Source organism: Cheilinus undulatus, linkage group 22 (genome assembly GCF_018320785.1).
Source record: "Cheilinus undulatus linkage group 22, ASM1832078v1, whole genome shotgun sequence".
NCBI classification, from domain to species: domain Eukaryota; kingdom Metazoa; phylum Chordata; class Actinopteri; order Labriformes; family Labridae; genus Cheilinus; species Cheilinus undulatus.
In genome coordinates, this window is record NC_054886.1 from 34,373,137 (window position 1) to 34,517,315 (window position 144,179).

Sequence of the window (144,179 nt, forward strand, 5' to 3'; positions counted from 1 at the left end):
GATGAGGAAGAAATTAAAAACTGAGATCTACTGTGGAGAGGGGGAGGGCGGATATGATTTGGCCCCTCGGGTTAAGAGTGTGAGGGACTGAAAAATGAGGAAGAAACAAATTAAATTGGCCACCCTCCCTTTTTTTCCTCTGTGATAAAAAATGTCTTTGCAGAGGAAATAAATCTGCACACATAAGGCTGTTTCTGTTCTATAGAAGTCCATCCCTTTTGCAGTTATAGAAAGGTGTTTTCAGCTAAAAACAACCCAAAACAGATCAGTATGACGGTGATTGTAAAGTGTAGTGTAGGCTATGCAAGTTTATTTAAATAGAGCACTGTTTATACACATAGGGCCAAAAAAATGCATGCAAAAAAAATGTACAAACTGATTTACTAACAGTGCGTGCTAAGGGTTATGTCTTTCAAAGGTGCAAAATAGCGCGGCTGCATCCAGTTAGTACGTTCGCCACAATGAATATGCAATAAGAGGCGTTTACACGCAAGTGTGCGTGTGCTGGGAGGAGAAAATGTAAATATGTTATTTTAGCGCACGCAAAGCGATTTATCAAACCTGGAAGCAATTTTGCTCGTAGAAACTGCATCTATATTTAACACGTCTCAAAGGGAGGTGCAAACAGTTTGTATGCGTAATTGCGGAAGGAGACATCGAGAAGATGCAGAGAACGCATTTTTCACCCTCCTGTGAACGTTTTTGGAATGAATGAGGAAACATTCATTAAAACATGTTGCCTATCCAGCCTTGCCATTTTGGAGCTGCTGGAGAAACTCAGAGCAGATTTGGAGCCAGCCATGAGGAGGAGTCACACAATACCTGCAATGACAAAACTCCTAGCAAGTTTTTTTTTTTTTTTTGCATCTGGGTCATTCCAGCGTACGGTGGCTATTACAGCTGGGATCTCCCAATCCCGTTTTTCTGATGATCTGTGTGAAGTTGTAACACTTAACTTTTCTCAAGCTAGGGTTAAACACACACAGGGGGAACTTTTAAGGAAAATAGAAGACCTTTTAAAGTAAAGAATATATCAAAATGCAATAAACAACAATTCTGAATATAATCAATAAACCTCTCAAGAGAATGTAATGAGTTTAAAACACTTCCCATTTAATTAACGCCTCCCCAGAACATAAGCGCACGCCGTGTGTAAACTCAAATGAAAAGTAGGTTACAACAAAATTAAAGATTTTATCTGTCTTTATAATTTCATAATGAACTAAAAGTCAAAATCTAACGAAAACAGCAACCTCGTCCTTGTCTGGGCACTTTAAAGTGTCTTTCAAGTCTTTTTTTAAATGTCTATGACTCACATAAACGCAAAGGCAAAAGTCTATAATCCACCAGTCTCCTCGGAAAAAAACACAATAAATCCACACATCAAAAAACCCAAAAGAAACCAAAAAACATGCAATCCACTGCTAATTAGCGGTATACCAGGTAAAAAAAAACAAAAACAAGACAATCTCACCCAAATCCAGGAAACTTAACCCAACAGGGAAAACTCTTTTTCCTCTCCCCCACTCCCCACAGGCTTCTTTGCTGTAGCTCATTTAAGTGTTTATTGGCTTCATACATCAACTCCTCTATTTCTGTAAGGTCGAGTTTCATTTTGCGCGTTTGGCTCTCATGCTGCAACCCATGAAACACGCAAACCCTCATTTAAATAGGCGTGTCTCCAACACGTTTACACCTCTTGTCATTTGCGCATTCACTCTTAGTAAATCACCCGCAACCCCAAGCGCAAAAATCTAGATTGTGCACGCAAATCAGTACATGCAAATTGGGATCTTAGTAGATCTGGTCCAAAGTGTCTTTCAGAGTTTAAAACATTTATGGCACTGAAAAGATTTTAACACTGTAAAAAGTCATAAAAGTGAAACAGAATCAAATATAAGATAAAAACCAATTACTTAAATAACATAGCATCGCCATGCAATGCAGCCTGAATAGCAGGAAATGCAAGATCACAGGATAACTCAATAACAATGCAATGCAACAGATTACTTAGACTTTCAGATTGTTTTGCTGCTCCTTTCAGTATAATTATTTAATTTTCTACTGCTACCATGGGTGAGTGCATTAGAAAACTAGATGGTTTTAGGTTTTCTCATGTTCATCCCTTGCTGTGGATTACAATATTTCAAAGACCCTGTGAGAGATTTTCTTCAAACTTTGCCCGTACTCTGACTAAAGGAAGTATTACGTCATGGTTAACCTGGGGTTTTTGGATTGTGTAAACATCCCAGCTGTCATCGAGCGAGAAGGGGGGTACACCCTGGACTGGTCGCCAGTCAATCGCAGGGCTGACACATAGAGACAGACAACTAGGCACGCTCACATTCACACCTACGGCCAATTTAGAGTCACCAAAGCCGTGTTTCCATCAGGGGGTCTGGTTTGATTCAGTACGGTTTGGTACGCTAAATCCCAAAATGGTTTGCATTTCCACAGACATCCATGCTCTCACTTGGTGGGCGGGCTGTAAAAGCATGAATGTGAAGTCACAGTCAGTGTGAGTCTGCTGGTCCAGCCTCAGAGTTATAGAAAGGATGAGTGACAGAAATCAGTAGGGAATAAGCAGTAAACAGTTTTATTTCAGCTGAAAGTGCTTTTTAAAAAAATAACTACATTTTAATGATGTTAACTGCTGTCAGTACAGATCATCAGCTGGTGGAATACGTGTACAGAGAAGTTTAGAGTCGTAACTGTACATTAATATGTGAATATATCTAGTCTAGAACAGTTTAAACAACAAAATATTAAAGTTTAGAGCTGTACTGTGAGAATTTGCAGCATTAATAATAAGGTAAAAATTCAGCTGGTGTTAAAATCAAACTAGATTTAGTCAGAAATCCTGGGTGAGCTGATCTCGTTTTAAAATAGGCTGCAGCCCGAAGTTTTACGAGCCCGTTCAACAACCACAGAGCAATGTTTTCACAGGTTACCTAACATAAGAAGGAGATTAATAACTAAACTAGTAACTTGTTAAATGAATAAATTGTCAAATTTTCAATATGTCTTGTTTCTTCAAACTTCAATCATCCAATCCACCAAACACCCAACAAGAGTCAATGGCACAATCAGCTGTTTGGCATAGGCAGAGAAGATTTGGCACATTTTTCACATTTTTCACGGGCGCAACCCACATACTCAGCTCTGCTCCTCATCCAACAAATGCATGATCCTTACAAATGTGGCATCATTTAAAAGGGTAATAAACAGACTTTCCAATGGTATAAGATTTATTACCAAGAAGCATTGTTACAACAAACAAATAATCTACTAAACACAAATTTCCTTACTTTTTGTTCTAAGTTTAGTTACTTTACAGAGAATCAGCTGTTCTAAGGCTTCATATTCACAAAACTTAAGCATGTATTTAGTTTCACATCCATCGTGGATAGACCAGGCTCTGCTTTGTGTTCTTAAAATCAGTTCCAGATAAACGTCAGGAAACTTGATTTGAACAGATATCAATATCCACAGACCAGGAAACAGTTTGGATCTCCATCGAGTCCAAATATCTGCGATTTAAGTAGACATTGGTCCGTTTTTCTCCCGTTTTCGCCTGCTCCTCACAGAGCAGACTTCCGTGTTTTGCAACCCGGAGACGAACAGCTGAGCAGCTGCGTCGAGCGTTGACGTGACGTCGGTACAACCCCCTATTGTTGTGTGTGTAGCTCCACCTTTTTGGTACGGATGGGTAAGATTGGAACCCCTACAGAAGGGTACCAAAAAGTGGGACGGTACGGGTCGTTTTTTTGGGACCCTTTCCAACTTTTGCTCTATGGAAATGCAAAAATGCGTGCCGTTCCGCACTGAACTGAGCCAGACCGCTTGGTGGAAACAAACTACGACTAACCTAATAAACTTTGGTGGTGGGAGGAAGCCGGAGTACCCAGAGAAAACAACGCATGCAGTCCGTAATCCAGACCAGTTCCCTGTCCGACCACAACCAAATCTGGTCATTCTTGTATCGAATATCCATACCACTAAGCCTTATGTTCACCCGTTGCATGTTATTCTATGGGTATCAGTCCTACTCCTGTGCTTGTAATCCAACATTTTATCACAGAGCATGCACCGACACTACACTGTTTCCTCTGTAAAAGTAAACCTCATGAAAGCCTATAACCTTGAGGCTGTGGTTCTAATTTAACCTTCTTCTGAGTAATTTAAAAATCAAATGTAACCTGAGGCAAGTCAAAGCTTCTATCTTTAATCCCTCTTGCTACGTTAGAGAGGGGAGGAATGGAGTTAAGGTAAAGGAAGGCAGTTGGCGGCAAGGCATCCTTAGAGACACCTGACAGGAAGATGAACTCCCTACGCTGTGGGGAGCAACAAACAAGAGAAGAAGAATGAATAAGGCAGAAAAACATGAAAAAACTGGAGAAAAGGAGTCAGATTTAGTGTTTCTTATGATGACTAAGCAAAGGATCGGTAGATATTAAAGAGCAGAAGAAGAAAGCGTAGTTTTCCCCCTGGCAGAGTGAGTTACAGACCTCCAGGTTGTTGAATACTGACATGTCGATGCATCTGTTCCCTCCTGCTGATAATCTCGTTCACACTTTTCTTAATTACAGCACACACGTCAGAACATAAATATTTGATTTTCGCCCCTCCTCTTCTTTTTCCTCATCTCCCCCGCTGTGATCCATTTTCATAATCCCATCTGTTTACCTGCTGCACCTCCTCCTCACTCTCCTCTATTATCCATCATCTCCTCCTCCCCATCAGCTCTCTTCTTCCTCACTTTTCTTTCTCCTCCCTCCTTTAGGTTTGTAGCCTCCTCCTCTCTCTAATACTCATTCTTCGTCTGTCCTCCTCCTGTTCTTCTCACGCGGACTCCCTGCTGGTTCTGTCCTTGCTTTCGTTCCTAATTAAGCTCCAAAACCACCTCCTCGCCTCCTTTTTTCAGTCTCCCTCTGTGTGGACTCAAGAAAAGAAAAGGAGACAGACGACAGGCAAAAAAAAAAGGTATAAGAGAAGGAGGATAGAGTGGAGAGAGGGGGAAAAAGTAGGAGAGGATGAAACAAAGAGTTGAAACTAGGTGAAAACAGGAGGAAAGAGGAAACGACTGAGAATGAGACAGAAGAGGAAGAAAAATAAGTGGAAAAGGAAGGGCGAGGGCATCAACAAGAAAGAAACGGAGGCTGGAAGGAATGAGGAGAAGAAAGAAAACAAGGAGAAGAAGAGAAAGAAGAGAGAGGAAGAATAAAGAAAAAGGGTAGGATGTTAAAACAGGATAATATAAAATAAAAAAACTGAAGAAAAACCAAAGACAATGACAGTATCTGCTCTGTAAGGGATGGCTTCCAGACATCGTACCACACACAAGTCCAGAAAATAGTTCAAGAGAAGCAGGGTGGGAGGAGGGAGCCTCCCAGACTGACAAGGCAAGTCTCATAGGTGGCCAGTGGGCGACCAGGGGGCGCAGGACAGATACAAAGGGCAGTTAGGGCTAGGGATGGGTACCTTTCACATTTGAACCGGTACAGTACCGATTCCCAGTACCTGTGAACCGATACCGGTACATGACAGTACCCATTTTCAGTAGTTTTGTGTGTGAATAACATGCAATAATAAATGTTATATAACCTCAAAACTTATGAATTTTCAATATCAAAACAATATCAAATATCAGTGTTTAACAAAAAGTGTTTTAAAAAAATGTCTCCAGCGTAGAAAACCTAAACTACTGTAACTACCCAGTATTTTTTCTTTATATTGCACAAATGAAAACCCAGCCCACTGCCTCCTAGTCCTCTAATTTCCCCTCTTCGAAAAATATGCGTGGGGGTCCATGGAGGGTGAAAAAGTTTAAAACAAATAAACATTAGAGTATGGAGTCAAAATAACTGAATAAATAAATAATAGGTATAAATTTTACCAATTAAAGTATTACAAATGAAAGAAAACTATTTCCTCTACCATGAACTACCTTACTGCACATCTTCTTACCTCATGCAGTTCTTTTTCCAACAAAACTTAAGGCCCATTTATACTCCCTTTATGTACAAAAATGTATACATCCTTTTCAAAGGATGTTACCGTCTCTGCTCACATACTTCCATGTGTCCTTTGCGTTGGCATGGATGTTAACCAATACATCCACCGGGGGGGGGGCAGCCCAGAGTCAAAAGTTTATGACAACAAACTCAAAAACAAACATGGCGACTGTGGAGGAGGTACTGATAATCTGCCTCTTGCATAAAAGACAAAAACGGAGGCAGCGTTTCTAACCAACTTGCAAAACTTTTCCTCAAAATGTTCCGCCATTGTTATTTCTTCTTCGTGTCTCTCTAGAGCTACATATCGGGTAGTGACAGCAACACTGCCCCCACGGTTTCCGGTGGTACTGCTCCGTTTGGCCCAGATCCGTAAGCTTTATGGAAACGTGCAGAAATACAGATGAAATTAACGAGGAGCACAGACAAAAGGCTCAGCCAGTATCGGTGTTAGTACTGGATCATCAATCATCACACTGCTTCCTCAGTTTAGAAGTTTTGTCAACAGTGAACTTCATGTCACAAATATTGCAGCGTTAAGGATGCGTTAAGGTACTGAAACATGGTACTGTTTGATTTTACGTGAATCGGTACCTAGTAGTACCAACGGAATTCGGTCGGTGCCTATAAAAGTACCTAATTCAGGTACGCATCCCTAGTTAGGGCACAGGCTAGCTGGTTCAAGAGGGCGGCCAGATGGCCTGCCAACTGGGAATGCCGAACTGGGGCCGGTTGGACTGCCAATGGGGAATACGGAGGCTGGCCAGACCCCCAAGCGTAAACCAGGAGAGGGCACTGGCTGGGCTGCCAACAAAGATAAAAGCACTGGGAATCAGGAGCTGGGAGTTCGTTCAGTCCTGGGAGCGCCTTGGAATCCAGTTCACAGCTCTACCGGGAAAGGGTATGGGGGAGACTGGTAAGACATAAGATAAGACATGAAGAGGGTGAGAATGAAGGGAACAACGAAGACAATGAAGAGGAGTATAAGAGGGAGCTAAAGAAGATCAGGAGAGAAAAGGAAGACCGAAAGGAAAAAGAAGAAACATAGATTCAGCAGAGAAGGGAATAGGGAGAAATAAAACACAGAGATAGTAATGAGAAAAAGCAAGTACCTCATCATCGATCTTAGTTTAAATTCCTCTCTCTAGGTGATTCCCAAAGTGAGGACTGTGGCCTTGAGGCAGTTCCCTGAGCAATGACGGCAGGCTCAGGAAGGCTTGCCATTCTGCACTGCTTGTAAATCTACAGCAGACACCACAACTACTAGAACAAAGACATAAAAATGCTTTCAGCCATACCTTGTCCTTGAGTCCTTCAGTACAGCAGTGGGTACTACAGACAGAGAGAGGAACACTGCTTCACCCTGCCACATCCTACCTTTGTGAGGTTTTTCTGTATCGAATTTCTGTGTAAAACATTTTCATCTGCCAAAGCCAGCCTGGCAGAAATAGTTTGGGAACCATAGCTCTAACTTTTCTGACCTTTTTTGCTGCAGCAGGAAGTGAAATTACAGACCCATTAAAAATTGGACGGCCGCTGAGTCAGCGGGTTTCTTACTGAAGCAGCTAATGAGGCGCTGAGAGCTCCAATAAACACATTAAACAAAGAACAAAGAGCGTGATTGTGTTTAGTGAGGCGGAGCACGGTCATTTCTGTAAACTGCTGCTTCATAAAAAATAATAAAAACAAACATCATCATGACCGACACAGTCGGAAGCTCATTATATTACCTAGTAATTTAATTCAGACTCATTTACTGTGAATTTAACGCCCCAAGTTGACTTACTAAACAAAACATAAACACTTGTTTATCTAAAATTGTATGGATTCCTTAATTAAAGGCTAATCCTGTATTTTAGCCTGCACAATCATATCTGAACCTTAAAAATGAGCTAACAGCCACTGAAGCCCAGAGGTGGACAATGCATCCTGAAATTTAGTCGTATTCTTGTCATGGTCTTTTCTTAGCATTAGATGTATTCTATCTAACAAAAGTTAAGCCGTTTTTATCTTTTAAGCACTTTGAGCAAGTCTTGCACACTTTTATTTCTTCACGCCTGGACTACTGTAATGCACTTTATACCGGCATCTCACTTTCACGCTTACAGTTAGTCCAGAACTCTGCGGCACGACTTTTAACAGGAACCAAAAAACGTGAACATACCACCACAATTCTTCAAGAGTACCTTAATGCAGACAAGATGGCCGACATACATCCAATCCATACAGGAAGTCTAAGACCGGAAGTCCGTACGTCTTAGGTTAGGCTTTTGATTTTGATTTGAGATCCAGCACCAAGGGTTAGGCTTCGGCACAAAAAAGACTGACAAACACTGGCAGCTGAGTCCAACATGAAGAAGAAACTTCCGCTTGGGACTTCCAGCATGGACTGGATGTATAAGCGATGCCCATGTCGGCCATTTTGACTGCAGTTGGGTCCCTCTCAAATTCTTGCATCTTTGCACTGGCTTCCTGTTAATTTAAGAATTGATTTTAAGATTTTCTTGTTTGTTTTTGAAGCTTTGAATGGATGGGCCCCACAGTACATCTCGGACCTCATTCAAATTTATACACCAGCAAGCGCTTTGAGGTCCGAGGGCCAGCTCCAGCTCGTGGTGCCGAAGACGAGACTTAACCCCCCCCGGTCCGAACAGCCCCCACAGTGGAGTCTTAGGACCCATTTTTATTCTTTAGCTATTAACAACACATGAGTTGTGGGTCCCCTGTGGCTTTTTATTATTTTATTTATGTCTATTGTTTTTATCTTTTTTATATATTTTATATTTAATTTTTTTTTTTTTTAGCTACTATCTATTGTTTTAATATCCTAGTATCACACATTAAATGGGATTGCACGTTCTTTACTTCCACCATTCATCTTGAATTTCCCCTTGTGGAACTTATAAACAAATATCTTATCTATCTTATCTCCCAGAAATATGGTTTGAACAGTGTTTTTTAGCTATGTTACAGCTTGAGATTGTGTGGTTGGAGGTTACAGTTATATGAAAGGGTTGTACTAAGCTGCAACTGTGAAAAATGTTTCCTGGTATGGTTATTTCATAAAAAAAAGTATTTCTACAACATAACAAATGGGGGACTATGGTTAGAAATTAAAAATGTAATATTAAGTTTGTGGACTGACAGCAGTTCCTGTACTGTGGCGGTTTAATTTTCAGTGACTATTCAAAATTAGTTGTCATTCAAAAAAAAAAAAAAAAATCACAGTCCAGAACAAGCCTTACAGATGTAGGAAGATAAAGATTTCAAAGACTGGAAAGAAAACAGGTGAGAGATGTGTCTAAAGCAGGGGTCATCAAGTACATTTTCACAAGGGCCAAATTTAGTCTTGGCAGAAACTCTGGGTCCGAACTTTTGAATAGACAAAAATTAGATCAATATTTTGGTTATTGTGCAGCAGGCCACAAGAAGACAGTCCTGCCCACATAGCACCAGTATTAACTCATTTTTGACACTTTTAACCCGTCTGCCTCTTGAACCAGTTTTATGACGTTGTTTAATCTCTTTTGAACTATTTTCCTGCATGTTTTATCCGCTTTGTGCTACTCTTTTATCCATTTTTGCCACTTTTCTTATATTTTTTGCCACTTTTGACCCATTTTTGATACTTCTTTCCCCCTTTTCCCTCTTTAACCTTTTAATGTGCAACATTCCAACCTCTTTTCACTACGTTTCCTGTCAATTCTTTGTCCCTTTGTGTCACTGTACAACCCATTTTTGCCACTCTTTAACCCCCTTTCACTACTTTATCTGTCCATTTTTGCATAATTTCTGCCAACTTTAACCCTTTTTTTTTTTTTTTTCTTTGCTAATAATGGCTGGCAAATAAATTTCTATAAAGAACGATCAAATGTTAAGTCATTCTGAAAATATTTCAATATTGATCATTTTTGGGGTGGATTTAAAAGCCAAAAACATCTTTTCCTCCTTTTATGAACTTAATGACTTTCTGGGGGCCGGACAGAAAGCTTTGGGGGGCCTGATATGGCCTCTGAGCCACACGTTGATGGTCAGAGGTCTAAAGCCTCCAGAACAACTGCCAAGAGTCGAGTGAAGGACTTAGCTAAAACAGGAACTGTAGACTCAAAGAGGAGAATCACGAGAGCCCTGCATAGGACTGGAGCAAGACCAATTCCACTTCTGCAGAGAGACACCTTCAAGCCAGACTGACATCTGCCAGGGACAGCCTGGAGACAGATTCTGATACTGGGAGCGTTCCCTTAGGTCAGATGAGACCAAACTAGAGCTAACTGGCCGTAGGGATGTTGCTTATGTTTAGAGGGGAGAGGCGTATCAGCCAAAGAACGCCATCCCCACGGTGAAACACGGCAGTGGGAGTTTTATGCTGTGGGGATACTTCAGTGAATCTTGTAAAGGTGGAAGGAATCATGAAGAAAGAAGGAAATGTAAAGATTTATAAAGAAGACCCCAAGCAGTCAGCTGCTAAACTGGGTCTGGTAGGTCATATGTGCCTGATGGTCAAGAACTACCTCTAGAAGACCACAGGGAACTTACTGACTGGACTGACCAAAGCCCTGACTTCAATCCCATTGAAAAATCTGTGAAGGCCGAGGGTAAAGCTAAAAGACCATAGAATCTGGGGGAGCTTGGGGAATTGGCCAAAGAAGAATGGGTTGGGATTCCTCAGACTTGTTGAAGACTACAACAAACAACTGCAGACTGTTATCCAAAAAAAAGGAGACACTATTGATGATTGGCATCAGGAGGATCATCATTCAGACCCTGGTAGTTTTCAGTTTTTGTGAAGTTTGGAAAAGCTGGATCCTTGCTCTGTTTAACAGCACTTGGGAAATACTTAAAGAAATTGCATTTTTATAAGGTGGCTAATCATTTTGTCCTGATGTATATTTATTGGAGCCTAAGTACACCTCACTGGATTGATTAATGCTTAAGATGAGTGGGGTTAGGGTTAGGTAAGAGGTACTATCGCTGGCTACCCCTGACCCTAACCACTACCTCCTCCCTTGCTTATGTTCCTAACCCTTTAAAAAGGGGGTTTTAACATGCTGCAAACAATATTTTGTACAACAATGTAGAAATGTTATCTTGTTTTTCTGTGGGAGAATCTAACTGACTAGCAGGACGCTCCGACTTCCTCCAAACTGTTCACCTTTATGAGTTTCTCCACCTGGGAGCCTGACCTTATCGGCAAACATCCGTGATGAAACTGGCCCCCACCGAGCAAGCAGAGATTGGTGTAAGTGTGAAAACCAGAGAGGAGGAAGAAGCTGCTCTAACCTCAGATTAATAGCCGACTTTTACCGCGTCTGTAATCATGAAACTTTGGCGAAGGTGCCGTCTTTCCTCCCGGGAGATAAAGTGAGTGAGAAGCCGCTCCGACTGATTCAACAGCCGCTTCCATCAACAGAAGGAGGAGATAAGTCTGCACACACACCCCAGCGCCACTTGTTCCATAAATACAAACACTCATCTCTCCTCGCCACCACACACTCAATTACTCAGGGTCTATCTCTCTGAACACACACACCAGCAAAGTCCTTCAATTCAGCATGGAGGCAGCAGCTCCGGATGTAATCTGGTGATGGATGAAAGCTCTTTATCTGACTGCCCTCTCTCTTTCATTCGCTCTCACACAAACACAAACAGAGCCAGAATGGACCGACAAACACTAGGGCCTTTTAACACCTGTTATAACAATAGATAACAGGCCACTTAGCAGCTGATCTGAGGTCCTCAAACAATTATTTGATAATAATCAGCAGTTTGCCCAGGGTAGAAGTGCAGAATTTATTTTTATTACTATGAATCTAAGAAAGTTACTTCTATGATGGCAAAAACTAAAAGGTTGAAGTTGAAGCATACGGCCACAAGCAGCTAAATTGTTGTCTGTTGGAAGACGAACACATGGACAAACTTTATTGCTTCGTAAATTGTGAATAAATGTTATGCTTTAGCTCTGGGTCAAAGCCTGGTCTAGTCCAGTTTGAGTCTGAGTGAGGTGTATTGTTTATCTCGCAAAGCCGATGGACTGGCACGACTCCTAACCTGACACGAAATCCTTCAACACTTAGCGTTTGGGAAAGGGCAGAAGATTTGACAAAAAAAAAAAAAAAAAAACAAAACTCGGAGTGTGATTGGATGAACGTTCCGTCTGTCACATCTTTACGGGCCAATCAGAGCAACAAAACATGATGTAGCGGCAACTGAGGCGCGCATGTGCAGCTACGGAGGAATAACGCAAAACATGGGGACTGTAGACATGTCAGTACACGACTTTTGTCGTTTCTGACAAGAAAACAACTCACTGCTGTTCTTTGTTCTTCTTTTAACAAAGAAATGGCATGTTCTGATAAAACTGTCGCTTTGGCAGCATCCACGCTAATCTCTTCCGCCATAACTGCACCGGCCTCTTGTTGCTGCTTGTTTATGCCACAGCTCCGCCGTGACTGAAAGTACTGCCCCTTGTCGCTGATTGGTCCTGTCACTTTCTAACCGGGCCAAAACGGTTCAGACGGGAGCTTTGCAAGATTGATTCACCAGTGAGAAACAAGGAAATGGGAGGATCCATCTGCTTTGCAAGGCGACGCGATTCCAGCTTCTATGTGAAACCGTTGTCACGTCAGATATGGGAGTATGCTTGTTCAACCTTGGCCCTGGGCTGGTCCGTTGTCCTGGTGACCATCGTCCACGTCTGCACCAGGCCCATGCCCCATCCCTCCAGATATCTCCCCAGCTGACCCCTGCACAACTACCCCCAAGGTCTGGGCCAACCCACTCAGGTCCTAGACACCCAGCTTGAGGTGAACTGGATCAGGCCTGGGAACGCCGGGTACCCATAGAAGCACAGCTGTTGCTCCTGACCCTTCCTATTCCCGCCTCTTCCGTATATTAGCATTAGACACACAAGTCGATTGGTCAATTAATTGGTCGATGACTACATGTTCGACTAAAATCCAATTGGTTGAACAATCGCACGTGCTACTTTAATTGGAAGAATCAATTTTTTGCAGAGGTGAGAAGGGAGACGTCATGTGTTTTTATTTTTTCAGTTATTTAGTGTTATAAGATGTAATTTACAAAAAAATAACTAAGAATGTAACTATTCAAATAAAATTTCTTGTGCCTTTAAGGGTAATTAATTGCAGGTTAAATGTCCAGAAAGTCAAAACGTCACAAGGACCCTCCCACCCTAGAGGAGAGCAAAGCCCGTGAAGCACGTTTATACTCGTATCCCGTTGACAACATGTCTAAAAAGCCAGCCGTGTGGCAACATTTTGTTAAAAAGGATTATTATTTAATTACAACATAAGCTGGTTATACTGCAAAAAACATAAGGTTTTAAAGTTCATTTTGAATTTTAATTACCACCTAAATGCACTGCAATTGATGTAGAAATAACATGAAGGGTTTTTTTTTTTTTAGTCTGTCCCACGACCAATCCATTAATTGATGATCTGGTGTGGTTTTAGTTGACTAAATTTTTCTTTGGTTGACTACAGCCCTACAGATGATATCTGATATTTACATTAGCTGATCCCATTATCTCTTCAGATCGTCTCCTCCAGGTTCTTCGTGTCTAGGCATGCACTTTTTGGTAAAGCATGACGTGACGATGGAACAGCCTGCCATGGGTTGTCACAGCCCATGTGACATCATTGGGGGACTATATGGTGGCTAATGCCAGGCTAGAGGCAGAAACAATTGAACATGTATAAAAAATGGATAAAAAGACATTTAATGTCAGAGTTACTGGTGGGGATTTAATCTTCAAAGATCTCAGAAAGTCATCCAAGTTCAAAGCTCCTTAGAAAAGCTCCTATACAGGATTTAGCATCACTGAAACAACTAAACAACTGGCTTCAAGAGGGAGTGAAAGTAATGTGCTTCAATTTACAGTTCAGAAGTTATTTAACTTTTAATAACCTGTTTCACTTCTAGTTGTACACAACAACACTGGGGGGGGTTAAATAAATGGCACAGACAGAATGTTTGTCATCCTCAGAGATTTGTTCAAAGGTCCTGTCCTTCCCAAACATTTTCTTTGGGCCCTTGCTCAGAGGGATGTGAGGATGTGTGTCAGGTTGGGAGTTTGCAGAGTGTTTTCTTGTATAATGCACAGATGAAATGTCATGGGGCATCTGTTTTTGTAGCACAGGCATAAATGAAGCTGTTTGAGGAGTTTGGGTTTAACTCCCTCCCCACAGCTCCTCCTTGATAGAGACGCTGAGCCGGCTGATATGAACCACCTGCTCACGTACGATCTCCAGCTCCCCTCACAGGAGAGCTACTCTGGGAGACCCTTTCGCTCCTCTTAAATGTCCGCTGAGATCAACCTTCCTGCCAAGAACAACACGACAGCTCTCGCGGGGGCTGCAAGAGGTCTGGATGTTCGTACTTCAGACCTTGGAGCGGAACAACTCTCCAAAGTAACCGAGCAGCCGTGACGGTGTCAACACTTGCAGAGTTTTTATTGCAAAACACTGGAGTGACAAATTCAAGCAGTTCTTGTTTGTCTGCTAGAAAACTCTAGAGAGAAACATAAAAACACATTTTGATTTACATTTGACAATTTAATGACAGGCTGAGTTCACATTTGTAATCAAACTCTTCATTCTTTGTTAAGAGGGTGATATGTTTTTTTTCATTTTATCATTAAATGTTTGAATAAATAGGATTATTAGTTAACAGGACATTGTTTTCAAGGATTTCTTTCTTTCTGAGCTTCCTCCCTGATTGTTTGAAGTGATTGTTTTTCTGGATTAGAATAAATAGGTTTTTTAAATCTTATTTTGTAAAGATTAATTTGGATTAGACAAACCAATTACAATTAAAAACAGATTAAATACACAATGCTGTGCTGTAGGGACTAATAATCGACTTCAGCTTCTCTCTACATCACTTTCAGAGTGATAAAGGTCATTTTCTAAACTTGGAAAAATCAAGAAATTAACCAAGGAGCTACTTAAAAACTATAAAGCTGTTTTTCAGTTAATCAGTCTTAAAACAAATTTCAGAAATGTGAAAATCCTCCACTAAAACAGAGGATCGATAAAGTATGAACCTGCGCTATAACATGTAAAACAGACAAGACGATAAATAAATACTGGCATAATAAACACAACCAGAATGTTTCGTGTTCATAGAAACCTTAAACGAGGATAGAGACGCACCGATACCAGTTTTCATCAGACCGGGTACAAGCACAGATTTGGTTTGAATTCTGAATCTTCTGTTTGCTCTACTTCCTCATTTATTCTCAAATATCTCCAATCTGCAGACGTGGCTTCAGCTTCACCTCTGAGGGTCTAACATCATGGCAGTATCTGTGATGTTTTCTGACCTGCTGGTATCAGCATCCATTCTGGTATCGCTGCATCCCTATTTCTGACATTTTCCATTATAAGCATTTAAAAACCAAATATTTAGATGACAGAAATGCCACCCTGCTTCTCATTTTCTTCCCTCTGATAAAGAAATAAATCTCTTCTTCATCCTCCTCTCCGGCATTTTCACTCCTTAAGAAAAATCTCCAAATCTCCTCTCTGCAGGTTTTGTTTTCCACAGCGACGCGACGCTGCTCTTGTTGTGAAAATCATGTCGATTTAAAAAAATGGACTGTGTATTCTGATTGAAAATGATGTGTTGTGCCGATTCTGTCCAAAGGTTTTGTCCTGGCGCAGTTTCCTAATAGCGTTCAGCTCCATTAACCAGCTGCTTTCAGAGACCAAAACTCAAAAACCGAGGGGATCGAGACTAGGGCTGGGGAATTTATCACAAATTAGATTAAATCATGACATGGCCTGCTGCTTTACTCTAATTGCAGACAGTGCAATATTTCTTTAACCTGAAATGGGTCAAAATACCAAATACAATTTTTTGCAGAAGATGTTTTATGCTCTACAGCAGTGTTACTCAACCAAAGAGCCAAACTGTTTACAAATACCTCTGCAAGAGCCACAATCTACGTGGTGAAAAGTGGCAAAAACAGCATGAAGTTGCAATAAAAATAAGTTTTAGGTGGCAAAAATGGTCAAAAAGCAGCAGCGGTTTGTGTGTGAAAAGGGGCAAAAATTGGGAGAAAACATGGGAAATGGTCAGAAAGTGGCCAAAAAAAAAGGGAAAAAAGTGGCAAAAAGAAGAGGAAAAAATTTGGGGAAAAAAGGAAACAAGTGATATGTAATCACAAAAGGTAGCTTAAGTGGGCAACGCCTGGCAAAAGAGGGGAAAAAGGGGAAAAAAATCGGATTAAGTGGAATGAATTGGGTAAAGGTTGCACAATGCCCCCCCTCCCATAAAGGAATAAAGCTGTATTTAACAGCTAAAGATAGCTGGAAAACTGTGAAAATGCCCAAAAAGTTTTTTTCTGGGGGAATACTATTTAAAATTACAACATAAAAGAGCAACAAATCATCACAAAAGAGCTACACGATGCTGCAGAGCCACACGTTGAGCATCACTGGTCTACACTATTTGCAAACAGTTTCTTTTGAGGTTTTTTTTTTTTTTTTTTTTTTACAAAATCCTACTTTTCTCCCTCATGTATGTTTTTCTTATTCAAAACAAGAACAAGAAAAGGCCATCCCTTTCAATATAGCAATTGATATCAAATTTCCCATATGAATCATAATTGTTTTTTTTATTATTATTATTGTTATTTATTCCTAGTTTTATATCTAATATGGTGCTCTTTTTAATAAAGACTGATTTATTGCTTGTGTTTGTAACAACACATAAGCTGGGGAACCTGAGAATAATCGCACATTAAATCACAATTTTGGGAAAAATAATCGCAACTAGATTATTTTTGCAAATCATTCAGCCCTAATCGAGACTTTGCTGTGTTCGTCCCAACTTATGGAACAATCTCCGCATCCATAAAAGATCCGCACTGCTGAAAACTCGCCCTTCTTTGGCCTTCTACTCGAACTAGCTCTCTCTAACTTTATCTTAATTACTCTAAAACTGTATTATTCTTATTCTTGTAACCCTTTTTAATTGATCAACTCATTGTTTCTTGATTGTACAGCACATATGTTGTTTAAAATATTCATTATAAATAAACTTTGACTTGACTTGAGTGTCAGACATTCACACGCAAGTTTTCCTTGTGAACAGTATGGCATCGAGGGCTTTTATTTTGAAAGTGGACAAACTGAAGTGTGGTACTGTGTGTCTCTAGCATGCCTCTAGAATCAGTCTGAACTATTTGATAAAAAATCTAATCCCCATCATTTTCCTCAACATTGTGATTAAATATGCAAGTATTTTTTTTAAGTTCTACATCTTCTGTATTTCTCATTAAACAAGCAATAAATCTTTCTACATTTTCAAAAGCACAACTAAACTCAGGCTGAACATCTAATTTCAATCATATGGCTCATTGTAAATTCAGCATTAATAATTTTATCACAGGGAATGGTGATTGAGAAAAACATCCAAATGTCTGCATGATATGTAGAGCAGTGGTTCTTCTGATGGGGCGGGGTGCAGGAGTAGCCCATATGTGGACAAACACCACACATTACTGTGGAATTATGGGTACTTTAAGGTGAAACCAAAGAGGAGGAGAGGAGAAGGCAGACTCTGATATTAAACAGAGATTTAAATGTACTTTTTTATCAGTCCCATTGGTTCCTTTTGTCAAATTTAAACAGCGTCTATCTCTGTTTTCTGAATCAGAGGTGATATAGAAGCAGAGCGTCTCCCTCCCTCGTCTCAGACGGAGATAACAATTCAAACAGAGGGAGGATCAAACAAACATGGAGGACCTGAACACAAACATAGAAATATCAGCTTCAGTAATCATAATAAAGACAGTCCTGCCTTTTCTCCTCTGTGTCCTCGGATCGTCCCCTCGCTGCTGAACCTCCCATGACTACTGTCCTCCTGCAACAACACAGCAGACCGTTACTAACAAGATAGAAAGAAAGATGGAAATAAGAAGAGCAGAGAGCAGGAGAGGGGATATGGAAAGACTTTAACCGCAGGGAAATCTGCTGCAAATGTCCTCAACACAGAATCACGGAAGTGTTGAAAGACTCAAAGAGGAGAGGACAGAGAGCAAAAACAGTGAAAACATCAGAAAAGTTAGGTTTGGGTGGAATCAGACAAGTACATTTAATAAAGTTAATATACATAAGCAATAGTTGATATACTGGCTGAAAAAAATCATCAATACTGTTAGCAGATATGAAAATATTTGCTGAGATTTACTTATGATAAATCTGCTGTATATACAGTATATATAGAATGTAAACATCAGTATTTATTGACTGTTAAACTCAGCCTACAGCAGCTATAAATACTAGCCTATAATCACCTGTAAGCATCTATGTCTGCTGTAATTAACGGTCTATATCAGCTGCAAGCATCGGCCTGTATCTTCTGTAGGGATCAGCCTATATCAGCTGTAAATATCAGTCTATATCAGTCTATATCAGCTGTAAATATCAGTCTATATCAGCTGTAAATATCAGCCTATATCAGCTGTAAATATCAGTCTATATCAGCTGTAAATATCAGCCTATATCAGCTGTAAATATCAGTCTATATCAGCTGTAAATATCAGTCTATATCAGCTGTAAATATCAGCCTATATCAGCTGTAAATATCAGCCTATATCAGCTGTAAATATCAGTCTATATCAGCTGTAAATATCAGTCTATATCAGCTGTAAATATCAGCCTCTAACGGCTGCAAATTTTAACCAAAGTGGCCTGTATTGGCTGTATATAGTGGCCTACATAGGCTGTAAATATCAGCCAATATTATCCCTAAATACCAGCCTCTATAGGTTGTAAAACCTACTTCTATATCAACTATAAATATCAGTCTATATCATATGTAGCCTGTATGTAAATATCAATCCATACTGGCTGAATATATCTGTTTCTATCAGCTATATACAAAAGCCTTTATAGACAGTTAGTATCAGCCAAAATCGGCTATCAGTTTGATCTATATATGTATAAATGTCTAAATTGGCTGTAAATGTTGGCCTATGTTGCTGTAAATATCAGCGTATATTGCATGGCCTATATTGATCATAAATATCAGCCTGTATCTTCTTCAAATATCTGCCTAATTTGGCTAAAGATAACAGCCTAAATCAACTGTAAATATCAGCTTTTATTGGATGTAAATATCAGCTTATACTGGTAGTAAATATTAGTCTCTATCAGCCGTTGATACTAGCCTTAACTGAACATCAGTATTAGCCTATATTGGCTACAAATATTTTCCCATATCAGCTGTGAATATGAGCCTATATCAACTGTAATTGTTGGCCTATCCTGATTCTGAATATTGTCCTGAATCAGCTTCCAATATATGCCCTTTATTGACTGTAAATATCAGCCTTTTTAGGGTGTAAATACTGGCCTTTGTTGGCTAGATATAATAGTCAGCTGAGAATATCAGCAGTATGTATGAAGAAGTTTATGGAGCTTTTGGCAGGACTTACAGACTGACATTATCTCAAATCTTCTCCTTTGTTCATCCTGATTCCTTAAATTTCTAAGTGTGCTTTAAGGACTGAAGTTTAAAGTCATAAATACATTTTCAAATATTGGTATCATATTGGCTAAAATGAATCTAAGATTATCACTAAAATTCCAATAATATGATGCTAATATCTACCTACTGATCAAGGCTGAATGTATAACCATGTTATTGTCATTGGGCTATGAAAACTTGATACAACAGACAGCAAAGAGGTGATGATTAATCAAAGAGAAAATATTCTTACAAGTGAAAAAACTCGAGCTGCTGCTGATGCTCTGGACTCTGGAATATGGAATATAAGAACTATGTGGTGAAATAATGGTTTTAAGGGTTTTTTTTACATCACTGTGGTTGATTCCAGTACAGAACTTAAACTTTTAATCCAGTCAGTAAAGTGAAATTTAAAGCTAGGAGTCTGTCTCACCGTCAGTAGAAGGGTGGAGGGGAGTTGTAGTACATCCTCTGTGTTTGGGAGGAGGGGGGGCTCAGTGTGGACATAGAGGGGATGGGGGAGAGAGGGGAGAGGGGGTAGGGGGTTGGCGGTGGAGGTGGAGGAGGAGGAAGGCAGGAGGCAAAAGCTCTACCGCCGCAGGTGAGCAGCCCGGGACTGGTGGACGGAGGAGGGAGTGGAGGAGAGAGGCTGTTGGGGGAGTCCTGGGACGCTCCGCTCAGGAAGGAGGAGTCTGGAAGAGAGACAGAGGAGGATGGTGTGAGGCATGATGGGAAAGAAGCAGGGAAGCGACATAAAAGATGTAGTTCACAGTTTAAGAGGCTGCAGGCTCAACCTTCTATCGTACTGATTAAATGCTCTTTTCTGACAGTATTTCCACCTCTCCATCAGGTCTGGCTCTGACTCAGGTCAGCGTGATGCCCTCTCCTCTGCCTGCTCTGTGAGTCAAAGAGTGCGTCTACACTGACGTCAGTGAAAATAGGAGGAGGTGAGCGATCCAAGCAGAATGAGACCCTGTCTCCTCTGATCTTTCCAAATCAGAAGGAAATTTGAGCTTTATGCAACTTCTCAAAAATATCTATGAAGAGCATGTCAGTTTGTCTTTGGGATTGTAGCCCTGTCATTTAAATTAGAGGTGCTGGGAGAAAAACACACAAATATTAATGTCTACAATTCTGACTCAATTTAAAATGTCCAATAATCAATAGTTTTATACATACTTTAGTTTGAGCTCAGTTGCTGGGAAACACCCCCACAGCATGATGCTGCCACCACCATGCCTCACTGCTGGGATATTTAGGAGATTTTTTGGAATTCAGGTGTTTCCATTGCCAGTTTTTTATTGCAATATTTAGATTTTTTGCATTTCTAAGGGTAATGGAAACACAGCTGGAGATGCAGGCTTTAGAACTGAGACAGGATAACAAGCTGGATGGTCCAAATCCTCTTCAGTCCACAGGACACCGTGTCCATGATTTCATTATGAATATCGAATTTTAATCAATCTGACCACAGAACAGTTTTGGCTCAGAGAAGAAGGCAGCATTTCATGCTTCATTTAGGCACTGGCACTGTGTAAAAGAGTATTAATTTAGCACCTTTATCACAGAAAATTCATGTGATACTAAACCCCAAATGTGACTCCTCAAATCGAGTTCAATCATGAGATACTGAAAGGCTCACACATGTAGTTTAAATAGCACTATCAGTCATTATTGTGGGAACAAAACAGCATGCTTTAAGCTGATTTCCTCCATTCAGACAGACAGCTGCAGATGATGAAGGAAAAGATAGAGAATAGGCCTGGGCGATATGGCCTAAAAATCATACAGCAGTATTTTTCTTGCCTTTGAAGGTGACGGTATTATATCACGGTATTACAAAATTAAAAAGAGATAATGCTTTTCAATCCCACTTCAAGTGTTATAAACCCCCTTCTACCCTTAAGACAAGCCTCTGATGGCTTACTTAATTTAAGTCTAAGTATAGGCCCACAAAAAAAAAGTTAGGTTTTTTTAAATCTCTCTGTGTTTACTTCTGTCTAACTGCACTCCAAGTTTCACATTTCATCTCTTTCCTTAAGAGGTGTGTTAAGCTGTTAATAACTTGAACACGTTTCCTGGAGAAGGCGTTCACAATAAATGCGTTTCAGAAAATAACAGCCGCGGACTTTTATTTTGAAGAAATTGACGGAAGTATTGTGCTTAGCATCGAGTTAGCTTAGCTTTGGCTGCTGTACCGTAGAGTTTTTGCAGCTAGTTTACAGCAGCTTTTCTGACCTCATTTAACCTCGCAGCCTGGATCTTTGATTCACTGTGGACTTAGAAAACAAAGCCATAGGTTAAAATAGACATTTAAACAGTTGTTAAGCCGTTGTAAGATAAAGACCTGCAGCGCTGGGCTCCGAGACCAGCCAAAGCAGTGCTTCACTTGTGTTAAAGCCCCAGGCAGGCTGACAGAGACGGCACGCTGACTTTGCTGCAGTACAGCCATCAAACTTTGAGAGGAAAGAACATGTTTTTGCCTGCTAACCGTGCATAGACATTAGTTACCTGGCTACAGGTAACGCTAGAGCTAAATGTGCTAATGACTGGACTCAGCCTGAGCTGTCCGTCAGAAATCACTCGCTCTGCCAGCTGATATACCTCGCGTGTGCATCACAGCACAACGTAGGCCTTGAAACTGGTGATCACGGTGTTGCGGAAATCCATTCTGTGGCAAAAATTTTACCGGTGACTGTATTAATACTGGTTTACCGCCCACCTCTAATAGAGAAACAGCAGGAGTAGATGATGAGCAGAGAGAGAGTGTATCAGCTTAGAGCATGTGGCACAGTTACACCCGGTCCACCAGATCATATATTTTCATTAGAACTGGCCCACCAGTATGAGGTCTGCAGATTTCCTCCAGTATAAAAATGTAAACTTAACCTTAATGATTTATAATATTCTTGTTGATTCATAAAAATTAGAAAAAGTAAACAGTGAAAATAATTTGATAAAAAGTCAGGAATGTGGGAAAGAAATTCATGTTTTCTCTATATTTTCAATTTTGCATCTCACAGTTATGACTGAAAGTTATGGTTGTGACTTTTTATTTCATATTTTAACTGTTACATCTCATAACTGACTTTTTATTAGGGGTGTAAATCACCAGTTTCTTCACGATACGATACAATATCGATTCTCAGAACAACGGTTCGATATTTGCCGATATCACAAACTCCTGCTATGATTCGATTTCGATTCGATTCTATTTCGAGGCCTGCGATCGATATCAGACGGTTTTGTGAACCCGTTTACCACAATCTGTTACTTTTCACATAAAGGAAAAAAAAACACAATATTGATACTCTCTCGGCTGCTAGCCGTTAGCTGCTGTCCGTGCCTAGTGGTCATAACCAAGCACGGTGGGGGACTTTCAAATTAAAAGCATAAGGTAAAAATGGCGATTAATATCAATGCTTATACTTTAAATCGATTTGACTGAATCATTGTTCAAACATATATTGATCAAGATCGATGAATCGTTACACCCCTACTTTTTATCTGATATTTTTACCTTTTAGATTAATAACTTTAAATTTGAAATCCTATTTAGACCTTTAAAACCATGATTTTGACTTTTACCTCACATCTTGACCTTTTTCAACTCTTAACTTTAAATCTTATCTCATTTATCTTAGAAACTCATTATTTTATTTTATTTTTTAATATTTTGACATTTGAAACTCATGATTTTGATGTTTACCTCATATTTTGACTGTTAGAAAACATGGTTTTGAATTTTATCTGTTTTTTACTTTTAAAATGCATTGTTTCAATATTCTATCTCATATTTTGCCTTTTAAAAACATTATTTTGACTTGAAATGTCATGTTTTTACCTTTTAAACTTTTAAGTTTGACTTTTCATCTCAGATTATGAGTTTTTGACTTATCATGTACACCTTTTAATCTCAAAATCATTTATCATCAGTGCCAAGTTTTTTACCACCATAGTTGATTTCTGGTGAAAATAAGGTTGACTTTTTATGGTTAAATACTGACTCAGTTAGGCCCTCAGGTTAGACCCAAGTTCAGAGTCCGACCCCTGCTGTGATTGAGTTTGACACCCCTGGCTTACAGCTTTGCAGGATGGATGACAGACATGGAACATGGACAATCAATCTGCTCTGCAAGCCTTCAAACTGTAACTGTGAGGATAAAACTGACAGTGGACAGCATGCTGTTTATGTAGGTAAACACAGCTACCGGCCGTTGTTTCTGTTAAATCTTTTTAGAGAATCTGTCAGAGCCTGTGTTGTCATCTTCAGTCATATCTGCAGCTTTTCCTCAGCAAAACTAGAAAAATAAGGGCACAGCAGACTCTTCAGCTGCCTAAAACCTGGGGCACAGAGCTGAAATAAATAAAAACGTCCAGAGCACGTTGGGAGTATCGCTCTGAACGCCCAGAGGAAATTCAGATCTGATCTCATCTGGACTTTCCATTTAGTTGAGAAAATCAGCCTGGCGGTGTGAGAGGAAGGGGAATAACAGAGAGCTGTGGAACATTATCAGTAAGCGGGGGAAATTGCACAGTTGGTGCACATCAAATAGGAGTCTTCTACTTTTCAAAAGCTGCGTTTGTGAACCATCATCATGGGCGTCTGAGTGAATCATCCATCTGAATAATAGCTCTGACATTTGAAGTTATAAAACTACAATCATTATCCTAAAATCACCTGCAAAGTCACTCCTTTTAGGTGGAAATTAGCAGAAAAAAAAAACTTTATATCCTGCAGGGGTTGTCGGTGGATCAGAAAAGAGCAGAGAAAAGCAGATAGGAGTAACAGAGGGTATTTTCTGGTTGTGGGTTGAGCTCTATCACCAGCAGAGATCTGTCGATCCCTCTGGAGCTGCCAGCTTCATGAAATATGGATGCAGCGTAAGAGAGTTTGATTAAAAGCATCTCCCAACTTTCCCCTTCATGTTTAAAAGCATCCTGTCTAAAATGCTGTTTTCCCTAGTGTTTGGTGGCGAGCTGCAGCAACACAGACAACTCTTATATTCAAGCATCCATGTGCCTGGAATGTCCCAGACCGATGTGAAGCCGTCTGTTAAGTCCCAGATTTTCCCGCACGGACGGTTGGGGTGATACTGCTCTCTGCTCCGACCCCAGGAGACGTATCTTAGTAAAACAAGTTCTGCTCTATTTTCAGGGCAGACCAGCTGTGAGAGAAGAAAGGCATGATGGGGGATTGTTGAAATATTGTGGTGCCTCGTTAAAGGAGTCGGTCCATGACCTGATTTTAGAACCATGGAGCATCTGTCTGACTCCTCATACGCCGTCCCAAAGTGGAATATAAACTTTGTTGGACTGAAAAAGAAACATGGAGCAGAGCTGCTCAGGGGGTTTGAACAAATGTAGAAGAACAACTTTCTGGTGAGATTAGTTTGATTTTACATGTTCGCTGCAGAGAATTCTCTTCACATCTTTAATCCCAATGCCACTAAAGGCATTAATTCAGTATTTCTGATCAGTAAGGGTTCAAATCCCTTCATTTGAGTGTTTGAATTCTAAATTCTGTGTTAGAAATATGGGCCGCGACTGCCCTCTACAGGTGGAAAATGGCTACTACAACATAATTTTTCTATTGGCTAATCTGGAGGCAGGTGGGGCCAGTGTTCATCACCACAGAGTTCAACAGTTTAAGTGACCATTAGCAACTTTTAATTCAGTCTTTGTTCGGTGGCTGAGAGGACAAAGCGAGATCTGCATCTACCCTGAGGTCTCTCTCCAGATGGTCTCACCTGGAAGACCTCCAAACACTGAGGCCACCTCAGCTGGCCCCTTTCGACCTGAGGAGTCTCTTTTCTACCGCTCAAAGCTGCGATCTGGTTTTTGTTTGTTGCCCAAATATCATGACCACAGGTGAGGGTTGGAACAAAGATCTACCGGTAAATGGAGAGCTTTGTCTTCTCAAACAGGCAATCTTTGTCTTAATAGAGCTGATCCATAACAGAAGCTATCCAAAGACTCTACAAAGAGGGCGCCTTAGACCGGACTCTGATCCAGCGCTGTAGTTTCACTAAGATTGTGTAAAATGTCTGAAATATGTAGAAGCAGAGATTTCTCACAGACAGGTTTATTCCTCTGTCTCTGCGTGGTTTAGATTTAAAGCAGAAAGGATAATGTGCATGTAAATAAATGATGAAGGTTATATTGAGATTGTCAAATGTAATACTGCAAAGATGACTCCAGCTCTCTGTGCTGATGTGTGAATATAAATCGACTTTAATGCTTTGAATACTTCACCGTCGTCTGCTCTCTCTGTGTGAATCACAGATCCTTTGATAAAAATCTTAAGAGTTCTCTTAAGAGTTCTCTCAATCTGTTGCCCCTTCTTGTTGCCACATTTGCCCAGTTTTGCCACATTTAACAAATTTTAATAAGATCTTAAACCACTTTTTGCCACTTTTTACCCAGTTTTCACCACTTTTTGCCCTTTAATGCCACTATTTAGCACCTTGTTATCCATTCTTGCCACTTTTTACCCCGTTTTTATCACTTTTTGCCCTTTAATGCCACTATTTAGTACCTTGTTATCCATTCTTGCCACTTTTTACCCCGTTTTTATCACTTTTTGCCCTTTAATGCTACTATTTAGCACCTTGTTATCCATTCTTGCCACTTTTTACCCCGTTTTTATCACTTTTTGCACTTTAATGCCACTATTTAGCACCTCGTTATCCATTCTTGCCACTTTTTACCCAGTTTTTACCACTTTTTGCCCTTTAATGCCACTATTTTGCACCTTGTTACCCATTATGCCACTTTTTACCAGTTTTGCCCACGATTGCCACCTTAACCTATTTCTTGCCTCTTCTGACCAATTTTACCCATTCTTTCAGACACGTTAACCCATTTTTGTCACTTTTTTTGTCCCTTTTAGCAAATCTTTGCTACTCTTTATCATTTGAATCCATTTTTGCCACTCTAAACCTGTGTCCTGCTACTTTTAACTTCCTTTTTTGCCACTTTAAATCTATTTCTTGCCCCCTTTAACGATAATATTCCAATTCTTTTAGACACGCTTAACCCTTTTTTAGCACTTCAAACCTATCCTTTACCACTATTAACTCATTTTGTTGCCACTTAAACCTATTTTTGCCTCTTTTCACACTTCTTTCATTTTGTTTCTCACTGACATCATCTCAGTTTCTTCTACTTTATTTTCTGGCATCCTGAGGTGTGTGCTTCGCTATGAAGCCTGGTTCATGGAGACTGGGGAAAGACCTGCACCAAACAGCCCCAGAATCAGCTTTCATTTCTGTAGACAGGGTGTCGAGGACTCCAGCCTTTGTTTTTGGGTGCCTGCTCTACCAACTGAGCTTAAAGATGCAGCCCTTAATCCTGATGAGTTATGATAAGGACTCAAATCCTTCACATGATAAACCTGATTGAGTGGTGAGACTAGCGAAGATGCACAGCTCTACTCTTCTGATGTGCACAGACGATCACCAACAACCCTGCTTGTTTCTTTAGTTGACAGGTAAGTACTGGCCTACAGGTCAGAGCATCTGTATATGAGAAATCCTGTGAGTGTGTGACAGTACCCAGGTTACACAGCGTTGTCTGAGCAGCCAGCTCTTTGGCGTCTTCCAGCAGCACGCACAGCTTGTCTGGGATGTAGGTGCTGTGTGTGGGCGGGATAACCACCTGCAAAATTAACGTCCCGTGAAACGAGTGCAGAAAGTTCATTTGTTGTTGTGCATGCAGAGTAAAGGTGCAACAGTGTGTATTAGACCTTAAAGAGCAGCAGCAGCCTCCCGTCCTGTCCAGGTGTGGAGTACAGCTGGTACTCAGGCGGCGAGCAAAAGTTCTTACGGCAGTAAATGTCGAGCAGGCTGACGGCTGAGCAGATCTGACTCTGTTTGAGGGACAGGACGCTGGTGGGGGAAAGGGGGGTGCCGGGGAAGAGGGGGAACACGCACCTGTCGGCTTCATCTGGGCACAAAAACACAAAGAAAAGATCAGCGTTACCTCTCATCAAACACTGATTTATTTCATCAATCTGAAAGTCGTTTTCATTCACTCATCTTCAAATTTAAAGCATCTTCATGGAGCATTTCTTATTAATAAAGTCAGAACAGCTTCTTCTTCATATGACAGAAGAAAGGGTTAGTAGAACTAAAAATAAATGAGCGTTAATGATCTGAGACAGACACACTCCTCGTCCTCCATGAAGAATCAGCAGCATTACTGTCAGTAAACACTTGAGCTGCTTTAATCACTGTGATACATGAAAAATACCCACTTAAACTCATTATAATGATGAAATCATTAATTATCCTGAAGGGTATGTTCATGAGAACATTGCTCAATGACAACACAGACGACTGAAATGCACACATTTAACTTTTAATCATGACAAGCAGAGCCTTCAGGATTAAAATAAGAGGAATAAAAGCTGATTATCAATTTCAGTTAAATCCATGATAATGAATTTGAGTTTAAAAGTGTGTCTCATGAGGATATTTAACACTAATTAATCACAGTTACACTGAGAGTTGTTTTTAGATTTTACTGTGAATGAACATAAAGAAGAGAGGCATGGCAAAGGAGCTTCAACAAAGAAGCATAGCTTAAAAAGAAATGTGTAGATCAGCGATACTCGGCGCATGGCTCTGGAGCCACATGTGGCTCTTTTATGTCTGAATTTGAAATATTATTCTCCGGAAAACCATAAAAAAGGGAAACTTTGACCTCAGAAATATCCATTGCAGTTTGTTTCCCAAACTTACACAGCCGGCTTTACTGGTCAAATTTAATTATCAACCTTTATTTTTTGTCTGCATATTTTGATTGTGCTTATTTGCAATTTTTTGCCAATTTTTCCCCTTTTTTGCAACTTTTTGCTTATTTAGATGTCACTTTCCCATGTTCCACCACCTTTTTGCTGCTTTTTGCCAATTTTAGTCATTTTTCACTCATTTTCCCCTACTTTTTACTACTTTTTGCTACTTTAAGTTATTTTTCACTCATTCTCACCATCTTTTTGCTGCTTTTTGCCACTTTTAGTTAATTTTCACTCATTCCCCCCACCTTTTTGCTGCTTGTTGCCAATTTGAGTTATTTTTCACTCATTGTCCCCCACTTTTTGCTATATTTTGACAATTTAGGTTACTTGTCACTCATTCCCTCCACCTTTTTCCCTGCTTTTGTCAAATTTAGTTATTTTTCACTCATTCCCCCCACCTTTTTCCCTGCTTTTGTCAATTTTGGTTATTTTTCACTTATTTTCCACCACTTTTTTGCCACGTTAGCCACTTTTAGTTATTTTTCACTCATTCCCCCCACCTTTTTCCCTGCTTTTGTCAGTTTTGGATATTTTTCACTTATTTTCCCCCACTTTTTTGCTACGTTTGCCAATTTTAGTTATTTTTCACTCATTTCTGCCACTTTTTTCTACATTTTGCCAATTATAGCTACTTTTCACTCATTTTCCTCCACCTTTTTACTGCTTTTTTCCAGTTATAGTCACTTTTCACTTGTTTTTTTGCCACATTTTTGCAGCTTTTCTTTCTTTCTTTCTTTTTATTGCCAGCTGTAAGCCATTTCTTTTTTCTCGTCTCACTCATTTCTGCCATTTTTTTCACCCATTTTTTGCCACTTTTGATGCAGCTTTTTCACCTATTTTTGCAGCTTCAACTTATTTTTATTGTCACTTTCACCCACTTTTTACCACTTAGATTGTGGCTCTTGCAAAGGCATTTTTTTATTTTTTTTTTTACAATTTGGCTCTTCGGTTTAGCAGAGTTGATTAACGCTGGTGTAGATCAAATATTTCTCTGCTGCTCAAGAGTCTCTTAGTTTCACTGTGAAAGGCCTGGTGGTGATGATGGTGCTTAATTACCGGTTATTACAGTCATTACTGTACTTCATATGAATCTGAACATCAATCAGCTTTAATCTACTCAGCTGCTGGACACAAACAGCTGCTCTCTCTCTCCTCGTCTAACTCAATAAATCTGTCTCTAATCCCTCCATCCCCATCCATTCAGTTTCAGCCCCTACATTCAGGCATGCCTGAATCCCCACATTTCTGTCTACCAGATATCTGTAGCCATAACCTGATATTTCATTTCTCCACTCCACTTGCTTTATCTCAAAACCACCCATTCCCTCTCCTTCCCTCCCTGACAGAAGGAAAAAGTATCTGATTACATATTTTCTCTCATTAATATTTCACTGTCCATTTATGGGAGAGTTAACTCTAAAACTTTTTTAATTTTCAAAAGTGTCTGCAGGCGACAGGAAACTGCAGTTGTGTGTCATCACTGGATAATTATCACGACTGCATCGATATACAGGAGGAGGAGTTGATGAATGTGGTTCATAATGGATGAGACAAAGTTAGGAACTGCTAAATGTAGGAGATGAATCGTGGAAGAAAAACATAACGAATCAAAAAGAAAAGACATGACAGTCATTGTTCTGAAACTAAAGGTGAAGCTGGAGTTCAGACTCAAATCTGAAAGGATCTGATTTATTTACTTAGTTCAGTTTGGTCAGTAATACCCTCCTCATATATTTAACCATTACCATCAGGGTTTTTCCTGCATATAGAATTAAGTGGCGGCCACCACCAGGAAATTTCTGCCGCCACCAGCCCTCAAAGCTCTGACGTCATGACAAATTGTATTTTCTGACAAGCATTACAGCAGGTGGATGATATTTTTTAATGAAATTATGGTATTACGCCAATTAGGCGGTGCTGTGCCCAGGAGTTGGTGCCTAAACTGTCAAAGAAGAAAAAAAGAACCATGAGTTTCCTCAACTTCCTAGATTGTCTTTGGATTAACACAGCAAGGATGAACGCTGCGCCAGTTGCCAGATATTGCCCATGCGGGCAAACGTCTACTCACCCCCTCCCCTCTCGCTCGCAGTGGTTAAATTTACGTGCGAGGACTTAAAACCTGCATGTGTGAAATAGTATAAACTGCTCGTGAGCATGTTTAACTTGCTCGCCCTTTTTGACATAAATATGACGCTGTAGCCAGACACTCTGAGGAGAGCGCAGAGGGTTGCTGCGCTCAGTGTGTGTGAGCTAAAGACACACAAAATAGAGGAGGCTTTTAGCTTTAAGGATAAACACAGGGCTTTATCATCTCTGCATTTCTCCCTCTACTTAATGCTGTAGAACAGGCGTGTGACAGTGCGCTGTCCTTATATACGCACGCGCTTCCACTGTTTCTGTCTGTCACGTGTGCGCGGGCTGGTTAGCGTGCATTTATATATCGGTAATGTCCTTTAATTTAAATGTTAAAGCCACAGCGTGTCATTACTAAGACTGTGCGTCAATCAGACGTATCACTGAACAGGAAATATGGATCAGTATTGACAATTAGCAGGTTTAAAACATGATCAAAACTCGTTGCGCGCACGAACCCGTCTAATAAGGCAGAGAGAAGGAGAGAGGAGGTCAGGTAAACGATGTGAAGCAACAGCTGAACTGAACGGTCACTGATTGTATGTTTTTGTTAGATATTTTACATTTCCTCCAGGCAGAAGCTGCAGTAAACTTCTCAGTTTCTCTGATTTTATTCATCAAAAATATAAGCAGAAAGAAATAAACAAAATGTTGATCCTTCTGAACTTAACCCAGAAATCACATTAGCCTACATATCACTTATACATATATATTTTTACAGATAATTTGTTATGATAGTTAATAAATAATTTTACAAAGATAAACACAACAACAGCATTATTAAGGGATTAAGGGTAAAATGAAATAAAGGGTGTGACAGACAACTTTATGGTGGAAATTAGTTTCAGTTAAAATCAGAGATGATTATGCAGGTCACATGACCTCTTTAAGTGGACAATGAGTCAGTTGTTAGGGACATAAAATTAAACATTCATTGAAGAAAGACTAAAAAAGCTTTCTGATGTTAATAACAGCTTTTTAGGCACAACACTTGTATCATTAAAACCTCTATCAGGTCAGACCAGGAAACCATTCAAAATCAAACCACGAACTTATGAAAAGAAAAACATTTTCAGTAGATTTAGCCTCTTAATTCCACTCTCAAAGTTTACTAAATTAATGTAATTACCTTTAAAATGTACAAAATTTTCTCCTTGGGAGCATGCCCCCAGACCCACCTAGAAAGGTCGGGCTATGCATGATCAGAATGGTACCACCACCGCCTCAATATGAGCCAGGAAAAACCCTGACCATGTAATAAAACTGGATCTACAACACTCCAGAGGGGAGGGGTAAGGAGGTAAGGCTTAATGCTAGTAAGCTTTAGTCTATAAAGGAGGAGGCTGGGGTGGAGGAGGTGAAGCTTTAGTCTATAAAGGAGGAGGCTGGGGTGGAGGAGGTGAAGCTTTTGTCTATAAAGGAGGAGGCTGGGGTGGAGGAGGTGAAGCTTTAGTCTATAAAGGAGGAGGCTGGGGTGGAGGAGGTGAAGCTTTTGTCTATAAAGGAGGAGGCTGGGGTGGAGGAGGTGGAGCTTTAGTCTACAAAGGAGGAGGCTGAAGTGGAGGAGGTGAAGCTTTAGTCTATAAAGGAGGAGGCTGGGGTGGAGGAGGTGAAGCTTTAGTCTATAAAGTAGGAGGCTGGGGTGGAGGAGGTGAAGCTTTAGTCTATAAAGTAGGAGGCTGGGGTGGAGGAGGTGAAGCTTTAGTCTATACAGTAGGAGTTTGGGGTGGAGGAGGTGAAGCTTTAGTCTATAAAGTAGGAGGCTGGGGTGGAGGAGGTGAAGCTTTAGTCTATACAGTAGGAGTTTGGGGTGGAGGAGGTGAAGCTTTATGCTTTTTATTCTTCATTTTTTGATTATTTCGGCCATGTTCATGTATTTTGCATGAATTCTGGCAAGATTGTGTATGTTTATTTGATCTTATTTCAAACTGAAATCGTATTGTGTGGCAACCAGTGAATCCCACCCCTAACATAAAGTGCATTTTTTTGTGCATAGCAGCTTGAGTGTGACTAATATCAGGGTTAAATACACAGCTGTATCGAGAGATTGGCTGTGATTGGTTGTGGGAGCTGTGGGGCGTTAATTAGGATCAGATGATCACAGCTGAAAGTTTATAGTTGAGATAGTGGTGGACGTAAACTGGGATCAATACTGTCATCAGTAAAATTCATGCAGTAAAATGGATTTTTGCAACACCATCATCACCAGCTTAAACGCTAGTATTTTTTTTGTGTGCGGGACACAAAATGCATAAAAAATTCAGCCACTTGCGTGACACAGTGATGTGTGACAGCAGCTCAGTCTGAGTCTATTCATCAGTTTGTTTTGCTCCGACACTGAAGATCAGCCAGAGAAAAAGACAAAATCCGGTGTTTGTTTTCAGAGAAGCTGATGTCAGTATACTGACATAAAACTAAAGGTGTGCTGACCCGGATCATTTATCTAAAATTCTCCTTCAGTGCAGTAGCAGACAAAGATTTGTGGCAGACAGCACAAAAGTACACACCTGCAGCTAAAATCAAAGCAGACGTTCAAACCAGAAATCCATAGGAGGGCTACAAATAGAGAGAATAAAAGCTACTGTGGTTGTTTTCAGACTCCTACACAGAGCCCTACAGAGTTCAGACATCTTCCTACTGATCATTTCAGCTAAAACCAATGTGTTCACAGCCGTATCACCACTTTCTCCTCAAACGCTGCTGCCTCTGCGGCCAGCATTTTAATTCTAAAGCTTCAAAAACACCACAGGAGCCGTTCCACATTCTGTGCATTTTGACCTCATCAACTTTTCTGTTGCAAAGCAGAGCAGTCTTTCGTAAATAAGTCCTTTGAGGAGAACTTTGGCAGAGAAAGTTTCAGAGAACTTTGAAAAGAAAAATAACATTTTAAGTGTTTGATTCCTCCATCTGTTCTCTAAAAACATGCAAATTCCTGGATAAAGTGTTCAAAATCAACAAAGGAGCGAGATATCGTCCCTCTGCCACTGCTGAGGTTTACAAAGATTTTTGATCAGGAAGAAGAATGAGGAGAAAAAGAGAGCAGAGCTGATTTTACTTTACAAACAGTGACATGGTGAGGAAGAAATGATTTTTCTGGTGTCATCTCTGAAACTCGCTGCTCATCAACATTTTAAATCATCTGGATGGAGAAGGTTTATCTGAAACTTTATCTGTGTTTGTGCTTCTTTTCTACACTCTTTAAGTTTCCAGCAGCTCGTTTCGATTTTCTAACAAACTACGGAGTGATTAAACTGCCTTCTCACCTCCTGCGCAGAGGGGGCTGCCCAGGCGTTGCGGCAGAGGCATCATCCTGATTGGAGCGCACCTGTCCATCATGGCCCCATTTGCTCTGTGCAGGATGTAAGCCCCGCCCCCTTCTCCTGCCCCCGTGTTGGTCCCGAGGTACCCCCTGCTGTACCACCTCCTTCCTGCGCTCCCATCTTTGAGGCCGGGTGGTTTGGCGAGCGTCACGTCCACGCTGGCTCCGTCGATCACGGCTCCTTTCATGAGGCTCAGGGCGTCCAGGGCGTCGTCGCGGCAGCGGTAGTGGACGAAGGCGTAGTCGGTGAGCTTCTTGACCCTCTCCACGGAGCCTGGTTTGAAGCGGGAGAACTCCTGGTGCAGGGTTTCCTCCGTGGTGCTGAGCATCAGATTACGCACCTGGAGAGGAAACAGAACAGGTGATGTTCAGAGGATCATCAGTTAGACGTGATCATATTAACATCTCTTACCCCCAGATGTGCATAAGTAAATATATTATCATTTTAAACCCACAAAGTGAAATAAATAAGTCTTATGTTATCAGGAGCGTAGCTAGAAAAAATATTACACAGGGCCCCTCTTAAGCAACTGCATTATGATGTAATTTTGAACCATAATTTCCCATTTATGAGCATTATTTTTGCTAAATTTACTTGCATTGTTTTGCAGTGCTGGACTATACCATTTGGACATTTTTAAGGGAGGAGCAGGGAACCCCCCCCCCCAGTATTTATTTTACTGTTTTTGATACAGATTTAAGTCCGTTGACTGATACATTTAGTCACTTTTAATTCAATAATGTCACTAAATCAGTGATACTCAACATGTGGCTCTTTTGTGTCTTAATTTGAAACATTATTCCCATTTTTGACACTTTTATCCTGCTTTTTGAAAGTTTTTGCCCCTTTTTATGTCTTTTTTGTTACATTTCACCCACTTAAGCTGCCTTTTGCAATTAAATGCCACTTACTTCCCATTTTGACACTCTTTGATGCGTTTTGTGCATTTTCCCACCTTTTGGCTTATTTTTTGCCCATTTTAGTCACTTTTCACTCATCTTTTGCCTTGGTTTTGCCACTTTTGGACCATTTTTGCCACCTGTAACTCTTTTTGTTGCCACTTCTCACCCATTTTGCCACTTTCTGCCCCCTTTTTGCCACTTTTCCCTCAGTGTTTGCCCCTTTTTTATACTTTTTGCCCATTTAAAGCTGCCTTTTGCAAATTAAATGCCATTTTTTTGCCCATTTTCCCACCTTTTTCAGATTTTTGCCACCTTTAACTTATTTTTCAGTCACTTAACACCAATTTTTGCCACATTCTGACCTTTTTTGCCACTTTTCCTTCAGTGTTTGAAACTTTTTCATTTTTCGCCCATTTAAGCTGCCTTTTGCAATTAAATGCCTATTTTTGTGCCCATTTTCCCAACTTTTTCAGATTTTTGCCACTTTTTGACATTTTTGCCACCTTTAACTTATTTTTCGGTCACTTACCATCCATTTTTGCCACATTCTGCCCTTTTTCACCACTTTTCTCCCATTGTTTGCCGCTTTTTGACCACTTTTGCCACCAACTTATCTTAATTGCCACTTTTCACCACTGAGATTATGGCTCTTGCAAAGGTATTTTTCAGTGATTTGCCTCTTCGGTTTAGCAGGGTTGAGTAACACTGCACTAAATGCTAAGAAAAGTAAATAAAATCATACTTTTTATTGTGGGCTTCTCAAGGGCCCCTTCCTACTGTGGGCCCGGGTAATCAGTACACCCCCCCCCCCCCCGCGCCCCCTGCGTTACACCCCTGTATGTTATCAGTGTAAATCCATCAGGAATAAGTAAAATAACAGTTATGGGTACTGGTTCCAAAAATACTTATAGTATATTGATAATTAGCAGTGTAAAAAGTGAACCATGTGTTTACATGAGTCATTTTTATTCTGCCCAGGCTTTTATTCTGATAAATGTGTCCACGTAGGCTCGCTACTGTGCATGGTCACTAGAATAGTTACTACCCTGTTCCAAAGTTTGGAATCTCCTGTTTCTCTCCATACAGAGATTTAAAGACTGTGTATCATTTATGTTTAAAAAAAATTCAGATGTTGTTTTATTTGTCATTAGACAGTGTCTCTGCAGAGCTGTTTTAGTTTCTTTTTTCCTCTCTTATGTGTTTGTAAAAACAACAATATTCTAAACCAGTGCTACTCAGCGCTGCTCAACCAAAGAGCCAAATGATTTTGAAAATACCTTTACAAGAGCCACAGTCTAAGTGGTTAAAAGTGGCGAAAATGGGTTAAAGTGGCAATAAAATAAGTTAAAGTGCTAAAATGGTCCAGAAAAAGTAGCAAAATTGATTCAAAAATGTGTCAGTGGTTAAAATGGTAAAAAAAAAAAAAAAAGGTAAAAATGTGGCAAAAGTGGCAAAAAAAATATTGGAAAAAAAATCAGCTTAAATATGCAAGACGGGGCAAAAAGAAAATGGCAAAAAGGGGGAAAATCTGAAAATAGCAAAAAGCAGGATAAAAGAGGCAAAATCTGGTGGTAAATGAAAAATTGATAACAAATAACGAGTTACAGGTGGACAGAAACAGTAAATATGTGGCAACAAATTAGTGTCGAGACTTAAATGGGCAAAAGTGTCAAAACTGTCAAAAAGTGGCAAAAAAATGGGTGAAAATTGGCAAAAATGTTGAGAAAAGGGGCAAAATTTATTAAAAAAATGAGTTACAGGTGGTAAAAATGGTTTAAAAAAAAAAAAAAAAAAGTTAAAATGTGGCCAAAAAAATGAGTGAAAAGAGACTAAAATGGGCAAAAAAGAGGCATTCAATGGAAAAAGGCAGCTTAAATGGGTGCAAAGGGGCATAAAGTGGAAAAAATAGAAAAAAGCAAGACAAAAAAGGGAAAAACTGGCAAAAAGGGGCAAAAGAAGTGGCACACTTGCGGTTAAAAAGCTGTAAAAATAGATTAAAAGTAGCAAAAAAAGGAGGAAAATTACAAATAGGGGCAATGGAAATATACAATCAAAAAAATAAAGGTTGACATCTTAAGCCAGTGGCTAATTTCTGAGTTTAAAGTTGACCTTTTTTAAGGTTTTCTGGGAAAGAAATAATTCAAATAAAGAGGTAAAAGAGCCACAAAAGAGCCACATCTTGAGTATCACTATTCTAAACTGATAATAATTGGAAGGAAAACTCTGAAAACTTAAACTTGAAGTTGTAACAGACTGAATATTAAAGTGTATCTACTGGAAGTTTTCTCCGTCTGCTGTCTGCTCTGTTTCTCTCCCACATGTCTGAAGTGTTCTTTAGGTTTGTCTTTTTGCCCTCAGGTCTTTTCTCAGCCTTTCAGAGTAAAAGCCTCCACAGTAATTGATCCCCTTGAGGCTGCGCAGCTCCTCTGAGTCTCCCCCCGGCTGCTCTCGCTCTCTCTCACCTCTGATCCGAACAAGTCAGCTTCCTAAAACGCTGACTTCCTGTCCAGGAGAGCGGCCATGTGGGAGCTAACCTCTGTGTTTGGGGAGACTCTGAATTCAAGGCTTATTAGGTTTATAGACCGGGCCCTGAAGTCAGAAACTGCAGAGCCCTGCAGGAATCTAACTTTTCCTCTTTCCTGATTGGGATAAATCAATAAAATCTTTCAAATGTATGGAAAACAACTAGAACTTGTTATTTATATATAATAAACTCACATAAAGGACTCTGACACGCTGCATGACCTCCTCGTCGACATCTTTCTCCGGCTCGGCCCAGTCCACCTGGATGGAGTGACCCCACAGCTGTAAGGTTCCTGTGAGAGAAGATCCACTACACTCATTAAACACCTTTATAAATCACACCTTGACTTAGAGACACCATGATCAGCACAAACTGATCCTACAAAGCTGTAAGGAGCTGATGTTTAACATGAGAAAGTCGACCTTTAAAGAAACATTTAGCAGAGGAACCCCATCAGAAAAATAAACCAGTTTACTTTATAAGAGATGAATACATAAAATCACAGAAACTGGCTCACTCTCTAGGTTTATGAAATATTTTAGATACTGTAAGGGCTCAGTTAGAAAAATATCTAACATAGGAACAGTCACTTACATATAAATATTTCAGAGCAGAAATTCTACAAGAAATTCTCAAAGCTGCATACTAGTATACTGCAAGAAAATCTGACCAGTTACAGAGCATTTTCCTCAAACATCACATATTTTATTCTGTCTGTAGAGGTGAAATGATCCATCGATGTATGCTAGTATATCAATTGGTTGATTAATAACTGCTTCAAGCTATGCTTTTATTATGAAATTCCCCCCGCAAGCCTGTTGACAGTTTCCACCCCTGGCAGCGCCCTCGCCGTATACAATGGCCGTATGAGGTTGTTCACAGATTAAAAAAACCCTCCACTCGTTATGGCTGAGGTAGCGCTAGTGTTAAAATAGAGCCGCCTCACGTTAGATTTATAATGAAAATATAAACTGTCCAAATTTAACGTGGTTCAAGCAGGACAGCTGTTCTCTGTATACCCCCCAACCCCGCTCATCACAAGAGTTCAACAAAACTCTGCTCTAGTCTAAGCTCTCCATTTATTAAAATCAAGGTTACATGAAATCAAAAATAATAAAAATTCATTATATGCCACCTCATTTAAATCTCATAATGTACAAATAAACTTCAAATGAACTATCTGCCCTTGTGCAAAGTATGAAAGGTTGATATAGAGCAAAAATATCTGCTGAAGTCCACATGGGTGTAAAAAAGTTCAAGAAAAAAATCTAAAATGGCTAACAGGCCAAAAATGTTGATTGTTATTATAAAAGATTGCAGAAAAGTCCATATTGGTGCCTTAGAGCAAACAAACATTTTTCCTTGGAGCTCCCCCCACTCGTATTTAAGGCAAAGCTGAAACCCCCAAAAATGTACACAATAAAACATATTGTTGCCAAAAATCAACATCAATTCAAGAGTTTCACTGATAAAACTCTAAGAAAATGGCTCTATGCATGTTTTTCTTACCAAAAGATCATTGTATAAACTGTTCATTAAGTGTTTTATCATGATTTTACCTGATATATGCAAATCTAATTGCAACAACCTCAGAGCAGAGCAAGACTCGTGGGACGAGGCTGCTGTTTCTAGTGTCCCTGGCAAACAAACAGAGGAGCAGAAGAAGCTCCAGAGATCTGATGATTAATGAAGAGGCAGAGATTATTCCTCATACCTCTGTTAGCACCTGCTACAATAGTGAATCTATACGTGAAAGTCACTGAGGACTGCTGAGAGGCTCTGTTGGACTTCTGCACCAATTAAACTTAATTGACTTGAAGAAGAGTGTACTCTGTAAGGATTTTATCAATGTAAACTCTTTAAATTTATGCTAATTTTTGAACACAATGGATCTCTTTGTTTACAAGTGTGCCTGGGGAGGGTAAAGCATACGGCAGGCTGTGAGGAAAAGAGCTGGGATCCACAAAAGTTCACCTCATAGAGTTATCTGACAATACAGAAGTAAAAAGAAAGAGATCCCGAATAATAATGGTGTAAGGATCATCAATCTAAAGTGATTAAATCAATAAATGCAGTGAATTTAAACTTCTATTTCCCCTCAGACTGTCTGCTGTCATCTGCTGTGGACTGGCGCCCCCTGCTGGACAGAGCTGACCCAGAGTCAGCAGACTGCAGAAGGAAATGGTGTGAAGCAGGAGTCAGACAGAGACGAGGAGGAGGTGGATGAAAAGGAGGAAGCAGATGGAGTACATACCTGGGATGAGTTTCCTTCGAGCCATGGCTGCAGCTTTGTGGGACTCGTACTCTACAAAGGCGAAGCCTCGATTTCTGCTTTTGTCGACGGAGCTGGGATAAACGATCACATCCACCACGCCGTCTGTCACCTACAGCACATAAACACAGGAGGACCAAGGCGGAGGTAAACAGGCAGAGATGTCTCCTGAGTGGAGGAGGATGAACAGTCTGCTCCTTCTTCTGCCTGTGTTTACCAGACTCTGACCTAAAACGCCACCTGTTTTTATTTCCTCTTGTTCATTCAGAACAAAACAAAGAAGTCTGCTGAAGTTTTACTTCTGTGAAGTGATTAGACTAACATCGGTGTAGTTTGGGGTCTGGTTTAGGCCTCTGTTTGGCCTCCTGGAGGTGTCATAGCAGATTAAACATCTGCAAAAGAGAATTCACTACTATTAGAGACACACAGAGAAACACGGCTTACAGTTTCTCCAAAAATTGGAATATTACAAAAGTACTTGGTCAGGGCTCCTTTTGCATGAATTGCTGCAAAAATGCAGTGTGGCATGGAGGCGATCAGCCTGTGGCACTGCTGAAGTGTTATGGCTACTCTGATAGCAGGAGACAGGTCTACAGATTTGAATCTCAGGCTGGGTAAATGCCCTAGCCTGAAGCAGAAAGTTGATATGAGAACTGTGGTTTTAATTGATAAAAACTGATGATTATATGTAGGGCTGGGCGATATCTGGAGATTTTAATTTATACTGATATCTTTCTATACGAGATATGACACGGGACAATATCGTTATAATGATATAATTACTTTTACGTTAAAATAATTAAACGCGAGTTGCCATTTCGCCTACCTCTCTTGACTCTGTGTTGGTCTTTGTCCTTCCCAGTCCCCCCTCCTCCTCCGAAACTTCACGAAACTCAATGACCCACCCCCTCCCCCTCTCACCACAACAACAGACACAACATGGAGACCGCTAACAAAACAAGTGTAGTCAAAGAGTTAGTCGGTAAGAAGTAAAATAGTGGCTCTATCATTTGGAGATGGTTTGGTTTTAAGGCATCAGATGATCAGCAAACTAATGTTTTTGTAGAGTGCCGAAAACAAGTCGAAACTAAAGACTCGAGCACGACAAATCTCCATCATCATTTGCAGCAGCGGCACAGGGTGTAGTACGGAGAGTGTGATGGGGCGCATTCACATCAGAGCAGCTTGGTCCGCTTTAAACGAACTCTGGTCTGTTTTCCTGGTTAGTCCGGTTCGTTGGAGTGATGTGAAAGCTCAAACAAACTCTGGAGCGGACCAAACAAGCAGACTCTGGTCCGCTTGTAAACCGGGGCTCTTGGTCCGCTTCCTAAAGAACGCTGGTGCAGTTTGTTTCAGGTGTGAAAGCAGAGCGGACCAACTTGTGAACAGGAAGAGGCATAAAGCGTAATGATATAAGGATTTATATGTAATTTAATGCACTCAAATACATGTCGGTACCTTGCTTGGTGTCTGTGTTGCCATAGCAACAAGTCGTAGTCTGTGCTGATTTATTCGTATCATGTAAAGAACGACATGCCGGACAGCTCACCGCCTCGCTGGCTGTTCACAATGCCCCAGTGCAAAAGCAGAAACCCCACGACAGCATAAATTCTGTTTTTCATTGTTTATGTGGAAGAAAAGACTGCGGAAGGAGTTTCGTCTTCTTCTACGCCTTCTTTTCTTCCTGGTCGCCATTTGTTTGTGACAACAGCGCCCCTAACAGGCACATATTTCCTGTTTTGTGAGCTTAACACAGAGAGACATATTTGTTACATTGCCCATGTCAGTTTACTTTGTTTATTAAAACAAAATATTTGAATGTTCAGGATTCAGGGACTGTTCACAAGAGAAAGCACTTTTAATAGAAAGAATACTAATCTCAGAGAAAATCTGCTTTGTAAGATGTAGTAAATGTTATTTTTGTTTTGTCTTTTTTCTTTTCACATTTTGCTTATTTGCACAGCTATATGTATTTTGTTTTGCAGAGAAGAAATTTACTTTATATAACTACTTATTACTTTACTTATTACTTTAATAATTTACTTTATTTCTTGATTTAATTCATCTAATTATATATTAATTTATATACAGGTAGTTTCTTTTCATGTAATAAATGTACATGTGGATTTAACTCAAAACTGAATCTGTTTATTCCTTCTCCATGGACAAATATATCAAGATATATATCGAATATCGAGATATAGCTAAAATATATCGAGGTATACATCTTGGTCCATATCGCCCATTCCTACTTAAATGTTTATCATATTTACTAATAATGGCAGATTTACACACATGGAACAAACATTATGGCATTCCCTCCCTAATATCAGTTGTTTTGGAGGGTTGTCCTAATAGCTGTAATGGATTTAAAAGTGTATTTTTTCTCCTACCTCTAAAGTGCATCAGCTGGCCTTAACGTTTGAGTCTACAAGCTGAGCTGAGAGCAGAGGCAGCTGTACCCGGTCTTATCTTCTGTGTGAACATTCATTAAACACTGAATGAGACAAACTTCCCTCCTGTCTAACGTCTTCTCTCAGACTATCAGGAGTTGTTCACTAGACTAAAAACAGCCAAACCCTCTGGTTTCTTCTATTTTAACAACCTTATTCAAGCGAATGTTTTTAACATTTTCCTCCAGCTTGTGAGACTTTTTCCCTTGAGTTAATTGAAGGCGACGCTGCTGAAAAACACTTTACAAATTCATTTATTCTCCAACAGTGCTCACACCTGCAGGGGCTTTTAATTTGGTATTCAAAAGGAAGTACTCAGACAGAGCCACCTCTGTTTAATTGGATCACTCCACTTTTGCGACTATTTTGCTCTGCAGTCTTTCTGGATTAATTGTAAAACAGGAGTCAAGTAGTTTAAACAGCCGCCCTGTCGTCATGGTTACCCCTGTCAATCACCGATAAAGTCTGAGAGGAAACTTTTCTTCATGCTGCTTTTGCTGAGCTCATGATGGATCAGTGCTTTAGGAACGGAGACTGACTGATGTGACTGTGTGGGTATCTGCCTACCTTCTTCATCTCCTCCATGATCTCCTCCTTCCTCTTGTCTTTAGGGATGGAGCCGATGAAGAGCCGACAGTTGTCTAAGCTCACACAAACTCCGATGTACTTCCCAGGACGGATCTCGTAGTTATCCAACATCTGGATCGCTCTCTGAGCTGCTTCTCTGCAAATCAATCCATAATCATTAATGATCAGATTTTTTTTGTATTTTTGATGATTATTAAATTACACAAGATCTCAGCTGATAAGGACTAATGCAAATGTAATGTAACTAGTAGAGTAACTAGTTACATCTTGCTGTGAGTAACTAAGTAATGTAACTTATTACTGTGTTACAAAGTATCTCCTAATGTGAGCTTCCTTTAAATAGATTAAGCAGTGGTTAATCTGGGATCCAGGACCCCTAGGGGGCGCCAAAGATCTCAGGTGGGGCACGAGGCTTTGTCTGCGAGGAGGTTGTCAAAGTTAGGTTTGCAAATATTAAATAAAATTAAGATAAAGGCCTTAAACAGTTAATACAATGGTCTTTTGGTAAGAAAAACCTGTGAAGAGCCACTTCCTAGAGTTTTATTAATAAAACAACTAAAGAGATGTCGATTTTTGATTGTTTTTGTTAAAGGTCTTGGGGGTTCTCAGCTTGACTTCGAAGGAAAAAATGGTGGGGAACCACTGGATTAAAGCAGGGGTTCTCAACCTTTTCAGCCCCAAAATAAAGGTGTCAGAGACCGGGGACCCCCACTGTACCTGAAGGTGGCTGAACACAGCCATACACATTCAAGAATAGTCATGTGGAGACAAGACTGCCCTCTTAAAAATGTTAATCCTGTTGTTTAAAACAGAATTTAAATACATTAAAAATAGCTAAAATGGGTTAATAATGGCAAAAAAATGCTGGGTAAGGTGTTGAAATTGGAGTTTAAAAGTAACAGAACTGAGTTAGCAGTGGCAAAAATTGGATAAAAGTGGCAAAAAAAATAACCAAAAATGGCAACAATGGGTTAAAGTGGCAAAAACGGGCATATTAAGTGGTAAAACGGGATTAAAAAGTGGCTGAAATGCTGTTAAAGTAGCAAAATTAGGTGGTAATTTGTTTATGTGGGATGAAAATTAACCTGGCAAGAATTAGATTGTGAAATGTGACGTAAAAAGTGGTAAAAGGGGTCAATAGTGGCAATAATGGGTCAACAGAGCAGATAATAGGCAGAGAGTGGCAAGATTTGGTTTACAAGTGGCAAAAAAGGCAGAAAAAGTAGTGGAAAGGGTTTTAATCTGACAAAAAAAATGGATTTTTAATAATGTAACTTAAGCTTAAGCTGCAATTTTCAAATCGCAGAAGGTTCAACGTTTCTTTGAGTGAAAATAGCAGTGTTAAACTTTCTTTTTTGCAGCAGGGATGTTATGCATGACATATCATGCAATCATTCAGGTGCCATTTTTTTTAGAGAAGACTACAAAAAATCCTACCTTCTTCATTTTTGTACTTTTTTCTCATTAAATAAAAGAATGACAAAAACCCTTCAATGCAACAGTTCAAATCCAATTTGCAATACAAGTCAGAATCATCAGAATTAGATACTTTTAAAGAATTGTTCAGTCAATAAAAGAAACTTGAGGAATAATCGCATATCAAATTGCAATTGCAATACTGGGGGGGGGTCGCAATTAAATTCTTTTTCAAAATCATTCAGCCCTACTTTTTAAGTGGCAAAAATGTGTTAAAGTTGGCAAAATTGGTGGGAGAAAAGTGATGACAACGGGTTGAAATCTGGCAGAATTGGTGTAAAGTGGCAACAGTGTAAATTAAAGGAATATTCCTAGTTTTTTAAGGTATCTGGAGACCCCCTCTCAGTGTTTTGCAACTTCAACGCTGAGAACCACTGAATTAAAGTAACAGGAAGGTCTAGTGTCTCTGTCAGAGTCCCCTCTGTAATGTCAGATATTTAAAATTATTATCACAGCCTGTTGGTGACAAAAACAGCAATTTAAGTTTACAATCTTTGACTAATTAGAGACTCTGGTGAAGATATTATATCCTGTTTCACTGCTGCCAGAGCCATCTCCATACAGAACTCCTTTAGATCTAAAACTACACAGCTAATAGCGTCTGACACAAAAATAAGGCTAATCAGTGCCCTACATTCCTGTTCTTCCTGACAAACCCGACTATAGACTGTTAATAACTGCAGTGGCGTTTTTAAAACTGTTACCTGTTGGTGTACATGACGAAGGCGTAGCCGCGGTTCTCTCCACTGAACTCCATCATCAGTCTGAATTCATAGATCTTCCCGGCTTTGTCAAACAAGGGCACCAGCTCGTCCTCGTACATGTCTCTGGGAATCTTCCCCACAAACACCTCGCAGCCCCTCGGGGGGGGCGGACCCTCCCAACCTGAGAAAACAAAGTCGAGATCAGGCAAAAAACAGAGAAGAATGCCTCAAAGAGTCGACAAACTCTGACCAATAACCACTGCTGATATAATAATCACCCTTTAAGGCTGCATCTCTGGGTTTTAAATCGTTGAGATGCAAAACACGCAAGTTCCCCCACCAGAGGGCTCCCAATCAAACCCAAACCAATGAAACCCATACACATAATAATAACTAACTACATTTAAAGTCAGTCATAGACAGACCTGGTGGGGGTCCTCCAAACTTCCTCTGTCCGTTCTCCTGCACCATTTCATAGCCCGTCTTCTCTATCAGGTCCAGCAGAGCCTTCTCTTTAGCACATGATGCCTTGAACTCATCCTCACCCTGAAGACAACTCACTGTCCCAGAGTCTTCATCCATGTCTGCCCCCCACTCCCTGTCCACGTCTGTGCCCCACTCTTCATCCCTGTCTGTCCCACAAACAGAATCAGTTTATTCAAGTTAATGAAGGCTTAAGGATGAAGGTGATGTAATAGTACAACTTAGAAAAGGGTTGATGCACAGATGAACTGGTTTAACCTCGATATCAGTCCTGTTGACTAACATCGGACAGCTGCAAATGAACAGATATTAGAGGCTTTTCAAGGATCTGCAGCAGCGCTACTCAACCCGAGAGCCAAATAGTTGAAAAAAACCTTTGCAGGAGCCACAATCTAAGTGGTGAAAAGTGGCAAAAAGGTTAAAGTGCAGTAAAAATAAGTTAAAAGGTGGCAAAAATGGCCAAAAAGCTGTAAAAAGTGGCAAAACTTGGAAAAAAGGGGCATTTAATGGCAAAAGGTAGCTTATATCCACAAAAACTGGCAGAAAATGGAAAAAAGGGGGAAAATAGCAAATAACAAAAAGAAGGGCAAAAGTGGAAACAAGAAGTGGCAAAAATTGGTAAAAAGCATCAAAAATGGGTGAAAAAGGGCAAACATGGGGAGAGAAAGCAGGAAAAACAGGCTGAGAAAGGAAAAAATGGGCGAGAAGTGACCCAAAAAAATGAGTGACAGGAGCAAAAATAGTCAAATGTAGCACAAAAACAGTTAAAAGTGACTAAAACAGGCAAAAAAGCAACATAAAGGTGGCAAAAATGGGCAAACCGCTGTAAAAAGGTGGCAAAACTTGGAAAAAGGTGGCATTTAATGGCAAAAGTTAGCCTTTAATGGTAAAAAGTGGTGGAAAATTGCAATAGCAGTAGAAATAAATAGCAAAAAGCAGGACAAAATGTCAAAAATGGGCAAGAAGAAATGGCAAAACAGGCTAAAAGCAGCAAAAATTCAATTAAAAGTGGCTAAATAAAGCCTACTGGGAAACAAACTGATTAATGTGACTTGCAATGGATAATTTCTGAGGTCAAAGTTTCCCTTTTTTAAGGTTTTCTGGGGAATAGTATTTCAAATTTAGGCACAAAAGATCCACACACTGAGTTTCACTGCTCTACAGGAAGCCTGTATGAAGCCCAACCCTATCACATTATTATTCATATTTTTAGACTAACATAGGCTTAGTTCTGAAATAAATTACTAGGATTTAAATGCAAAGATCAACTGTCCAAATTCAAGCATACATACAGCCACTTTAATGTTGTTTTTAGGTATAATGCAGTGTGTCTTGCAGAAAGAAGGACTGTAAATTTAACTAAATCACACCGTCTTAAAGCGATGATATTCGACAGCCTTGAAGGCTCATTTTCTGCCTAGCAACAAAACATTTCCTGTATTACTGCCTTATAAGTCTGTTTGGTAAGCTTTTACAGTGGTGTCTTCTGCCTGTTTTATTTATATTTTACTATATTTAATAAATTATTACACAGAGAGACTATTCCTGGTGTTTATAAGATGACAGTTTAACATTCTCTTTATGAAACAGTTAAGCTAACGGTAGCCAACTTATTTTGTTATATGTTTTATGTATCATAACCCGTCAATAATAACTGTATGCTAACTACATTTGAGTATAAAAATAAAGAAAAGAATAAACAAAACAGCAACAGTGGGGCTAAATGTTAGCATAGTAGCTAATGGAAAGCTAGCTAGGTGTTACGCTAACGGCTCCGGTAACTTTTCCTTCATTCAAACGGTGTTTAAAATTAACGGTTGGCTAGTTTGGCTGAGCTAATGAAGCTAAAATAAACTCTTACCAGCTACTGCAGCGGCCATCTCTCCCTTCAGACGAACGTTTATCCTTGAAAAATGTAAAAATATTAAAATAATAAAAGTTCATACATCAATTAACGTGCTTCTATTACAACTTGACGGAATATTAAAATCTCACTTAGCAACAAGACACGAGCCACGTTATTTGGACGAATCAGCTTACCGGTTTCATGATTGACAGGAAGGCAGGTCCGGTTGGGCCAATCAGCTCATTCCTCAGGGACATGAAAGGCGGGACAAAAGGATATCACGTTCTCCATTAAACAAAGGTAAATTAAACTAAACTAAAAATTGAATTAAGGATGAAATTAAATTAAACCACCAACAAGTGATGAAGGTTTGAATTAAAATAATTCTAAATTAAAATTCAATTAAAGCTTAATCTGGATTAATTTAAAAATTATATAATTATAGAAAAAAAATATTATTACAATAGAATAATAACAGAACTCCTCTGTTTGGTCTAAATGTTGATGTTTATTTCCCCAAAATTTATAAAATCATTTGCTGTTTAAAGTGTTGTAGGATTAAAATAATTAAAATAATAATAATGATAATAATAATAATAATAATTATTATTATTATTATTATATAATTTTGACTATTGTGAGATATAAATATTTTGCAAATTTCTTACTTTTTTTTTTTTTTTTTGGCTTTTGCAATTTGCAGGTCTTTTTTAATTTAGATCACAAAAATAACTTCTTTTCCCATCAGTACCTGTAAGAAAGTGCTTATTTCGCTCTGGTAAATATATTTTTCGTCTTATTTTAAACGATATATGAAGGATTGAAACATAACATGGCTGACACGTCTGCTATCTACTGCTATCTTTGATCCATAGCTTGAGTAAGAAGAAAAATGTGTTTTCCAGAGATTAATAAGCGTTTATCTTGCAAGTACTGATGGGAAATGAAGTTCTTTATTGTATTTCTCCTGATAATTTATTAACATTTTTTGGTACTTTTTGTCCATTGTTGCTACTGTCCTTTTCCACTTTTTTCCACTTATTACCCCTTTTCTGCAATGTCTTTTGCCTGTTTTTGCCACTTTCAACCAAATTTTACCAATTCCTAGCCACTTTTGGCTTATTTTTCGCCAGCTTTGACCAATTTTTGCTCCAAGTTTTATTGTATTTCTCCTGATATTTAAATAAAGACAGCCTGTAAAACTATAAATGCACACTTATATACAAATAAAAGCTTCTTTTTCAACAGAAAATGGCAATCATCCTCTAAAACGCTGGTTAAAAAATGTATTCAATTCAAAGATATCCCAAAAATACAATCTTTATTCCACTCATGTCATAATTTCACATTTGTACACGTGATTTCCTTTCAAATAAATCAATATAAAGTGCTGTTTTTATTTGTTTCCAGGGGTTTATGCGGCCATCCAGACGAGGAAGGGCACGGTGAAGGCCAGCAGGGCGGAGACGACGTTCACACAGCCCAGGTAGAGGAAGATACACACCTCCAGCATCGCCATCGCCTTGGCAACACGCCGACTCAGCAGCAGCCTCCTGGCTGATTTACAGAACTGAAAAAAGAGGAGAAACGTTTAGCAGTGACTGACCACTAGGTGGAGTCGTTACGCTGTGATTTCATATAAATGTCTTCTAGATGGTGATATTCATTCTCTCTCTACTTTTGCCCCCTCCTCATCATCATTCTGTCCATCCGTAGATCTAAAACCACTGAAACTAAGCCTCATTTTTACTTTTCTTTAATGATTAAACTCCACTATGATCACGCACACTCAGACATCTGCAGCAGGAGAACAAAAGGAGCTTTTATGAACTTCACTGTTGCTGCAACCAGGAGGCTTAACCCAATTAAAGAGATCTGAGATCGGCTTTAATCTGCAGCAGGATTGAAACACGTCACAGCTCGGCGCCGGCATGTGCTGCTGCAGATCTGGTCGGTTTTATATGCAGCCTTATGGCTGCCACACCTGACCGGTGTCATCTGGAGGTCAGAAGGTATGGGGCTAGCTTAAGCTGAATGTGTTTGTGTAAAGTGGTGCCACACTGAAAATAATCCTTTAAATGATGTTGAAACTGCAGTTATATAACCTCGGCATGAGTTCAGGTGTTGTACGAGTCTTTTATTTTAAACTTGAGCGTGTGAAGTAAGGAAGCATGAAGATTCTCCTGAGATCTTTGGGTTGTTTGGATTTCATCAAACCAAAGTCCACTTTGAAATCCAGCATTTTGGGCTCTGGTTTAGCTTGGTTGGTAGAGCGGGCGCCAGTATGCAGAGGCTAAGGTCTGTGACGCACTGGTCCCGGGACAGATCCTGATTCTGGCACTGTTTGGTGCAAACCTGCCCCCTCTTGTTTCAGCCGCTTAATTTCCCTTTAATGAGTAAAATCTTCAAGAGAAGAGGCTCAATCTGACCAAGACCAATGCCCTGAACAAACATGCTCCTGTACTAGATCGCATCTACAACCCTACCTCCAAAAAAGCTGGGACACTGTGTAAAATGTAAACAAAAATAATGATTTTCTAATCTCATAAACTCATATTTTATTCCTGCAACACATGAGAGCACGAGTGCCCAGTGTGGGCGACTGGGCCAGGTCCTTAACACCAGGAATACCAGTCCCAGTTGTAAGTCGCTTTGGATAAAAGCATCTGCTAAATGACACAGTGAAATTGTCTGTAAAGTGAGGAGACCAGTTGTCCCATTCTTGTCTCATGTAGGGTTCTAGCTGCCAAACAGTCCTGGGTCTTCTTTGCTGGAGTGTTCCTTTTTTAGAGTACTCAAAATGAAAGGTCTGGACTGCAGGCAGGCCACTTCAGGACTCGGACTCTTCTTTTTATTCCACTATTTACCATTTTTGCCACTTTTTTAGCCGGTTGAAACAAATTTTAGTTACTTTTGACCATTTATTTAAACAGTTTTGATACTATTACTATTTTTTGGTACTTTTTGTCCATTGTTGCTACTGTTCTTTTCCACTTTTTCCACTTACAACCCCTTTTTGCAATGTCTTTTTGCCTGTTTTTGCCACTTTAAACCAACTTTTGCCAAGTCCTACCCACTTTTGGCTTATTTTTGCCAGCTTTGATAAATTTTTGTTGTTTAAAAAACATTTTTTGCCACATTGTTTCAACTTTTTTCCTTTTTGCCACCTTTTTTTAGCCACTTGAGACCGATTTTGTTACTTTTGACCATTTATTGAAACATTTTTGCCACTTTTAACATGTTCAGTACTTTTCACCCATTATTGCTACTGTTCTTTGAAACTATTTGATGCCCATTCACCACTTTAATTCAATTTTTGGTGCTTTAGAAACACAATTGTCCATTTTCCAATTTAACACCACCTGAAACCAATTTTTACCATTTATTCAAACTTTTTTCACTGTTTACTTTTTTTTTTGCCCATTGTTGCCGCTGTTCTTTGTCACTCTTTTGCCACCTTTGCCAGGTTTAACTCACTTTTGCCACTTCTTTGCCACTTTTTACCCAATTTTCATCTTTTTCACAATTGTTCAACTCTTTTCCCTAAAAGTTGCTTCAGTTTCTTCTCCATCCTGACATTTCTGCATTAGCTGTGAAGTCTGACATCACTCTCCTAACCATTTATTTCAGCCTGCCCTGCCACATTGTTAACATTTCCAATAAAAGGTCATTCTGTTTTATGAAAACGGACCGTGATGTGGATCCTGCTCAGCTTCTTCTTTGGTCTCAGCTTCAACATCTGATAAGTTGTTTCAGCTCTATTTTGAATAAAAAATGGGTTTTTAAGATTTGACAATCATCAGCTACAGTTTTAATTTTTATTTTACCCAGTGCCCCAACTTTTTTTGGAAACTGGGGCTGAATAGTCTTTGTGAGAATGCTTTTTTTCTTCAGTTTCGTAGGTTTCAAAACTGCCCAAGCTCTTCCTGTTTCTAGATTCAGATGTTTTATTGTCACATGTGCGTCTGGTTTCAGAGATGTCTGTCGTCACCTGGAAGGACTGGAAGCTGATGACGGTGCCGTAGCGACAGTACATGACGTAGTGTTCACAGTTGTACCACAGCAGGCTGTAGTCCACGTGACCCTGCAGCTTCTCCGCCCGCATCGCCACCTCCTCGCCCTGCAGCGGCGGCCGGCTGCACACCTGGGGAGGACAGCAAGTCAGTGATGTTCTGCTGAGAAGCTCATCCACCTGGACCTGTCAATACTCAGTCACACAGAGGCTGCACTATGGCCCTGTGCTGTGGTATAAAACCCAGAGAAGTCAAGCTTTGTCTGAGCTGTCTGCAGAGACAACGAGCCAACAATCTGATGATTTATACTCTTCCACTGATGTATTTCATCAATGGATCCAGTTGGCTAAGATCAGTCTTTAGTCACAGTTAGTTGAATCCAGCTGGAACAGATGGTTGAATAAACAACAAGAACCATCAGAGTCTGCATGCTTTTAAATCTCTAACCTGGTCTTTGGTGTTGATGAGGACCTTAGCTCCGTAGGCGAAGTCCTCCAGTGAGTCCACCCTGATGCTGCCAACCTGAGAGAGGACAGACGTCAGTTAGACTCAATTATTCCAACTTAAATCCTTTGTTTGTAAGTGTTGTTGCTGGTCTGGGTTTTAGTGGAGCTCTGATACCTTGGCCAGTACTCCCAGTATGAGCCGAGTGTTGGTGACCATCTGTTTAATCTGAGTCTGATCGCTGGAGAAGATCGGCAGGATGTCCGGGATGAAATGAGCGACTCTGGAGAGGGAGAGAGAAAAAAGAGAGCAGTGAGGGATGAAGAGAAGGAATGGACAAAAGAGGAAGGACAGGGAAAGAAAAGGAGAAAGAAATGGACAAGAAAGAAGATAAAGACCTGGAGAGACAAAACCAGAAAAAGACCAGTTATTCATGAGATCATGAGAGAAAGAACAGGCGAGAGAAAATGAAAGAAAAGAACAAACAGAGTAGAGGAGCATAAAGGACAAATAAAGGCAAGACTCAAGAAAGATGTTCAAGAAAAGCAGTCAAAAATGAGGAGGGTGTGTTAAAGGAAAAGAGGAAATTATAGGGCAAAACAAAATAAATGTTCAAATTACAAGAAGCTGGAAAGAATGGCCAAAAACTAGAAAGAAGAAAGCGAACAATAAAAGTAAAAGTTGGTCCAATATGGGAAAAGGGTGAAGTAAAGGACAAATTAGACAAGTCAGAGACATTAAACAGACAGGGAAAGGATATAAAAAGAAAGAAAAGTCAGGAAGAGAACAAACAGTTACAAACAGGACACATGAAAAGACAAGAAAGGGACAAAAAAATACAAGAAAGGGACAAAAGACATGAAATTATCTAAAAGACAAGTAAGGGACGAGAAGACAAATTAGGATCATGAAGACAAGTAAGGGAAATTAAAAGACAAGTAAGGGACAAAAAGACAAGTAAGGGACAAAAAGACAAGTACGGGACAAAAAGACAAGTACGGGACAGAACAAGACAACCAAAAGACATGAGTAAGTGACTCAAAAAGTAAGAGACATGATAAAAAAACAAACAAGTCAGGGACATCAACAGTAGGTAAGACAAAGATTGAAAATGGACAGAAAGGGGACAAAGGTGAGGAGCAAAGGCGGTATAACAAAGACGAAAATGAAGGAAAGACAGAAAAGATGGGGCAAAATGAAAATGATAGGAACAGAAGGCCAACATTAAACAGAGAGAAGGAATGGAGAAGAAGAATAGACATGGACAAGTGAAGAACCCTAACCAGAGACACTGAGGGAGAAAGAACAACAGAGACAGACAGGGTTAGGACATTAGTGAAAGAAACCCTAACCCTAACCCTGAAAGAAACAAGAAAGAGTTGGATAAAGACAGAGAGAAAGGCCAAAATGATAGACAATAAACAGAGAAGAAACACGGAAGACAGAAGAGGAATAACAAGACCTGACTAAGACTCACCTTCCTCCCCCCAAGTAGATCCCAAAGTGGGTGAACAAGGTCCGAGGGACCTCCAGCAGGTCTCCCCTCTTCAGGGTCACCTCACCTTTCTTCTCTCCGCTCTGTCCGTCTCCCCCATCCTCCCCCTCCTCCCTCTTCTCGAGTCTTGGCGTGGAGATGAAGAGCAGAGCCAGCAGCTGAAGGGGGAACATGGTGAGAGGACGAGGTGGCGGCGTTGGTTCAGGTGCTTTTATTCTCCAAACGAGGCGGGGGGGGGGGGGGGGGGGTGTTTAGACTGAGGCTGATCCAATGAGAAACTACACTACTGGATAAATTAAAGGAACAGGCTGATTGGAACTGAGTTATAATAGTTTGATGGATTATACAAAATTAAGTGACCTAAACAATCTAATCCATGGTTGAAGCATCGTCATCTAGGGAGAAAGACTGGGTAATACTGGGAGGGGCTTAGTAGAGGAGACTGCAAGACTGTAAACAATGGTGGAAGGAGAAGAGATTAGCATGGATGCAGTGTTACTACTATCAAGCCAATGTAGCTAAGTTAGCTTTCAGAATGTGAGCTTTAGCAAACATAGCTAAAGCTACTGTAGTTACATAATATAGATAACATAGCTATGTCACTCACGTAGCTAATTGTTGCTTTGTTAGTACAGACATCTACAAGCTTTTAAATTTTTGACTTGACTTATGTTAGATATGTAGTTTCATTATCTACGTATCTTAAACAGCTTACACAGCTAGTAGAGCTACATTCACTATGAAGCTCCCTTATCTATGTTATCTACGTAGCTTACACAGCTTGCTGAGCTCCATTAGCCATGTAGCACTATTATCAAAATCATCTACATAGCTTACACAGGTTTCTGAGCTTGATTAGCAATGTAGCTCCATCTACAGTATCTATGTAGCTTACACAGCTAACTGAGGGCTTTTAGCTCTGAAGCTCTATTATCACCATTATCTATGTAGCTTATGCAGCTTTCGAAGGTCCGTTAGCTATGTAGCGCCATTATCTCCATTATCTACATAACTTACACGACAAACTGAACTCCGTTAGCTATGAAGCTACATTATGTACTATGTGAATGGAGCTTAAGCAGCTTTTCAATTGAGCTCTATCAGCTACAAGCTCTATTATCAACATTATCTACAAAGCTTACACAGGTAATTGAGCTCTGTCATTATCTGCATAGCTTTTGCAGCTAATCAAGCTCTGTTTGCCATGCAACTCCATTATCTATGTAGCTTACAAAGCTAATATAGCTCTGCTAGCCATGTAGCTCCATTATCAGTGTAGCTTACAAAGCTAATCGAGCTCTGTTAGCCATGTAGCTCCATTATCTATGTAGCTTACAAAGCTAATCCAGCTCTGTTAGCCATGTAGCTCCATTATCTATGTAGCTTACAAAGCTAATATAGCTCTGCTAGCCATGTAGCTCCATTATCAGTGTAGCTTACAAAGCTAATCCAGCTCTGTTAGCCATGTAGCTCCATTATCTATGTAGCTTACAAAGCTAATTGAGCTCTGCTAGCCATGTAGCTCCATTATCAGTGTAGCTTACAAAGCTAATCCAGCTCTGTTAGCCATGTAGCTCCATTATCTATGTAGCTTACAAAGCTAATATAGCTCTGCTAGCCATGTAGCTCCATTATCAGTGTAGCTTACAAAGCTAATCCAGCTCTGTTAGCCATGCAACTCCATTATCTATGTAGCTTACAAAGCTAATATAGCTCTGCTAGCCATGTAGCTCCATTATCAGTGTAGCTTACAAAGCTAATTGAGCTCTGTTGGCTATGTAGCTCAGTTTTCATAAAGGTCTGTAAGCAGACTGTTTAGTTGGCTAGTTTTGTTATCAGGTTTTGCAGGTCAGGTTGTAAACTTTTGCTGTCATAACCCTCACCTTCACAGAAAGTTAATCTGATTTTATTTTGAAAGTTTGGGCGTGTGTTTCTATCCTGACAGATGTGTTCTCTCACTACAGAAGATGAAGAGTCTGAGATCTACGGTCTGCAGTCAGACCCTTCTCAGGATTTCTGTATTCTGGTTTCCCTCTTTTATCGGACATTGATGCTCTGTAAAGGATAAAAACACATCTACAAAATAAAACGGTTAACCCAGGAGTCTGGACAGGAGAAACTCTGTTACTGACCTGGTTTTTATTTCAGCTGAGTCAAAGAAAGCTAAGAATACCAGAGAGCTGCTTTACTCTAGGATTATTAGAATGAAGTAACTTCAGTGGGACCGTTTCTCAATTCAGCCTCCAACTCTTTCTCAACATCAGCTCAGAGGAGAACAAACGGCTGGTTACAGTCCTGATTCATGATTGGCTGAATCGATTCGAGCTCAGGCAGAGAGGGTCGAAAATATTCTAGACATTTATACGTCAGAAACTCGCCACCTCAGCGCAATTCCTTCCTGTTCACAGGATTAGGACGCTGAATAAATCCAGTTTAATGATGCTTTCAGGAGCTGCCATGTTGATCCCATTTCCCAAATTTGGAAATTATTCGACTGAGTTTGGCGAGGTACTTCTTACCAAATAATTTTTTTATAGGTGACTGGGTTAGTCATGGCCAGTATTTTTGAGGATTTCTGGGGTGTTTTTATGATGCTTATTATTCTAATCTCATAGTTTAGGTCTGGCATGTTTTGCTGTGCACAAGTTAAATGAAATGTATATTATAGCCTTTTTTATAATTAAAGATTTTCTGATATCTTGAATTAATTTTTCACTGTTTTTTTGACCTCTGCACTGACATGCATGTTGTTGTAGTTCCCAGAGAGCACCACTAGATGGAGATATTACTCAGCTTTTTGTAAGATGATGCAGAAAATATATATATATAGATAGATAGATATATCTATATCTATCTATCTATCTATCTATCTATCTATCTATATCTATATATAGATATATAGATAGATATAGATATAGATATATATACACAGTCGCTAGAAGAAGTATGTGAACCCTTTGAGATTTCTTGGATTTCTGCATAAATTGGTCATCAAATGTGTTCTGATCTTCATCTAATTCACAACAATAGACAAACACAGTCTGCTTAAACTAATACTGCACAAAAATGATATGTTTTCATGTTTTTATTGAACAAAACATGTAAACATTCACAGTGCAGGGTGGAAAAAGTATGTGAACCCCTAGGCTAATGACTGGTTGACCCTCCTTTGGCAGCAATAACCTCAACCAAACGTTCTTTACAAAACCGTTTCAGTTCAGCAATGTTCTTGGGATGTCTGGTGTGCATCGCTCTCTTGAGGTCATGCCACAGCATCTCAATGGAGTTGAGGTCAGGACTCTGACTGGGCCACTCCAGAAGGCGTATTTTCTTCTGTTGAAGCCATTCTGTTGTTGATTTACTTCTATGCTTTGGGTCGTTGTCTTGTTGCATCACCCATCCTCTGTTGAGCTTCAGTTGGTGAACAGATGGTCTTAAGTTTTCCTGTAAAATGTCTTGATAAACTTGGGAATTCATTTTTCCATCAATGACAGCGATGCGTCCAGGCCCTGAGGCAGCAAAGCAGCCCCAAACCATGATGGCCCCTCCACCATATTTCACAGTTGGGATGAGGTTTTGATGTTGGTGTGCTGTGCCTTTTTTCTCCACACATAGCGTTGTGTGTTCCTTCCAAACAACTCAGTTTTGGTTTCATCTATGGACAGAATATTTTGCCAGTAGTGCTGTGGAACATCCAGGTGCTCTTTTGTAAACTTCAAACCTGCAGCAATGTGTTTTTTGGACAGCAGTGGCTTCCTCCGTGGTGTCCTCCCATGAACTCCATTCTTGTTTAATGTTTTACTTATTGTAGATTTGTCAACACAAATGTTAGCATGTGCCAGAGATTTCTGTAAGTCTTTAGCTGAGACTCTAGGAGTCTTCTTCACCTCATTGAGCATTCTGCGCTGTGCTCTTGCAGTCATCTTTACAGGACGACCACGCCTAGGGAGAGTAGCAACAGTGCTGAACCTTCTCCATTTGTAGTCAGTCTGTCTTACTGTGGACACATGAACATCAAGGCTTTTAGAGATACTAATGTAATCTTTTCCAGCTTCATGCAAGTCAACAGTTCTTGATCGTAGGTCTTCTGAGAGCTCTTTTGTGCCAGGCATGGTTCACATCAGGCAATGCTTCTTGAGAACAGCAAATTCAAAACTGGTGTGTGTTTTTTATAGGGCAGGGCAGCTTTAACCAACACATCCAATCTCATCACATTGATTGGACTCCAGGTTGGCTGACTCCTGGCTCCAATTAGCTCTTGGAGAAGTCATTAGCCTAGGGGTTCACATACTTTTTCCACCCTGCACTGTGAATGTTTACATGTTTTGTTCAATAAAAACATGAAAACATATCATTTTTTGTGCAGTATTAGTTTAAGCAGACTGTGTTTGTCTATTGTTGTGACTTAGATGAAGATCAGAACACATTTGATGACCAATTTATGCAGAAATCCAAGAAATCTCAAAGGGTTGACATACTTTTTCTAGCGACTATATACATATATATATTCAGTCTCAACAGAAACTCTGGGGGCTGGAGTGTCACATAGACAAAATTAAATAAATATGTTGGTCTACTGTATTAGTATTTGTATTTTCTTTTAAAATGCAGAACATTTTTAGTCATTACCATTAGTCTACCCCTATTATCTATAATGCAGCAGGCCACATGGAGACAAGTCTGCCCACAAAACTGGCTGGGCCTTCTATTTTCACCACTTTTTTAACCCTTTTACATAATATTTTTTGACAATTTTTGCAACTTTAAACCAAATTTTGCCTCTTTAACCCAATTTTTACCATTCTTTAACACGTTTAAACGACTTTTCCTACATGATTTCCCCTTCACGCCATTCTTTTATTCATTTTTGCCACTTTTCTTCTATTTTTACCACTTTTTAACCCCTCTTCATAACTTTTTTGCACAATTTTTTCATTTGTAACCAATTTTTGCCTGTTTCCCCCTTTTTTCTTCTTTTAACATTTTTTGCTACATTTTAACTTCTTTTCACAACCTTTTTTTTCCCCTGTTGCCACTCCACAACCCAGTTTGCCTCTCACTACCTATTCTTGCTACTCTTTAACCTCTTTTCACCACTTTATCTGCTCATTTTTGCAGCACTTCTGCCAACCTTAACCCTTATTTGAATATCTTGTAATTATGACAGTAAATTTCAGTAAAAACATTTCAAATGTGAAGTCATTCTAAAATTACTTCAGTATTAATTGTTTGTGGGATGGATTTAACAGCTGCAGACATTTAAAGCCAAAGAATACTCCTAAAACCATATCTTTTCCTCCTTTTCTGAATTTAGTGATCTTTCAGGGGCCAGACAGGAAGCTTTGGGGGGCCTGATGTGGCCCCCGGGCCGCCAGTTGATGATCAGGGCCTTATATCCATATTGGTCTTAGAAATCCAAACATCTCAAAATCACAAAATCAAAAAGTCAAATCGTATTCCATTTCCTTTATTTACATATAAAACAAGGTATAGAGTGTTACAGCTTCATAAAAATAAAATCTGTACAAAAGTTTGACTGTTAAAGAACAATCCGGTCTAAATGACGCCTATTTACACATATTTAGGAGGTATTCACCTGGTTACAGTGCAGAGGGGGCGGAGCTTATTCATCCTCTTTGAACACTCATGTTGTGACTGTGAAGTCAAACATACTCAGTAGATTCATCCGCCACTGGAAATAGTCCCCACTAGTGTTTAAAGAAAGTGATAAAGCAGTGATCTCCGAAATGCTGAGTGGTGTTGATAAAGATGAAGAATATGAAGAAGAAGTAAACTATTTGGTATATATGGTATAAAACTGACTAATTCAAAGGCTTGGATGGCAAATCAGGAGCCAATTTAAGATGATATGGTTGGATAAATGTTGGTGTTGATGTTATAGAAGCTAAATGATAGAACAAGTGTAGTCATTAACTGTATAGAGTTGTATGCAGACGACTACCTCCTCTCCCTCCAATATGGAGGCTCAGTCCGTTCAGAAGCAGACTCCAATTCTGAACGTGGATAAGGTCCTTCTAACTGGCCATCCACAGCGTGAAGGGGACCAGGAAGGTGGGCAGGGCCGTGCTGAAGGATATCCCCAAACACGCCATGGACAGGAGTCCCAGCAGCGCTGTGAGGGGGACGCTACGCTGGTCCCGGATTAGGGACTTCAGCCACTCACAGAACTGGAAGACGAGAAATAACATTAATAACACTCAAAAATAAATGAAAATATTTGATTTATCTTGTGTGGAGAGGAAGTTTGGATTGAGTGCATTACAACACAAGAACAACTGATGTAAACAGAAAATATCCTCAAATCTGAAACTACTTTAATGGCAAACACAAAAAACAAGAACATTCTAAAATTATTTGGGGTCCTTAAAACTAAAGAAGCTTTAGTCTATAAAGGAGGAGGCTGGGGTGGAGGAGGTGAAGCTTTATGTTATAAAGGAGGACGCTGGGGTGGAGGAGGTGAAGCTCTAGTCTATAAAGGAGGACGCTGGGGTGGAGGAGGTGAAGCTCTAGTCTATAAAGTAAGAGGCTGGGGTGGAGGAGGTGAAGCTTTATGTTATAAAGGAGGAGGCTGGGGTGGAGGAGGTGAAGCTTTCGTCTATAAAGGAGGACGCTGGGGTGGAGGAGGTGAAGCGTTGGTCTATAAAGGAGGAGGCTGGGGTGGAGGAGGTGAAGCTTTAGTCTATAAAGGAGGAGGCTGGGGTGGAGGAGGTGAAGCTTTGGTCTATAAAGGAGGAGGCTGGGGTGGAGGAGGTGAAGCTTTAGTCTACAAAGGAGGAGGCTGGGGTGGAGGAGGTGAAGCCTTAGGCTATAAAGGAGGAGGCTGGGGTGGAGGAGGTGAAGCTTTAGTCTATAAAGGAGGAGGCTGGGGTGGAGGAGGTGAAGCTTTGGTCTATAAAGGAGGAGGCTGGGGTGGAGGAGCTGAAGCTTTGGTCTATAAAGGAGGAGGCTGGGGTGGAGGAGGTGAAGCTTTAGTCAGTAAAGGAGGAGGCTGGGGTGGAGGAGGTGACGCTTTAGTCTTTAAAGGAGGAGGCTGGGGTGGAGGAGGTGACGCTTTGGTCTTTAAAGGAGGAGGCTGGGGTGGAGGAGGTAAAGCTTTATGCTCTAAAGGAGATCTAGGGTGGTTGTTTCTTGTCATATTGTGTCATCACTGTGACTGGTGGTGGAATTTTAACACTGTTATTTGAAGGCTTTTCTTTGAGCACAAAAACAGGAAACACTTTGATTGTCAGTCATTTGACAGACAGTAAATCTGCGACAAAATCTACAAACATTTTGACCCAGAAGTCGATGATTTACTGTTACACGCCTGTGTCATTAGCGTCTTTTTTGCATTGCATTTCCAATTGGTAGAAAATCAAGAGAAGACAAGCACATTCTTATAACAGTGCAGGAAACAAGCTGAATGAATCCTTTAATCGGAGCTTCCTGGTCTGTGCATTTAGACTCGTTGCTCTCTGTAATGGCTCTAGGTTTTGTGTGCAGCACAGTCCTGTCACTAAAGCCCTCCTTAACGGTTCTTTACATTGATGTGGCGAGCTAAAGTTAACTCCTCCCATGGCGACGACCCTGCCGCTAGAGCTGAAGTCCATGGTCCCTGCAGAAAAGGACCTCATTCCTCAAACGTTCCAAATCTTCCCCCCTCCCTCTGAGCGACCTTCTAGTAAAAAGATGAAGAATATAATTGGCCTGTTGTTTATTTTACCATGAGGCCCTCCGGGGCCCCTGAGGGGGCCCACGTGCCCACAAACCCTCGGCACCCCACCCTTTAATGAGGCTGTAGGAAGCAGACTCAGCTCCCAGGCTGCTGCAGGTCAGATGTTTAGGTTAGCAATTACAAGAAGTGAAACTGGATCAGTCTGACTGTTGGAGGAGGGTCAGACGAAGCCCTGAGACGACCCACAACCAGACCCTTTATTTACCACGTTTACTACAACAACCAGGATGTTTGGGATGTTTTCTTGAGACTTTTTGAGTCTTTATCCTGGGATAACAACAATTTTTCTAGTGATCAGTGATCCTTTTTTTCAGTCTTGAGAGGATGATTGAAGTTGACCTACATCAGTGGGTTCCAACCTGGGGTCTGGGCACCCCTGGGGGGGGGGGTAACGAATGATCTCAGGGGGCGTGCAAGACCCTGTCTGCTCTGATGTTGTCAAAGTTACAGCTACATACTGTATATATTTTTAAAAACCCATGGTTAGAATCATGACATATAAGGGCCAACCAAAAAGCTGACAAAATGAAGAGAATCCATTTATTTTCTTGTAGAAAATTCACATTTTTAGAAAAGAAAATTGCGATTATAAAGTCGAATCAAACTCAGAATTTCAGTCTCAAAATCATGATTTACAACATTGTAAAGTACAAAAATATAGGTGCGCAAACTGAAAACTGTGGTTGGATTTTTGACTTTATAGTCTCTAAAATTCTACGTTTTGGTTCACGTACACTTAACAACTTTTAAAGTCTTTTTTTTTCACAAACTGAACATTTTTTTAAACTTTAGAAATTTGATTTTTTTGATCATCAGATCATACTTATTTTTTTTTCTACAATAGCGCTAGTACACTTTAGTAATACTGGATAGTTTATACATGGATCTTTGTCAACGACAAGTGCATGTAGGCCGGTTATGTTCGGATTTTGCCAAATACAACAATTCAAAGTAACGATTGATTTTTCCAAGTGGGTCCTGGGGGTCTTAGCTTTCCTCAGATATGAGTGGTGGTGGTGGGGGTGGGAGAGAAAAAGAGGTTGGAAACCAGTGGCTTATATTATGAGAAAACCAACCACAAGGTGTGGCACCTAGTCATGCAGTCTCCATGGAGACAGAAGAGGTCAGAGACATCCAGAGTGGTACTGTGAGGGATGCCACCTTTGCAATAAGATGGTTGGTGAAACTTCATCCCTGCTGGATATTCCTCAGCCGACTGTTAGTGATACTATTAGAAAGTGGAAGAGTTCAGGAACAACAGCAACTCAGCCATGAAGTGGAAGACCGCATAAAATAACAAATCCACATCAATAACCGCTTAAGTGATGGTGGGTGAAACTCTCCAACTGATTCCTGAGCCAGGCCGTCTGGTCCAACATCAGTGCCTGACCTCATAAATGCTCTACATCAGTGTTACTCAACCCAGCTCAACCAAAGAGCCAAATTGTTGAAAAAAATCTATCACAAGAGCCACAACTTTAATGGTGAAAAGTGACTAAAATGGGCAAAAAAGCCGTAAAAAGGTGGGAAAATGGGGTAATAGTGGCATTTAATAGCAAAAGGCAGCTGAAATTGGTGAAAAATTGCAAAGAAGCAGGATAAAAGTGGTTAAAACCTACGAAAAAGGGCAAATATGGGATAAAAGTGGCAAAAAAATGGTCAAAAAGTGACTAGAAGAAGTGGTAAAAATATGCTAAAAGCAGCAGAAATAGATTTGAAGTGGCAAAACATGGGAGAAAGGGGGTAAAACAGGCATACAATGGTAAAAAGTGGCAAAAATTGAGTTACAGGTAGTCAAAAAGCAGCAAAAAATATGTGAAAAGTGACTTAAATGGGCAAAAAAGCTGTAGAAGGTGGGAAAATGGTAAAAAAAAAAGTGGCATTTAATGGTAAAAGGCAGTTTAAATGGGTGAAAAATTGCAAAGAAGCAGGATAAAAGTGGAAAATCTGATGAAAAGGGGCAAAAAGTGGCAAAAAATTGTCAAAAAGTGGCTAGAAGAAGTGTTAAAAATGGGCTAAGAGCAGCAGAAATGGATTTAAAGTGGTAAAAAAATATTACAACAAAGGACAAAAAATTGCAAATAAGGGCAATGGAAACATACAGGGAGAAAATAAAGGTCAACAATTAAGTGTGACCATTAAAACCTGCTGTATACGTGAGGGAGCCACGCTGAGTATCACTGAGCTAGAGTTTGCCCAGACTGGTGTCTCCAAACCCCCATACCTTTTCACTAGAGTAAGAAGTCTGGCCAGCACTGGATGCCTTCTAAAAGTCCTGATCAGAAGTCTTCCCTGATTTTCCACATCATAAAACCAGACAGCAGCTGTGAGTCTCGTGATGTTGGGTTCATAGTGATGGTCGTATAAAGAATCTTTTCACTCTGATGCTCAGAGAAGGATTGTGGGTTTTTGTAGTCATTACCAGCTAAACTTCTCTCACAGGAATCACTGATGACCTGAACATATGAGCCGCCGCCCTCCTTCATCATCATCATCCTCCTCTCTCCGTCCCGACTCTGACTCTTGCTGCTGCTTGCTCTCAATGTGCCGTTTGTTCTCCGAGAAGTGACCCAGATTTTCCCCTCGTTTAAAAACAGGCTCACCTCCACACTGAGGAGGAGGAGGAGGAGGAGGAGGAAGGGCTGAGAAAAAACATGCTTTCTAATCTGGTTAACCACATGAAGAATGATGGTTGATACAGAGGCATCAGAGATCCACTTCACTTTAATTTCACGGTCCTATTTTGGTTAAAGTTATTTTTATTCCAGCTTTTTAGTGTGACTTCGAGCATTTTCCATCCATCTTTAGCCTGCAGCCACAAATAAAAGTTCCTGGTGATGTTGATCTATTGACTTACAACCTTAAATCTCAGAAATGAGCAAATCTTTCAATTATCAATGGACATAAAACTGGTAAACTAATAAAATGAAACACAGTCACAGCTAAAATCTGGAGTTCTTGGAGCTTCAATGCTATACACTTCTATGCACGAGTATGCCTTTATAGACTACACCTCCTCCACCCAGCCTCCTCCTTTATAACAAAAAGCTTCACCTCCTCCACCCCAGCCTCCTCCTTTATAACATAAAGCTTCACCTCCTCCACCCAGCCTCCTCCTTTATAACATAAAGCTTCACCTCCTCCACCCCAGCCTCCTCCTTTATAACATAAAGCTTCACCTCCTCCACCCCAGCCTCCTCCTTTATAACATAAAGCTTCACCTCCTCCACCCCAGCCTCCTCCTTTATAACATAAAGCTTCACCTCCTCCACCCCAGCCTCCTCCTTTATAACATAAATCTTCACCTCCTCCACCCCAGCCTCTTCCTTTATAGACTGAAGCTTCACCTCCTCCACCCAGCCTCCTCCTTTATAACATAAAGCTTCAGCTCCTCCACCCCAGCCTCTTCCTTTATAGACTAAAGCTTCACCTCCTCCACCCAAGCCTCCTCCTTTATAACATAAATCTTCACCTCCTCCACCCAGCGTCCTCCTTTATAACAAAAAGCTTCACCTCCTCCACCCCAGCCTCCTCCTTTATAACCTAAAGCTTCACCTCCTCCACCCCAGCCTCCTCCTTTATAGACTAAAGCTTCACCTCCTCCACCCCAGCCTCCTCCTTTAGAGACTAAAGCTTCACCTCCTCCACCCCAGCCTCCTCCTTTATAGACTAAAGCTTCACCTCCTCCACCCCAGCCTCCTCCTTTATAGACTAAAGCTTCACCTCCTCCACCCCAGCCTCCTCCTTTATAGCATGCTGTATAAAATCTTAATTTCTCGTTAATCTACACTCAGAGCGCCATCCCCCATCTAAATGCATGAGTGTTTGACCAGTAGCATTGGTGCTAGCATTCTGGCTAACAGTCCTTGTTTGGGAGCTAAAAAGTGTGTCACGCTCTTACTGAGTTCTGAGGTTCAAATCATCTATTGGTGCCACTTTTTTAACCCATTTCACCACTACTTCAGCTATTTTAGCCACTTTAATCAACATTTGCTGTTTTGAGGCCATAATTAGACTATCACAGATTTTTGCTTCTTTCTGCTCTAATCTGTCTCTTTTTATACCTTTTTCTACCACATTTCACCAATTTTGTCCCTTATTTCTTTCATTAATAATCCATCTTTACTGTTTTTTTACATCATCTTAACAGTTCTAACTCAATATTTGCCACCTTTCACCAATTTTGCCTCTTCTTTTGCCAGTATTAACCCATTTCTGATACTTTTACATTGTTTTGAGACTTCTACACAGTTTTTGCTCTTTTTGCCACTTTCACTTGTATTTGAAGTGTTTTTGCCCTGTTTTGACTCTTTTAACTCTTTTCACAATTGTTCATTTTCTTTCAGACAAGTTCTCTCAGTTTCTTCTACTTTATTTTCTGGTGTCCTCGCATCTTTAGCTGTGGAGTCTGACATTGTTTACATCAGTGTGTCTATCTACACTGCTAACATTAGCAGTGACAAGCTACATTTTACTAAAACATGAACAAATTAAATGTATTTATGTATTTAGAGTGGTGATTATTATCATATTATTATTAATATCAAATATGGCTATGGCAGCTTAACTTTACTTTGGACCATAATCTGAGGACCCCCATGGCCCCAGGTAGACCGGGCCCCTGAGAACCCCCTCCTGCCCCCTTTATGATCAGCGTCACGTGAATCAGTCTAACATCAGATAACCAGATAAGTGGACCGATCAGACTTCAGATAACCAGATAAGAGGACTGATCAGACATCAGATAACCAGATAAGTGGACCGATCAGACTTCAGATAACCAGATAAGTGGACTGATCAGACATCAGATAACCAGATAAGTGGACCGATCAGACTTCAGATAACCAGATAAGAGGACCGATCAGACTTCAGATAACCAGATAAGTGGACTGATCAGACTTCAGATAACCAGATAAGTGGACCGATCAGACTTCAGATAACCAGATAAGTGGACCGATCAGACTTCAGATAACCAGATAAGAGGACCGATCAGACTTCAGATAACCAGATAAGTGGACTGATCAGACTTCAGATAACCAGATAAGTGGACCGATCAGACTTCAGATAACCAGATAAGTGGACCGATCAGACTTCAGATAACCAGATAAGAGGACCGATCAGACTTCAGATAACCAGATAAGAGGACCGATCAGACTTCAGATAACCAGATAAGAGGACCGATCAGACTTCAGATAACCAGATAAGAGGACTGATCAGACAGTCTGTGTCTGTTGTGATCAGACTGCTCTACCTGCACGTGCATCACGTGCAGCACTCACCTGCTCCGTCTGCAGACTCTGGGCCGTCCCGTAGCGGCAGTAGGTGACGAAGTGCTCGCAGTTGTTCCACAGCAGGCTGTAGGCCACGGAGCCCAGCAGCTTCTCCGCCCTCTGCGCCACCTCCTCTCCCTGCAGCGGGCCACGGAGCACCGCCCGGTCCATGTGGTTCAGCAGGATCCCGGCTCCGTACGCGAAGTCCTCCACGGAGTCCGTGCGGATGCTCGCGCGCTTGAAGACGACCCCGAGCAGCAGGCGCGTGTTGGTGACCATCCTCTGGATCTGTCTGCCGTCTGCGGTCAGAGCCGGGAGGATGTCCGGGATCAGGTGGGCCACCCGGTCCTCCCCCAGGTAGATCCCGAAGTGGGTGAACAGAGTCCGGGGGACCTCCAGAAGGTCCCCGCGCTGGAACCGCGGACAGGACCCGGATCCGGCTCCAGGTGCGGGCAGAGGAGGAGAGTCGTCCCGGTCGCAGCGCCTCGTGAGCGGAGATTCTGCGCGCGCTGCGCCCAGAGGAGACAGCAGACTGGAGAGCTTAATGTGCGCGAGGAGGAAGAGCTTCTCCAGGAGGAAGATGAGGGTGTCCAACATGACGAGGACAGAGGGAGAAGAACCACCGAAGAAGAAGATGTGTGATGTCTGCCCTCCTCTCTCCTCTCCTCAGGTCTGTCCTCAGGAAGCCACATTTGGAGAGGGAGGGAGGGGAGGGCCGCGTGACGTCACGAGGAGACTTTAAATGACTGATGGAGAGAGAGAGAGAGAGAAGTGACAGGGAAGTTTCCTTCCAGATAGTGACGTCAGCCCTTCTTAGAGATCCGACTCACTCAGAAGAACCGACTCTTTTGGCTCTCAGCCAGCTCTTCGTGTAGTTCCACTCACACCAGCATAACAGGGTTCATATGTGTGCATCAGTCTGCTCTGAATCTAAAGATGGTCTACAGTGGCATACACTTATGTGGTTAATGCTGCTGTAGAGCCAGAACGACCTTTTTATTAGTTACGACGTGGATGAAAAACAAGCAAGGGTTAAAAAAAGTGAAAGAAATGTTTAAAAAGTTATATGAATGGGCAAAAAATGTCAAAAGTAGGGCAAAAGATTTTGGAAAAAAACGCTGTAAATATGGGCAGTAAGTGGCAAAAAAGGACAAAACATTATTTAAAAAAAGACAAGAATAGGTTAAAAGATGTAAACAAGAAAAGACTTAGTAAAATATGGCAAAATAGGGTATAAAGCAGCAAAAACAGATTAAAAGTTGGTTGTTGTGGCAAAGGAAGTGGCAAAAATGTTGAAAAGTTAAAGAAATGGGAAAAACATGGCCAAAAATGGTCAAAAAGCGGCAAGAAAGGGCAAAATGTAAATATGGGCAAAAAGTGACAACAGAAAAAGGGCAAGAAAAGGGAAAAAAAAAAACACAGTAAAAACTTAGTTAAATGTGGCAAAACAGGCTAGAAAGCTGCAAAAATCAATTAACTGTGGCAAATTAGGTAAAAGGAGTAAAAATTGGTTATTGGCAAAGAAAGTGGCAAACATGGTCAACATTGTCAAAAAGTGGCAAAAATGTTTGAAAAGGCATATGAATGGGCAAAAGTGTCAAAAAGGGCAAAACATAGAAAAATGTAAAATTTAAATATGGGCAATAAGTGGCAAAAATGGGCAAAAGTTTCAAAAAAGGGCAAAACATAGAAAGGGGTAAAACGTTGTTAATATGGACAATAAGTGGCAAAAATGGGCGAAAAGTGTCAAAAAAAGTGCAAAACATATAAAAGGTAAAACATTAATATGAGCAATAAGTGGCAAAAAAGGGCAGTAAGTGGCAAACATGGGCAAAAAGTGTCAACAAAGGTCAAAACACAGAAAAGGGTAAAACGTAAATATGGGCAATAAGTGACAAAAAAGGGCAGTAAGTGGAAAACATGGGCAAAATGTAAAAAAAGGTAAAACGTTAATATGGGCAACAGGTGGCAAAATGTCAAAAAAGGGCAAAACATAGAAAAAAGGTAAACATTGTATATGTGGGCAATAAGTGGCAAAAATGGTCAAAAAATGTCAAAAAAGGGCAACAAGTGTCAAGAACAGGCAGTAAGTGGCAAAAATGCCAAAAGAGGGAGTGGAATGTGTCAAAAGGGCAAAAGTGGCAAAAAATGGCAAAAAAAGAAGCAAAAAGGGGCAAAAAGGGCAATAAGTGGAAAAAATTGCAAAAAAGGGGAGCAGAAAGTGTCAAGAACGGGCAATAAGTGGCAAAAATGGCAAAAAAAGGAGCAAAAAGTGTCAAAAGGGCAATAAAAAAGGGGGCAAAAAGTGTCAAAAGGGCAATAAGTGGCAAAAATGGCAAAAAAGTAGCAAAAAGTGTCAAAAGGGCAATAAGTGGCAAAAAAAGGCAAAGAAAAGTGGCAAAAAGTGGCAACAAAGGGCAAAAAATTGTAGAAATGGGTAAAATGGAAATAGGACAATAAGTGGCAAAACAGGCAAAAAGGGTAAAAAAAAATAAGTGCATAAAGTGTCAAAAACAGCAAGAAGAGGTAAAAAAAAATGTGAAATAATTTAGTTAAAGATGGCAAGATAGAGTATAAGGCAGTAAAAATAGATTAAAAGTTGAAAACTAGGTAAAAAGTTGGTAAGTTGGCTAAAGAAGTGGCAAAAATGGTCAAAAAAGGGCAAGAAAAATTTAGAGTGGCAACAAGATCTCAAATGCGCTTAAAGCAGCAAAAATTGGCCGAAAGTGGCAAAAATGAGTGAAAAGTCTCATCCATGGGCAAGAAGTGGAAAGAAATGGGCAATTAGTGATAAAAAAAAAAGCCATGCCACCTCTCCTCACAGAGATGGTAAAGGTAGAAAAAAGCCTCAGACCTGAGGTTTCCAGCAGCGGCGGCGGCGGGCCGAGCGCATGACCTCACTGTTTCCACCGCAGCAAATGTCACACAAACACTAACGGGACTGTAGAGGATCATGGGAACTCTGCAGCCAGTGGTTCACACTCAAACGGAGCAATGCTGAGCTCCATCATCCTAAACCACCAAATGGAGCCGCAGAGAGCAGTGTGGGAACTGCTGACTCAGCGAGAAGTGACCTCAGACTCTGTTCAGGAGAGTCTGAGCATGAAGAAAGAGACAGGACGAGAAATTCAGATTTTTTACAGCCAATCAGGACCAAGAAGGACAGGAAGAATAACTCCTAATAAGACTTTTAGGACCTCTTATATAATTAATGTTGAGATGAATAAACAACGGTGTCATCTGCGTAACAACATATCCAAACTGTTTTATACATGAGCCAGGATTTAAGAGAAGACTGCCATCATCTCAAACTCAGCCTCATCACTTCTGTAACACACATGAAGGCTCTGGATGCCTCTAGATGGACGCCACAAGCTGTGCATGATGGGTAATTTACTGCTGTGTCTCACTGAGGACTAAAGCTTAGTCTTTTTCTTCTCCTGGTCTCCTCTAATGAAAGAAAAGAAGGGGCTTTCAGGGATTAAGGGTAGATTATGGAGCAGTCCCACACAGAGCGGCCCCCTGCTGACGAGGCTTACCCGGTGTTGAATGACGGCAGGATGATGACATTTAGCCGGCGACCCCGACTGAGAGCGAGTGAAAAAAGGTGAATGGAGCCGAGTGACGGGGTCTGACCGCTCAGTGTTTGTTAAAGTTCTCCAGCAGGGAGGGAGGAGATTATAGGGGATAAACCCCACAGATTATCACGAACAAAAAGAGAAATTAGCAACAGTTTACAGATGATACTGCCCTGCCTTCTTCACCGCTCACAGTCTCATTTAGTGACAAACTTCAACACTTTAGGAGACTAGAGGTTCTCTTCAGCTGTAGACAGGCCGACCACAGAGCTGATGAACTCTACAGACCCTCAAAGCTCTGACTGATTTAGCAACTCTTATGTGTGTGGGGTTATTAGCATTAGTGCTAGCACCCTGGCTAACAGTTTCCTCACATGAAAGCTGAAAAGTTTGTCTAAACTGAAGTATGTCCTTTTTTTTTTACTTTTATGCCCTTTATTTTTGCCAATTTCTGCCACTTTTTTTCCCATGTTTGATGCTTTTTGCAACTTCTTTCCCTATTTCACATTTTTGTACCCATTTTTTAACTTTATGTTTTGCCATTTTCCCCCCTGTGGCACTTTTGTCCATTATTGCCATTTTTGTCACTATAAACCCGTTTTTGACCCCCCCCCCCCCCCCCCCACACACACACACACACTTTTACCACTTTCTGAACATTTTCTGGCACTTCTTATTTCCACTTTTTACTCATTTTTGTTGTTTTTGCTCTATTTTGCAACATTTTAACCATTTTTGCTATTAAATAACATTTTTTACCGGTACTTGCCTATTTTTGCCACTTCTTCTTGCCACTACCGGCCTGTTTTTTGCAACTTTTTCCCTATTTTATCTTTCTTACCCATGTTTTTACTTTTTGTTTTGGCCCATTGTTACCACTACTTTGCCACTTTTGTCCATTTTAATTTCTTTAACCCACTTATAATGCTTCTCCCTCCCTTTTCCACCACCTCTTATATCCAATATTTACCCTTTTTTGATGCTTTTTGCCCCATTTTCTCACTTATTTCCCTACTTTGTCAATCTAAAATCCCTTTTCACCACTCAACAACCCCCCCCCCCCTTATTTTGCTATGTTTTGAACATTTCTGCCACGTCTTGATTTCACTGTTCACCCATTTTTGTTGTTTTTGCTCTATTTTGCCACTTTTCAACCTTTTTAGCTACTGGATAACAATTTTTACCAGTTTTTGCTGCTTCTTTTTGCCACTACCAGCCTGCTTTTTGATGCTTTCTGCAACTATTTTCCCCATTTTATCTTTCTTACCCATCTCTTTACTTCCATTACTATGGCACTTTAGCCATTTTAACCATCTTACTCACTTTTAACATTTTTTATGCTTCTTCTTCCCTATTTCGACACGTTTGAACATTTCTGCCACTTCTTAATTCCTCTTTTCACCAACTTCTGTTGTTTTTTTGCTCTATTTTGCCACTTTATAACAATTTTTGCTATTATATATCATTTTTTACCAATTTTTGCCACTTGTTTAGCCACTACCAGCCCGCTTTTTGATGCTTTTTGCAACTTTTTCCCTATTTTATTTGTTTTATCCATCTTTTTACTTCTTGTTTTGGCCCATTTTTGCCGCTACTTTGCCACTTTTATCCATTTTATTTACTTTAACCCACTTTTAATGCTTCTTCCTCCCTATTTTTCCACTTCTCAAGCCACTATTGACCAATTTTTTCATGCTTTTTGCCCCATTTTCTCATTTATTTCCCTACTTTGTCAATCTTAAATCCCTTTTGACCACTTAACAATCATTTTTGGCACTTTTTTGCCCATTCTGTCACTTCTGTGTGCCATTATTGGACCATTTTATTGGTCTTTTTTCATAGTCTTTTACCTTAACGTTCATTCAGTTCCTTCTTCTTTCTTTTCTGTCATCCTGACATTTCTGCTCAGCTCAGCCTAGCCGACATTACTTATCATTATTATCAGGCCGACATTACTCTCCTGAGGGTATCTATCAGGGATTATTGACTGGCGCCCCAGGGGGCCACATTGGGGCCCACATTGGGGCCCCACATCTTCCCATCTGGCCTCCAGAACATTGTCAGGTTTAAAGGAAATAAAGGTTTGTTTTTTTAAATTCTCCATACAGCTATTTGAAAACCCCAAACAACTGAGATTGAAACATTTTCATCAGGAATGGCTTAGTTTTGCTCATTTTTCAGAAATCCACCTGTCAGCCATTCTTAGCAAGTGTAATTCATCAGAGGTGGGAATCTTTAGGCACCTCACGATTCGATTCTTAATCGATTATTGATGCATTTTGATGCACTCGTCTTTTTCTTACACTTCTGTTGTTCTCACTGTCAAACATGATACAAACATTAGATTTGTGTTTAGAAAAAAGAGATACATTAATTTTCCACTATCCTCTAATAGAAGATGTGTGTAGACTGGAAAATTTCAGTTGCACTGAACCAAAGATAGCAGCATCCTTGTAACATTTCTGAAATTATAAACATAAAAGTGTCCTTTTCCACAGATGAACAGCTGGGTATCTAAACCTTGCTGTTATGTGCTGCGTGTCAGATTCCCCCTCTTTGTTCCGGCAGCTGTGTTGTCTTCAGATTTGAGATGTTCTGGACCAGTTGTTGGTCTCCAGCGTTCTGGTAATCACAGCACAGTTCTGGAGGGAAACTTTGGCTTTTCTTCTGCAGATGTTTGGGACGACCTTTGAGATCTTAGAGTTGTATTTTTCCAGCTCTTACGTGCCAATAGCTATTGCTGTAAACAGTATAAATCTGTGCTTCAGTTGCATTTAAAAATGATGGTTGTCATCAAAAAGTCTGATTTTTTTTACATGAATGATTGACGATGTGATTGAGCTTCTGTACAGTTGAACTTTGAGCGTCTTCATCTGCAGACGAAAACAAAGATGGCACCACCAGAGCGTCTCCAAAAGAAAGAATGACAGGAACGAATGAGTGGTGATAAAAACAGAGAGAATAATGATGAGAAGTGAAGAACGATGTGCTTCCAGCGATCGTTTATCTCCTTTTCTCTTCCCTGACATCAGACGGGAGCTGTGAATGTGTGTCCGTCTCTCAGAATCAAACAAAGACGGCGGAGCGATGACAAACGAGGCCGAGGACCTCCTGCAGCTCGCAGAGACGCGCTCGTTCCCATGCCGTCAGTTTAAGATGAATGAATTTTTCATCCTCAGCTTGTCCGTGCACAAAGCTGGTCAGAGTTTTAGATTTCAGCCTTAGAGATGATGGGATTACCTTTACAACTTTCAAAAGTTCTGCATCAGTCTGGCATTTAGACCTGAGATGGGGAAAAAAAAAGCACAGACTATAGGAAAAAGGCGCTTCTTAATGTCGACAAAGAGGCGGAGTACAGCAACAGAACGGCAGTCTCCATGCTTCTGTGTGTGTGGAAATCTCTGAGGTAGTCTGAGAGCTCAGAGAACATTCTTACATGATTGCAGACTTATAGCTTTGACGGAGAGGGCTGAGATGGGAGGGGGGCCCCCAAAGACAAACACAGGGGTCTCTGTGTCGCTGCTGTCAACGCCTTCTGCTGCTCGGCTTCCTGTGACAAATTTTCCCGGTTAACAACACTGAGGAAACCCTCAGACTCTCAGTAATCCAAACCAGACACTGCTCATAAAAATATCTTTAATCTCTTCAGTTCAGTATCTACAAATCGTACAGGGATTAATGCATTTAGTGATTTTTTTAAAGCAAAAAGATCAAGCACCAAAAACAAATTCATGTTTCATGAAAGAAGGCAGGAGTTTAACGTGTAAACAGTTGGCTTTTTGTGTTGTCAAGGCTTTTAATCTCATCAGATCTTTAGTTTTATACTCCATGGTCTTTGTAGATTTATAAAGTACGGCAGTTATAAGATAAAATAAGGCTAAAGTCAAGTGTTGCTCCCTTTAATAAACCTACACAAAGATGAAAAAGAAGCATGTCATGCCATCATGTCCAGAAACTTCATAAGAAACAAGACAGAGCTGAAACTATGGACTAAACATTGATTAATGCACCGAGGGTTTGGTTCAGTCTTCAGAAAACAAAATGTTTGAATATGTAGGGGCATACATCCACAGATTTAAGAAGCAATGCAGGGTTGTGCACCCTGAATTCGCAATTGCAACTTGGTACAACCCCCGTCACCCCGGTTACGAGCTCGTAGCATGCAGAAGACATTCAACTCGGGTGGGACGTCAACACGTCGTCCAACATCCGACTTTCCATGTAAATGAATGCAGCACGAGTGCGCCTCTCTTGGGAAAACAACTCTAACCGGTAAACTCTCTTGGGGAAAAGAGTGTTGCATCTCAACATAATGACATCAAAATACTCAGATCTGCAAAAAAACAAAAAAAGCAATATTCATGGTGTCTTAGGGCTTCTGTTGGTTGGACTTTGTGGACACTTGTAGAAACGAGAATCAAAGGGAGGATATATTCTTTATAAACTCTTAAAACACCTTTACAGTCACTGCATGTTCATATGAGACCTTAAAACAGTGTTACTCAACCCTGCTCCATGAAAGAGGCAAACTGTTGAAAATCACCTTTGCAAGAGCCACAATCTAAGTGGTGAAAAGTGACCAAAAAATAAGTTAAAGGTGCCAAAAATTGGTCAAAAAATGGGCAAAAATCAGAAAAAAGGTGGGAAAATGGGATAGAAGTGGCAATTAGTTGCAAAAGGCAGCTTAAACGGGCAAGAAGTGGTAAAAATAGGCATAAAGGGGCAAACACTTGGGGAAAAGTGGCAAAAACAGTCCAAAGGTAGCAAAAATTGTACAAAGAATGAGTGAAAAGTGAATAAAATGGGCTAAAAACAAGAAATACTGGGAGAAAAGTGGTAAAAATGGGTGAGAAGTGGGAAAAAATGACTTACTGGTTGCAAAAGTGGCAAAACTGTGCCAAAAAAATGAGTGAAAAGGGATGAAAATGGGCAAAAATCAGCAAAAAGGTGGGAAAATGGGAAATCAGTGGCACTTAATTGCAAAAGGCAGATTAAATTGGTGAAAAGGGGCAAAAAAATGCAAAAAGTAGGATAAAAGAGTCAAACAGAAATGTCACAAATGGAAATAATGTTTCAAATTTGGACATAAAAGAGTCACAAATCACCACAAAGAGCCAAAGGCTGAGTATCACTGCCTTAAAAGAATCAACCAAAGGTTCAGGCAGCCAAGTTTTCACAAGAATCTCTTGGATGCTTGTGTTTTCTTGTGATTCGAGGTGTAAAAGTGGTGGTTCAAATCTACCAAAGGAATGAGCAACTTATGAAGGAGGCACTTGAACGCTTTGCTTCCTAAGCCTTGGACGACCTGCTCCCGTCCTGGCGTCGACCAATGTCGGATGCCTTTTGGCTAGTTAGGTTGATCCTGACTGATTAATTCAAACATTTTAAAAGCAATCCCCAGAGGTCACGTGGTATTTGGCCACTACTCAGCCAGCATGTCCATGTGGGCTACAGTATGGGTCCCAAGTGGGTTTGTCCATGGGTTCCATGATTGCCCATGTGAACCGATCAGCCCATAAGAGACCCATATGGGCCCCGTCTAGAGATCCTTGTGATTGCCCATGTCTACTACAAGTAGGATCTATCTTGGATCTCCAGAGATGGGGCCCCTATGGGTCTCTTAGGGGCTGATCCATACTTGCAATTCACATGGGCAATCACAGATGGGGCTACCAAGGGGCTAACGAAAGGCTTAGATGATCTCCCAGAAGCAACCCATACATCTATTAAATAACATTCAGTTCAACACTGTTGAGAGTGGTTCATTTGCCTCCTTCCTCACTTTAAAGAAAGACGAAACCAAAAATGCTCGAGAGGATGGACCAGAGGAAGTCAGGAGGATCAGTTGGAGATTAAACGCCTGGAAAAAGCTCAGAAAACCCAGCTTATTCTCTAAACTTTAGCTCAGACCAAGGTATGGACATAGACATGGTCTGAAAGAGCATCCAGTAGGCTAAATAAAGCCAACAAGGGCATGTGTAGAAATCCCCACACTGGAGTGCTTGGGTTGGACATCAGACGGCCCGTGTTGTTGAGGTTTCTCTCTGAAAACATTCCACAGTGACTAAGTTTTCCTCCAACTAATTAATGACAGTCTTGAAATATTTCTTAGGAATCACAAGGTCAGGGTTTGAGAAGAAGCAATATGCAGGGCAGATGTTGGTTCAAACATTCATGGGCCTCATTAGGATGTGATTGTATTTCCACATTTCCATGTAATAAGTGGGTTGTGGTTTTCTTCTTCTCTGGCGGGAATTTACTGCCTTCATTTCAACACCTCGGCGAGCAAATCTGACCACTATAATGTTGTCTTTCAGATGTTTTCTGTTTATTTCTCTGGTGACATGGCCCTTTATTGAGGGCTGATTTATACTCATGCTAGGAGGGGCTGCTTTTGTTGTTGTTCTACATCTAAATTGCTTGGTTACTGATTAATGTGGCTGTTGATGTCGGGCTCAGCCATTCAGAGATGTACTTTTTATTTCAAGTGTTGGAGATTTTGCAGCTAAACCACCAAAGTCACAAAGATGCCAAAGTCAAGGGTCAAAGAAGAAGACGGTTGATCTCGGGAATCTCTGCCAGGGAGGAGTCTGGGCCTTTTCTCTCCTTCACTATGAAAGCGATCTTCAACAGCCCGCGGGGGACGATTTGGGGAAATAGGGGATATGATTCAGAGGAGGCAGGATGGGTTTTCAGCCGCGACGGAAGCTGTGGCTCTCGTCTGGTTGCAATTACGGATAAACACGAGACAGTCCAGAGAGCCGGTTTGGTGGAAGGAGAGCATTCCTGCGGAGCCGGGTCGTGTCGGGGTAAATCAGTTGGCTGGCATAGACTCGACCTGAAGCCGTCACGTGCATCCGCTCGTGCCTGACTGGAGGTAAAGAAACCAGAATCGCCACAACTCCTTGTTGGGGAAGTCAAAGGTCAGGTGTCACTTCCTGGAGACTGTCCCTTCTGAATAATGGACCTCATTCACTGACAGAAGAACCATGAACAAAACCTAGAGAGCACTCCTTAACTACAAATCAGCACTGAAATGTTTAACTATCATTTTTAGCTATTACTACTTCTGACTGGTGATTGATTCCTATTTTAGACTTCAGCCTACATAATCCAGTTAGTCCTGACTAAACTCCAAAACACATTCATACTGATGGCCCATAACTACAACCAATGTAGACTGATAGTAGGAGCCGGAACAAGTCCATAATTAAAGTCAGTATAGACGGATATTTATGGCCAGTACAGTTGAAAATACTGAGCCACATAGGCTGATATTTATAGCCGAAATATGCTGATACTAACGACTGACAGAGGTCGACATTAACAGGTGATAGACTGATAAATATAGCTGATACAGGTTCAAATTTATAACCAATATAGACTTTTACTTACAGCCGATATGGACCAATATTTTAGCTGGACAGGCTGGTATCTGAAGCCGATATCAGCTGAAATTTCCAGATAATATAGGCTGAAACTTTCCTTCAATACGGCCGATATTAACAGACAGGATAAGCTGATATTTTCAGTTGTAGTTGGGCTATGGGCCTATATTTACATCTGATACATATCGGTTGTAAATATCAGCAGGAATGTTCATATTAGCCATAACAATCAATGAACTTTTTATGCCTGTATCTGCCTATACTGACAACATGCTGATAATATTGTGCATCCTCCCTCAAGCATCAGTCATGCTACATGAGTGGTTGCCATGGTTGCTTCTCTTCTCCTAGGTGGAGTTGTAGACCGACTTTTTCCATATTGTCCCCTAACGTACTGGACTGAGGACATAGACGAGTGTGCTCAGGTCTTACTAATGTGACGGGGGGGGGGTCAATCTGTTCTAATATGAAACACCCGCAGGCCCTCTGTGTCCCAGCAGGCTTTGCAGAGAGAAATGGCTGCTTGAAAAACACAATCAAACTCACAGGTTTGATGCAATGAGAGATGGTGGCCGCTGCTCTTGTACTGATGTAGAATAAAAAAAGAAAGCTGTTAAATGTGGATTTTGCCGAGCATTTTGGGTGGTTGACCAGGTATCGATGTTCTAGACATAAGTATGTCTTGTTCAGGAAATTCTCTTGTGACTGTTTTTTTTTTCTTCTCATACAACTATAAAATCATCAGATCATATTCTGGGGTGATTTCTTTCCTCCTTGTTTCCAGCCTGTGGCTATTAAGAAAGTCGAGTAATGGGTTAAAACTGATTACTGCTTTCTGCCTTAATTGGCCACTTTCAACACATTTATACCACTTTCAACCCATTCTTACCACATTCCACCATTTTGCCACTTCTTTTAGCCAATGTTAACTAATTTTTGCTACCTTTTATCCATTTTTGCAACTCTAATCCCATTTTCACCCCAATTTTGGGAAAAGTGGCCAAAAGTAGGTAAAAGTGGGTTGACAGCAGCAAAAATGGGCAAAAAGCAAAACAAACAAACAAACAAAAAAAAACAGTTATGAGTAGAAAAATATTGGTAAGAATAGGTTAAAAGAATACGTTAAAATAGGCACAACAGCAAGAAATGGTAACAAAAGTCACAAATAGAATGGGCCAGAGTGGGCTTTAAGAGGCAAAACCTCTACTTAATTCAAGTTTTCTTTCCAAATTTTTGTCTGATATTTATGAGTTTTGTACTCATTATAGAAAATTTGATTTAAAAAAAACCAAATAAACCAGCTTTTGAAACACTTCTTGCCTATGTTTGCCCATTTTGATTCAATTTTTGTTCATAAAATGTCAAAAAAGTGGTAAAAATAGGTGAAAGTGGCAAAAAGGGCAAAAAACAGCAAAAACTTTACTTAATTAAGGTTTCCTTCCCAAACTATACCTAATATTCTAGTTTTGCACAAAAAATAGAAGATTTGTTTACAAAACCTCAAATAAATTGGCTTTTGGACCGCTTTTCACCCATTATTTTTGCAACTTTGCCAATTTAGACCCCCATTTTTTTGGCAAAAATGAGATAAAAGTGGTAAAAAAAATAGTGTCAATAATAGGTGAAAGTGGCAAAAAGAGCAAAAGGCAGAAGGAACTGGTTACAAGTCACAAAAATATGGGCCAAAGTGGCAAAATAAGGCAAAAAGCAGCAAAATGGGTTAAAAGTGGCCAAAAAGGGGAAAAAAGCAGCAAAAAAATCACTTAATTCAACTTTTCAACCCAAATGTTTGCCTGATATTTGAGCTTTGTACACAAACTAGAAAATTTGTTGACAAACACTCAAATAAATTGGCGTTTGGACCACTTTTCCACCATTTTTTTTCCAACACTCTGCCAATTCAGACCCACTTTTTTATTGCAAAAATTAGATAAAAGTGGCAAAAAAATAGGCAATGATGGGTAAAAAAGGCCAAAAAAGGAGCAAAAGGCAGCAAAAACGTCACTTAATTCAACTTTCCTACCCAAATGTTTGCCTGATATTTGAGCTTTGTAAACAAAATAGAAGATTTGATGATGGAAACCCAAATAAACCGGCTTCTGGGCTGAATAATAACCCTCATCAGCTGATAATGACAACCTTTAGTTGTGAAATGTTCCTAAAAATTCTGAGAGGTGTTTCTTTCTCTTCAAGGTGCTTCAGGTGATTTAAAGAGTTAAAGTTGTCCTTGTAAACCTGATGAAAGCATTTTTACTTCCTGGATGCTTTGTTGTGGGTCTCAGTGAGGATTTGATTAGACTTTGAAGCCCAGTAAGGTTAGGTTTATAAAATATCAGCTTCATTTTGTTTTTGAGGACCTGTTAAAGGTAAAGTCTTGTTGACATGATTCTCCTGTGTTCGAGTCGAGATAAGCATCTCTTAAAGTCTCCTGTAGTCCAGCTCTCTCCGCCGTTACCTCCTGCTGTCTTTGAGTGTCTCTGTCTTTCAGTCGACCAGTGATTTGAGGTCGGGGAGTCCTCGTAGCTTCAGGTCCAGCAGCATCTGACCATAAGCTTTGCCCTGAAAACACAGAAAAAGACTCAGAAATAAAACGTCTAAAAACCTCTCACTCCTCTGAGAAAGAAAACCACATCTCCACCATCGTGACTGAATTTACACGTTTGGTGTTGTTAGAGTTTTATTGGAGCGCGTTGCCACATTTGTGTTTCTTTGATGAGCGGAGGATTCCTGTGAGGCAGTAAAAACTTTACAGGAGTGTCTGAACAAAGACTGAAGAGGAGGAAGAGGTGGAAAAGAAGAGTGTTAAAAAAGGCTAACGACTGGTTCCTGGAGTCACCACCATGATGGAGAGTGATGAGGCTCTAACGACACTAAAATCCATCTGCTTAATCCCTGCTGATGTTTATGTTTTCAGGAGAACATGTGAGTTAAATCTGCCTTGTTTGCACACTTCTGACTCGGGTTTGAAGTCACATCCAAACCTACAAACAAACAGGAGGAAGAAGGAAAAATAAACAGCTTAGCAGAGCTGGGCTCGAGTGTTTTCATCATTTTCTAAAAAATCAGGAAGCTAGCCCAGCAGTATTAACATTTCACCGTTAAGTGTTACTGTCTGCGGCAACAACACGGGGATGAAATGGGAAGGGAGTGACGAGGTGATGAAAGAGAGGCGACAGAAAGAGGAAGGAGAAGGGTGAAAAGGTCCCAGAGTTAGGAAAGAGGAGAAAGTCAGAGCTGGGTGGGGGTGTGGATGTTCTCTGATTTGGCCTACTTTCACCCTTAAGACAGAGTCTTTCAGGATGAAACTGCATCTCAGTTCTCAACTTCTCTCAACCTTAGGCGATACTGTGTGATTGTGAGCACATGTTACCTGGGGGTCGCTGCGTAGGGAGGCCACCCCTCCCCCTCCTAGTGAATTCTTTAGGACGAAGTTAAGGCCATGGATCCCTGGGAGTGTATACCTACAACCAGCAAAAACACAAACAAAAATACTTTCAGAAATGCTAATGTAAAGATTGGGAGGGGATTTTTCAACCTACGCCTGTGGGGGGCTTCCAGGGCAGCTTAGTGCTCTGTCCAACACAGACAGAGCAAACTCAATTCTTGGGAAACACCTTTGGGGACTGCTGAATAACCATCTTACATTGATATTTACCTCCTACAGCTGTAAAATGTTCCTAACAATCTAATATTAGTGATATGTTTCCTTCCCTTTATGTCGCTGTGGCTCAGAGTCCTTTCTGAAGCCTTGTGAAAATATTTAAAGTGGAGTTGAAGTTTTGGTGGCCCTAAAGTATCTTTTTAGGGCTGTGGATCCCGTGGAGATTAGAGCTAAAAACACAGACATAAAAATTGCTATCATGAAGACTGGGGGCAGATATTTCCACCACAGCACATCTCTGGGGGGCTTCCAGGGCAGCTTAGAGGTCAGTCCAACACAGATTGAGCAAACTGTGAGCTGAAATTCTAGGGAAACACCTTTTGGTCTATCTGAAACTGATATTTACCTCCTAAAGCTGTGAAATGTCCCTACAGGTCTAATATTTGAGTTGTGTTTCTCTCTCTTGAGGATGTGTGTTTTTTTTGTAAACTGTGTGAAACATTTAATGGTGGCCTTTAAGTTTTTTTTTAAGGCCCTGGATCCCTCGGAGTGTGTCTAAAAAAAGAAAAAACCAACCAAACAAACAAACAAAAACCAAACAAAACTGCTAAAATAGAGACTGGGAGTAGATTTTTCCACCGAGGCATTAACTGTTGAGAGCTTTCAGGGCAGCTTAGAGGTCAGTCCAACACAGATTGAGCAAACTGTGAGCTGAAATTCTAGGGAAACACCTTTTGGTCTATCTGAAACTGATATTTACCTCCTAAAGCTGTGAAATGTCCCTACAGGTCTAATATTTGAGTTGTGTTTCTCTCTCTTGAGGATGTGTGTTTTTTTTGTAAACTGTGTGAAACATTTAATGGTGGCCTTTAAGTTTTTTTTTAAGGCCCTGGATCCCTCGGAGTGTGTCTAAAAAAAGAAAAAACCAACCAAACAAACAAACAAAAACCAAACAAAACTGCTAAAATAGAGACTGGGAGTAGATTTTTCCACCGAGGCATTAACTGTTGGGAGCTTTCAGGGCAGCTTAGAGGTCAGTCCAACACAGATGGAGCAAACTGTGAGCCTAAGTCCTAGAAAAGACCTTTAGGGACTGAAAAATAACTACTTAAACTTATATTTACATCCAAAGCTGCAACATGTTCCTAAAATTAGGGCTGTGTTTTTTTTTTAGGATGCCGCAGTTCAACGTGTTGAAAGTCTTCTCTGTAAACCTTGTGAAAATTTTTTAATGGTGGAGTTAAATTTTTTGGTGGCCTTTAGGGTTTTTTAAAAGGCTATGGATTCCGTGGAGAGTATCTACAAAGAGCAAAAAAAAAAAAAACATAAAGACTGGGAGTGGATTGTTCCACCACTGTACATCTTTGGGGGGCGTCCAGGGCAGCCTAGGGCTGTGTTCAAACTGTGAGCCTAAACCCTAAGGAAGCCCTCTGGGGACTTAAAAATAATCTTGAACTTGAATCTTGAACTGATATCTACCCCCTAGAGATGTGAAATGTTCGGGCAAATCTAATATTAGTGATGTGTTTCTTTCACTTTGGGGTTCTGTGGTTCAAAGTGTTAAAAGCCTTTTCTTTAAACCATGTAAAAACATTTAATGATGAACTTTAAGTTTTTGGTGGCCTTAAAGTTTGTTTTTAAAGGCCGTGGACCCCAGGGAGAGTATCTCCAAAGAGCATAAACACACAATAAAAAAAAAAAAAAAAAAAAATGCACTAGGAGTGAATTCTTTCACCACAGCAACACCTTTGGGGGCTTCCAGTGGTGGTTTAGGGGGCCTGTGGGCCTAAATCCTAGGGAAACATTTTTTGGGGACTGAAAAACATCTTTTAAATATGTAAAAACATTCAGTGGTGGAGTTTAAGTTTTTGGTGGCCCTTAGCTGTAGATCGAGAGGAGCATTTACAAACAGCGTTGATTTTTCCACCACCTTCGGGTCGGTCCAGGGCAGCTTAGAGCTGTGTTCAAACTGTGAGCCTAAATCCTAGGGAAGACCTTTGGGGTTATTTGCTAAACAAAATCTATTTTGAGTAAGGATGGTCAATGGCTTAAAACAGTGGTTCTCAACTGGTGGGTCTGGACCCAAAAGTGGATTGCAGAGCGGTTTTTGGTTGGTCGTGAAGATGTTTGTGGGAAAATTTGCACACTTTCTTTTGCCCTGTTTATCTTTCTATGTTCCTTAACCAATAAATCTTCAGTTTTTTACTCTGTAAAGTACTCTGAATTGCTCTGTGTATGCCTGCCGCGTCATAAATAAACTTTCCAAACTTCAGCAATGCTACACAAAAACTTTACCACGTAAACAGACATGATGGCCTGCCAGCACAGCCTGGCACCATATGTTAGTGCTGAGTTTATCCTGCTTTAATGCTTTTGATGTGTTTTAAAGTGTCTTGTGCTGCATTCTCCTCCAGTTTTATAGAAAGTGTGTGACAGTAAACCAAACTGGGCCTGTGTGTGGTAAAATCTGTGTATGAGTCTTTATAGGTCTGCAGCTGCTCTGAGTAGCGAGGGAGGGTCAAACATGACCGTTTGCTCAGACTGACGCTGCCTGTATGCAGTTAAGTTTGGGTTTGTGTTTGTGTCGGCCTCCCGCAGTTTTAATGATCGCTGGAGGTGCTCTAATGAAGCGTCTGTGGCGGCAGGGAGGCGTTTCTGGGTGTGAGAGGAGACGCAGGTCAGCGAGCTTTACGGCCTCCTCGTCTTCATTAAGCTAATCGCTAACACAGAGCGCTGAGTCATCGCTTAGATATGTCCAACATCTGAACGTACAGCCAAGGTTTCCCACAATCCTTCAGCAGCCATACCTGCAGATTAGCGTCTACAGCTCCTTTACTGGAGAGCTTTATGGTGCTTTCACATTAGGCATGATTTTTCTGAACTGAGCTAATTGCTCTCCTGTGGTTTGCATCCGTAAGGTTGATCATAACAGACTGTTTGTTGCCTTGATTCTGATGATTTTCACCATCAAACCGTGCCAGTCCTAAGACCGCATCCCCAAGCAGGCCTGGGTCAGATCCCCAAGCACGTCTCGTTGGCATTCACACTCACCAAAGCAAACCAGACTCTGAGAGAGTCAGTGCCACAAATTCAGAAGTACCACCACCTTTAGTTTTAAAACAGCTCAAGGGACCTGAGAAGATCCTGGTCAGAAGACCTACGGGATCTACTGGGAATAAAGCAGGTCTAAGATACATTCAGGTGCCTGCCCATGAAGGTCATTATGAACAGCGAAGCAACATAACAAGTATACCAGTGCCACTGGGTTTAATAGATACATAGAGATGAATGTCATCAGCGTACAAGAAAACCATGGAATTTACCACTGACAAAGATCAGGGAAAAATCCCAACATAATAGGCTTACAGACACTGTTCTTTATGACGGAGTATTAGGGCCACACAAAGAGAAAAAAAATAAAAGAATTAAAATATTTTTTTTACATTACAAGAATAAAGTCATAATATTAAAAGAATAAAGTTGTAATATTATCATAAAAAGTTGTAATATTACGAGAATAAAGTCGTAATATTACGAGAAAAAAGTTGTAATATTATAAGAATAAAATATTACAAGAAAGACAGTCTGCCGCAGATAAACGACGGAGTATTGTCCTGATTCTGATAATAATTTGATGCGGCTGTGCCAAAAGATGAAGTATTTCCTTATTTGTGAAAACGATACAAAAGTACAGCTTCACAAGATGCTCAACATTGCTCATTTTAACGGAGGCGGCGCCATGGCAGACTCTCTTTCTTGTAATATTTTATTCTCGCAATATTACGAGTTTTTTTGTAATATTACGAGTTTTTTTCTCGTAATATTATGACTTTATTCTCGTATTATTATGGCTTTATTCTCGTAATGTCACAATTTTTTTGTTTTTTTTTAAGATTTATTTTTGGGCATTTTTGTGCCATTTTGGTACAGGTCTACTCTGTGTCCCTAAAGTCAGAACCAAACATGGAGAATCAGAGTTCAGTTACTTTGCTCCATATATCTGGAACAAACTCCCAGAAAACATCAGGTCTGCTGAGAGTCTGAGTTCTTTTAAATCAAGGTTGAAGACTCACCTGTTCACTGCTGCCTTTGACTAAAAAACTTTTTACCTTTCTAATTTTCCATTTTTGCTCGAACTCTGCACTGTAGCTTTTACTTTAATATTTGTTTTTATCTTTATTGTTTTTTTTTTTTTTTGCTGTTTTAAAAAAGCTTTCTATGTGTGTTTTTATCTTTTTTGGATTTTACACATATAAAGTTCAGACAAATGGCACTAGGGATGTGTCTATCTTGTGTGGGTCTTATTTGCTGTTTTTAATCACCTTTTACATGCTTTGTTTAAAATGTTTTCATTGTGTTTCTTTTTCCCTTTGTCAATGTATTTTAATGACCTGTGTGAAGCACTTTGAATTGCCTTGTTGCTGAAATGTGCTATACAAATAAACTTGCCTTGCCCATTAGATAGAGGAGGACAGTGGATAGAGTCGGAAACAGGGTCAAGAGTGGAGGAGAGACATGCAGTAAAGGGCCTCGGGCCGGATTCGAACCCAGGCCGCCCGCATACATGGGGAGCGCCTTTAACCACTAGGCCACCTGCTCCACAATGTCACAATTTTTTAAAAATTCTTTTCTTTTTTCTCTTCGTGAGGCCCTAATACGCCGTCATAGTTCTTGAAAAGAGATCTAAGTACAAACTACCTGTAGTTACTGCAGCATATTAGAACCACACTAAAAAAATATAATTAAGAAGAAAAAGACAAAAGCTCGAAAATCAACCCTTTGTAAAGTTTGGTTTATTGTAATTTTTTGCCTCTACCAGTTAAATTAAGGATTTTAAAACTTTTTAAAAAATTTCTAACGTTAAAGTTGAAGACTTTATAAACTTGTAAATAGATTTTTTTCTTGGTAATGCACACCTTTTAAACTCAGAGGTGTTTTCTTGTAAATATCTGACTTTATAATCCTAAGAATTAATTTTTTACCCCGATATTTTCACTTTTCATGGATTCTCTTTTTTTGTTTTTTATCTTTATGGGCGACCCTAAAATGCCTTGTTAATTAATTTTGACAAGGTCAGAGCAGACAGGCTCCTGCGCCCCCCTGAAATCTTTGGCACCCACCCTAGGGGTGCCTTGGACCCCACTGCTGCATATTATATGAACATTTAGTATGAGATGGCAATCATACAAAATAATATAAAATAGCAAAACAGTACAAGAGGACTTAAAAAAAATAAAAAAATAAAAAAAGGAAAAAAAAGGAAAATTGGTAGTTTGGGTCCCAGAGAGAGTGTCTTTTCTCCAAGGTTCTCGCTTAAATCAACAGAAAGTGGAAACTAATTTTGAACTGAGAAGCAAAAAGCTGACAGTTTATTTTAACAAAGATATCTGTTTCATAGTTTCCATGACTTTGACTGCTACCTCCGACTGCCATGTTTCAGAGCGTTGGTTTCTGTCTGTGGGGAGTTCTCAAAGAATGAAAACTTTTGTTTAGAGACAAACTGAACTCACAACGCCTCCGGATGTCCAAACGTCAACCCGTCAGCCTTTATTGTGTCTACACGTCTGTGTCTCAGCAGGCTGAGTGCCTCTGAGGAGGGTTATGACGGTCAGTAATGTTTACAGGGCTGTCTTGGTTATAGTGCGGTTGTGTTGCTGGTTTGTCTCGGTCTGTTGTGGTTCCCCTCCTCACCTCCAGCACTGTGTAAAAGTCTGGAGTCTGTGTTTTGTTTGTTTGGTTTGAAATCAGAGTCGGTACCATGGCTAGGATGTTTTAAAGAGGATTAGAGACATCCTCTGGTTATTGGTGGGCACGTTATAACAAACAGCTGTAAGACTTCTGGAAACCAAAAGATACCTGCCCATCCATGAACCTTACGGTCATGCTTAAATCTATGCACAGAGCATTGTGCTGTCAGGATGCTTTGCACTTTGTCCTGCAGGCTCGATCTGCTCTGCATGGATTTATACGGAAAGGTTGCACCCAGCTTGAAAAAGACCTGGTGCAAATCTCCTGCAGAGTGGAGCAGTGTGGCACTTCTGGGATGCACCACTGACGGACCAGAGTTGTGCAGCGGGTTTGCAAAGATTAGCCAGAAAGGGACCAATTTGCTGCATGGACAGAATATGTGTAATTTGGGGGTAATAAGTGATCCATGGATCAATTTTCTACATTCTGTTCGTCTATCCCAGGAGGGGTACACCCTGGGCTGACATACAGAGCTAACACACATGCATGCATGCACAGGGAGAACATGCAAACTCCAGACAGAAAGGCCCTAGCAGGGATCTGAACCAGGAACCTTCCAAATCCATGCACCACCATGCAGCCTTAGTAATATCTGATAAGGAAAATTTTATTGTGGCCTTTAAATTTTAAACAGCTGTTGTGATTGAAGCATGAAGAGAGAAGTCTTAGTGGCGTGCCGAACTGATCAGCACAGAGTGAGTGGAGGAAGACGCAAACATGGAGGAGGTTTATGTGGTTTTCCTGCAGTCTGATAAACATGCTTGCTGTGTGTCATGTATAAATGTGGGACGATTATCTGTTCAACCACAGATTGAGCGTCTTGTTTTTCCTCTGTTGTGTCTTGCGGCTGAAGGCCGACGTCTGACAGCGATTACACCGACCACAGGGGCTGATTTCTGCTGAGAGTGCTCTGATGAAATCTGGGATTCCTGGGAGGAGGAGTTTAAGTTCCTCTTTAACGCAACAGTCTTTTAAAATCATGGCACGGGATGTTTTCATATCAGCTGTTCACCATAGTCACCATAAAATTAGCTTACTTCCATAAATGCACAAAGATCATGAGCACAAAACTCTGAGGCTGAGAAATGGAGCCAATGAGGAAGCAGAGGATGTGTTCTGCTGTGAGTTGGTCCCCGTAAACCCTCATGCTAACAGATTATGTGCATTCTATTCTTTTAAATGAGATTCTTCTTTATCTAAATGAGGCATTTCTGATGTAGACCTTCACAATAAAAGCTTTAGAACAAAGCAACACCTCACTGATTTAACTTGAGCTGGCAGCTTGCCAGCTAGCATGTTTATAGCTGCCTCTCCAACATAATCTGACACCGCAGCCTGATTCTTTAAACCATCATGGACTTTAAACCAGAGATTCATCAGTTAAAACACATTTTAAACTGTTTTTCAAGTGTTGCAGTACGAATTGCTGCAGGTAGGCTAGTGACAAACTGAGTTGATCTGTTGCAGCTCACAGCAGTGTTAATTTTGTTCGCTATTTTAAATTTTAATTTAAGTTTTAGTCCCATTTTAGTCTTTTCTACCCTTTTTAATTCTAGTCTAGTTTTAGTTGACGAAAACTCAAAACATTTTAGTCTAGTTTTAGTTCATAAAAGTCCTCACATTTTAGTCTTTACTTTTAGTCCAAGCATTTATTTTCTTGCCTAAATCTGGTACCAAATCATGGAAGTGTGTTCTCTGCACCCTGGTAAACCTGGGTCCCTGCTTTCTACAGCTGAGAGGCAGAATAGATACAGGCGCATTGCATTTTGACAGATTTACCCACAGTGGAGAAATATCACAGATTTTGAATGTCTGACGAAAACTACATTATATTTTAGTCCAGTTTTAGTCACCTTGACGAAAACTAAACTTAGTTTTTGTCAGTTTTAGTTATCAGGTTCTACTTTTGTTAGTCTAGTTTTCGCCATGGGAAAAAAGGCTGTGGAAGAACAGTTTTAGTCATAGTCTTAGTCGACGAAATTAACACTGGCTCACAGCTTGTGTTAAATCCGCAGACAGGCCGACAGCCGCTGTGCAAAGAGAGCACACTCGCTGCATGTTGCTGTTATTACAGACGTGAGTCTTTGGTGCTAACAACTGGACTGCGCTGTTGTCTGTCACATATCACTCCGCTACGTTGCTCACCGTGTGACGGCATTGTTCGTCCCAGGCTGGATGAGGTGGGAGAAGTATTCCTCCACCACAGAAGAAGTCAGGTGTTTCTTCAGGTAGGGGAAGAAGAGCGGATGGCGAGCTATCACTCCTGCAGAACGAGACAGAAATAGTGATGGAAATCAGACAAAGCTGCCTTTCATGCAGTAATTCGTCCTCTTACTGAATATTTAGAGGTTTCTCACCAATGTTAGCCGAGTCTCCTTTGTCTCCACTCCTCGTGTAGGCCAGCTCCTCCAGTCTGTAGCTGTGAGGTCCACTGGGCAGCTCTGGACGCAAACCAGAAAACCAAAAGCGTGTTTGTGTGGCTCAACAGAAGGCGATAAAACAAGGACAGAATCAGGCTTTTATTTCTGTCCAGCAGCCTTGTTTATTCTCATGGAGGAGCTCTTTCAGCTGAGGTCTGGAAGCATTTTTAATGTGTGAAAATGTCTGTTTAAGGAGTCTGGGAGCCAGCGTCTTCACCTGGATAAACAAACTGAACTGAGCCTCGTTAGTCAAAGAAGAACGGCTGAAGAAAGGAAGGAGTCGCCTCAAAGATTCATGGGAAATTAACAAAACTTCAACCTAAAGTGGAACTCTTTGACACTCAGAAATACTTGGCATTAAAAATATATAGCTGATCTGTTTAACCATTTACAAACCACAATTCCAAAAAAGTTGAATTTGATGCCTGCAACACATTCCAAAAAAGTTGGGACAGGGGCAGAAACGACTGGGAAAGTGGTGGAAGTCTCCAAAAACAACTGGAACATTCCACAGGCAAGTGGGTGAATTGGTAACAGGTGATGATTGGGTATAAAAGATGCACACCTGAAAGGCTCAGTCAATTTCAATCGATGATGGTGAGAGGTTCTCACCTTTGGGAATGACTGTAAAGGCAAACTGTCCAGCTGTTTATTTTTTACAACACGTAACTGGAAGGAATTTAGAGATTTGCCCATCTAAAGTCCATAGTTCAGATTCAGAGAATCTGAAGAAATTGCTGCATTTGAAGGCCAAGTTTGAAGGTCGGTGTTGGATGCTTGTAATTTTTGGGCCGTCAGGGGCCACTGCTTTAAAAACAGGCATGATTCTGTACTTAAATCCCTGAACAGGCTCAGGAACATTCCAGAAATCACTGTTTGTCAACACAGTTGGCCGTGCCATCCAACAATGACAGTTAAGCTGGATCATGGAGAGAAGAAGCCGTATGTGAACAGGATCCAGAAACATCGCCGTCTTCTCTGGACCAAAGCTCATTTAACATGGACTGAGGAGACATGGAAAACAGTTCTGTGGTCAGAGGAAACCACAGATGCTGTGTCCTGTGGGCTAAAGAGGAGAGGGAGCATCCAGCTTGTTCTCCTGGCTCAGTTCTAAAGCCTGCATCTCTGTTGGTATGGGGTTGCATTAGTGCCTATGGCAGAGTTCATCAAGTACCTTTTGCACAAGGGCCAGATTTAGTCTCAACAGAAACTCTGGGGGCCGGATTTTCAAATACACAAAAATTAAATAAATATTCTGGTCTGATTGAAATATTATTGCAGTAGTATTTGTATTTTCCTTGAAACTACAGGACATTTTTAGTCATTACCAGTGAGATCTATCCCTATTATCTATAATGCAGCAGGCCTGACAACAGGATTGGCTGGACCCCTGAAAATCCAAGAGAATAGGCCCTCCCTAATTGTCATTTAGCACCAGTATTAACCTATTTTGACACTTTTAACCTGTTGTTGATACTTTTTGCCTATTTAACCCAATTTTTGCATGATTTAAACCACTTTTAAACCACGTTTCTACATGTTTTATCCGCTTTGTGCCACTCTTATATCCATTTTTGCCACTTTTCTTCTATTTTTGCCACTTTTTAACCCTTTTATTACATTTTTTGCAACAATTTTTGCAACTTTAGAAGCATTTTTCCCACTTTTAAGCCATTGTTGATACTTTTTGCCTCATTAACCTAATTATTGAAAGATTTTAACCCCCTTTAAGCCACTTTTTTTGCATGTTTTATCCCCTTTATGCCACTCTATTATCAATTTTTGTCACTTTTTTCTATTTTTGCCACTTTTTAACCCCTTTTCTTTACTTTCTTGCACTAATTTTGTCATTTGTAACCAATTTTGATACCTTGCGTCCCTTCTTTCCTCCTTTTTTTCCCCCCCTTTTCACAACGTTTTTCAGCCAATTTTTTGCAACACTTCTGCCAACCTTAACCATTTTTTAAATATCGACTAATTTTGACAGTAAATTTCTGTAAAAACAGATCAAATGTTTGTTGGATGGATTTAACAGCTGCAGACATTTAAAGCAAAAGGATACTCTTAAAATCTTCTTTTCCTCCTTTTCTGAATTTAATGATCTTTCGTGGGCCAGACGGGAAGCTTTGGGGGGCCTGATGTGGCCCCAGGGCCGCCAGTTGATGATCAGTGGTCTATGGCGTGGGCAGCTCTAACATCTGGAAAGGAACTATCAATGCTGAAAAGTAGAGAGAGCTTTTAGAGCAACATATGCTCCCATCCAGACAACGTCTCTTTCTGCTAAACCCCATACCACATCCATCACAACAGCATGGCTTCATAGGAGAAGAGTCCGGGTCCTGAACTGGTCTGCCTGCAGTCCCGACCTTTCACCAATAGAAAACATTTGGAGCATTAGAAAAGGAAAAATCCAGGAAAGAAGACCCAGGAGTGCTGAGCTAGAATCCTACATCAGACGAGAATGGGGCAACATTTCTCCCCCATCAACTGGTCTCCTCACCTCCCAGACGTTTACAGACCGTTGGTGCTACACAATTTTGACCTGTCCCTACTATTTTGAGATGTGTTGCTGCCATCAAATTCAAAATGAGCTAATATTTTCATGAAACGTTAAAATATCTCAGTTTAACATCTCATCAGTTTTTTATGTTACATTGTGAATAAAATATAGATTTATGAGATTCATCGAACATTGACTTCCGTTTTTATTTACATTTTACACAACGTCCCAACTTTTCTACAAGTGGTGTTGTGTATTAATTGTTAATGACACTGATCATCAACTGGCGGCCCAGGGGCCATATCAGGCCCCCAAAGCCTTCTGTCTGGCCCCCCGAAAGATCCCTAAATTCAGAAAAGGAGGAAAATATGATGTTGTGGTTTTAGGAGGTTCCTTTGGCTTTAAATGTCTGCAGCTGTTAAATCCACCCCAAAAACACTTCATATTTGAAAAGTTTTAAAATTACTTAACATTTGATCTGTTTTTTACTGAAATTTTGTGTCATAATTAGTAGATATTTAAAAAAGGCTTAAGGTGGCAGAAGTGCTGCAAAAATGACATGATAAAGTGGTGAAAAGGGTAAGAGAGAAACAAAAATGGGTGATAAGTGGCAAAATGGGAGAAAACTTGGCAGAAAAGGTGGTGAAATGAGTCAAAAACTGGTAAAAAAGGAAAAAAAGTATCAAAAATTGGTTAAAAATGACAAGAAAGAGTGCAACAAAGTAATGAAAAGGGGTTGAAAGTGGTAAAAATTGATTAAAAAGTGGCACAAAGGGGATAAAAAATGCAGGAAAAGTGGTTGAAAATGGCTTAAGAATGGTTAAAGAATGGCAAAAATTGCTTTTAAACTTGCAAAAAAGGTTGAAAAATGTAATGAAAAGGGGTTAAAAGTGGCAAAAATAGAAGAAAAGTAAAAAAAATGTTAAAAGAATGGCACAAAGGGGATTGAAAAATGCAGGAAAAGTGGTTAAAATGGTTTGAAGTATGGCAAAGATGGGTAAAAGTAGCAAAAGGGGCAAAAAGTATCAAAAAGTGTTTAAAAATGACAAGAAAGAGTGCAACAAAGAAATGAAAAGTGGTTAAAAAGTGGCAAAAGTTGAAGAAAAGTGGAAAAAATTGATAAACAAGTGGCACAAAGGGGATAAAAATGCATGAAAAGTGGTTGAAAATGGGTTAAAGAAAGGCAAAGAATGGGTGAAAGAGGCAAAAAAATGCTTTTAAAGTTGCAAAAATTGTTGAAAAGTGTAATGAAAAGGGTTTAAAAGTGGCAAAAATAGAAGAAAAGTGGAAAATAATGATAAAAGAATGGCACAAAGGGGATAAAAATGCATGAAAAGTGGTTAAAATGGGTTTAAAAGAGGCAAAAATGGGTTAAAAGTGGCAAAAATTGCTTTCAAAGTTGCAAAAAATGTTGAAAAAATGCAATAAAAAGGAGTTCAAAGTGGCAAAATTAGAAGAAAAGTGGAAAGCATCAAAAGAGTTAAAAGTGTCAAAATGAGTTAATACTAGTGCTAAATCATGATTGAGGATTCTCTGGGATTTTCAGGGGTCCAGGTCTGTCTCCTTGTGTCCTGCTGCATTATAGATAACAGGGATAGATCTTGCTGGTAATGACTAAAAAGGTCTTGCGGTTTGAAAAAAAATACAAATACTACTGAATCAGAATTAAAAAAAAATATTGATTTAATTTTTGTGTATTTGAAAGTCCGGCCCCCAGAGTTCCTGTCAAGACTAAATCTGGCCCTGGTACAAATGTATTTGACCCCTGGTTTATGAGCACTGTTGCCTTTATTTTTACTTTGAAATGAAGTTTGTTATGTCTTTAACCTCTCTGTTTAACTATCTGTCCTTCTTCTCAGCTGTGTTTTTGAATGTATTTGTTTGTAGCCGTGGATGTGACCTCAAACCCGAGTCAAAACTTTCCATGTGTGTCTATAATCCCATAAAAAAACAATAGAGCTAATCAGTAAGGAACAGGTATCTTGTCTTCTGTATGCAGTTGAAAATAGGTTGAAAAGGATTTTCCAAATCAATGCATTCTGCTTTTATCCACATTTTACGGAGTGTCCAAACTTTTTTAGAACTGGGGTAGTCGTCAGAAACAAAAAGTCAAAATTCAGCTAAGATCGTCTGTGTCTGCAACATTTTAAATACAGTTTTTATATAAAAATATGTTCAAAACATTTCATCTGCAGTTTTAGGGACGGTGAGGAGAATCAGCTGACTATTAAAGACCTGTTGGATGCATTAAGCATGCCTCTTTATATAAAATGTATGATAATAAGAGAAAGAAAGGATCAGAGTAAAAAAGATGCAGATCATAACTCCTGCCTGCAGGGCAGATGATCAACTTGCAGCGCATTTTTCTTCATCATTTCCTCTACAGAAGTGTGACAGAAGACCATGATTTCTCCAAAGACGTGACAATAAGGATGAAATACATGACTAACCCAGCTGAAGTGGATCAAAGATGCATGTTTTGATGTGAAAATAAAGAGAATTAATATTAAATGTGGCAGCTCTGCCTTTTCTTCCTTCATTTGCATGTTTTTATTCTCTTTGGTTTGTTTTTGTGATTGAAGTGGACTTCCTGTTCCTGACCTGGAATGTGAAGCAGGTCGAGGCGACGCCAGGACTCTGAGCACGTCTGTGCAGGACGACACTGAAGAAATACTGAGTCAGAAATGGTCTGCATTCAAATGTTTACTTTAACTACTCTTCAAACCACACTTACAGTTCCTCTAGTGTTTGACTATGGCGTTGTTTATGTTGATGCATTAACGCGTTCATCACTCATGCTGCAGACAGATTAACAAATGTTCTCAGGAGGCCTGAAGGAGTCTGTGGGTGCGTTTCCAGCGCTTGTGTGCCAGTGTGCAGAGCCATGTGAGTGCAGCCTTGGAGAGCGGATAAAAAGGCTCAGCATGTGCTCTCTTTTTTAGGAGTTGGAAATAACACAAACGAACAAATACGTTCACAAACACCAAGGAGGAGGGAGTCGTTTCTCACAGCCTTAACCTCGCTCTCGTTAGCCGGTGGCCTCAATGTTCTCTTTGTGAGTCTGCGGGTTTTATGGGGCATTGTGGTTTTAAGTTTATGCTTCATTATCATTCACTGGATTTCTCTGTTTCTAAATAAGAAGTGAAAGGGAAGCCATCGCCCTCTAGTGGCAGAGGATTCAATCCTCTGCTTGGTTTTTGATCGAGGAGCAGAGTAAAATAAGACCACGCTTGTTTACCTTTGTCTGGTACCTCCTCCTCTGAGGTAGGCGGAGCCTCCTCCTCAGGTGTGTGTGACTCCTCCTCTGTGAGAGACTCCACCATCTCTCCATTGACGTGAATGTCCACCTGCAGTGATGTGAGCAGTACGGGGTTAATGATCATTTCTGATGCACACACTCACACAGCTCTGTAGCCCATTAATCTGACCTTCAGCTGGGATTTAGGGTGCAGGAAGAAAAACGGCTTCAGGACAGGAGACCTAAGGACAAAAGGCCAGATTATGAACACATTAAAACAGACTGTTTCACATTTTACAGGAGTGTTTAGGGCACTCAGATACCAAGTGGCCACACATGAGTCTAGTCTGCACTCTAACATTCACTACAACGCATCTTCAGAGACAACCTGATATCAGAACTCACCCTCCTCTGATTCTAACAACAGCCCAAACATTATTCCTGTATCCCTGCATGCTGTTAACCTTTAAGAGTTCCTTTAAAATACTGACACATTTATCCCTAAGGACAAAAATGTCCACTTCACAGTATCTATTATCAAACAAAAAACAAACAAACAGAAAGTTAAAATAACTTTCATCAAGTACATCTCAATGAGTATTTGCTTATTATTTCTATCAGGGTCAGTTGATTTTGATGCAGTGTTATTTTTTTAATGGTGCCAGATTAAAAAAAAACAAACAAACAAACAAACAAACAAAAAAAAACCTCACACTCAAAGTCCTAAGGACCAAAAACGTCCGCTTCCCAAAACTGCTGTAAAAATATGATATATTAATATTTTTTACACTTTAAATGAGTGAATTGCTAAAAACTACCTCAGCTTTAAATATACATATTAAATATAAATTATATTTCTGGTTTTTAACCCTTTCAAGGCCAGTATGCTTCATTAACTGCACAGTATTTTTAACTTTAAAAAAAATTAATAATTTTTATAAAACACATTTCAAGCAGTATTTGCTAATTATTGTTATCAGGGTCAGTACATGGCAGCAACAATGATTTTGAGGCATTGCTATTTTTCAACAGTTTCAGATTAAAAAACAAAAAACCTCACACTTGAAGGACAAAAAATGTCCACTTCCAAAAAACTGGGGTAAAAATTGTATGTAATACTATTTTTTTACACTTAAAACAAGTCAGTCTTTCAAAAGTACTTCAGCCTGAAATATACAGTGCTTAACAAATTCATTAGACCACCCTAACCCTGACCAAAGTAAGGTTTATGCCACAGCTGCCCTAAATTAACAGCATTGGTAATGACCAAAATCATTTTTGATGTTTCTGTAATGGTTAATACACCAATATGTAGAAGCTCTTTAACCCAAATGATATCTTTAATGCTAAAATAGAATTATTATTGCTATCCATGAATTTTCAAATTTACTGATTAAAAAAAACTGAAAAAATAGTAAAGAACATTAATTTTTCTTGATTAATATGTCAAATTATAGTTATTTACTGTCATTCCTGAACAGAAAAATGAGTTTTAGTGGTTGAATGTTATGCTTGATTCATTTCTGACTTCTCAGAGAAGCCCAGTGAGCCGGCTCAAATTTGGGTGAATTCAGTTTGAAATTCCTCATTCCTGTTCAAAATGGTAAAACATGGAGAGCTGACTGAAAATGAAGAGTCCGCATTAAAGCACTTCATGAGGCTGGATGGTCTCTGAGACAGATATGACAGGTGGTCTAATACATTTGTTAAGCACTGTACATATCAAATACTAATTATATTTATGTTGTTTTTAACCCTTTAAATGCAAGTATGTTTATATAACTCCACTGTATTCTTAATTAGACAAAAAAAACAAAAAAAACATGAAATGCATCTCAATGAGTATTCGCTTATTATTGTTATCAGGGTCCATGCTTGGCAGCAACATTGATTTTGATGTATTGCTATTTTTCAACAGTGTCAGATTAAAAAACAAAAAACCTCACACTCAAAGTCCTAAGGAAAAAAAATGTCCACTTCCAAAAGCCTGGTGTGAAAATATATATTAATATTTTATCCACTTTAAATAAGTCCATCATTTAAAACTACTTCAGCTTGAAATATACATATCAAATATTAATTATATTTATGGGGTTTTTAACCCTTTAAATGCCAGTATGTCTATATAACTCCAAAGTATTTTTCATTAAAAAAAAAAAAAAAAAAAATTAATTCATAAAATTAATTTGAAGGAGTATTTGATGATCCAGTGTATCCAAGTATCCAATGATTGGCAGAAACATTGATATTGATGTAGTATTATTTTTTCAACATTTTCAGATTGAAAAAAAAAACTCGCACTGGAAGCCCTAAGGACAGAAAAAAGTCCACTTCCCAAAAACTGGAGTTAAAATCCTTTTCATTAATTTATTTTTTCCACTTTAATCGAGTATATAAGTATTAAATATCAATCATATTTTGGGGGATTTTTAAAGGCCAGTATGTTTACACAACTCCACTATAAAAACAAAGAACAAAACTACAAAAACTCAAATAAAATACACACAAACACAAACACAATTATCCAATATCAATAGCAACACACACTTATCATTCCTGCCACCCTTGCAGAAAAATGTAAAACGTGTGAAATTTTGCAGCATGATTTGAGTAGGTAAACGTAGCGCCATCTGGTGGACAAATATAACAATTAAAAATTAAAAGCTAGTAGTCCACAATCAAATCTTAAGATAAAAGAATGACTTAGTTCATGTCAGGATACATGTGGGATCAAAAATTCAACTTTCAATGGTTTTCAATGGGACATTTTTGGTCCTTAAGAACAAATGTGTCGGTTTTTGTGTAGCTTAGCCATTTTAGGCTAATTTAAGGAACTGAGATGACAATTCTATGGATATATTTTGAAATGAATATCCTCTGGCAAATTTGAGGAAAATTCATTCAACACAGCCAAAATGGCTTGGAAAGAAAACTAACTGAATGGTACAAAACATCCCCAGGATCTCTGAAGGGTTAAAGACAGAAAAAGTTAATGGTACCATTGGACAGAGGTAAATAAAGCCATGCTTTGTGTGAAGATCATGTCTGCTATCAGGTTAATGTGTCTATTGAACAAGTCCAGTCCAGGTGAAACCTCCATGTCTGCCTCTGTATGCCGTCTGAGCTCTCAGATTTAGTGTGCATCAACACAAACATTACCACTGGGTGTCTGAATGCCCGTAACAGAGACATAATCCTGCTAATGCATGGTCTAAACAGGGTAATGGTGAGTGTGAACTTTCTTTTTCAGGACATTAAGGTATCTATTGGGGACTCACACTCGGGGTCGTCCGCCCACGATGCCTGTCAGTCCAGGAGCTGTGAGGAAGGAGCAGAAAAGAAACAACAATGCTAATATAATAATGATGCTAATGCTATAACAGTATATTTGAACTGGTAACCCTAACCCTGCTCTAAACTCAGCTGACTCATCTGTAGCAGTAAACTGCTGCAGAGTCATTCAAAGTTCGCGAGGCTGATACTGCTGTGAGGATGAACCCCTCACCATAAACAAAATCTGGTTCAGAAGGGCAAAAACCTTCTCTATCTTCACTCTCTCACCGCCGCCATGATGAAGGACAGATATGAATATAACTGGAGCAGATATGGCAGCTGTTTGTCCTTTTAGCAGAACAAAGTGTGCATGATTGGATTTTCCCTATCACCGTTTAATTGGACAGAAGGACGAGAACGTGGAGACGTCTGTGCCGTACCCATGCCAGTTCCTGCAGGAGCGACTTCACGTGCAAACAGCTCCAGAGCTTTTTTCTGTTTGTGGTGAACGGCCATCCACAGCACGGCCTCTCTGCAGCCCTGAAGACAGAAAAAAGACACAGACGGACAGGGGATTAGATAAAACACTGGAGCATTTAGTCCAACACCAATGTGGTTCAATCAAAGAGCGGCACTGTGGCTGAAACGTCCTTAAACCAAATACAAAAACAGGGAAAAAAACAGATGAAATAATGGGTGAAAAACTGGTTAAAAAAGCTGAATAGTAGAAGAGAAGTGTGTGAGGTTAGCAGTGTGAAACAGGCTTAACTGTGACCCCGACCTGATTCTGGCAGAGGATGGAGAGAGTGTTAAAACTAACAAAAAGAGAGGAAGAGGAGCATTTGGTAGCATGAAACAGGCTTAAAACTGACCCTGAACTGATCTGAGGTTAAAGATAGAGAGGTGAGAGAGCGAGAGAGAGGATAAAAATGGAAAGAAACTAAAAAAGAAAGGACCACATAGAAAAATAAGGAGCTGGAAAATGCAGAGAAACGTGTAAAAACTCTCATAAAAACTTAACTTTTTTGCATTGAAGGATACTCTAAATTTCAAGTTTTATTTAACAAAAAGCAAAAAGATGCTGGGGATGCAGAACCCTAGGAATGAAGCTTTCAGGACAGGGATGAACCAAGACAAAATCAGCTGATGTAGGTCTGGTTTCCTGCCTATAATTCCACAAACCCACTCAGACATTTGGCCGATAAATCAGCAGCAAATATCCGCAGAAGTTTTCATATTTGCTGACATTGATATGCCGATAAAATTGTGCATCCCTAAAAAATGTAAGTTGCTATAAAATGATAACTAAGCTGATGTAAAGCTGCTCAAACAGAGGCTTTCTACTTTAAAATACCATGATGTCTTAGCATCCTTTCATCCAGGACACCCTGGCCTTTAAGAATATGTGCTGCTGAAATAATACTGGATTTTTACAAAAGTTATGAAGACAAAAGAGAAAATTAAAGACTTTTTTCTCAAGCTTGTTCTCCCATCTTTTTGGGACCAAAAAATGAAAAAAAAAAAAAAAAACATTCTGTGACAGAAAAGCAGCTCATCACAGTCCATTATGGGAGAGCAAAACAGTTGCTAACACTAAGCTAGGAGCAGAAACTTCAAAAACTGATTATAAAAGGGATAAAAAGACGTTCAGTATCTGAGTTACTGGTGTGGATTTAATCTTCAGAGACCCTGGAAAGTACCTCAAGGTACAGGCTTGCTAGAAAAGCCTCTGTAAGAGCTATGAAGGCGTGGATAGCGTCATTAGAATGGCACAACCGCAGGATGTAAGAGTGAAAGAAGTAAGAGGCTACGGTTTATGGTTCAAAAGTTATCTAACGTTTTTGTAACCTGTGTGTCTTTTCGTATAAAACAACGTCAGCCTCAGAGGGTTAAGTAATCATTCATTAGTGGGGATGCTGAGCATCCACACTATTGATATTCGCCTCGGCCATTTTGTTTACTATTATTCTTCTGCGCTGGCTATCTCCTCCTCGACACCATTGAAACTTTAAAAAAAGACACAGTTTCTTTGACATTTGACTGCTATGACTCTAATTTCTAACTTCTCTAATTTTTAAAATATAGCAATTCTCATGCAATTTTAGCTATTTTTATGCTATTTTCAGCTATTTTTATGCTAATTTAAGCTTTTTCTAGGCTACTTTCCAATATTTTTATCCTTCTTTTAGCTATTGAATGCCATTTTCAGCTACTTTTAAGCCATTTTATGCTATTTTCAGTTATTTTTGTGCTTTTGGCTATTTTCAGCAGTTCTTCCACAATTCAGCTCTTAGCATCCCCACGCAATTTCAGCTGAAATTGCAATTTTGATCTAGTTTATCTTCCTACCTTTGTGCGGGCGTTGTCCCCGTACGTGTCCTCGGCTCCGAGGACCTGGATGTTGACGGAGCTGAAATCTTCCAATCCCAGCTGTTTGAAAATTCGCTTCGTCCTAAAGAAAAACAGAATTAGGTATTCATTTAAGTAATTCACAGGGACTTCCACTTTGTCTTTTCTTACACACACCGTTTGATGATGCTCTCAGCGGTCCGTCTGGCCTTCTCCGTCGCCCTCGGCCCTCCAACCGGACACACCGCCGTCGCCCTGAAACCATCCATGTAGGTCGCACACACCTGGAGACAAGAGGGCAGGATGGTAGCTAACAGATCTGAGGAAAAAAGGTTTGGTACTGCAGAAATAAAAACTGTAAAACATCATGCTGATGTCTTACCTTGTAGTCAGGTGATGGAGCGAAGCCTTTGGCTCCCATTACCCTGACAGCTCCGCCCTCTACACCTGAAAATATTCACAAGAATAAAAGTAAATCAGTACTCTGAAAAGGGGGTTAAACTCAACATGGTGACCACCGCTGTTAGGCTTCAAAACCTCAAATCACTGCAGCTACGTCCATGTTTGATACAGTATACATGGCCTAAGGTTTGGCCTTCTGTCCCGAATCCATGAACGATCATTTCACATGCTCAATAAAAAGCCCAGACTCTCTGCAAATATTCAGGTCAACACTTTCTTTTTTATGGAGTCTGAGTGAGTTCACATCTTCAGATTGAGCCCATAAAAACATGAACTGACCCTTAACTGTCCAGAAAGAGAGGAACATGTTCTCCGCTCTTTATCTCCTGACATTCTCAGAGAGCTGAAAACATCGGGCAGCTTTTAGTCGACCCCTGACTGAACCGGACCCCAGAGTCCACTCATCAGTTCATCTCCAGTTCTCCACTCTGAAAGGAAACTTCACAGGTCATGAAGCGGTTGAATGAGGCTGAGGGGTTCAACTGAGGCTCAATTAGACTGAAATATTTATATTCATGGCAACAACAGACGCTAAAAGTTCAGATATCTGCTTCAAAATAGCAAAGAAAGTTCCAGAACTCCCACAGGGTGACTTCCCAGTCTGTTGAATGTTTGTGAGTTTACTTCAAGGCTCATGTGGAGCGGGTTCGTTTCGGTTTTCACCGGCCAAATAAGTGGTTCTGCCCTGGTCTGGTGTCAAGACCCTCCACCACCTTTTAAAAGCAAACTGCAACCCAAATTTCTCACATTATTCAGTAATAAAACTTTTTTTAATGAAAGATGGGGCAGTTTGGACTTCAGATGGAACAAAAGATATGACGGGACAAAGAGGCGGGGAAAATTAACTTGCTAAGGCCCTAAATGCACACATGAGGACATCCCAAAGTTTGAGTAATTGGCTTAGGATGTTGGGAGAGTTTGCTTTAACATTTCAGGAATTTTCAAGGAAATTATGGTGGAATTTGTTTGGAAATTTTCGGCAAATAATTTTAAAATGTACAAATATTTACCCGGAAATTTGGGGGATATGTGTGGATGTTTTGGAGGATTTCGCTGAAAGTATTGGGGGAAATTTGGGATGAAATAATTATGGCATTGTGATTGGAATTTGGGAAATTTATGTGGATGTTTAGGGCAATTTGTTTGGAGATTTTCAGGCACTTCTATGGAAATTCAGTAATTTCATTAGTATTTCTGAGGGTTTGCTTTGAAATTTAAGGAAATGGGAGCTTAAGGATTTTATTGGTTACTTTTCCAGAAGTTTGATTGGGAGTTCAGGGCGGTAGTCCTTTGAAATTTTGGGAGGGGGGTGTGTTGAACATTTCAGGAATTTCTGAGGAAATTTTAGTGGTATTTGGAAATTTGGGGAAAATTGCTTGGAAATGTTTTCAAAGAAATTTTGGAGATATGTGTAAACATTTTGGAGAGTTTCACTGAAAGTATTGGGGGAATTTTTTGGCATTGTGATTGGAATTTGGCAAATTTGTTTGGATGTTAAGGGCAATCTGGAGATTTTCAGGCACTTCCATGGAAATTTGGTGATTTCATTAGAATTTGGGGGGTTTGCTTTAAACTTTAAGGAAAAAACTTTACTTTATTATTTTATTTTATTTTATTTTATTTTATTTTATTATGGTTTTTATTGGTTATTTTTCCAGAAGTTTGATTGGGAGTTCAGGGTGGGGGTCCTTTGAAATTTTGGAAGGGGGTGCATTGAACATTTCAGGAATTTCTGAGGAAATTTTAGCGGTATTTGTTTGGAAATTTGTGAAAATTGCTCAGAAATTTCAAATTATTTTTAATGACAATTTGGAGAAATGTGTAAATATTTTGAAGAGTTTCACTGAAAGTATTGGGGGAATTTTTTGGCATTGTGCTTGGAATTTGGGAAATTTGCTTGGATGTTTAGGGCAATTTGGAGATTTTCAGGCACTTCCATGGAAATTTGATAATTTCATTATAATTTGCGGGGGTAGCTTTGAAATTTAAGGCAATGAGAGCTTTGGGATTTTATTGGTCATTTTTGTTTTTTCATTGGGAGTTTAGGATGGGAGTCATTTGAAATTTTTAGAATCTTTTAAGGAAATTTCACGGAGTTTGTTTGGATGTTTGGTGGAATTTTTCTCATTTTTTCATGGAATATTGGGGGGGGGATTTCAAGTCTTAGTCTTAGTCTTTACATTACATGTTTTTTTGTTTTATTCACATTTTAGTCATTTCTAGCCTTTATAGTTTTAGTCCATATAAAGTCCTCACATTTGAGTCTTCACTTTTAGTCCAAGCATTTATTCTCTTGCCTAAATCTGGTACCAAACCACGGTAGTGTGTTCCAGCACTCTGCCAAACTACATTACATTTTAGTCTAGTTTTAGTCATCTTGATGAAAACTACACTTACTTTTTTATCAGTTTTAGTCACCACAGATTATTTTTGCCTAGTCTTAGTCTAGTTTTCGTCATGAAAAAAATGCTGTTACTAAAAATTTTTAGTCATAGCTTTAGAAGACAAAATTAACACTGCTAGGGTCTCAACACCTTAGAAATGGCCGGACACTCCTGGGAAGGTTCAGCACTGCTACAAGTTTTCTACATTTGTGGGTAATGGCTCTCACTATGGCTGGCTGGAGTTTCAAAGCGTCAAAAATGTCAATGACTTTGTTTCTTTCTTGAATTTCTTTGGATGGTTCAATGATGTGTTGGAGATCTTGTAGCCTACTTTTCTTTGTCAGACAGGTTCTATTTAAAGGATTCTGGATTCTACAGGTTTGGCAGTAATCAGGTCTGGGTGTGGACAGTTAAATTGAACTCAGCTTTTCACAAAAAATGTGGTTAAACACAGCTAATTTATGATTTTAAAAGGAGCTGCAATGACAGATGGCTTTCAGATCATCGTTTTGCATCCACTTGTGTTATCTTTGTATTTTCAGAGTTAAACTTTGTTGTTTTTATGACCTGGTTAGATGCAGCAGCAGATCTCACAGAGCCTCTCTCAGCTGGCTGTTCTCTCAGACCAGATCTGACCTACATTCATGTTTTATTTTAAAAGTTCACTCACAGTGAGTCGACAGACGAACTCATGCTACGTCTCATTAAAGATAAACCGTATGTTATAGAGGAAGTGGGTCACGCTGGAGTAAAAGATGACTCCTGATAAATATTGAGGAATTTCTTTACATACATCATTCAGACAAATATTTATCCAAACAGAGCTGTAGGAAGGGGAATTATTCGTGTTTACACCTCACTGTAGAATCTGGAGTATCCACACCATAAATAAAAGTGAATTAATGAGATAAACAGAGCTCTTTATCAGTGAGGAGGGTTCAGAGATGGATCAGAGGAAGGTCCCTGGTTCATATGAAGGTCAGAGGCTGCAGCACAGATGAAGACGTGAGGATGGAAACATGTTGAGTTTGGGTAAAAAAAGAGGAATTAATGACTAAAGGCTGGAACAGAGTTGATTCAGAGTTCAGGGAAGGGTCAGCAGTCCAGTCAGAGTTTGTTTAAGGTTTCCTCATGAATGTTTACATGTCAGAAACACAGACAACAGTTCAGCCGGCGGTCACTCCCCTGTGCCAACGACTACAGCATTTGAATCTGTGTCACATACCTGGAACTTTCTTCAGCGCCACCTGGCTGAAGTCACAGATGACGTCAGGTAGCAGGTACCGCCGAGGGTCTCCGATCTCGTACACCAGCTGCTCCGCCACCGTGCCGAAGGAGACCAGGCCTCCGGTTTTTGGAGGTTTGGAGAGAATGAAGGAGCCGTCGCTGGAGCACTCGACCACCGGGAAACCCATGTTGTCCCTGAGACATAAAACATCGCTCTTTAAGGCTTCAACGGTTCAGTTTTAGACCGGACAGCTGGTTTAGTGGGACACTTTCTGAGTTCATGAATATCTGACATTCCTCAAAACTCTGGACCAGCTCTGTGAGAGTCCAGTCAAAGTCTAGTTTGAATAAAATTATCATTTCAGACAAAGTTCATGCCAGACTAACGTTAAAGGTTTAACCAGCTGAGATAACCAAGCAGCAGAGGAGGAGAAAACGGGCTGACAGTGGTATTAAAAATGGCAAAAATCAGTTAAATGTGGCAAAAAAAAGTTAAAAGTGGCAATGTGGCAAAAATGCTGTGATAAAAGGTTAAAAGTGGTAAACTTGGTCAAAATGGGGTAGAACTGGCGAAAAAGTAATAGAATTGGCAAAAAAAATGCGGTGAAAATGGGTAAAGCTGAAGTTAAAGCGGAAATAAAAGCAAAAGCTAAGCCAAAGCTAAGCTAAAGCTGAGATAAAAGTAGGTTTAAAGAGGCTAAAAGAGGTCATAAGTAGCAAAACCGCTGTTAATATGGGTTAAAAGAGTTAAAACTTGGTCAAAATTGGTAAAAACTGGCAAAAAAATTTATGAAATTAGCAAAAAACAACATGGGGAAAATGTGTAATGAGGTATTGTTGAGGTGAAATTGGCAAAAAAAGTGGAAAAAAGAGGTTAAAATAGCATAAGTGGCAAAAATGGGCAGGTTTTGGTATTAAAATTGGTAGAAATCAGTCAAATGTGGAAAAAAAAGGTTAAATGTGCCAATAAGTGGCAAAAATGTGATAAAAGGTTAAAAGTGGTAAACTTGGTCAAAGTTGGTTAGAACTGGCGAAAAAATTATAATATTGGAAAAAAAAATTCAGAAAACTGGCAATAAATTAATAGAATTGGCAGAAAAAGTTGGAAATGGGTTGTAAGTTAAATTTGAGGTGAAATCAGAAAAAAAAACTGGCAAAAACGGGTAAAAATTGCACAAAGTGGCAAAAATTGGCAGTTGCTAGCATTAAAAATGACAGAAATTAGTGAAATATGGCAAAAAAAAGTGGTGAAAGTGGGTTGAAAGTGGAATAAATAGGTTTGAAGAAGCAATAATAAATGCTAAAATGGCCAAAGGGGCAAAGATAAAGGGGCAAAATGTGCGAATAGAGGCAAACAGAGTGACAAAAACAGGATAAACAGTGCAAAAAAGTGTCAACTATGAGTTAAAAGTGGCAAAATGTATTAATAGTGAAATAAATATTGTGATAAAGTTACAAAACTAGGCCAAAATGTGTTAGAACTGTCAAAACTGTAATAAAATCTGCAAAACCAACATGGTTAAAATGGGTTATAAGGAAAACGTGTGTTTAAAGTGGCAAAAAGTGGAGAAAATGGGAAAACAGTGGCGTAAAAGGTTGCAGAAATTGGTTAAAAGTGACAATAAGTGGCAAAAATACAGTGAAAATGGGTTTAAAAAGGCAACAAGTGGCAAACGTGTTTAAAATGGTAAAAAGTGGCAGAAACGGGCAAACAGTGGCATACAAAGTGGAAAAAAGTGTTATACGTGGCAAAAAAAGTTGCAAAGACAGGTTTAAAGAAGGAAGAAGTGGCAAACGGGGGTTAGAAGTGGCCAAATGGTAACAAAAGTGGCAACAATGCTGTGAAATGGAATAAAAGAGAGAACAGGAGAGAAAAAATGTTTAAAGTGCCATAAAAGTGGCAAGCATGGGTTAAAGTAGCCCAAATGTGGACAAAAATTCTTAATAGTAGCAAATAAGTGGAAAAAAAACAGCTTAAAAGGAGCAAAAATGTAAAAAAAGTGGCAAACACAGTACATACCTGAAAAACTAACTGTATCTGTGTGATAGTCTGGCTTCATCTTACCAGTCAGGAACTTTGTGCCAGTCGGTGAAGATCCCACCGGTACTCTGAGCGCCACACTCGATCAGGTGACCTGCAAGACTGACACGCAAACACGCAGCAATACATCAACAACAGTAGATTTTACTTATGAAGATAATGATGTTGTGTTGTGTCTTTGCTTTATGTGCACCTGATGTGTGGGATGTAAACTACAAACATGGCGACAGTGATAGAGGTGGTAATTCTGAGCTGGTATAAGAAACATCAGTAATCAATAATAAAGGATTTATGAGGCCATCCATGACCACTGTCAGAATCTAAACCTATGGTTGCATCGTTTTCCCCTGTGCATGGATGCAACGCTCCGGTGTTTGGCTGTAATTAGCCGACGCGTTGATGGTAACTTGAAGCCTATCAGGTCATTTTAAAGTTTTATTTCTTACCTCCCAGCTGCCAGTAAGTCGTAGTCGTTTTTCTGCCATCCAAACTGTGGAGGAGAGAAACAGAGAAACTTCCATCTGGGTCGTTTTATTTTTTACCACTGTAGACATTTATTTATATCATAAACCTACGGTGTGCATGAGCGGCCCCAGAGCTACGGCGCTGTCCACACAGCGACCTGTGATCACGATGTGTGCGCCCAGATCCAGACAGCGACGGATTGGCTCAGCCCTGAGGGTCCAAAGAGAGAGAAGGACAAAGGTGAGGACATCCAAGCATCTGGTAAATTTATCAGGAAGTAGAAAGATCCAAACAATCCATCAGGATTCACTCCAACTTCATTTTCATTCATCTACCAAACACGGAGGTAAAGACCGTCTGAGTCCGCTCATACCCGAGGTAAGCATTCATGCTGTGGAGCGTTTTAGGTAACGGCCGTCTACTGCTGTCGTCCGCCATCTTTACTTCAGACAGACTCCCTTTCTGAGGAGAGGAGACGGGGGGGGGGGGGGGGGCAATGGGGGGGAAAGGAAACAAGGAGGAAAGAAGAGAGCGTATGTAGGAAGAGAGGAGATGAGGGAAACGGAGGAATGAAGAAACAAGGAAAAACGATGACGAGAAGAGAGGAGGAACCAGGAGAGGAGTAATGTGAGAAAGGAAAGGAAAGGAGGAGGGAAACAAGGAAAGGAAACAAGGTGGAAAGGGTAGAGCATATGTAGGAAGACAGAAGATGAGGGAAACAGAGAAATGAAGAGACAAGGACAAGTGATGACGAGAAGAGAGGAGGAACCAGGATAGGTGGTAAGTAAGAGAGGAAAGGAAAGGAAAGGAGGTGGGAAACAAGGGAAGGAAGCAAAGCAGGAAAAGAGAGGAAAAGAAAGGTAACAAGGATGTTAACGAGTGCAGGAAACAAGGAAAGGAAATGAAAAGAAAGGAAACAAAGGAGAAAATCAAGGGAAGAAAATAAGGGAGTAAATGAAGAAGGAAAAGAAAGGTGAAAACAAGGAAAGAAGGGAAGGAAGGAAAAGAAAAACAGAAGGAAACAAGTGAAGTAAAAGAAAGGAAACGCAACAAGGAAGAACACCAGGGAATAAAAGGAAAGGAAAGGAAACAAGGAAAGAAAAGAAAGGGGAAGAGAGAAAACAAACAAGGACATAAGGAAAGGAAATGAGTAAAGGAAAAGAAAGGAAAGGAAACGAGGAAAAAACAAGGAAGGAAACAAAGAAGGAAATGACGAATGAAAGAAATGAAGATAGAAAACAAGGAAAGGAAACGAGTAAAGTAAATGAGAGGAAAGGAAACAAGACAGGACACACGGAAGGACATAAGGAAGGAAAGAAAAGAAGATAGAAAACAAGTGAAGGAAACAAGGAAGGAAATAAGTAAAGGAAAAGAAAGGGACAATAAACAAGGAAGAAAACCAGGGAATAAAATGAAAGGAGAGGAAAGGAAAGGAGGAGGGAAACAAGGAAAGGAAATGAGGAAAAGAAGCAAAGCAGGAAAAGAGAGGAAAGGAAAGGTAACAAGGATGTTTACCAGTATAGGAAACAAGGAAAGGAAATGAAAAGAAAGAAAACAAAGGAAAAAAAATCAAGGGAGTGAACAAGGAAGGAAAAGACAGAAGGAGAAAACAAGGAAAGGAGGGAAGGATGGAAAGGAAACAGTAGGAAACAAGTAAAGTTAAAGAAAGGAAACGCAACAAGGAAGAAAACAAGGGAATAAAAGGAAAGGAAACAAGGAAGGAAAAGAAAGGGCAGGGGAGGAAACAAACAAGGACATAAGAAAAGGAAACAAGTAAAGAAAAAGAAAGGAAAGGAAACAAAGAAGGAAATAATGAAGGAAAGAAACAAACATAGAAAACAAGGAAAGGAGGGAAGGATGGAAAGGAAACAGTAGGAAATAAGTAAAGTAAAAGAAAGGAAACGCAACAAGGAAGAAAACAAGGGAATAAAAGGAAAGGAAACAAGGAAGGAAAAGAAAGCGGAGGGGAGGAAACAAACAAGGACATAAGAAAAGGAAACAAGTAAAGAAAAAGAAAGGAAAGGAAACAAAGAAGGAAATAATGAAGGAAAGAAACAAACATAGAAAACAAGGAAAGGAAACAAAGAAGGACTCAGGGAAGGACATAAGGAAGGAAAGAAAAGAAGATAGAAAACAAGTGAAGGAAACAAGGAAGGAAATAAGTAAAGGAAAAGAAAGGGACAATAAACAAGGAAGAAAACCAGGGAATAAAATGAAAGGAGAGGAAATAAGTAAAGAAAAAGAGAGAGGGATGAAGATCACGAGGAGGACACATGGAGAGGAGGTAAAGGGCAGAGGACACAAGGATCGAGGGAAAACCAAACAAGGAGGAAAGAAGAGGAGAGGAAACAAGAAGACAAGGAGTCAGGAGAGAAAATAGAGATAAAAGAAAACAAAGAATAAAAGTAGAATAATAATGAATAAATAATAAGCATAGAATAATTAAATAAATGATCCTCATGACGCCCTACTGTAACTCTAGAGGCCTTACATGGGGCATAAGGTCATCTCCCGTCACCACGGCGATCTTCATATCTAGGCCGGCCTTTTTTACGACTTCCTGTATGGCTTCAGCACACGCCAGCGGGTTCACGCCTCCAGCATTGCTGACCACACGGATACCTGGGGGGGGTCAAACCGTGGTTAAACTAAAAGGAGGAGCAACAATAAAGAATAGGGAAACAAACGGCTTGAGGAATTTAACAAAAGAAGAAACACCGAAATAAAAAAAGGATGTGCACCGACCTTTTCTGTGGATGTCGTTGATGAACGGAGCGAGGGCGACCTGAACAAAGTCTGGAGTGTAACCCAGATTCTGCAACAGGACAGGGACACAAAAACCACTGAGAGTCATTTTAGAGGCACTGCAGCTCCACCTACAGGCCGACAACAGGAACTACAGGAGCAGGAAGATGGCTTTAAATTGTCGTCTTGGACTTTGGACTAAAAAAACATACATAACAGCATTTATTCATGTGTTCTAATTCACATTTTAACAACTTACAAAACAACAGGTTTAGCTAATCAATAATTAACAACACAACTATAAGACATCAAGTCAAATCTAAACTTAGCTGTGGTTCAAAGGAAACCACCCTAGTGCACCTGTTCTTGACAAAGCATCTATGTATAAAATATCCATTATTACGATGGTATATAAGGGCCACTCTAGTAAAAAATAACGAGGTTAAAATAACAGGAAAAATAGGTATAAATGATTTTTTACTTTAAAACTTTTGGATGTATACATGAACCAAAACATATAATTTTGAGACTATAACGTCAAAAATACAACCACTGTTTTCAGTTTGGTTTCTTGTACATTTTTTACTTTAAACTGTTGAAACTTTTTAGATTTTTAAAAACTTGACATTTTTGAGTTTCTAATGTCAAATTTAAAACTTTTTTAACTTGGAAATTTCAGTGTTTCTGTAGCAAATTTCTGTGTTTTAATCTTTAAATTCTAAATTTGGTTCCTTGTAAATACATTTTTGTTCACTTTTTGGCCCAACAATGAACTGATTTATTCATATTTCATCTTTTTGGTTGGCCCTAATACATCATGTTTCTCATTGTGCTTTTAATATTATTATAATTATAAATATGAAGGCTACATCTTATTTTGATAACATCAGAGCAGACAGAGTCCAGCGCCCCTCTTAAATCTTTCACGCTCCCCCTAGGGGTCCATGGACCCCAGGTTGGGAACCACTAGTCTAAACTTAACAAAACTCTTGGTAATGGGAATGAACTGCCTGAAATTTCTAGTAATTAAAAAAAGAAATTACCACAAAAAATCCTGAGACTTCTATTTTTGCAGCTGTAGTATTGAAGAAGGTGGTTTTAAATTCTAGAATCACACTAAAGTCTTAAATTCTGGTTTTTATGTCAAACCCAACGTCTTTAAGTTGCAGCCTTGTATTTTATTAAAAACTGGAAAAAGCAGCGCACCGTCTTAATTTTAGTGATGCATAAGTGAAACCCATCCCTTTACTCCCAGATTAAGAATACAAAATTCATGAAGTAAAAATCAGCTGCCTTTAAAGGTTAAATATAATGGCTGAGGTTGCTGCATCAGCATAAGACGCAACAGTCAATGAAACAGCATTCACAGAAAAAACATTAAGCTCTCACACTGGATCGAACTCATAAGAACAAAAATCATTAAAACTGTGACCTCAGCCCTTAATATGGAGTCTGAAGCATTATCACATGCTGCACATAATTATGTATCTTTAAAGTGTGACTCACGGGCATCTTGGTCTTGGCGGCGGTGAGCAGAGACATGGTGATCTCACTGAGGTAGTCAAACACCAGGAAGTCCAGCTTCCCACTGTAGATCAGCTGAGGCACTGCCCACACACAGAGTCATTGATAGTCATCGTAACATGCTTTTAAAAACACATAGGACAAAGTGAATCAACATATCTGATTATTCTATTTCTTATTTTATCAGAGGTAGAGCTGGAGAAACTGAATATACGGTTCCTGTCACATTCCCTGCTGTAAAAACTCTCTAAATATCGCTGTTTAAGACTGATACTGGTTGGCTTTGATAGGACATTAAGTGTCCAACAACACAAAAATAAAACACTGATTTGTATTTGTCTAATTCCTTGTCTAAAAATTCTCATATGCCTTATTTTAGCTGGTTGCCCTGTCCCAACTTTTTTGAGATGTGCTGCTGCCATCAAATTCTAAATGAGCTAAATAAAATCTGTATTCATGAGATTTGACAATCGTCACCTTCTGTTTTTATTTACATTTTTCACAGCGACCCAAATTTTGGGGGGAAGTAATTAGATACATCACTACTCAGCTAAAAAATATGGAAATATGATTTCCGGTCCTTATCATCCTTTCTATCTTGTTCAAAATGCAGTAATTAAAACTAAAAACTCAGTGAATGCCCAGCCCTATTCTACAGAAACCCAGATATGACACGGTGAAAAATAAATAAATAAATAAAAAAAAATAAAAATGTGGCCACAAAATAAGTTTAACGTGCGCATGAAATACTAATTAATAATATTAATATCATTCCTGGACAGCTGGGTAAGCAAAACTAGCGCAAATTAGTATTTTGTGTGCACGTTATACTGATTTCGTGGCCACAATTTGGTATTTCCTGGACACAAATTAGTATTTTGTGGCTACAATTTAGTATTTTGTAGCTATGAATTAGTATCCGTGGCCACAAATTAGTATTTTGTGGCCACAATTTAGTTTTTTATTGCCACAAAATTAGTATTTTGTGGCCATGAATTAGAATTTCGTGGGCACAAATTAGTATTTTGTTGCCTCAATTTAGTTTTTTGTTGCCACAAATTGGTATTTTGTGGCCATGAATACGTATTTGTTGCCACAAATTAGAATTTCGTGGCCATGAATTAGAATTTTATGGCCATGAATTAGTACTTCGTGGCCACAAATTAGTATTTTGTGTACACGTTTTAGCCATATTGTGGCCACAATTAAAATTTTTTTTTAACCATGTCATGTCTGGGGCTCTGTACTTTTCAGAGGTACTAGAACATTAATTAGTACCGTCTCTGTCTGCTGTAAAGTTATCTTACAATATTCATAGCGCCTGGCCTTGGCGGAGTGATATATGATGTGAAAAGTCCTAGTGATGTTGTACTGTATATCGGCACTTATCGAACGCCTCTCGTCCAATCAAAATACTCGGTCGGGACTAACTCTTTCATGAAATAAATTATTAAAAAGTTATTAATTATAAGTTTGTGTTTGTCTTAATTTTAAAGTCTGTACCGGTTTGAGGAATTAAAAAGTTTTTTTGTATTATTTTTTTATTCATACACTAGACATTGTACTGAATGTACAGTACCATAGTACACACTGTACTACTTTTCGTTAACACTGATATTTATCGTTAAAAAACATCAGTAAAACTAGTTTTACATACATGTTAACAGTAATAGCGCGTCTCCTTTCTGTCCCCCATTGTTTGAACATCTAAAGAGGTCATTTAGAGACACAAACACTTGTTGACATGTCTGTTTTTAGCATAAAGCTAATGCTAACTCCTCTCACCTGAAGTGGCTGTATCCCCCCAGAACCCGGAGGCACAGCCGATCCGGACGGGTTTGGTCGAGGCTGTGGTCGCGTAGCACCTGGAGCTCGGTTTGTTTTCATGGGCTCCACTGAGTGACAGCGCAGCAGACGAGCTAAAGCCACAACTCTCTCTGAAGTTTAAAGGCAAAGTGACGCGTTTGTCCGCGTTCCTGCCGCGCGACAACCGCGTCAGTGCAGGCGGCGCGCGGCAGAGTAGATGTTTAAAAGTAGACATCTTTAATAAAAGAGTTTATTTATTAATAAATCTGGAAGAAAGAGAGAAGAGACGAGTGGGTCTTCTCTGACAGGTTCAAGGTGCACTGGTCCATCGATAAAAACAATCCGGATGGAAACATGTCAGTGAAAGGTTCCGTCTACTCCCCTTGCTTTCCTGTATCTGCTGACAGTTGCACTTCGTTTTTAACTGCGGTCAAACTTCAATAAATAGAAGTAATAAAACCATGGAAAGGGTAAACTTCAAACTCACACTCCTGCTCTAAATACTGTTATTAATGTGGAAAATGAGCTTTAAGAACTGAAAATAGGTAGCTTTTCAAGGATATTCAAATGTATTATTATTCTCATTATTATTATTATTATTATTATTATTATTATTATTATTATTATATTGATTTTTATATTATCATTATTTTTATTTATTCTTGATTTTACCTGATGTCATTTTCCTATCTTTTTATTTTAAATGTTAATATATTAATGTGTCTTTTTGCTTAGTTATGTCATTGTTTACAGGACCAGGAACTACTTTTTACCAGCAGTTGTAGTTAGATTTTAGTTAAAATTAAGTCTGATGAAAACTTTTAGTTTTGTAAGGAAAAAGAGGAAGTGGTGGTGCTTTTAAAGAAAATACACAGAAGTGTCACAATTTAATTTGAACAAATTTATTCTAATTGAATTGAATTGAATTGAATTAAGTTTAATTTTATTTAATTTTATTAATTAAATTAAATTTAATATGTTTTATTTAATCTGTTTAATTTAATTTAATTTAGTTTAATTTGATTTAATTTAATTTAATATGGTTAATTTAATTGAACATAGTTTAACTAAATTTAATCTAATTTAATTTAATATGTTTAATTTAATTTAATTTTATTTAATGTGTTTAATTTATTTTAATTATGTTTAATTTAATTTGTTTAATATAGTTTAATTTGATTAAATTTAATTTAACATTGTTAATTTAATTTAATGTAGTTTAATTTCCTTTCATTTTATGTAGTTTCATTTAATTTCATTTAATTTAATATTTTTAATTTAGTTTAATTCAATTAAATTTAATATATAAAATTTAATTTGATTGAATTAAATATGTTTAATTTAATCTAATTTGATAATTTAATTTAGTTTAATTTAATTTAATTTAATTTAATTTAATTTAATACCTTTAATTTAATTTTCTTTAGTTTAGTATGTTTAAATTAATTTCATTTAATTTTATTTAAATGAAAAAAGCATAATTTCTCATTTTAAGACATCCATTTTCTACATTCTCTATTTATCATTTAGTCTATTTATTTGTTTTACAAGATTAAAATCTCTGGTTTGACTTCACAAGATAAAGCAAAATTGTCCATTTTTCTGCCATATTGATTGGTTGAGCTGTTTTGTATTTGTTTAAATCAAGTGTTGAACTAAAGAGGGCTGAGATCAGGTTATGCCAGTGTTTTTATCATTGTTTCTTAATTGTAACACCCCCACTACTCTAATATCTTCTCCTGTGTGACCATAAAAATGGATCATTTTCCTGACAGTTAACATCTTGAACCTTCTACAGTATAAACACCATTCATTCAGCAGCTGGTTATAATAAACGGTATTATAGCATAGACTAGACACAACAAATAAACTCTGGCTACTGATACACTATGTGGACAAAAGTATTTGGCCACACCTGTGAGGGATAATGGTATTGGGCTGTATGCTTCCAACTGTGTGGCAACAGTTTGGGGAAGGTTCTTTGTTCTTCCAGCATGACTGTGGCCAAAAAGGCAAGGGTAATAAAGACCTGGTTTGAAGAGCACTGTACGGACTGTCTTGTGTTGGAGCGCCTTTAAAGATGGATTCCTCCTGAGGCTCTCAGAAAAGTCTGAAGGTTTGTTTTCCATTTACAAACAATGAAAACTAGCGAGGACATCGGCTCAGACATGTGATACAGCCGCCAGGCTATTATGCAAACCGTGGCTGCTGAGACATCAGATGTGTGTGTGTGGAGTGTTTATTTGTATTAGTGTGTGTTTTCTTGGTTGTGCTCCATTTCACCTGTTTGCATCAAGGGAATCTGCCCACAAAGCTACCTGAGGACACACAGGTGAATGACATATTATTCAGTAAATTCTGGGCTAAATGCATTATTATGTTTAAAATAGTATAAGTGATTCATTTTGTAGTATTTTCCATCATGTTTGGTAGTTGAAAGGGCCTCATTCTACTTTTAATCTTCTTTTTATCCCAGCTACATCGGAGTGTATGCCACACAGTCTATGTTTGAATCAAATCATTTATATTTTTAATGCAATTTTTTTTTTTTTTTTTTTTAAGATTTATTATGGGACATTTTTGTGCCTTTATTAGATAGAGGAGGACAGTGGATAGAGTCAGAACCAGGATCAAGAGTGGGAGTGAGACATGCGGTGAGGGGTCTCAGGCTGGATTCAACCCGGGGCCTCCCGCGTACATGGGGAGCACCTTTAACCACGAGGCCACCTGCTCCCCTTTTTATTGCAATCTTAACAGTAACCCATCTACTCCCCTTTGTCATAACGGGGTGTGGGCAACCTGTGCTGTGTTCTGCAGCAGCGCACAGAAAGCACCATCTGTTAATTATCATGAAAAAAACAAGACATTATATGATAGCAATGCTTCTCCTTCCTTGTGGTGCATCAGCAAAAACAAGTAATACACATTTAAATATGTAGAGGGGCAGACCATAATCATATATGTGAGATTTGATGCAAATCAGAAGTTTAAAGTAAGAGTGACAGTGACTTGTAGATCGGGGAAGAGTAGCGGGCGCGGTCTTCTTTGATCTACGTAAAACCTTCGACACCGTCAATCACCAGATATTGTACAACAAGTTAAATGACTATAACCTTTCCGAGCACACCCATAACTGGATAAGAACTTATCTGAGTAATCGACATCAGTGTGTCTGGGTGAACAACACTATCCCTGTTTAAAGCCATCTCTATGGGAGTGCCTCAGGGGTCCATTCTTGGACCCCTGCTTTACGGCATCTATATAAATGACCTCCCTAGTGGATGCACTGAAGTCGATGTAATCATGTATGCCGACGACACAGTGATCTTTACCTGTGGGAAAAATGAATTAGAGGTTACCAACAAACTGACAAAAGAAATGCATAAAGTTGCAAATTGGCTGCAGAGGTCCTGCCTCACCCTAAATATTGATAAAACTGTCTCAATGTTTTTTCTCAAATAAACGTAAACCCCAACAAATTCCAGAAATTGTAGTAAATGGACAAAAAATTAAAAATGTAAATGAGACTAAATATTTAGCTCTATTACTGGACTCAAATCTTCGTTTTAAAAGCCACATTAAAAAAATTGGTAATACATTAAAATTTAATCTTAGGAATTACAAACACATCAGAGATTTCTTGCCTACTGAGGCATCAAATACCTATTTAAACACAGTGATTGTTCCTCATCTTTTATACTGCATTCCAAGTTGGTCTCAGGCGTGTAAAACATCATTAAAACCATTGAAATGTTTGTATAAAAGCACACTCAAAATTCATGATAAAAAGCCCCGTCTACATCATCACTGTAATATACTTACCAAATATAAAATCTTGAGTTTTGAAAATTTGATCAAGTTTAATCAAATTTCTTTTGTATTTAAAATAATTCATAACGTAGTTGCCCCCCCATTAAAAGATTTTGTTGCACTTGCGTCTGAGAGAGTGTGTCGTAGTACGGGGCAACAGTCGGAGGAGAGTGCCGTGTTCCAAGGTGCACAACCTCATTTGGACGATCATCATTCTCTTACAGAGCAGTGAGCCTTTGGAACACCCCTCCAAATGATTTTATTACATGCACAAATTATAAAATGTTTACACGCCTGACCAAGAAGTGGTTACTCTCACTACAAACCTGTACACACTGATGAGCTGTGTGCATGGGCGTGTGTGTGTGTGTGGCTATGTGTGTGGGGGTGTGTGGGGGTGTGTGTGTGGCTGTGTGCATGGATGTGTGTGTGTGTGTGGCTGTGTGCATGTGGTAATGTGTAGGTGTGTGTGAGAGACAGCGTGGCTCCTTTTTAAATAACGTTGTAAGACTGATTGTTTTATGAAACTGAACTGTTCAATCAGTATAAATGCTTTTTTATTTGTGTAAATGTGACTGCAGGTGGAAACTAGCATTTTTGCTGAAACCTGCCTCATAACATATTATCATTGTATGTGATTAATGTTTTTTTTTTTTTTTTTTGTGCATTGTCCCTGATCGAATAAATAAATTCAAATTCAAATTCAAACTTCCTGTGTCAACGGCGAGGTAACAAATTGCTCGCAAAAAAAGGAATGGCCAAATTGTGTCACTTCCTGTTGCTAGTACAGTTGCTACATCAAAATGATGAAATTAACCTTTAAATATGTAGATGGGCAGAAATTGATCCTAAATATGAAATTTACAGGCAATTAGATGTTTGGCATGAGAGTTGCATATACTTCCTGTCAAATCGGCAAGATTTTGAAATAAGCCATCGCCAGCGAGGCATCCTTCAATGAAACATATCTTTGTTGTGGCCAATTATTGATGCCTTTCTGTCAAAATCAGAGCTCAATAGGTTTAGCACAATAAGAGGAATGGAGAGATGACCAATTTGTGTCACTTCCTGTGACCAGTTGGGGGCGCTATGATGAGATGTTAGCATGTAGGAGTGTTCAGTGCGATAACGCCGTCTTGCAGGAAAGAGCAGATGATCAGAGACTGATGTTTACTAAAGTTTTTAAAGGTTAAAGTCATTTTCCACCTTAAAAAAAACTTTATTTTGAAATTGAGATGAAGCTGGTGGACTTCCTGTTGGGATTTTGGCATGGCTCCAAGAGGCTTTTTTGAAGGATTTAAGATGACCCATATGCAGACCAAAAATCCTAAGCCTAAGCTGAATGGTGTGCGGGGGCTGAATATTTAAAAGGAAATACTCGGTTGCCTGAAGGTGGCGCTGTGATGACATAATGATATTGAAACATAGATATATTCAGGACTGATGTGTGCCTGTGAAGTCTGGTGATGAGTGACATAAGCATTAAAATGTTATAGCAGTGTTACTCAACCCTCAACCAAAGAGCCAAATTGTTGAAAAAATACCTTTGCAAGATCCACAATCTCAGTGGTGAAAAGTGGCAAAAAGGCTTGAAGTAGCATTATATAAGTTAAAGGGGGCAAAAATGGACAAATAGCAGCCAAAATGCAGGAAAAGGGGCAAAAATGGAAATGGAAAAATGGTTAGAATTAGAAAATAGTTGGGAAGTGAAAAAAAATGAGTTACAGGTGGCAAAAAGTGGCAAAATCATGGCAAAAGAGAGTGAAAAGTGACTAAAATTGGAAAAAAGAAGGTAAAAGTGACAAAAATTGGAAAAAAAATTGGAAACAAGTGGTATTTAATGGTAAAAGGTAGTTTAAATGGGCATAAAGTGACAAAAAATTCCTGGAAAAGGGCAAAAATGGGGGGTGGGGGGGTGGAGAGTGGTGAAAAAGAAACAAGTGGTTTTTAATGACAAAAGGTAGCTTATTTGGACAAAAGATTGTTTAACAAAAGGGCAGAAATGGGCAAAAATTGGCAAAAAAGTTGCAAAAATGGGCAACAAATAGGAAAAACAAGGTGCTTAATGGCAAAAGGTAGCTCAAATAGGCAGAAAGTGTCAAAGAAAATTGTGAAAATGGGAAAAAATGGAAAAAAGGTGGAAAAATGGGGAAATAGTGGCAAAAAGAAGTCGCAAAGTGGCCAAAAAATAGGGAAAAATGTGTATTTAATGGTAAAAAAATAGTTTAAATGGGAAAAAAGTGGCAAAAAAAAAAAATGCTGAAAAGGGCACAAATGGGAAAAAAGTGGCAAAAAGGAACCAAGTGGTTTTTAATGAGAAAACGTAGCTTATTTTTACAAAAAGTGGCAAAAGATTGTTTAAAAAGGCAAAAAAGTTTCCCCTTTCCCCTTTTCTAAGGTTTTCTGGGGGGATAACATTTCAGATGAAGACATTAAAGAGCCACAGATCATCACAAAAGAGCCACACGTTGAGTATCATTGCGTTATAGTGTTCTTTTTTGTTTTGCAGTCAGGATGAACTCCTCCTCCAACAACAGTCACCTCTCTACCAGGTCTCCATGGAACCCCTGCCCCTCCAACCCACTGGGGATCCAGCTTCTGCTCCTGGTGGAGAGCACTAATCTTGTGGTATGTTGGTACTGGGATGTATGAGCCCTTCTGGTGACGTCTGAACTACAATAGAATGACTGGCAGAGGTGGACATGTTCATAACTGAAGGGAAGTTTAGTGAAAAATATACTTTTTCCAGTTTATTCCCTTTATTTCAATGCCGTATATAATCAGACACATTTATGTCACCAGTATGTAATGAGGAATCAGCGCTGCCCGCTCACTCTGTGGGGAATTTCCCATGAGAATTTGCATCTTTACTCAGAGGATTCGTTGGACGTTTCCAGCTTTAAGCCCCACTGAGCAGTTTTCTAAACGACATCATATCGATGTTGTTTTATCTACATCCATGTCTGAAATTTCTTCCTCTCTGTCCTTCACCCTGCAGGTCAGTCTGCCAGTGAATGTCTGGACCATCTGGTTGATCAGCCATAGCTCTCGCTCCGTCCAAGCCCCTGAGGTAAATGCCTTTAACCTTAAAAACAACATGAAACTACAGTAGGAGCCAAGGCCAAGCATGAGGGGGGATAAAGGGAGAGCTCTCTGGGGCCCAGCCAGTCATTGAAAAGTTGAGCTGGGATATCCAGATTTTATTCATAATAAAAAATGATGTTAAAGCAACACAAAATATTATTTCTATTTATGCTGTAGCAAAACAGAGCTTTATAAAGAAATGCAAACCGTTTTCTTAAAACGCATTTACGTTTTTATAAAGTAATGTAAATGAAACAGTTAGGAAAGTAATGTTAGACCTCATAGCTAAGCCACGATGTGCAGAAATGTTAGGATGTCAAAAATAAAGGATAAAAAACTGAGACAGCTTTAGTGGAAACGAAGTGAATGATTGTGAAAGAGAAAGAAAAGGTGAAAAGTGGCAATAATGGGCATATAGTAGCAAAAATGGTTTGAAAGTCTACAAAGTGGCAACATGGCTTAAAAGTTATAAAATAGGGCAACAAGGAATAAAAAAGTAAACAATGAAAAAACAAAAAGGGCAATAATGGTTCTAAAGCACAAAAAATGTTTGAAAAAGGGAAAAAGCGGCAAAAACTGATTAAAAATGGCAAACAGGGCAAAAAGCAGTAAAAAATGGTTAAAAGCATCTAAAAGGTGACGAATAAGCAAAAAAATAGTCAGAAGTGCTAAATCAGGGCAACAATGAGCAAAAGTGGGGTAAAAGTGGCAAAAAGAAGTGGAACATATTGGTGAGAAATGGCCAAATGGTCAAAAAGTGGTAAAACGGGCTGAAAGTGCCAAATAGGCCAAAAAGCAGCAAAAATTAGTGAATAGTAAAAGACAGAAGTGGCAAACATTTGCAAAAAAGAGTTAAAAAAAGATTAAAAGTGGTAAAAAAAAAAAAAGGGCAAAAAGCTAAAAAAAAATAGTGAAAAGGACAAACAGGGTTAAAAGTAGCAAAATTAGGCTACAAGTAGTAAAAGAAGAGGCAAAAGTGGGCAAACATTGGTTCAAAGCTGCAAAATATGGCAAAAAGTTGCTTAACCCTTCAGCCCTCCTCGGGCATTTTTGGCCATTTTTCTCAATTTTTTTTTTTTTTTTTTTTTAATTTGTGATCATTTTGTCAGTTTTACAGCTTGTTGCATGAATTTTTACAGGAACTTTTCTTTCCGGTAAAATTTTTGAAATCCAACATGTTTTCCTCTTAAATGTCATTCAGACTCTCTCAGTGAATTTACTACCCTCTGGACACCTTTGAGGAAAAAATGTACACGTACAAAAAACTGCTATTAAATCAGCATACATCAATATTTTTTCTACTTTTTTCACAAATCTCTTTAACAACTTCAGACCTGCTCAAAACTACCAAACATTCAATAATTCTCAGAATTTTAACCCTTTTAAACTCACACAAAACTCTCCATAATATAACGGGCAAAAATACAAGAATCTGGTGCATGGTCCTACAATGAGTAAATGGTTGAATCTGGTGGAATACGGTGAAAATGTCAAATTTCACTAGACTTCTTCACATTGAAATGCTGACATTAAAGAATGCATGATTTTATACTGCAATGACAGTGAGGTTAAAAAACCTGGTTTTAATGGAAGTCAATGGGGGCATTTTTGCCTCGAAGATGTCAGGAGGGTATTTCTGACATTATGTAAAAAATATTAATGCGATCAAATCAGATTTGTTGCTAATCTTTGACCCATCCAAGACTCTCATCAGCACCAAAGCTCCATCTTTCTACTATTAATTTTATGAAAAATAATTCACTTTTTTTGTTTTTTAGTAAAAAATAAAATATTTCAAATAATCAAACTGGCATTGAAAGGGTTAAAATCTTGAAAATTATATGATGTTTGTTAGATTTGAGCAGGTCTGAAGTTGTTAAAGAGAATTATGAAATAAAAAAGTAGAAAAAAATATTGATGTATGCTGATTTAATAGTAGTTTTCTGTAAGTTTAGTTTTTGCCTCAAAGTTGTCCAGAGGGTAGTAAATTTGAGGAGGGCAAAGGGTTAAAAGAGACATGAGTGGCAAAACTGTGTGCTGGGCAAATATAGAACAGAAGTAAAAATGGGGTGAAAGTGGCAAAAATTGGTAACAGGTTGCAAAAATGGGCAAACAGTATGTTATCAGTGGCAAAAAAGTGATCCATGGTAGAAAAGAGGTAAAAAATGGACAAGAGGCAGCAAAAAAAGTTGCAAAAATGGACAAAAGTGACAAAAATTGAGGACACAAAGCAGGAACAATTGGCAAAAAGTGGCAAGAAAAATTGCAAAAATGGGTTAAAAAGTGGTGAAACTTGTTTTTAAAAAAGTGGACCACGTGAAGCAGTAGTCAGTCCTGTACCCCCATTAAGATCTGTTCTTGCCCGTCGTAGGTGTTTACTCTAAACCTGGCGTTGCTGGAGTGTGTGTGCATGGTGGCTTCCCTCCTGCGGCCGCTCAACTACTACTTCACCAAGGCTGCCTCTCTGTACATGGTCAACCTCTTCTTCTATGGCCTGCTGATCTCAGGTAAACAGGTTGAAGAGTAAATTCACCGTTGAACCCTTCTGACAGTTACGTGATCTGAATGTAACATTCTTTTCCTCCACAGGCCGTCCTCTGCTTCAGGCCTGTGTATGTTTGGAGAGATATCTAGGAGTGGTCCACCCTGTGCTCTATCTGAGGTCTGAGGATCAACAGAAACACATTCGCTGACTCATAAAGAGAAGGTTTAACTGACTGAAATGTGAAAGCATGCTTCCGTGTGTCTGTCAGGTACAGCACGGTGAGGACTCGGCTCCGTGCGCTCCCTCTGGTTTGGGTTCTGACGCTAATCTTCTCTATCTGTTGGGTCCAGAAGTTCATCTTTGCTTTCCTAGTGCTCTTCCTGCTGGTCTTGATCCTGCAGGGTTTCTGCTGCGTCAGGATTTTACAGGTCAGTGTAACTCTGCCGGAGGAGAGAGATAACATCACGGTTAGTTGCCGCAAAAATGTACCACCATTCCGTCATATTTTCATTTAGGACTTCTCTTGGTCATGTCACTAATCTTCACACAAAACCGGTCATTTTCATGGACTAGAAAACTGCTGAAAAAGCAAAAATAGATGGTGATGTATAATGTTTACATCAAGGTTACGGCTGTTTGTTGTTATGTTGGAGTTCCCGGACAAGCCCCCATGTGCTATGTCTCACGCTAAGGTGGCCTGATGAGACTAACAACTAACCACAAACAGGGATTTAAGTGACATCCCATTCTTAATCCAAAGGGTTTAATATGAAGTCGGTCCACCCTTTGCAGCTATGACAGCTTCAACTCTTCTGGGAAGGCTTTCCACAAGGTTTGGGAGTGTTTATGGGAATTTTTTGACCATTCTTCCATTCGTGAGGTCACACACTGATGTTGGACGAGAAGGTCTGGCTCTCAGTCTCCGCTCTAATTCATCCCAAAGGTGTTCTATCAGGTTGAGGTCAGGACTCTGTGCAGGCCAGTCAAGATCCTCCACACCAAACTCTCTCCTCCATGTCTTTATGGACCTTGCTTTGTGCACTGGTGCACAGTCATGTTGGAACAGGAAGGGGCCATCCCCAAACTGTTCCCACAAAGTTGGGAGCATGGAATTGTCCAAAATCTCTTGGTATGCTGAAGCATTCAGAGTTCCTTTCACTGGAACTAAGGGGCCAAGCCCAGCTCCTGAAAAACAAGCCCACACCATAATCCCCCCTCCACCAAACTTTACACTTTGTCAGAACCATGGACCAGAACACAGAATTGCAGGACTCAAAAATGCAGACTCTCAGACAGGTTGACGTGAAGCAAAAATCAGATTCTTTAATACAGTCCAAAGTCAAAAACCAGAAGTTCCAAAACTCACAGGCAAAGGTACAAAATAAGCAGCAGGCAGGAGCGGAGTCAAAACGGGCTGGCGTGGTCGAGATCGAGATGAAAACAAAGACGTGAGTAAACTAGAGAGCTGGTACGTGACAAGAAAGGTCAACGGACTAACAAAGGAGGTGGGTGAGCAGGTGAGTATTATACTATGACTAATTAGTGATGCAGGACCGGTGTGAGGAGCAGCGTGCAGGACGGAGAACAGGAGAGGGAGGGGACGAGGTGAGTGACACAAGAGGTAAGGAGAGTCAGAGAGGAAAAGGCGGGGGCGCGGTGCATGAAGCGTGATTGATCTAAAAATAGAAAAGAGAAATTAGAACCAGCAAAAAATGAAACAGACATGAAAGTGCGAAAAAGGTGAAAAATAAACTTAACAGACGAGGATCGTGACAGTGCCCCCCCCTCAAGGGCCGGCTCCCGACGGCCCAGGAACATCAGGATGCGAAGCGTGGAAATCATGGATGAGTGAGGGGTCCATAACGAAGCGGGAGGGAATCCAAGACCGTTCCTCTGGGCCATACCCCTCCCAATCCACGAGATATTGGAGACCCCGGCCCGACGGCGAGCCGCGAGCAGCTTCCTTACAGTGTAAACGGGGTCACCATCGATGAGTTGGGCGGGAGGAGGGGGCTTGGCCGGAGGGACCAGAGCGCTGTCCCTGGTGGGCTTCACTTGGCTGACGTGGAAAGCTGGGTGAATACGCATTGTCCTGGGGAGCTTTAATTTCACTGTTACAGGGTTTATGACCTTAGAGATGGGGAATGGACCAACAAACCTGGGTGCGAGCTTACGGCACTGGACACGCAGAGGCAGATGACGAGTTGAGAGCCACACCCTTTGTCCATCCTTGTATTCCGGAGCGGGAGCCCTCTTGCGGTCCGCTGCAACTTTGTATGCGGCAGATCTTTTTACGAGGTTCTGCCGTGCTCGCTCCCAGGTTCTCCTGCATCTTCGGACCAGAGTTAATGCAGACGGGACTGTGGATTCAGAGTCTATGGAGGGGAACAGAGGTGGTTGATAACCATGCACTACATGGAATGGGGAAAAACCAGTGGAAGATGTAGGTAGGGTGTTGTGAGCATATTCCAACCAAACTAACTTTTCAGACCATGAGGACGGCTCCTGGGAAGCAAGGCAGCGCAAACCTGTCTCCAGCTCCTGGTTCAGGCGCTCGGATTGGCCGTTAGTTTGGGGGTGGAACCCTGAAGACAGGCTCACACTGGCTCCCAGGAGACTGCAGAATTCCTTCCAGAAACGAGAGACGAATTGGGGTCCTCTGTCGGACACAATGTCTGTGGGAAAACCATGGAGTCTGAACACCTTATTTAACATGATCTCGGCCATTTCTTTGGCCGAGGGCAGCTTAGGCAGAGGAATGAAATGTACCATTTTTAGAACGGTCAACCACAGTGAGTACTGTGGTGTTACCTGCAGAAGGGGGCAGTCCTGTGTGAAGTCCATGGAGAGGTGTGACCAGGGTCTCTTGGGGATGGGCAACGGTCTAAGTTCCCCACTGTTCTCTGCTTGGGAGACTTACAGGTAGCACAGATGGTACAGGCGTTGACATACTCAGTGACCTCCTCTTCATGTTAGTACACCAGAATCTTTGATTAATGAGAAACAAGGTCTTGAAAATGCCATGATGTCATGAGGTCTTGAGTGTGTGATCCGAATCTATAACTGCGCCCCTAAGCTCCGGTACAACAAACAATTTCCCCTTGGGGCACTCTGACGGGCTCTCGACCAGATCTAAAGCCTCCCTGACACGGTCAGCTATCTCCCAAGATAGTGTAGAAATAAAACAAGAGGGGGATAACACCGACTTGAGCACAGAATTAATATTAGCAGAGTCAAATAGGCGAGATAAGGAGTCAGGCTTGACATTCTTGGAGCCAGGTCTAAAAGTAATAGTGAAACTAAATCTGTCAAAAAATAGAGACCACCTGGCTTGCCGGGAATTTAACCTCTTGGCCGTCTTAAGATACTCAAGGTTTTTATGATCTGTCCAAACTTGGAATGGTTGAGTGGCTCCCTCTAGCCAATGTCTCCACTCTTGCAGAGCCAGTTTAACCGCCAGCAGCTCCCTGTCACCTATGTCATAGTTACGTTCTGCTTGAGACAATTTCTTAGACAGGAAGGCACAAGGATGCAATTTACCATCAATGGGACTTATCTGGGACAATATGGTTCCAACTCCGACATCAGAGGCATCTACTTCTACAATACACTGCTGACCTGGGTCTGGAAGAGTGAGGACAGGGGCTGACGTGAAGCGCTCTTTTAGGACCCGGAACGCAGACTGACACTCCGGGCTCCAGACGAATGGCCTGTGAGGAGAAGTGAGGGCATGCAGGGGTGAGGCAACGGCACTGTAATTACGGATAAATTTGCGGTAAAACTTAGCAAAACCTAGGAACCTCTGGACGTCCTTACGGGACTTGGGAGTGGGCCAGTTGGTTACAGCTGTGATTTTGTCAGGATCCATCCTTACCTCTCCCTCAGCGAACACAAACCCCAGGAAGGACACGGTGGGTTTGTGAAACTCACACTTTTCAGCTTTGACAAACAGCTGATTTTGCAGCAGCCTCTGGAGGACCAGACGGACATGCTGCCTGTGAGATTCTTCATTGGGAGAAAAGATCAGGATGTCATCAAGGTAAACAAAGACAAAGATGTTAAGGTATTCTCTCAATACATCATTGACTAGGTTCTGGAACACTGCGGGGGCATTGGTTAAGCCAAAGGGCATGACAAGATATTCATAGTGACCAGTGGGGGTATTGAATGCAGTCTTCCACTCATCTCCTTCTCTGATTCTGATTAGGTGGTAAGCATTACGGAGGTCTAATTTGGTAAAAACCTTGGCGCCATCTAAGAGCTCAAACGCTGTGGAAATGAGTGGGAGAGGGTACCGGTTCTTTATCGTGATATTGTTCAAACCTCTATAATCAATACAGGGACGAAGGGTCTTGTCCTTCTTGTCCACAAAGAAAAAGCCCGCCCCCGCTGGAGAGGTGGAGGGCCTAATGATTCCTGCGGCGAGGGAGTCCCTGATGTAGTCTTCCATGGCGGTGCGTTCAGGTGCTGTAAGGGAATAGAGTCTTCCCCGAGGAGGGGAAGAGCCCGGCACCAGGTCAATGGCACAGTCATATTCACGGTGAGGAGGGAGAGAGGTTGCCCTGCTTCTACTGAAAACCTCAGCTAAATCATGGTAACAGGGGGGAACGTTAACGAGATCGGGGTCTTGGCTAACTGGTTCAATGACTGTCCTCTTGAAAAAACAGGCATCTTTACACTTCTCCCCCCATCCCCGGATCTGCCCTGTAACCCAGTCTAATTGGGGGTTGTGTAGCGCTAACCAGGGATGGCCTAGGATCACGTCATGTGACATGCCTCGAAAAACATGGAAACTGATTCTTTCCGTGTGTGAGGGAATTTTACTTGAACTGTCTGTGTGCGGTGCGTTATCTTGCCCAGCTGGGAACCATCAACGGCTTTCACCTCCAAGGGACGGGGAAGTTTAAACAGTTTCAACGCTAGGATCCTGATGAGACGAGAATGAATCAGGTTAGCTTCTGCCCCAGAATCAATTAGAGCGGGCACCGAGATACAGTCATGATTAGAAATTACTTGTACTTGGGGCTGGACATGATTAATAGTGTTCACAGTGATGATTTCACTCACCGGCAGTTGTTGTCTCTGGGGGTGTAAGGCGGCCTTAACATGGCACTTACTCACGGCATGACCTAATTGGCCGCAGTAAAACATCTCCCATCCCTCTGTCGACGGAGCTCTCCTCCATGGAAAGGCGTGTGTGACCCAACTGCATGGGCTCCTCGGTGGGACCCGGAGGCAGCAGGGCCGAGGGAGGTGGGCGACTCGGGGTAGGGAGGTCAGCGGAGTCTCTCCTCCAACTCCGCGGAGGAGACACTCGGTGGGAGAGACGTCCTCTCTCTCTCTCCCTTTCTGACAGGCGGCGATCAATCTTGATGGCGAGGGCGATGAGTGGATCTAGCTCTGCAGGAAGGTCGATGGAGATCATGGCATTCTTGATGGGCTCCGAGCCCCTGGAAAAAGGCATCAGTAAGGGCAGCAGGGTTCCAGTCGCTCTCTGCTGCCAGCGTCTGAAACTCGATGGCGAAGTCCGCGCGTCTCCCCCTGCTTCAGCCTGAGGAGAGCGTGTGAAGCTTCTCGCCCTGGGGAGGTCTGTTGGAACACCTGCTGGAGCGCATGTGTGAAGGCGGCCAGGGACGAGCAGATTGCCGATCTGCGCGTCCATTCGGCAGTGGCCCAAGCTGCGGCGCGTCCGGAGAGATGGGACAGGATGTAAGCTACCTTGGCTCGGTCCGAGGGGAAGGCAGAGGCCTGAAGCTCGAAATGGAGTTCACACTGGGTCAGGAAGGGTCTAACATCACCGGAATCTCCTGAGAACTTCTCCGGCCGGGAGAGTTGCAGCGCTGAGGGAGCGACAGGTGGAGCCGGCGAGACCTCGACGACCGGAGCAGGTAGCGTGGCAGAAGTGGCGGCAGAATCAGTGGCAGGTGTGATGTTTCTGTGAAGCAGCTGAGTCAGGGAGTTCAGCTGCGCGCTCAGGTCGTGGATCAGCGCCTCCTGGCGCGCGGTCATCTCCTTCACGTAGGTGTGCACGGAGGAGATCTGTTCCTCCTGCTGCGCGATTCTCTGGCCCTGGACCTTCAGAGCGTGACGGACAGGATCAGAATCTGCTGAGTCCATTCTGGTTAGTCCGTTCTGTCAGAACCATGGACCAGAACACAGAATTGCAGGACTCAAAAATGCAGACTCTCAGACAGGTTGACGTGAAGCAAAAATCAGATTCTTTAATACAGTCCAAAGTCAAAAACCAGAAGTTCCAAAACTCACAGGCAAAGGTACAAAATAAGCAGCAGGCAGGAGCGGAGTCAAAACGGGCTGGCGTGGTCGAGATCGAGATGAAAACAAAGACGTGAGTAAACTAGAGAGCTGGTACGTGACAAGAAAGGTCAACGGACTAACAAAGGAGGTGGGTGAGCAGGTGAGTATTATACTATGACTAATTAGTGATGCAGGACCGGTGTGAGGAGCAGCGTGCAGGACGGAGAACAGGAGAGGGAGGGGACGAGGTGAGTGACACAAGAGGTAAGGAGAGTCAGAGAGGAAAAGGCGGGGGCGCGGTGCATGAAGCGTGATTGATCTAAAAATAGAAAGGAGAAATTAGAACCAGCAAAAAATGAAACAGACATGAAAGTGCGAAAAAGGTGAAAAATAAACTTAACAGACGAGGATCGTGACACACTTGGCTCAATGCAGTCAGACGAGTGCCATTCTCCTGGCAACCACCAAACCCAGACTGGTCCATCAGATTGCCAGATGGAGAAGTGCGATTGGTCACTCCAGAGAAGGCGTCTCCACTGCTCTAGAGTCCAGTGGCGGTGTGCTTTACACCACTGCATGCAACACTTCGCATTGCACTTGGTGATGTATGGCTTGGATGCAGCTGCTCAACCATGGAAACCCATTCATGAAGCTCTCTACCACTGTTCTTGAGCTAATCTGAAGGCCACATGAAGTTTGGAGGTCTGTAGCCACTGACTCTGCAGAAAGTTTCCAACCTCTGCGCACTATGACCTCATCATCTGCTGACCCCGCTCTGTCATTTTACGTGGCCTACCACTTGGTGGCTGAGTTGCTGTCATTCCCAATCGCTTCCACTTTGTTATAATACCACCGACAGTTGACTGTGGAATATTTAGGAGCGAGGACATTTCACCACTGGACTTGTTGCACAGGTGGCATCCTATCACAGTACCACGCTGGAATTCACTGAGCTCCTGAGAGCGAGCCATTCTTTCACTAATGTTTGTAGAAACCTGTCTAGGTGATGATTTTATACACCTGTGGCCATGGAAGTGATTGGAACACCTGATTTATATGATTTGGATGAGTGAGTGAATACTTTTGGCAATTTAGTATAAATATACAGTGCTTAGCAAATTTATTAGACCACCACCCAAAGTAAGGTTTATGCCACAGCTGCCCTAAATTAACAGCATTGGTAATTACCAAAATCATTTTTTATGTTTCTGCAATGGTTAATACACCAATTTGTAGAAGCTCTTTAACCCAAATGATATTTTTAATGCTAAAATATAATTATTATTGTTAACCATGAATTTTCAAATTTATTGATTTACAAAAAACTGAAAAAATAGTAAAGCACATTAATATTTCTTGATGAATTTGTCAGATTATAGTTATTTACTGTCATTCCTGAACAGAAAAATGAGTTTTAGTGGTTGAATGTTATGCTTGATTCATTTCCGACTTCTCAGAGAAGCCTTGTGAGCCGGCTCAAATTTGGGTGAATTCAGTTTGAAATTCCTCATTCCTGTTCAAAATGGTAAAACGTTTTTAGTTTTAGTTTTTAGTTCCAAACAAGTTTTTGAAAGATTTCTAAAATATTTATGTTTTCTCGTTTTTATGACAGGTGGTCTAATAAATTTGTTAAGCACCATATATTTATATATATGCCATGGTTGAGTATTATGCAAATTGGGGGCTCATGCGGAACCCACGACAGAAAATTTTGGATTTGTCTTCACAGGAAAACAAGCTTTAATAGCCTACTTGACAACAATGACCATTTCAAAGGCTGTGTGTAACATTAATTGGGGGAAACAACAGCCTGCAACTGACAATTCTTAACAATCCTTAAAGGGATACTTCAACATTTTGTCAAATTCGCCCATTGCCATAATTCCTGTAGTCGTAGTAATAGGACCATTTCCTTTTAGTTGTCAGTGTAAGCTGTTTCTAGATCTGGGGACCATTAAACCAGCTGCGCCGCTAACGTTATGTTAGCAGACGGAATTTTTGCTTTCCCTCTTCAAACTCATCAAATACACAATCCAACAACTCCAAAACGCTCTAGTGGACAAGTTATGACCTGCACATTCACCACGCTATGAAATAACGTATACTTATGTAACATTAAGACACATAAAGCAAATACTCGTGAACTGTTTCTTGAGTGAACCAGTGGGCGGAGTGACTCAGTGCAGCAGCAATGTCTGGAGTGTAGTTCTGGCTTTGCATTTGGCTTTAAAACATCTCTGTCTCGTAATGTTCCATGATTATTTCACAGCATGGTGAATGTACAGGTCACAACTTGTCCACGAGAGTGTTTTGGAGTTGTTGGAAACAGCTTGCACCGACAACTAAAGGAAACAAACCTTTTACTAAGACTATAGGAGTTATGGCAATGGCAAATTTGCCAAAATGTTAAAGTATCCCTTTAAACTTGAAACTTTACAGAAAAACACACTTTTTATCAGTGGGCTAGGAAACACTGAGCATTTTGTAAGCCAGGCATATATAAATAAAGATTGGGGGCTCAACCGTAAACACCATAACAGTGCCAAAAAAAAAGCAACAGACAGAATTTAAAACTGTCTTTTCAACATTAATCTATCCAGTATTTAAAGCCTAGACACTCACTATATAAGCCTGGACACGTGCAGGATGCTGTACTGTACTTTTCTCTTCCAGGTCCTTCACCAGCCCGCTCCATGTGGAGACAAAGAGCAAGTCGATCCAAACAGGAATAAGGCTTTCATTACCGTTCTGGTCCTTCAGGTAGACCTGCTACCTTTGGTTATTGGACCAACAACTATAATAGAAATGATTTGATCACTTATTACAAACATATGTCCTGAAGACACATATTCTCTAAATGTCTTTAATAACTGAACTGACTTGAGAATTGTGATTTTGCAGATAATGGTGGTTCTGAACTACCTGCCCACCGTGCTGGCGATGCCGCTGCAAGGTCGACTATCCCGCCAGGTGTACAATTGTCTCCTGCTTCCTGTCTCGTTCTCTTTCTCTGTGTTTGGCAGCTTCATCCAGCCCATCATGTACCTGATGAGGAGGGGGACGTTATCCTGTAGGGCTAAGGGCTGACCTCAGGACTGTGGTTTCCAAGCACCATGCATCCAGGAAAAAGAAGAGGGTCGTACTTTAGCATCTCTAGATTAGGAGAATATCAAAGCCTTATCATCAGAATGTGGTGCAAGAAATAGTCGACTTGCTCTTTGAAAATAAAATGGATTGAAATGATGTCATTAGTGGTTTGACATCATGCAAATAGGTTTCAGATTTCCCTCCCATGCAGACAAAACCAATGCAGTCAATCATTTCTATCAGGGCGTCTCTCGACGGACAGACCAGACACAGATATCTCCATCAGAAATACACAAGGTGGGTCCATTTTGATATTTTCCACTTTATTTAAGACAATTATACCTTTGGAATTAATTTGAACATTTTTAAATTTTTGATAGGGCTCACTTATTTTGAACTGTACAGATTCTTATCTGGACCCATAAAAACAGGCTTTTAAATAAATATACTGACCAGAAAATGTAGAAATCAACCAATTAGGGTCATTTTGGTCATTGGGGGCATTTGCAGGAAGACCTGAATGTGCGATGTGCCATGGAAACTCTCCCATAATAGTTGAACTGTATGAATTATGAATACCTATGTGTAGAGAGATTTAAGAGATTTATGAAAAAAGTAGAAAAAAATATTGATGTATGGTGATCCAGAGGGTACAAAATTCATTGAGAGAGTAAGAATGACATTTAAGAGTAAAACATTTTGGATTTCAAAAATTTAACTAGAAAGAAAAGTTCCTGTAAAAATTCATGCCACAAGCTGTAAAACTGACAAAATGATCACAAAAAAAAGTTGAGAAAAATGTCCAAAAATGCCCGAGGAGGGCACAAGGGTTAATCAAATCTTCTCTAAACTGGCCTCAAAGTGGACAAAGCAAGACGAAGTCCTTGTAGTTGACACGGCGCTACTTTTGATACATGTCCAATTGTGTAGAAAATGCAGTAAAGTGTCATGAGCATCTTTGGTATTGAGCTAATTTTTGCTGACCCTAAAAAAGGGTAATAGTTTATAGTTTCTTATCTGTTTTATTCTAGTGGTATCGTTTGTTTCATCAAATAATAAAAAAAACCATCTATCCTTACCAGGGTTTCTTGGTATTTAATATAAATATATCACAACTTTTGTGAGTTGGTGCCCTTACACAATCAGCAGGTTCCCTTTTATTATTCGAACATCCTGAGTCTGCCATTCTTGCCATTCTAAAAGACTAAGGTGGCTTTCACACTAGGGGCCTGGTCCCAGATCCGAGTGCACTTGAACCCGAAGTCAGGTTCGTTTTGGTAAGTGTGAATGCAAACAAACTGGGGTGGGGGATCTCGGGCACGATTCAAGTAAACTCTGGCATGGTTCAGATGAGATGTGAATGCAACCGTGCCTGGATACCAGAGTGTTGTTTCTAGCTTTATGACGTCATTGTAAAAACTAAACTTCTTTCCACAGCGCTCCAGTTTGTTCACATTTTTCCTCAATAAAGGGCGGAAATCATCAGAATCCAGTCAATAAACGGTCTGTTGTGACTCACCTTACAGATGAACACAGTTGGAGTCAGTGAGAGGAGGTGCAAAGGCAATAAAAGTCTCCTTTCATCTCAAAAACTGCTGTATCTGCGCGTCGCGAACCCGTTTAATCCTCTGAGCTGTAGTAGGCCTCATCCACATGGAGACGAATTCAGGAGTATACGCTAAAGTTTTTTGTCTTATTGGCGTTTCGTCCACACAGATACGGCGTTTTGGGTGACTGTAAACAATACTTTTGAAAACGGGTCCCAGAGTGTATAAATCCATAAATGACTACCGTTTTGTCTCTGTGTGGATGGCTACCCAAACCTTTCTTGACACATAGAGTAGCTCCCTTAAGGCGCCTGTGTGGGTCCAACCAAAACAAACATGGTGGACTTCAGGGTTGTGTTCGTGCTGCAGAAGTGACTGAGCTAATTATGGCTTTTACAGCAAAATCTGATGCTCCTTAACCACCGCCGTGAAACTCAGACACCACATGTTTTTAAATCCAACGCGGAGAACAACCAGGAAGGCAGCTAGAAGAGAGTTCAGTGCAGTTTCTGTGTTCTTCTTCTCTCTTTTAATGCATTTCCATGGCAGCGTTACAGCGCCACATACAGGCTTGTCATATGCACCACAGCGTTTTCAGTCGTTTTCAGTGGTTCAGTGGTTCGATTCTGATTCCGTCTACAGAAAACTTTTTCAAAATGAAAGGGCAATATATCTTTTTTCGTCTACATGTGGACAGAGCCGTAGATGTGTAGGATAGATAGCCGTAGGATGGACTTTTTTGCCTGGTCAAAACAAAAACAAACTTTGTTCAGGTCATGACGTGAGTGGTTGCCATGGTAGCTTCTTCTTCTTTCTCCTCCTTGGCAGGGTTGTAAACCGGCTATGTACATAGTCTGCAGTTTCAGACCGAGTAAATGTGCAAGTGGGCCCTGGCACAGTTTGATGTTGATAGTGTGAAAGCAAGCCAGCGAGGGAAAGGGGGAGGGGGAGGAATCACACTGCAGCATGGTTCGAAACAACTGGGCCTAATGCGAAAGTGAACTTAAAGTGTCTGTGTGGTCTGATGTGGCTGTTAGATCTTGGGCCTAAAACTTACCCCCTAATGTAAAGTCCTTTTGCATTTTTTACATAGGCCTTTATCACCAAACATGCAGACCAACAACTCGTCCAACGATACGCTGCCACTCTTCTCAAACTCTTCTGAGAAATTCAGCTGCTCTGACATTACTGTCAGCTACATCTTCTATACCATGTTCATCACCACCAGCTCCCCCCTCCTCCTCCTGCTCTACATCCTGGTCCTCTGGACAGGTTTCCAACAATGGAGGCAACAGAAGTTCTCAACCACGAGAACAATGAGCCACTCTGATGTCTTTACCTTGTCCTTGGTCATGATGCAGATCGTCGGTGTGACTGGCTCGGCCTTCTACTACCTCGGCTTATTCAAGACTATTCCACGGATGATGATGGTTGGGTATTTTTGCTCAACTTTCAGTTACACAGGACAAACACTGTTTCAGTGCTTAACTTGTATGGAGCACTACGTTGCTGTTTGTCACCACATCACATACAGAGTGCTGAGAAAAGAGACTGGAGTGAAGATCAGAAACATCAGCATCACTGGTGCCTTGCTGCTCAGCTTTGTAGTCATGGTTTGCACATCGTTTTACTACCCTGAGTTCCCCACTGAGATTTCTTTTGGAGTTCTGGCCTGCACGTCAGTAGTCATCTTTTTCTGCAGCTTTTCTGTTCTGCGTGGTCTAGTTGGTCTCGGACTGTGGAAGGTGGGAGGGGGTAAGGAGCAGCTTGACCAATCAAAGTTGAGGGCTTTGCAGACCACCACGGCCATAATGGTCACCCTGATGCTGAAGTTTGGTGGTATACTGGTTTGGATCCTCGTCTTTGCCTTCAACTCGAGACATTCAGCGATCGCGTGTGTGCTGCATACGCTTGGGCTGTGGCTCTGTTTGCCAAGTAGTATGACTTTACCTCTGTTGTATTTGAATCTACATCGACCAGGAACTCTAGCATGCTGTACCTGTGCCACGAAGAAGAGTAGAAACCAGGAAAAAGCATAGGACAATACATGCAACCTTCCAGATAACATTTGCAACCCTCCATTTCCACATGGTCCATCTACATAGTCCTTTGATAATGCCAGAGCTAAGCTTTTTGGCATGTATTGCATTTCAGAATGCCCTGATGGTGCAACACTAGCGGATTCTTATGGGAACAGGAAAATACTGCACCTGTATCCACCCAAAACCTGATCCAAAAGCTTTAGTCTGTGGAGCCAAGTCATACTTAGAGGATATGCTAGAATTATGGACACACTGTATATCAGCGAGTTCCCAACATACTGTACAGGACCTTCTCCACAGTTCGATGTCAGAACATTTTCTTGTTACATTTTTAATGTGGCAGAAAGAGTTGTGTTATGATGGCAGCACACTAAGCCGATCAACCCTGACACCCCTCTTTCCAATGACTTTCCAACTTTTGAGGGATCCTGAGGTGTCTCAAGGCCAGATGGAATCTCTCGTACACAGCAAGTTTTAGGCTTACCCCAAGGACTTCTCTCAAGGACTCCTGCCTTGTTGCCTCTAAAGGAAGGCACCAATCCTGATCAGATGCCTGAACCTCTTCGACTGGCTCTTTTCAATCCGAAGGTGCAAGAGGAGTTTTCACTTCATGTTTTTTATTGTTTCTGATTTTGTGGGAAGGCTTCAAAAGTTTGGAGAGCTGGCTGATGCACTTATTGGTTTGATCCATGTTTGTCCCAAAACATGCATGCAAAAGTCCAACCTTTCTGTGCTTTGTGCCTGGGTTAGCATGTATTATGAGTTTCAAGATATCAAAATGGAGCCTGTCCTTTCTAAATAACTCCACTTTGCTCTACTCAAAGTTCCCACTGAGTCTATTTTTGACTGAGTCACTGCTAGCATGCGTTACTTATTGAACAGGCAAAGTAATGCGTGTTGTTGTCTTGTCCGGTCTTGCTGTCCCATAACCCTGCTGCTCTGAACTGCACTAATCTTCAGAAACAAAACCAGTGGGGGAGGGTACAGTTGGCACCAACAGAACACTATGTAGATGAACCTTGTGGAAATTACAGGTTAGAGCTGGAGTCCCTTCCTTAACCCTCCCTTACCTGCGTGGTTCCCCAGGGGTCTGTTTTAGCGGCCGTCTGTTTTCATTGTTTAGACTGCCACTGGGTGCCCTTTCCACAAAGCACAGCACAGATTTTCACAACTTTGTGGATGACACACACCTGTATCTTGCCAAGAGGCAAGTTTTCACCTCCTAACCTTTCACCTCCTTGGACCAACATTTATGGTTTCCTTGGTGGTGGACATCCCTCACCCTCTTGTCAATGCCTCAAACTCTGCTAACCAAGGGAAGCCTCATCGCTCAGTCTGTCCAGGAATTGTTGGAACATCTTGTTCTGGAAAGAGCAAAGGAATTTCACTACACAGCTGCAGTGTCATAGATGACAGATTCTATATTTCAGATTTGCATGACTGTCATCTGTCATCTACCCATGAGGTTCAGCAACAATGTCGACAAAGAACATTTGCATAGAAAGACAATTATTTTGCCTGAACGTCAGAGCACTTGCCAGTTTAAGCCAGGAGTCAGCGCTGGTTTAGCAAAAATGTTTCTGAAAACTTCCAGCTATATAACTCCATCCATCTGCTCCTGACACACCCAGTCCAACTTCAGATGTTAAGAGAGTTGCGAGATGAAGAGCAGTTAAGAAGCAGGGAAGAGACCATCCAGAAACAGAACAACAGAAGACTCTTCTGATGAGGTAAGCCTGTTTTTGATTTGGTAAAAAGATAGATACACGGACTGATTAGCCATTCACATGGCAGCAACTAATGCATTTAGCCATGGCAGTGTGGTCAAGATGATTTAAGAGCCATTGAACATGCCATGGGTGTTGCTGGTCTGCCAGGTTTTCATAATAACAACGCCATATTCTGGCCCAACCATTTAAATGTGGCAACAGAAACTATGACTCATCAGACCAGGCAAAATTGTTCCAATCTTCCATTGCCAACATTTTGATCCTGTTTGGATTGTAGCTCCAGTTTCCTGGTCTTAGCTAACAGGAGCAGCACCTTGGTCAAGGATCAACGTATCACACATCCACATATTTCTCTTCTTCATACCTTGGTTGGGAATAAAGTTGCCTTACTACCAACTCCAACCATCAACAAGACATTCTGGCCCATAAATCTGCTGCTGTCTGGATATTTTCTCACCATTCCTGCAAAAACCACGAGGTTGTGACTAGAATGTGACTTCTCTCCAGGAGGACTCTTGCATACTGATGCTGAGTGAGATGGCTAGGCTGGGGATTTCTGTTGCTGCCTTGTCTGAGGTTACACGGCATGCCACTGGTGAGACTAGTGTGGGTGGATACACCTACTGGTCTGGCCACTCTGATGGATGCCAGACTGCAGAGGTGGCGCTAGTAGTTGCGACCGGACTTGCCCTCTTGATATGGGAGGTGAGGCCTGTGAATGAGTGTTCACTGCACACCACACTGACCCATTTATTAGCAGTTCACTCCCCTTTGTTGGAGTCTACACTCCAACAGGGGGGAGTGAACTCTGCAAAGGCCACATCAGGCCCCCGGCCCCCGATCGTTAAATTCAGAAAAGGAGGAAAAGAAGATGTTGTGGTTTTAAGAGTATCCTTTGGCTTTAAAATGTCTGCAGCTGTTAAATCAATCCAACAAACAATTCATACTGAAATAGTTTTAGAATGACTGAAGATTTGATTGTTTTTACTGACATTTACTGTCATAATTAGCAGATATCTAAAAAAGGGTTAAGGATGGCAGAACTGTTACAAAATAATGGGTGATAAATGGAAAAATGGGTTGTGGAGTGACACAACGGGACAAAAATTGGTGAAAAAGTGGTGAAGAGAGGAAAAAATGGGTGAAAGTATCAAAAATGGGCTAAAAGTTGCAAAAATAGGGCAAAAAAGTAATGAAAAGGGGTTAAAAAGTGTCAAAACAGAAGAAAAGTGGGATCAAGAGGATAAAACATGCTGGAAAAAATGATTTAAAAGGGCAAAATGAGTCAAAAGAAGCAAACATTGATTTAAATGTTGAAAAAATGTAATGAAAAGGGGCTAAAAAGTGGCAAAAAATGGATAAAAGTTGGTAAAACATGCAGGAAAGGGGGTTAAGAGGGGTTCAAATCCTGCAAAAAAAAAAAAAAAAAAAAAGATAAATGAGGGGAAAAGTGGCAAAAGTATAAAAAATGGGTTAAAAGTGGCAAAAATAGTGCAACGAATAATTACCAGGGGTTAAAAAGTGGAAAATAGAAGAAAAGTTGTAAAATGGATAAAAGAGTGGCTCAAAGAGGATAAAACATGCTGAAAAAAGTGATTTAAAAAGGGCTAAAGAATTGCAAAAAATGAGGTAAAGAGGCAAAAAGTGTCAAAAATTGGTGAAAATTTGCAAAAACAGCAGAAATAGCCTGGAAAAGCTGGGTTTAAGAGTGGCAAAATGGTTGAAAGTGCCAAACATTGATGTAAACATTGCAACAATTATTGAAAAAAATATAATGAAAAGGGGTAAAAAAGTGGCAAAAAATGGATAAAAGAGTGAAGGGGGTGAAACATGCAGAAAAGTATTTTAAGAGGGGTTAAAATCTTGAAAAAATTGGTAAAAGAAGAAAAAAGGTGCAAAAAGTATCAAAAAGGGATAAAAAGTGTCAAAATGGGGGCTAGATAGGGACAGATCTCCCTGGTAATGACTAAACATGTCCTGCATTTTGGAAGAAAATACTAATACTACTACAATAATATTTCAATCAGACCAAAATATTTATGTATTTTTTTGTGGATTTGGAAGTCTGGCCCCGTGGTCTCTGTCAGGAATAAATCTGGCCCTTGTGCAGATGTACTTGATGACTCCTGTCATATGTGGATGCAGGGTCTTAGGAGGATATTGTCTGTTGATTTAAGGAGACAATTTTAACTGCTAGAAAGTTGTTGAACCTGAAACAAACCCTCTTGGACTCCCTCATTGTCTTTCTGTTTCTTCCACAGATCATGCCTGTCAACTCCTCATCCTCCCTGAATGCTACACTCATACCTGCTACCCTTCCTCACGCTAACTCTCCCGATATTTCTTTCTACCTAGAATGTTCTAAATACCCAGCCAGTGTCGCGTTATATTCCATCTACAGCTTCACCAGCATCCTCCTCCTCCCTCTTTACATCTTCGTCCTCTACGTCGGCCATAGACGATGGAAGCAGCAGACAACGAGCCACTCTGACATCTTTACCTACCACATCATCGCTGTAGAGTTTTTTGGTGTTATTGGAGCATTATTTTTTACTCTAGGCATGTACGCTGAAGATCTGACTGTCTACCTTTTAGGAGTTATGGTACCTAGCATTATTTTCCCTGGACAAACACTCTTTCATTGCTTGACCTGTCTAGAGCGCTACCTGGCCGTCGTTCATCCCGTCATCTACATGCGTTTGAGAGAAACCGGTGGGGTCAGGGCTCGAAACTTCAGCATTGGGTGCGTTTGGTTGGTCTGCTTCGGATGGTTTGGCTTGACAAGACTTTACATGCCGGATTTTCCCGCCATCCCGGTGATGTGCTTGTTCGGTATGGCTTTGATTTTCATATCATTCTGCAGCCTTTCTGTCCTCTTTGTTCTGACAAATCCAAAGCCAGGGGACTTGGGTGGAGACAAGGGACAGGTTGCCAAGTCAAAGCAGAGAGCTTTCTTCATCATAATGTCAATAACAGCAGTTCTGCTGCTGAGGTTTGTGGGGATACTGGGCACTTTTGGCTTGTACAATATGAAGTCCATACCTCTATGGCTTTTGTGCCCCATAACGGATTTTGGAATTTGGTTGACAGTGCCGAGTAGCCTGGTCCTGCCTCTGCTGTTTTTACATAAGACAGGACACCTGGTTGGTTGTAGACACGGTGCAGCGTCAGATTAAGGAGCCAGGAGTCTCTAACCTTATTAACAGGTTAGAAAACAGAGGCCACCCAGTATGTACATTTTTAACTTTTAGACAGTGAAATAGGCTTTTAGGCCACAGCTGTTTGAAAACTTCTCGCACCAGGAGCAGATTTATCTGTGCACAGGGATAAAGGGGTCTTGGGCATGCAGCATCACACTGTCAGTACTCAGCTGGATCTGAAGCTGAATCTGGGAGTGGCATCACACCCAGGTTGACTGCATTCCCGTGAGTACTACTACTATAGTGGATATATCATGCTGATTAATAATGATAATAATAATACATTTTATTTATTAGCGCCTTTCTGAGCACTCAAGGTCGCTTTACAGATAAAAACAAGTACAATAAACACAACAGATAAAAGCAAACACGATATAAAATATAAAACAGGACAAAGAAATTATGAAGAATAAGCAATCCTGAACAGGTGGGTTTTGAGTCTTGATTTGGAGAGAAGGAGAGAGTCAATGTTCCGGATATCTCTTCTAGATGGTCACATAATTTGGTTGTGGTTAATTGTTAAGAATTATTAGATAAAATTAATTTAATTAAATTTAACTTAATTTAATTTAATTTAATTTAATCTAATTTAATTTAATTTAATTTAATTTAATTTTGTTTAATTTAATTTAATTTAATTTAATTTAATTTAATTTAATTTAATTTAATTTTAATTTATCTTATTTTAATTTATCTTAATTTAATTTGATTTGATTTTTTAATTTAATTTAATTTAATTTAATTTTGTTTTATTTGATTTTTAATTTAATTTAATTTAATTTGATTTAATTTAATTTAATTTTTATAGAAGGGGTTTTCACAGAGTGAGAGTGAGGCTCTCCCAGGAGAAAATATTTATAATATTTATATTTATATAATATTTTATTCTGTCTCTCCCACCCCCATAGAAAATGAGATTTATAAGATAATAATGTTTTCATACTTTGTATATTTCGGTTTGCATATGTACTCAAACATCCATCTAACCTAAGCAATCAGTTCAGAGATGAACTTACTGCCAATTCTTTCTGCTCTAAATGAGTGATCACTTTGAGTTCCCATCTATGCAGATGATACAGGATTACATAACAGCAGATCTTCCTCCATTCATTCCTTCAGTCATCCCTGTACTTGCTTTTGATCATCTGTGCTAAAAACCTGCTCTTGCAGAGGCTGTCTTAGTTTTAACTGTGCTAATGTCTCAGTTATGTCCAGTCAAAGACATTCCTTTTACTTCCTATTGGAAAATCCCCCTGGTTTTGGTCACTAGACTCAATGCTTTGTCTGAATATGACCCCAGGTGTTTACACAGTCTTATGCTGTCATTAGCTTGTACATCTCTACTCTATTCTATTCTATTCTATTCTATTCTATTCTAATATTATATCATATTACCTTACATTATAATACACTGCCTGGCCCTAAAAAAGTCGCCACCAAATAAAGGTCACACACTCTAATATTTCGTTGGACCACCTTTAGCTTTGATTACAGCACACATTCACTGTGGCATTGTTTCGATAAGCTTCTGCAGTGTCACAAGATTTATTTCCATCCAGTGTTGTATTAATTTTAATATTGATGATGGGAGAGTCTGACCACTGCACAAAGCCTTCTCCAGCACATCCTAAAGATTCTTAATGGGGTTAATTATCCAATAGGAGGCTTGTACCTATTTCCTTAGTTAAATCCAGGTGGCGACTTTTTTTGGCCAGGCAGTGTACATTATATTACATTACATTATTATATATTATATTGAATTGTAAGTGTTTATTGTGGTTCATACCTCTATATGATGGTCAATCAATTTGCCTAGGTAATACATTTGAATTGCTTTACATAGTGTTTTTGTAGTTGTATAATATTTGAGGTTGTAATTATATTATTGTTTGCACCCTGAGTGTTGGTATTTTTATTAAAACCTCTCACAGGAAGGTACAGCGCTTAACAAATGTATTAGACCACCTGTCATCTCTGTCTCAGAGACCATCCAGCATCATGAAGTGCTTTAATGCAGACTCTTTCATTTTCAGTCAGCTCTCCACGTTTTACCATTTTGAACAGGAATGAGGAATTTCAAACTGAATTCACCTTTTTATACCCAAATTTGAGCCGGCTCACTGGGCTTCTCTGAGAAGTCTGAATGAATCAAGCATAACATTCAACCACTAAAACTCATTTTTCTGTTCAGGAATGCAAGTAAATAACTATAATTTGACATATTAATCAAGACATATTAATGTGCTTTACTATTTTTTCAGTTTTTTGTAAATCAATAAATTTGAAAATTCATGGATAACAATAATAATTATATTTTAGCATTAAAAATATCATTTGGGTTAAAGAGCTTCTACATATTGGTGTATTAACCATTGCAGAAACATAAAAAATGATTTTGGTAATTACCAATGCTGTTAATTTAGGGCAGCTGTGGCATAAACCTTACATTGTTTAGGGTTAGGATGGTCTAATACATTTGTTAAGCACTGTATATATATATATATATATATATATATATATATAGATATATATATATATATATATATATATATATATATAATCATGAAAATGGAGATACAAGGTTTTGGCCCAATGCTGTGAGTTTGTTTTTTCATCTTCCAAATGTAACATGCAAACCTGAAAATAAACAAATTAACCAGACCCTATCGTGTCCTATGTGTCATCATTTTTTTCCAGCACAGTTTTGAATCAGTGACATTGTTTGCACAGTGTAAATAAAACATGCTGTATTCTATCATTTGCATGGCCACTACCTTCATGCCCTCTGAATACACATCATTACTTCTGCTTTGCATTTGCTCCAGTCACTGAACAGTACCAATGGATGTGACTACCAGAGCAGAATTATAATCACTGTCAGAGTTTTGGCAGGGTCCAAGTCTGTTTGAATTTTCAATAAAGTAAACTTTATTGTGAATATTAAAGAATCTGCTGATCATAAATAATTACAAATAAAATAAATTTTATTTTTATGTTTGGCAGTGAGTTTATTGGTTTAAATAAGGTAAAAGCATTACTATAAATGAATCAATTCAATATTATTTTGGGAAATTATTTTTCATGAAAGCTTTCAAAGAACATAAAACACACCAAACAGTCCAATAAAACTGTGAGTGGTAGTCAAAAATAAACAAGCTACTCAAAGTTCATTAAAAACGTCAAACTTTCCAGAGCATTAGCATCCACCTCAAAACACCTTATCATCATTATTTAAAACCCCAATTCCAAAAACATCAGAGGCTCTGTGTAAAATTTACTTACAAACAGTTTAGAAAGGAAGTAGATCAGGTGTTTGGGGAGAGCAATGTTGTCCCATTCTTGTCTGATGTAGGATTCTAGCTACACAACAGTTCTGGGTTTTCTTGGATTTTCCCTGTTATGACGCTCCAAATGTTTTCAGTTGGTGAAAGGTCCGAGACTCTTCTCCTGTGAAGCCATGCTGTTGTGATGGATGTGGAATGTGGTTTAGCATTGTCTAACTGAAAAAGTCAAGGCCTTCCCTACAGAGACGTCTCGATGGAAGTATATTGTGATAATTTTTTAAGTGGTCAAGCTTTATTTTCTGGGGTGCCAGCCTGGTTTAAACCAAGCAAAAGCTGTTTTAAGTTAAGTCACCAGTTAGTCTGAAGAACCCACACAAAGGATGTAAAAGTATAAACTCACCAACCCAATATTCAAAGAAAAAGAAACAAAAACCAAATTCCTCAGTCAAAGAATTAATTTTGTATTGAATATTAAAAAGGAAACAACAACAACAACAACAAGAATCAAATAATGCAACTTACAACAAACAAAAATTAGTCCCTTTGTCCACCAAACAACTCAAAAATACATTTTCGTTCTCTTATGTTTTTGTAATCCTGTTCATTTTCAGTTCTTAAAACAGCCTTAAAGTAAAAGAAAAAAAAAAAACAGTTCAATTCAACCATGTAGTCCATGACATATACAGTTATAGCAGATGGGGCATTAGCCAAAACATGCAATACAGATTTAAACATGTAGAGGGGAGGATCCTAATCATATAAGATGAATGCAAATCCAAAATTTCAGATATGAATTTCAAGTGACTTTCTGTGAAACAGCAAGATAAAAAAAAAATAGCTTGCAAACAAAGAAATTGCCCAGTTGTGCCCCTTCCTTTTGCCAGTAAGGCTGCTGCATCAAAACAGTGAAATTAACCAATGAATATGTACTTTTGCC

At 40.0% G+C, this 144,179-nt stretch overlaps 4 protein-coding genes across 4 annotated transcripts; all 4 read right to left on the reverse strand.

The window, feature by feature from the left end:
- Positions 1-19,946: 19,946 nt before the first annotated feature.
- rbm46 (RNA binding motif protein 46) lies at positions 19,947-47,134 on the reverse strand. Its single transcript, XM_041779076.1, has 11 exons — positions 47,028-47,134; positions 45,109-45,315; positions 44,684-44,864; positions 42,483-42,639; positions 39,445-39,574; positions 37,385-37,482; positions 33,708-34,104; positions 32,642-32,653; positions 27,259-27,452; positions 27,068-27,170; positions 19,947-20,203 (listed from the first exon to the last, which is right to left on the reverse strand). Exons 1-11 carry the CDS (start codon positions 47,044-47,046, stop codon positions 19,947-19,949), a joined length of 1,755 nt encoding a protein of 584 aa, XP_041635010.1. The 5' UTR covers positions 47,047-47,134.
- A 1,292-nt stretch (positions 47,135-48,426) lies between these two features.
- lratb.2 (lecithin retinol acyltransferase b, tandem duplicate 2) lies at positions 48,427-53,137 on the reverse strand. Its single transcript, XM_041780048.1, has 5 exons — positions 52,947-53,137; positions 51,647-51,752; positions 51,473-51,547; positions 51,004-51,156; positions 48,427-48,582 (listed from the first exon to the last, which is right to left on the reverse strand). Exons 1-5 carry the CDS (start codon positions 53,135-53,137, stop codon positions 48,427-48,429), a joined length of 681 nt encoding a protein of 226 aa, XP_041635982.1.
- Positions 53,138-58,425: 5,288 nt separating this feature from the next.
- Positions 58,426-66,624, reverse strand: LOC121504089 (lecithin retinol acyltransferase-like). Its single transcript, XM_041778703.1, has 2 exons — positions 65,979-66,624; positions 58,426-59,152 (listed from the first exon to the last, which is right to left on the reverse strand). The coding sequence occupies exons 1-2, from the start codon at positions 66,564-66,566 to the stop codon at positions 59,000-59,002; spliced, it is 741 nt and encodes a 246-aa protein (XP_041634637.1). The 5' UTR covers positions 66,567-66,624; the 3' UTR covers positions 58,426-58,999.
- Positions 66,625-74,503: 7,879 nt separating this feature from the next.
- lratb.1 (lecithin retinol acyltransferase b, tandem duplicate 1) lies at positions 74,504-113,033 on the reverse strand. Its single transcript, XM_041779523.1, has 20 exons — positions 112,698-113,033; positions 110,895-110,995; positions 109,389-109,458; positions 109,135-109,265; positions 107,017-107,105; positions 106,754-106,853; positions 106,625-106,668; positions 106,203-106,280; positions 104,136-104,332; positions 100,447-100,511; positions 100,242-100,348; positions 100,065-100,167; positions 98,156-98,255; positions 97,721-97,760; positions 94,633-94,684; positions 94,443-94,551; positions 88,642-88,725; positions 88,430-88,547; positions 80,306-80,396; positions 74,504-79,494 (listed from the first exon to the last, which is right to left on the reverse strand). The coding sequence occupies exons 1-20, from the start codon at positions 112,951-112,953 to the stop codon at positions 79,420-79,422; spliced, it is 2,010 nt and encodes a 669-aa protein (XP_041635457.1). The 5' UTR covers positions 112,954-113,033; the 3' UTR covers positions 74,504-79,419.
- Between the last annotated feature and the right edge of the window lie 31,146 nt (positions 113,034-144,179).

Bases quoted from the DNA above. Each gene is read 5' to 3' on its own strand.
- rbm46 (XM_041779076.1), bottom strand. The intron at 39,575-42,482 runs GTAGGCAGATAC...TATGTGCTGTAG, and splicing joins TCATGGAGGAGATGAAGAAG to GTGACAGACGGCGTGGTGGA. The intron at 27,171-27,258 runs GTCTAATACACA...TTAATTTTGCAG, and splicing joins GGCTGCTGCTGCTCTTTAAG to GTGGTTATCCCGCCCACACA.
- LOC121504089 (XM_041778703.1), bottom strand. From the start codon at position 66,566: ATGTTGGACACCCTCATCTTCCTCCTGGAGAAGCTCTTCCTCCTCGCG. The intron at 59,153-65,978 runs GTGAGTGCTGCA...CTCGTCTTCCAG, and splicing joins AGAGTCTGCAGACGGAGCAG to TTCTGTGAGTGGCTGAAGTC.
- lratb.1 (XM_041779523.1), bottom strand. From the start codon at position 112,953: ATGTCTACTTTTAAACATCTACTCTGCCGCGCGCCGCCTGCACTGACG. The intron at 100,512-104,135 runs GTATGTGACACA...GAATATTTTCAG, and splicing joins GGCGCTGAAGAAAGTTCCAG to GTGTAGAGGGCGGAGCTGTC. The intron at 88,726-94,442 runs GTAAACAAGCGT...GTTTGCGTCCAG, and splicing joins GGAGGAGGTACCAGACAAAG to AGCTGCCCAGTGGACCTCAC.
- lratb.2 (XM_041780048.1), bottom strand. From the start codon at position 53,137: ATGTTCCCCCTTCAGCTGCTGGCTCTGCTCTTCATCTCCACGCCAAGA. The intron at 51,548-51,646 runs GTATCAGAGCTC...GTCCTCTCTCAG, and splicing joins TACTGGGAGTACTGGCCAAG to GTTGGCAGCATCAGGGTGGA. The intron at 48,583-51,003 runs GTGACGACAGAC...CTCTTTTTTCAG, and splicing joins TCAGCTTCCAGTCCTTCCAG to TTCTGTAAATCAGCCAGGAG.